This window comes from Tenrec ecaudatus, chromosome 8 (genome assembly GCF_050624435.1).
Source record: "Tenrec ecaudatus isolate mTenEca1 chromosome 8, mTenEca1.hap1, whole genome shotgun sequence".
Classification (NCBI taxonomy): domain Eukaryota; kingdom Metazoa; phylum Chordata; class Mammalia; order Afrosoricida; family Tenrecidae; genus Tenrec; species Tenrec ecaudatus.
Genome location: NC_134537.1, coordinates 24,706,197 through 24,829,576, shown reverse-complemented (window position 1 = coordinate 24,829,576; position 123,380 = coordinate 24,706,197). Strand labels below are relative to the sequence as shown.

At 46.6% G+C, this 123,380-nt stretch overlaps 2 protein-coding genes and 1 pseudogene across 2 annotated transcripts; 2 read left to right on the top strand and 1 right to left on the bottom strand.

The window, feature by feature from the left end:
* The first annotated feature begins 8,150 nt into the window (after window positions 1–8,150).
* Window positions 8,151–30,870, top strand: LAMP3 (lysosomal associated membrane protein 3). The gene is made up of 5 exons (XM_075555867.1): window positions 8,151–8,891; window positions 10,334–10,462; window positions 16,301–16,358; window positions 18,196–18,366; window positions 30,119–30,870. Exons 1-5 carry the CDS (start codon window positions 8,151–8,153, stop codon window positions 30,250–30,252), a joined length of 1,233 nt encoding a protein of 410 aa, XP_075411982.1. The 3' UTR covers window positions 30,253–30,870.
* An 11,356-nt stretch (window positions 30,871–42,226) lies between these two features.
* On the top strand, window positions 42,227–103,929 carry MCCC1 (methylcrotonyl-CoA carboxylase subunit 1). Its single transcript, XM_075556099.1, has 19 exons — window positions 42,227–42,413; window positions 48,010–48,056; window positions 51,484–51,620; window positions 57,034–57,129; window positions 69,338–69,459; window positions 69,880–70,027; window positions 70,121–70,242; window positions 72,754–72,865; window positions 76,344–76,425; window positions 79,390–79,517; window positions 84,141–84,324; window positions 86,599–86,708; window positions 87,819–88,035; window positions 89,571–89,657; window positions 95,159–95,208; window positions 97,424–97,561; window positions 99,646–99,753; window positions 102,478–102,549; window positions 103,593–103,929. The coding sequence occupies exons 1-19, from the start codon at window positions 42,325–42,327 to the stop codon at window positions 103,704–103,706; spliced, it is 2,163 nt and encodes a 720-aa protein (XP_075412214.1). The 5' UTR covers window positions 42,227–42,324; the 3' UTR covers window positions 103,707–103,929.
* A 17,150-nt stretch (window positions 103,930–121,079) lies between these two features.
* Window positions 121,080–122,885, bottom strand: LOC142454667 (testis-expressed protein 12 pseudogene; annotated as a pseudogene).
* Window positions 122,886–123,380: the final 495 nt, after the last annotated feature.

Sequence of the window (123,380 nt, the reverse complement as noted above, 5' to 3'; positions counted from 1 at the left end):
TATGAATTGGACTGATAACTGCAAGGCCGGCAGTTCAAACCACCAGTCTCTCTGGGAGAGAAAGATGAGAGTTACAGTCTCAGAAACCATAGGGCCAGTTCTTTCCTGCCCTGGATGGTGCATAGGATCACTCTGAGTCTGAATCAACTTGAGGGCAGCGAGTTCGGACTTTGGTGTTATCATCAGGAGACCTGGCCACACCCAGCCTGACATGGGTCCTGGCACAGAGGAGGCCTCTCCAGGCGCACTGAACTGAGTGGTAAGCAAGCCAACCTAGGGCTGTCCAGGAAGACATCGAAATGGAATGGGAAATACCTAGCAATGTCTGGGAAGCACCGAGAGAAGAGGTTGTCCTGAAGCCACGTCTGTGTGGTGACAGACGTTCCCAGGAACTGAGTAACCGCCTGATCTTTCAGATCCTTCTGTGAGTTGTCCCTAAGAAAAGCAAACTCATTGCCATCGAGTCAGTGCTGACTCACAGCAACCCCGTAGGGCACCCGGTAGAAGTGCCCGTGTGCGTGCTGAGCCTGTAACGCTCTGTGGAGTAGAAATCCCCATCCTTCTCCCGCAGAGGGGCTGGTGGTTACAGCCCAGCTAGTAACCACTACAGCACCAGGGCCATGGAGGAACCGAATCTCACACCTCTCCTGCAGATGGCGCAGCTAGAGGAGGGCGGCGTGGGGGCAAATGTCTACTGAGTCTCCTAAATCATCCCGAGGAATCACTGAAGTGAAGGTGGAGGAACTCCAAAACTCACCGCCATCGAGGCAATTCCACCTTTTAGCTGCCCTCTAGGGCAGAGCAGAGCTGCCCAGTGGGTTTGGGAGACCAAACTCTTTGCAGGCTAGAAAACCTCGTCTTTCTCCCTAGGAGAAGCTGGTGGTTTCAAACCGCTGACCTTGAGGTTAGCAGCCCAACATGTAACCAGTACGCCACCAGGGCTCCTTGAAGGCAGAGAGGAGGAGCGCAAACCCCGTGTTCAGGCTCCTATGGAATATGTTCTCTTGAAGGAGGGCTAGCAACATGCAGGCATCTGGTTTGAATGTCTATGCCTGGCTATCAGTCAGAGTTTGAGCTGAGAAGCAGAATCAGGAGGAAAGAGACCATGAGATTTATCCCCATAAAAGCGTAGGTTCTGCCCACTGCCCTCCTTGGGGATCTCAGACAGTCAGTGACCTTGACTAAACGTCTATGGGGTCATTGGGCCTCTCTGAAGATGGTGGCCCAATTCTGACAAAGAATACAAGGGGGCTTAAAAAATGTGTGTAAAATTGTATTCAAAGATGATGGAAGTTTTTCATGAACACTGTGACGCCCCCTCATGTGCATGGTCATATGCACAGGTTTGGTAAAACAACGTAATGCTTCACGGTTTTATTGAGTATCTGAAAAAGATATGTACTGAATAAACAGGGTCACCATGAGTCATGATTGACTTCATGGCCATGAATTTGGAGTTTTGAAATAAAAATGCAAATGTTCAGATTTGTATAATTATACATTACATATTAGATTGCATATTGTAATTATATTATTAAGAATTATCAGGCACAGCATAACTATCATAGTCAGGTTTCTGTCTAAACGCCTGCTCCTCATTTATACCCCGTGTCTACAGGGAGATGAAGAGAAAAGGAGAGGTCAGATCAGGGAAGGCAAGTGAGAATAATAGAACAATATCTCCTAGACCAGGGGTCCTCAAACTATGGCCCACGGGTCACATATAGCCCACCGAGGATATTTATTCAGGCTGTCAGGTGTTTGTGCCCCATTTTGTTTTTTACTTCAAAATAAAATATGTGCAGTGTGCATAGGAATTTGTTCATAGTTTTAAAAAAACAACAACAACTATAGTCCGGCCCTCCAATGAGTCCGAGGGACAGTGAACTGGCCCCCTGTTTAAAAAGTTTGAGGACCCCTGTCCTAACGGATTCCAGTTGTAATCCCCCTCGGATTTTCTGGGGTGTCTAGGTAGAGTCTGTCCCCTGGCATTTTCAGTCCGGTCACCGCCAGCCTGACCTTCTGGCCATCACCCATGTTTCTCATTCCCAAGACATACCTGTGGACCACAAGACCTCATGACAACGATCACCTTCAGCCACCATGCTAACATTCCTTATCAGGCATGCTTAATGTGTCCTGGCATCAGGAGTCTTACTGGTCTACTGGGATGCCTCCCAAACACGAGCTCCCCCTGTGCTTTGTCCCTTTCCCTGAGTTACTCAGCACGATGGATGGAGAGAGGCGTGCTAGATGCATCTTAGGAAGCCTTTGTTTTGGAGGACGTACTCAGTTGAGCAAATTCTACTCAGTTGAAGAGCTTTGGGCTCAGGCAGACAGTAGGATTTTAGGAAGGATCCGATGATCTTCCCAAGAGAACAAAAGGACATTGGTTCTCAGTCTCCCAGAGCTTCCTGCCGCCATCTTTACTTCCCACGAAATGTTCCTGGCAGACACACCCGACAGTCAATTCTGTTTCTCCATAGCGATCGTATGAACCTAATGAACTTCTTTTATTTTTTTCTCCTAATGAGGTTCTTATTGGGGTTGTGACCCCTGAACTCAATCTTACCACAAATGAGTTGTGAAAAGAAACCCCCAACAACTATCAACCCCCATAAGAACCTTGAAAGGAAAGATCTGATTTCAAGCTTTACAGCATGAACATGGAGAACGTACCCTTAGTGATTTCTAAAGGTTTACAAAGTAACCCCCTCCCTCCAAACCACCCACCCCCCAAAAACTCACTGCCAACTCAGAGCACCCCTACAGGATAGAGGAGAACTGCCCTTGGCCGTTTCTGAAGCTGTAAAGCTGTCTATGAGAGTAGAAAGCCCAGTCTCTCTCCCTCAGAGTGGCCGGTGGTTTCGAACTGTTGGCCTTATAGATCGCAGCTAAATGAGTAACCACTACACCACCAGGCTTCATCCTTAGTGACAGGACTCTGAGAAGTTGCCTGGACACTGGCCCTGACCATTGCCCAGGGAGGTGTAGGGCTTTGGCATCAGGGTGTCTGACCTCCTCTAACTTCACTAGCGGGAGAGAAAATGTCCATCAGCCACCACCCAAAGCGGTTTCCTGTAAGCAGTGGTCCGAAGAACCTCCTCCCACCGATCTTTGACCAACTGGAACATCAGTTATTGCTCCTCTTTACTCTCCTGCGGGGCTCAGCAGTTCATGACAGTGGGTGCACAGAACTCACATGTTAGGGTTTTATTAAGCAAATAGAAGTGTATAAATCTGGATAAAGTACAACTCAGGATACAGTTCTCCCGTCAGGACAACCCCTCAACTCTACCCACAGGCAGGCTCTCCCTGGGCCCCTGGGGCCTCTGGGCCCCTTGGACTGGCCTCTGTCCTGCTCCAGCAAGTGCCACAGGGTCTTTAACTGTGCCAATAAGCTCCCGGGAGCACCCTATTCCAGTCCAAAGGCCCTCCATCCTCTCCCTCCTTGGGTTGGCATGCCCTCTGTCGCAGTCCTGCTCTGTGGGTCAGGGAGCCCACGGCACCATCTCCCGCTGGCCTTCTGGTTGTGCTGACACCATTTCTCTGCCGCTGCTTCTCAGCACTTGAGCCTTCTCTGATGTTTCAGCTCTCCTTGTTCTGCCGCCTGCGTCTAGGAGGTAACCAGTAGAGGAAACTGCTCTGAAAAAGGCACTCTGCTACCCCTCTTCTTCTGGGTGGCAGAGAGATCCCTCCCCCACTCCTATCCCTGGGCTGGCTCATTGTAAGCCTCACCTCAACAAAACACTCCCTGTTAACGAGTCGATTCTGACACCTCGCCATCCCCAAAGGACAGAGTCGAACTACCTGAGGAGGGTTTCCAAGACTGTCAGTCTTTATGGGAACCGAAAGCCTCATCTTTTCCCTTTAGAGTGGCTGGTGGGTTTGAACTGCTGACCTTGGGGTTAGCAGTCCAGTACTTAATCAACACCAGGGCTTCTTGCTTCTCGATCAAGGCACCCTCTAGTGGTTTTCACCTGCTGCCATTTGGGGAGCCGCTGTTCCTGCGCACTGTTTAACACCACTCCTCAGAATGCAGATTCTTCCCCAGCGCCTGGCTAAGCTGGCTGCCACAGCCTGCGGTCTAGCGCGTACCCCGCGCAGGCACCAAGGGCGCTCACTGTCCTTCTGACAGCTGCACTAGGGGCCCTGTGGTGGCCCTGAAGCTGAAGGCCTTTGAAGGACTCTACCTGCGACCTTTTCTCCGTCTCTGCTGATGATCACACCCAGCCACTCATCCAGCAGCCGGGAGAAGGTCTGTCCTCTCCCATGTGACACTCAGAGGCTCAATAGTTCCTACGGGACCAGACGTCCGGACTAAGAGGGGAGCTGAGAGACCACTCAACGTCGTTCGCACATCCCATGTGGCCTGAGGTTTCAACGGTGGAGAAAACAAAAAGCATACCTGTCACTTCACCTGTGAGATGTCAAAAGCCACACACCCCTCCCCGCCATTAGAATCTCTCCATTTTCAGTCTGTCATAGCGCTTCTCAACCTGTGGGTCATGACCCCTTTGGGGGTCGAACAAACCTTTCACAGAGGTTGCCCAATTCATAACAGTAGCAAAATGACAATTAGGAAGTAGCAACGAAAATAATTTTATGGTTTGGGGGTCACCACAACATAAGGAACTATACTGAAGAGTCACGGCACTTGGAAGGTTGAGAACCACTGGCCTAGCAGATAACAAAGCTTCCTGATCCTCCTCATTAGGGTTATATGACCTAATTTACATGACCCCAACCCCCACAAGGATACCTTGGACCTTTGCATGATTGAGCAGATCATTCGAACTACCCTGTTGGTGGGCCACAAGCACCTTATTTGCATAGTCACAGCCACCAGAGCAAGAAAGACTGCGCACACACACAAAAATGCCCATGACACTACTGATTAGAACTGCGGGGCTCTAGAGTAACATCCTTCTTTTCTGAGTCTTGCAGGACTGGACCTGGATAAACCAAGGAAACCATTGAAAGGACAGAGCCGTCTCTCAGTTAACCTGATCATAGGCTCCCAAAGCACAGTGTGTTAGGCAGGGTTCTCTAGAAAAACAAAACCAGGACACTTATGAATATATATATATATATATATATATATATATATATATATATATATATATATATAGCAGTACAGTAGGCTCAGTTCAACTCACTTCCATGGAACAATTAATATACTGGAAGATCTTCAACTCACAAGGGCTGCTAGGTGCAAGGTCAAGGAAGCAGACACCTGAGTCTTCCCTAGGGAAATTCAGGCAGCCTGGCTATAGGCAGCAAACATCAGGGTGGGTCACCAACAGTCAGCAATTCAGGAGCTTAGCAAGGCAGGCCGGATGGAATATCGAACTCAAGAATTGCAAGATGACAGGATCTGCCAGCCTCAAGCACAAGCGATGGTTATACCAGCAGTGTGGCAAAGCAGGTCTCGAAGGAACCTCAAGCTCTAGTGACATGATCCACAGGTTGACTTCCCCACAGGTAGTGTAGCTCACAAGTTGAGGCAGAGAACTAGCTAAAGTAGCTGCATGCTGGTCCAATCACCAGAGAGCAAGACAGAGAGGGGCGGGCCTTGCTGAGCCATGTATCTCCTTGCCCTCCAATCAAACTGCAACCTTATTAATCCCACATGTTCCTATTGGCCAGGTTGGCCCAATAAACCTATCACAGTCCATTCCTTGCCAATTTGGCAACTGTTCACAATTCTATAATGTATTAGTTTTGAGTTGACTAGAGAAACAAATTCATAAAGGCTCATATATGTATAAGAAAGAGCTTTTATAGAAAGAATAATTGTACATTAAGAAAACATCCCAGCCCAGTCCAGATCAAGTCCATAAGTCCGATATTAGCCCATATGTCCAATACCAATCTATAAAGTCCTCTTCACGCTCATGAAACATGTGCAATGACGCTGAATGCAGGAAGATCACAGGCCAGTGGGTGGGAAGTCTTGTGGATCCAGTGGCGTTGTAAGCATCTCAGCGCTGGCAGGGGTCTGTCTCCACATGTAGCTCCATGTATCTTATCAACAGCAATGTTTCCCCAGAAATAAGCATGTATCTCACCTCCAGAGAGCTATTTATCTCCTTAGCACATCCAATTGAGGTCATCAAGCTGCAACCTGATCTACAGGCTAAACTCCACTCCTTTACTCATAAGTCTAGAATTGAAACAGATTGTGTAACAATCACACACAGCATCTACATTTTCCCACTTTTCTAACTTCCATGTGCCTACAGGGAGGAAGGATAGCGCCAAAGGCCTTCTGCCCCAAAGAAGCAACCTCTGAGCACCTGTGACAGCATTGCGCACACTCCAGCTGTCCATCATGCTCCCCAAAAGGCTTTCACCTACTCTGATGGAATCAAACCTCACAATAATCCTGGAAGGTTCTACAGTGCCAGTCTCCTCCTTTACCCATTCAGACGCATGTGCGTCTAGCCAGCCCATATCAATGGAACACATCCTATATATAGGCACTTATAGAGTTTTGTTTTGTTTTCAAAAAGGTTGTTCTTAAACATTCAGCCTACTTTTCATTTAGTGGGAGAGACGGCCAATCAACAACTAACCCAATAAATAAACATACAAGATAGGGCTGATATTCTGTCGGGTCACACAATCAGACCAGGCTAGTCATCCTGCATGGCATCTCTAGTTATAAATTGGGATTAGTGCACTGGAGAAACCGAGTGGTGACGTGTGCGGCCAGTGGCATATTTACATACGGAGAACAGAGAAGGCAGCCCGAGGGGAGAGCAGGCTTTCAGGCTGAAACAAAGCACCTGAACAGCCACAGCAGTTCTGAGTTCCTTTTCGTTCCAATGAGAAAAAGATGAGGCTATCTGGGCCTATGAAGACTGGAATCGCCAATGGCAGTTGTGTTTGTTTTTTGTGAGGGGGTGAGTTTTTTCTTGTCGGAAAAGGGCTAGGTTACTCAAGAGTTTAATCAGAAAAGAAAAGGGGGAAAAAAGGAACCAGTTAATAATTAGAAAAACAACTGGCAGGCAGATTTTTTTTTTCTCAAGATAATAAATATTATGAAGAAATGAATCTCCCAGGGGCTTAAGTGGAGAGCAAATGCCTTGAGAATGATTGGGGCAGGGAATGTATGGATGTGCTTTATACAATTGATGTATGTATATGTTTGGATGGTGATAAGAGTTGTATGAGTCCCTAATAAAATGTAAAAAAAGAAAAGAGGAGAAAAAAATGATTAGGGCAAAGACTGTACAGATGTGCTTTATACAATTGATGTATGTATATGTATGAACTGTGATAAGAATTGTATGAGCCCCAATAAATTGTTAAAATTAAAAAAAATGTACTACAGAGTTGGCCACCAACCTAAAATAAAACAAATGTGAATTAAGTGTTTAAAAAAAAAAAGAAATGAATCTCCCATCATTGGAGGTAAACAGGCACAGATTGCACCAGCGCATGCGAAAGAGCCTCCGTGGACCATTTCCGGATCGCTGATATGAATTAGGGTCTGATTAGGCAGTGGTTCTCAACCTTCCTAATGCCATGACCCTTTCATGCAGTTCCTCATGTTGTCGTGACCGCCCCCAAATACAAAATTATTTTTGTTGCTATTTCATCACTGTCATTTTGCTGCTGTGATGAATCGGGCAACCCAGGTGAAAGGGTTGTTCGACCCCCAAAGGGGTCACGACCCACAGGTTGAGAACCGCTGGATTAGAGGTTAGCCTAATGTGTGTTTGATTTTACAGAAACTATACATGTCTGTGTGACTTGTGCTACTTGATTCTATGGAAACTGCAAACGCCTACATGACTCGTGATACCTGGGTTCCATCGGGTCCTTGTTAACAGAATTCACAGGGAAGGTGGGGCTGGAAGAGGCATGGCCACTCGGAGGCCCAGGGAGGCACAATCACTTTGGAGCGTGTTAGTGCCGCTGTGTACGCAGAACCTGGGAAGCACACGCATGCTTGCAATGCAGCGGGGGCTCAGCCCCGTAAAACACACGTGGCGGCAACAATTGTGGTAGGCTCTGAGGCTATGGCCCCACTGTTCAATCTTGATGAATTCCCCCAGAATCTCTATCTCTGCCTTTTGATTGGGTTTGTTTACTTGTTTTAAAATGAACAACGATGTAGAAGGTTTGAAGGCGTGCATGCAATGCTCAACGCTGTTGTTTCCTGGTTTGCAGTCATTTTGCAGGATGGCAGCCAAGTAAATGCAAAACCATTTCCAGAAACGGGAGATGATCGTGAACCCACAACCGCAGCCGCCGTCCAGGCCAGGTTTGCCCTGCTGCCGTCCACTAGCCGAGCGCCTCCCAACACTGTCGCAGCAAGAGCAGCCGGGACCCCCCCTGCCTCCGCTTCCAAGTCTGAGAACCCGGCAGCCCGTCCACTCAAGACTCCGGCCCCACCCACGTCAGCAGCTACAGACTTCTCATCCGCCAGCCCATCAATCTACACCCTCTTCACAGCCCAGGTCCCAAGTAACACCTCACAGTTGATTCCTCCCGTTACCGTTACCGAAGCTACCATCCGCCCCAGTGCAAGTCCTCAGTCCCAGCCACCCACCTCCCCTCCTCCCACCCATACAGCTGTGATCAGCCCAGCCACCATGAGCCACAGCCCTGAGGGAACCACCCACACCAGGAACCAAACCACGCAGGCATGCAATCGCACAACCAGTCCGACACCCTCTCAACCCACCCATGTCCCAGGTACAACCACAGGTACCCACAGTGCCACCCCAACAGCATCCCCAACCCCATCAGCTCCTACGCCTACCCTGACACCACAGCCATCGCCAGCCCAGACCGGAATCTATGAAGTCCTCAACGGCAGCAGGCTCTGTATCAAAGCAGAGCTGGGCCTTCAGCTGAGTGTTCAGGACAAGGAGATGGTGAGTGGGGCCCACTAACTTCAGGAAGTGTGAGTGGAGCTGGCCGTGCCAAGAATGTCCTTCCTGGTCTTCAGAGGAAACCAGGAGCTGTGTGCTCAGCTTTCCCCAAGGATGCTCAGTTACACAGTGGATCTGTTTGAGGGGCTTTGGAAAGCTCATGGGAAGATGGAATTTAGAAAATAGTGGGATCTTCTCACGTTTTGAAGCTCCCCCCTCATCCATAGAAAATGGGAACTGATTGAAAGTATGTGGGGGCAATAGATAGAGACACAATCCGTGCTGCTAGTCAGTCACCCTGGGTGGTGGTGGTCAGTGTCAGTCCCAGGCAGGTCTGACCCATCGCATGCATGACTCCCATCAGGAAGGTTTGGATTAGATGACTCTGTATGCCCAGTCATGCTGCCTGGGTGGTCCAAATAGTGAATGGACGGGGCTGCGAAAAGAAAGATCTGTGTGGCGGGAACAGGTGTGAATCCATCCAGGGGTTCCGCAGAAGAGAAGTCTGGTGTTCTGTCTCCCAAAAGGTGAGCCAGAGAAAGGCTTGGGAGCATAGGTCTACTCTGAAGGTCTGCGGGTCTGCAGAAGTCAGTCAGCTCCATAGAAGCCACTGGCTGGTTGGCTAGTTCCTGCCACCCGAGACGAGGGGGGCGGGGCGCGTGATACATCAATGGCTGTGACATCAGTGTGGAACATCTAGATGAACAAGAAAGTCTGGGGGTGGGGTTCCCTTTATTTGGTTTCCCCAAGGCATCACCATAAAAACAGTACATCCTTTTCTTTGGGGGAACACAGTACAATGATCTCGACTCAACCTTGCAAGTCCAAGTTTTTATTTTAGATCAAACCAAACCAAACTCAAGGCCATCAAATCCACTCTGTAGGACAGGGTAGGACTGCCCCTGTGAGTTTCAGAGACCGTAACCCTTGATGGAAAGAGAAAGTCTCATCTTTCTCCCGAGGAGCTGGCTGGTGGTTTCAAACTACTGAAACCAACACATAATTCCTGCATCAGACAGAAGCCCATTAAATAGCGAACCCCATCCTACAGAGCCTTTCAACACACCCCAGTTTCCAAAATGTCAATTCCGCGCAGCCTGCCATGGCCACTCATGTCAACTCCACACATCACAGAGAACTGAGCGCCACAGGGGTTCTTGATGCCTTGAATCTGTATGGAAGGAAGATCACCAGACCCCAGGGTGAGTTCAAACCCCCCACCTTTCGGCTAGCAGTCAAGTGCAGGTACATTCCTACTGTAGATTACCTATCAAGAAGCATCTCTCAAGGCTCCTCTAACATGTCTATGGAATATACTGCTTGGAAATGAGACGTGTCCCGGGGAGTCCGCTGCTCTCACTGAGCAGGAGTTCCTGCCCGGCCTGTGCTTCACACTCCCGGCTCCATCTCCGGCTCAGGAAGCTGATGGATCTTCTTTGTTTTAGGCTCTTTCACCGCAGAAGTACTTCAACATCAACCCCAATGTGACCCATGCCTCTGGGAACTGCGGCTTCCGGAAATCCAACCTCCTCTTGAATTTCCAAGGCGGATTTGTGAATATCTCGTTTACCAAGGTGAGTTCTGAGCGCTCCAGCGGGCTCTGGGACCCCTCATTGTCTCCTTTCCCCCCCGGGGCCAGTGGTGCAATCCAACCCCAACCCTTGAGTGTAAGTCCCAGGGGAAGTTAGCCTCCACCCTCAGAGAGCTCCACTGATAAGGATAAGGGCCCGGGGGCTGGAGAGGGGAAGTTTCAACATTCTATGTTTGTCTTCTTCCCTCCTCAGCCTCTTAGGGGGTGCGACTTGGCCTCTGGGGAGTCCAGCCATTGGCACCCTTGGCAAGCCACCTCCAAAGGAGGAAGTTCTACAGAGGAGTGCCCCCCACCCCCCGTGGGAATTCCCAGGGGAGGCAGGAACATTTTAAGATCAAAGCGAAGTGTCACGAAGGGTTTTTTCCAACCATTGCTGCCCAGATTCAGGGACTAACCAGATGCTGGGTTTTCCAGACCACATCGTGGAGGAGGGTTGGCAAAGACGTCAAATTCAATGAAGGTGGACGTTGGTGACAGAGACTTGGCTGCAGACTTGTCACTTATTTTCTCTGTGATGTGGGCAGGCAGGGGTTTTATTTTGTCGTTTATAAATGGGGCAAGTGGGGAGAGGAATTTGAGATCACTGCTGCAAAGTGCGTGTCCGGGGCATGAGGAACTTTGGACCCTCAGGAACCAGCAGCTGTGCTTACAGGAATTGGGATGGAAACGTGTTGGAGAGAGGATCCAGAGAGATGGAATTTCCTGGAGTGGTGGCCTTCCAATAGGTAGAGAATGAGCCAGGGAGGAGGCTGTGAGAAGACATCTACAGCGGTTGTCTGACCTGGGAGCCCTGAAATTAAAGAAACTGTATTGTAACAGAAAAACAAGCCCAGCAGACCTGAGGGCCGGCAGGATGAACTCTCCGAAATCATGCTTACTACCTCAGGCTACTTTGGATCCTAACTTCCGTACCTGTAAATCATTAACACCTCTTTACCAGGGCTTTCAGGCACACCAGTGGCACTTTGGGTTAGTCATTGGACAGCTAACTGCAAGGCTGTTGGTTCAAACCCACGGGTCATTCCACAAGAGAAAGATGAGACTGCTATCATAACCCTATCTAGGATCTATGGGAGCTGGAATCTGCTCCATGTCAATGCTTTTTGGTGCCGGTTTTGTGTTTTGTTTTGGTCTGTAGCAGGACTTTCAGGAGCTCTGGTGGAACAGCGGTTAAAGTGTCTGTGGTTTGAACCCATAAAGAGCAGTAGCCTTGAAACCCACTGTGCTCTGAGGTCGTGGGGAGGTGGAATGACCTTGACAGCCCTGGTGAACAGGACCGTGGGGAGATTAGGAACGGCGCGCGTATAAACTGTGTAGCTCAGTGCTGCATTCACAGCAACGCCCGGGAAAGGGCACGGCTATTGCTGTCACTACATTGATCACAAAGGCTTTATCCTTCTTATTGTCCTCTATAAGGTAGAGATGCTTATGTGAGATTAGGGTTCCTTTCTGCTCCTGTGAGGCTCTTCCCATCTCAGAAGCCAGATGGTCACGTTCTTCTCTGTCCTAGTGGGTCACTTTGAGTTGAAATCAACTCGGTGGAAGTGAGGCATTTTATATAGCTAGGTATAAAGTTATAGTATATAATATTATATATATATATATATATATATATATATATATATATATAAGTTACCAAGAATAAAACAAGTCACTTCAGCAAAATGGCGGAAGGAAAGTATGTTTACTCCTCATGGGGGTTTGATTCCATCACCCCACCCCACCCTGTAACTGGAGAGCACTGGACCCCACTTGTCCACCTCCTCCCCTCCACTCTCTCATCCCTCACCTTGATGTCCCTCTGTAGCACACTGCTCTCTCTGCAGCCGGGCCTTAAGCAGAACTGCAACCAGACACTTCTAACCAGACACCTGCTAACCTCTCTTTTTAAGGATCCCTGGTGGCATCGTGGTGAACACATTAGGCTGCTGACCACAAGGTTAGCAGTTCAAACCACCCGCTGCTCCACTGGAGAAAGATGGACTTCATATTCTCATACACAGTACCATCTCTGAAACCCACGGGGGCAGTTCTAGCCTGATCTGTAGGGTTACAAAGGAGTTGGCAACGATTAAGTAGTAACCTCTCTCTTTGCTACTTTCCTTGGTCTCCTTTTGCCCCCAGGCCCTGCCTGTTGAATGCCGTCAGGCTAAACGCTGATCAAACTCTACCCCTGTATTGACTGTCTCTAGGCTCCAGATAACCCCCCCTCCAGGGGGGGGGGAGGCAGAAAATGAGTGCCCGGGTAGAGCTAGAAGCACCAGCAGATCCTGTCTCCCTCCACCTACCTGCAGAAGGGCACACCCTCAGTCTTTGGCCAAAGGGCTCCGTAGTGGCTTTGCCTGCATCTCCCCACCAAACTCACTTTACTCATCCCATTAACTCACCGCCATCGAGTCAATGTCCACTCACCGTGACCCTCAAGGGCAGGGCAGAACTGCCGCTGTGGGTTCCCAAGACTGCAAGGCTTTCTGGGAACAGGAAGCCCCTTCTCTCTCCCACGGAGCAGCTGGGGGTTCCAACTGCTGGCCTTGCCGTTAGCTGCGTCCCACTCTCCAGCACAAATGAATGGCCCCAAGCAGTCCTGCACCTAATTCGCAAAAGCAGGGTCCACAAACTCAAAGGAACGAAGCCCTTAAAGGGAGAAGCCTACCATGTCCCTTTTCCCATGTCTGATGAAGGCATTTGGACAAGGAAATGTTCCTTTCCCCCCATAAAATCCTGGGTCAGGGTGAGAAGCGGCAACGGACAAAGCCTCAGTCTCGAGGGGACATGTCCAGTCAGATGTCTGTCACTGGTGACACCCGGTGGGGCAGGGGCTGCTGGAGAGCCTGCAGCTCTCAGTCCTTAGAACAGATGTCAAATATTGGCCCCTTCTCCTCCCTCAGCCAGTGACCAGGGGCCCGTGTGGCTGGTTCTTCAGTGGTCAAGCGAAGGCAGAATTCTGGGTCTTTGCACAAAAGAACACGAGGTTTCAGTGCCCACATTTTTTTTCAATCCGAACTTCTTGCCAGCCAAGCATGACACAGTTGGAGGCCACACTGGGCCCGTGGGCTTCGGTGCTGTGACTTCCCCTTAGTAAGTGGAATGCATCTGAGCAGGAAAGCCTGCTAGGGGTCTCCAAAAGACAGACCCTCTCCACAACTCAACTTGTCAGACACTGCTAGTCTAGAGTTGTGTTTCTCAACAACACAGGGGTGCTGTTTGGGGCAAGATCATTGGCTGCAGGGAGGTCCTGTACCTTGTAGGATGTTTAGCAGCAGGTCTAGCCTCTGCCTACTAGCCACCAGTAGCAGACACACACATCCTCACACATACACCACCACCCCACCCACCGACTGTGACAACCAAAATGTCTCCAGACATTGCCCAATGTTCTCTGAAAATCACATCTAGTTGAGCATCACTGCTCTAGAGAAAAGGGGGGCCTGGGGAAATAGAAGTTGGTGTGGGTCACGGTGGAACATGGATGAATGACTAGTGAGACACAGCCGTAGATGCTAAAGGGACGCTTCTTAGAAGGCCTGCCTGGCTGCATTCAGCCAATTTAGCACTAAGAATGTCCTGAGCACTGACATGGTCCCCAGCATTGGACTAGGCCAGCGGTTCTCAGCCTGTGGGTCAATCGACCCTCTCACAGTAGCAAAATGACAGTTAGGAAGTAGCGACGAAAATAACTTAATGGCTGGGGCGGTCACCACAACATGAGAAACTGTGTGAAAGTGTTGTGGCATGAGGAAGGTTGAGAGCCACTGCCCTAGGCCTTATGGGAAGAAATAAAAGACATAGATGCTACAGTCAGAAGTTTCAAAATGTGTGCAATGATTTGTTATTTTAAAAAGGGAAATATGACCAAGGCAGAGTGGGATGGTGGGGTGTCAAGGAAAAACATCTGCCTCCTGAGATCTCTCTTGGCCCAGTTGTTTAGTAGAGACTTAAAGGGTCCGTTTCACGCTCTCTGGAGCCTCAGTTTCCTCTTCTCTGAAGTGGAGTCAGCTGGCATCTGTTTGACCAGGCTGCCGCTGTGCCCATGACTGCCCTGGCGCTCGGGGAGTGTGGGGTCTGGCTGGCCCATCAAGGGGGCCTGGGGGCTGGGGGGTGGGGAAGGTGGGGGAGCGGGTTCCTCTCTCGTTTCCCTCCAGTTTCCTTTTTTTGAAGAACTGAAAGCCTTTCTGTGCCATTTGATTAGCTTTGCACCTTGAGGGGCTTCTAGGCCCCGCCCCCACAGCTGCCCCCTTAGCTCCTGCTCTCGCCCTTGGCCCTTGAAGAGTCTCTTTTCCTGCCACAGGCAGGCAGCCCGGGGCCTCTGGGTCAGCCTGGGGGACAGGAGGAGAGTCGAAGCCCCTGGGGAGAGGGCAGGCCTGCGCCAGGTAGGGTATGTGCGTGCTGAGATTTTGAAGTCTGGAGCAGCCAAGGTTAGGATTAATCACGAAAAATGTTCTGTGTACAAAGAAGAGAAAAGAAAAAAACAAAAAACCTGCTGGGCGTGAAGGCAGAATCCACATCCTGAACAGCTGTGACCACGACCTTCCCACGGCTGGTGGAAGTTGAAGGAGGGCCCTAGGGCTAGACGGAGGTTGGGTCTTATGGTCCGCTGGTTCTGAATCCCCTGTGTAAAGGTGGGCTTGCCCGGAACTCTTCGTTCCCTACAGAGGAGGCTAGGGCCCTTGCAGAAGTAGGGCTCTTGGATGAGGTGTTGCAGGGCCCCATAGATGCCAGCTCTGAGGTCAGCCTCCACTAGCTGAGTCACGAGGTGGGACTTTTGCAAGTGGTCAGTTAGTTAGCACGGACACGGTGTCCTGGCCCCGGCCTGCGCTGGGCGCTGACGTTCTGTGGGCAGCTATGTTAGCTGGCCGCACCCAGCCCCCTCCAGCACTGCTCGTGGGATTTTCACATGGTCTTCAAGGCTCTGTCACGGGAGAGATTTGTTCCTCTCCACCCCAAGGCTCGAATGAGAAAGAGACAGGGCAGAGGACAAGCCGCTGTGTCATGGGGGCCAGGCACTTTCCCTGGGGGGTCCCTCCCGTCAACCGGACCCGTGCTTGAAATCTCCCACCACCGCCCAGCGGAGGTTCCAGCTGTTTCTGTCATCGGTTGTGCTAAGTCCATATATCTTGTTTGCTCCTCTTTCCGTGGTAGCACTGATCACCAGAGTGTGAGTGGGAAGCCCTTCGAGAAATTCAAAGCACCCTTTCCTTCAGCCACAGGGAAGGTGGGGATTCCAGGAGGCCGCCCACCAGACTCAGGGCTCAGGCCCATTAATCTGAGCGACTTGCGCACACCCAACCCTGCTCAAGTCAGTGACCTGCTGTCATTCCCTGTGGGGGGCCCATCTAACCTTCCTGGAGACATGAACCCCCTAATGTGTCTAGAGCATTTGACACCTGCCCAGGAAAATGCAGTCGATTTGCATACATTTCCCCCCAGAGGGTTCATGGATACAACTCCCCCCCATACTTGAGATTGAGTGGTCATCGGGTTAAGAATTGCTGCCCTAAGATATCAGTCTATACCCCCAACCCCCAGACCTTCCACTCCCAGTGGCACAACCTGAAGTTTTCAAATTGTACCGGCGGGCATTGAATTTCAGGTTCTGGAAATGCTTGTGTAGTTAAGACCCTTCTTGGGTGCAGGACCAAGTCCTTGCTCATTCTTTACTGACTGTGCGGTATGTTGACTTCTTCTTTGACATTTTCCAACCCATCTGCAGCTTAGTGCCAACATGCACCCAGGCCCCCAAGTCAAGAGTTTAATAGCTTCCCCAAAGAAAGCTTGTATGCCGGGAGCGGGCCCACAGGTTAACACGGCGCTGTTTTTACAGGATGAAAACTCCTATTACATCAGTGGAATGGGGGCCTCCCTGACCGTCTCAAATCCAGGTCAGTGTGTACAGAATGACTTTTCCATGGAGGGTGGCACCACTTCTCTGGTGAGAACATTTTATTTTTCTCTTGGTTTTTGTTCTATGGACACTTTCCTCTTCACCCCTACCTTTAAGACTTTTAAGGAAAAAGGAACCAGCTCTTCGGGGACTTGACTAGATCTTTGCTCACCTGCCCATGAAGGACGTTGGGCTAGTGATGCACCAATCAGGAGTTCCCATGGCAAATGTTCGCGGTAGGATCTTAGGCAAATGTTTTCAGCTCTCTGACTCCCCGTTTCCCCCACTGCAAAATGAAGACAACGGTACACATCACAAAGATTGCAATGAGCATGAAGGTGAACCTGCCTGCAGAGCACTTGCACACTGCCAGCCCCCGGCCAGCATCCCCCTGAGACCCAAGCAGATGCACTACGAAAGGGCAGGGCAGGAGGGCGGTTCCAGGCTCCCCTCCGACAGTGTGGACATCCTTGGAGCATCAGGTCCACGCATTCACTGGGGCCCACAGGTTGGTTCCCCACTCCTCCGTGTGCTGGCGAGGAAAATTACACCTGCATGTTCTTAAAGGAGCACTGCCACTTCGAGGAGGCTGATATTAAACCAAGGTCATGGAATGGACGTGTCAAATCAGAATGTCAGCGTGTTGTTGCCTTGAGGAGCGTAGTGAGTTACACTTTGGGTCGCTAACTGCAAGGTCAACAATTGGGCTCCAGCAGTCACGTCAAGCTAGAAAGATGAGGCGCTCTGCACCCTTAAAGATTTACAATCTCAGAAAACCAAAGACACAGTTGTACTCTGCCCTATAAGATCACAACGAGTTGGAATGGATTCCCAGTTGGGCAGTGTGCCACTTTATCATGTGACCACTTCATATTGTGAATGTCAAGATCCTAATCACTTGGGATCTCTGGGTAGTGGATCCATTTTCTCCCGTTCAGACGCCAAATTCTAATCAGAAAGGCGCTTGATCAGTATGGAATTGGAGCAAATGGAGTTAATTATATGGTTAAAATGTTTAGTCACCATTTGCCTTTAGGCATCCACCTCCTTGAAAAGGGTGTGTCCTAGGCTTGGGGGCTGCCGACTACAAGGACTGCGGTTCAAACCCATCTGATGCTCTGTGGGAGAAAGATGAGGCTGTCTGCTCCTTTTTACTGTTGCAGAAACCTTAAGGGGCAGTGCCACTCCACCCTATGGGGTCACCCTGGGTCAGGATCAACTTGATGGTAGTGGGTTTATCATACAATAGGGCCAGTCTCAGAGAAGAGGCCTCCCTCCTCAGACACGCTCAGGTGAACAGAGAGGTGTCCCTCTCCCTTCAAACTGTTTCCATGGGCGGACACAACAACCCTGTTACTGATAGGCGTATGTCTTCCACTCACTCTATTAATATATGCAGTCTAGTGTTGTGTAAATGCTCCTTTGATGACTCTGCACGTCATTTCGCTGGCTCAGGAAGGCCTCGTGGGCTGCTTCTCTTATTTCGGGAGTGTCTCTGGCACCTCCATACTGCCCAGGTATTGACAACACGTCCCACCACCTCTGTCCTCGGGGGTTAAAAGTAACTGTTGCAAACACTTCCCAGATTCCTCACTCCCATGTCATCTGTCACATTCCAACTTCCAGAACACATCCCTCTGTAAAACAGCACACACACCAAAGTCCCTACCTAGCAGGTGGGTGATGGCTCACGAGGAGAAGGCACCAGAGACCCCAGAGAACCAAGTCTGAAGGAAGATCATTTCCCCCTACCTGGGCAGTCCAGCGGCAGCTGGGTCTCAGTGGGGATAGCCCAGAATTCTTACAGACCTGTCTCCTGCCTTTGCCTTTTTTAGCGAGAACGTATCAAGGCATGCAAAGTACAATGGTGTGGTTTGAGGCCATGGTGGGCCATTCCTTCAAGTGTGTGAGTGAACAGAGCATTAAGCTGTCCCCTCTCCTGCAACTGAAAACCATGAATGTCCAGCTCCAAGCCTTTGATTTTGAAGCAGACAGCTTTGGAAACGGTAAGTTCCAGGTTCATCCTATTAAAGGCATGAACCTCAGGGAGCAGCCATGGGTGGGGTGGGGTGGGGTGGGGATGTAAGCCTCCACAGAAGCTGCCAAAGGCGTCCAAGTTCCACGAGCTTGCATTAATTGTCCACAGAGCTCTTGGGGCTGAGCGCCTCTCACACACCACCCCCTCCTGCCTTTTCCCCAGCGACGCCAAGACCCCTGAGCCCACTCGTGCCCACTGACTTCGGGCCATATTCTGGCTCAGACAAACTCATTCAGCACTGACAAACAGTGGCACTGGTTTTCCCCTTGTCTGGCCCCAACACCCACGCTTACTCATTTAGACACCCGCTCATTCAGTCGAAGCAGAAAGCACCAACCCTAGCCCCCTCTTCCCAACTTGGACATGGTGTTACATCCTGGTGACTGCAGGTGTGCTTAGAGAATGATTTAAAGATCGTGTGTATTCGTGGCTTCTAAATGAAACATCCCAGAAGGGATCCTCTTCCAGGGACCGAGGGAGAGGAGAGCAATAGTTTGAGGAAGAAATAAGGTCTGTTGGATCCCTTGCTTCAATTATAAGCTCTTTGCTGTGATCAGTTCTAGTTCCCATTCGGCTTCTGCCTTGGGGTCTGCCCACCATCCATACTGATGGACTGACCCCTGACGGGGGAGGAGACAAGTCTAGGAAATGGGCAAGAGGCAGACAGGGTGACTTTCCAGAAAGCACTTTGCCCCCTGCCAGGAAAAGAAAGTGTTACAGGGGCTCAATGTCCATTTCTAAAGTAGCGCCCTCAGGAATACCTCTCAAGAGTCAGCAGCTCTAGATGGAGCTGGGAGTACAGCCACACAGTAAGTTTCTATCAAGCAGATCTGATCTCGATTTTGGATTTCCAGAGCCTTGAAGTTACAGCCTTATTATTATAGCTTTTCAGTATAGCCGGAAAGCAGAAATTCTGACGCAGTTGGTGGAAACCCGCTGGCAGAGGAGGCATCGGGTAGTTCTTGCCGCGGGAGTCTGCGTTGCTGTAGGTTTTGTCTGAGGCTCTTCCAATCTCTGCATTCGGTTTGGCTCTTTTCCGCAGCGCTAGGAGGTATGTGGAAATGTGCTAGGTGGTCTTGCCCGCATGCTGTCATGTGATCTCAAACCTCAAACCAAAAAAAGTGGGGGGGGGAGGGGTTTCTTTTTAAAGAATCATTTATGAAGGTTTGAAAAATCTCTATAATCCTGTGATGCTTTCCTCCTCGAAACTGGTATGTGACGTGGAAAAGTCTTCATGACAGCGACTGGAAATAAAACTTTTCAGCAGCTCCAACCTGGCCTCCGGTTAGCAGAGCTCACAGGGAGAGGGAGAAAAGCAATCTTTTAAATTTTTCTTTAAAAATTAAAAAAAAATTTTTTTTTCTAAAATGACCATCCACTGGCTAGTTCCCCAAGTGGGAAACTTTAGCAGTAGCCTTCCCATCTCTCTCATACAAACATATCATCTCTCTCGTACAAACGGTCACAGAGCCCTGCCCTCCTGCCTTCCAAATACTTCTTATTGGCACCACTGCGATGGTCTCAGGCCAGCCCCAGAGCCCCAGGCTGTGGCTTCAGAGTCACGAAAGAAGCTCCAAGCTCAACATGATGCCATTCAGTTCCCAGCACTGTCAACCAGGGAGTGAGCAGCCCTGGTGGCGCAGAGGTTAAGAGCTCAACTGCGAACCGAAAGGGCTGCTGTTCGGACCCACTAGTCACTCGTGGCTGTCAGCTTCAGTGACTGTGCCAGTCATGGAAACCCTATGGGGCAGTTCTACCCTGTCCTAGAGATTGGCTAGCTAGAGTAAAGACGGCCTGAATGGTACCCAAGGACAACTAGAGGTGGGGAAAGAGCGAGTTTATGTTTAAAAGCTAGCGAATCCAGCTTCAAAAGACACTTGTCCGTGCAAAGGACCGTGGGAGCTGGGGGGAAAGTATATTAACAGGGTGGGAGGTGGGGGTCAGAGGAGGCCTGGCCAGTAGGTGACATTTGGACAGCATCTTGAAGAAGTGGAGAAGAAGCCAGCAAGGGTACGCGCACAGCTTCGGAAGAGAGAGAGCGTGGTCCTCCCAAACCATCGGCGCCTGATTCTCCCCCTCTCCGCACTTGCTTCCTACCATCCTGCAGGGAGTTTCCCCAGCCCCACCATACGAGGGTCTGCTGAGCAGCCATTGAGCAGGCATAGATTTGGGGCACCTAGCTCCTGTGTGTCAGCTGACACAGGTGCCTGTACCCAGAGGTGAGAATCGAGGCTGTAGGGCTTCAGAGCCAGGACCCTCTGGACCAGGCCAAAGCAAACACAGAGTCGCGGAGTTGATTCCTACCCACGGCAACGCCGTGTGTCACAGCAGAGCATTCCTTGAATAGAGAAAGGAGTCTCCCTGGAACACTGGTTAAGTGCTCGCTGCTAACCCACCAAAAAGTGGGTGGCTTCAACCAGCAGCTCTGAAGGACAAAAGACCTCACAGTTTGCTCCCATCAAGAGGACCAGTCTGGAAAGCCCTGTGGGCAATTCTCCCATGGGGCCACTCGACAGTCCCCAACCGCAACCATCTTTTCAGATGCAGTTCTTGGGCAAGGCCCCTGCACAGGGCTGAACCACTACCCTTCTGCCTGCTAATTGAGTCCAAACTATTTGTACCAGCCAGGGACCATTTTAGGCCAAGCCAGTGTTTCTCCAAGTGAGACCTGCCCCCAAACGGATCAGAATCACCTGCCCCCAACCCCCACCCCTCTGAATCATCCGCTCTAGGCCCCAGGGCCTGGAATCTGCCTGTGACTCCATTCCCCCAAGTGATTACAAGCACTGTGGTTTCAGATCTCAGCCCAGTGTGGAAGCAGCAGGGGCTCCCCCAGTTCCCTCTCTTCTTCAGTCTCCTGTCTGGGTAGCTGAGGCAGAAAGGCCTGGGGTCACGTGCCCGTGTCCGTGACCAGGCTGTAATTCCCACCCCTCTGACTTCCATTGCAGCGGAGGAATGTTACAGTGACAGAAGCCGGAGAGAAATCCCCGTGGCCGTGGGCCTGAGTGTCACCGGACTGCTTGTTGTTTTGCTAACCGCATGCCTGGTGGCCAGAAAGAGACCCAGTAGAGGATACGAACGCATGTAAAGCCCCGCCTTCTTCAAACCTGCAAAGTCCCTGAAACCAAACCCATTGCTGCGGAGTCCATTCTTACTCCTCACAGCCTTGCAGGACAGACTAGAACAGCTGCCCCCGGTTACTAACCTGCAAATCTTCATGAAAGCTGACGGCCACCTCTTTCTCCCATAGAGCCGCTGGTGGGTTTGAATGGCTGCTTGGCAGCCGAGCCCTCGGTTACTGGCCATCAAAGGCTCCAGTCATGCAGTTGAGGCTTTGGGAAGTCTGGCTTTGCATCTGCCTCCTGAAGCGAAGGGATGGATTTACCTAGCTCCCTGTCTCAATCCGATTACAAAACCTACCGTTCCACCAAAGGGCCATCAGAAGGCTAGCTAAAGGGTGACCCCACCCCATTTCCTTCTGCCATCAGCAGGCCGTGTCCAGTGGGGTGACATTCAGCCTTCCACACCTGCTTGCAGCAGGCTGGCTGTGAGACACAGGGAGCAAGAGGCAGGTGCGCAGCGCGCTGGGGGTGCTAGTCAGGAGGAAAGCAAAGGCCGAAGAGAGATTTGCCTAGAAGGCATTTTGTCTGGAATGTCACAGCCTTTTCTAGTACAGTTTAAGAACCTCAGTCCCCATGACTGAAAGAGGAAAAAAAATGTCTACATAGATTCTAATGTGATTTCAAACTCCGGAGTTTTGCCCAAATGATGATAGACTTAAATGACAAATAAGCTTACTATTTTTTAAAGGCATATTTTAAGCAACTGCTTTACATCATTAGTGAGGATTTTGAAAACTTCCCAATGACTCCATTTTTTCCAATGTTAACAATCCAAAAAAAGTTAAAGCTTCAAACACTGCGGTGAAGAGCACTTCAGTGCATACACTGACCTAAACGACAGAGCAGAGCCAGTCCCAGGGTGTCTGTCACTCTCTTTATGGGAGCAGACTGCCTCGCATTTCTCCTGCAGAGCAGCTGGTAGGTTTGAACTGGCAGACTTGAGGTTCACAGCCCAATTCTTAACCCACTACCCCACCAGGACTCCTTGTTTCCCTGCTCCGTACTTACCAAAGAAGTCTCTGATTTCACCTTCCTTTGTTCTCAGCTATGTTACCACTGTCCCTCTTTCATCTCTATTTTTTCTGTCCTTAGACAGGTTCTGCGCTGTCCCCACACATTTATCAGATCCACTCGTTGACTGTGTGGTCGTTGGGGGAGGGGCAACGTATAAAAACAATCCCACCGACAAACTGGAGGAGGTAGACCTACCCGCGTAAATGACCCCTTTTCTTTCATTCGAGAACATGTACCAAACACAAACAAACACACAGGATATGACCAATTGGGAGGGATTGATACGTGGAAGGAAAAGAAAAAGTCTATCAGAACGTGGCTCTAAACGGTTGTCTATGGTTTCCTATGACACTGGTTAAATATTTCAGAGAAAGCGAGTCTTGGACTCTTGGCTGTTTTAGCTGCTATTCTTGGCAAGAAGTCTCCTTGTTGGTCTCCATTTTCTAGGGAAATCATACATTCTGTCTGTCAGGCAGTGACGTGGGCAGCAGCCCTAGAACCGCTTCAAACTTAGGGAATTGACTGGCTTTCCCTCGGTTAGTTGAAGTCTCTGCCCTGTGTTGGAAGGGAGCGGTGGGAAGGGTGCAGGCAGCTTTGAGAGTCCCTGAAGTCCTGAGTGTGTGGGGGAGCCCGCTCTCCCTGTAGAACAGAAGAATGCTTATTAACCCCCCCCCCCTCCCCGCGGATTTCACATGGGGGCCAGGGCATAGCTTTCAGAAGCCTCTTTCCAATCTTTGCCCTCAAGAAGGCATCCAAAAATAGGCCACGCCAGGCTCCGGGGTCACGCTCTGGATCAAGGGTACTTGGAAAGCTCTCTCCTGCTGAGCACAAGCTGTTTATTCACCAGGCCACTGACCTTCCTGTAAAGCGAACGGACCTGTGGCTACGGGAGGGAGATGTGTCCTTCAGCAGATGGAAATGCGATGGGGGATTTCACAGCGAGAGGGGAGGGGTAAGGCCATCCCCAGGAGCCAGTGGGACTGAGGAAGGTCCCTGAGGGCCAAGGCAGGACAGGACTTTCCAGCGGCTGGGTTCTTCGGGAACAGAGCCCTAAGGCTTTAACGTACCTGGGGGGCAGGTGGGGGGTGAGCAATTGAAAACTTTACTGTTTGTGCCCCCCCCCCAACCCACCCCCGTCTCCAGGGACTCCTCAGAGAGCTAAAACCAGTCACTTAAATGCCATCTTCCTTTCTACCACCTGAGGGAGTATTTTTGCTGAACCCCGTGAATATTCCTTGGCTGTAGAATGGATTTCAGCCCATAGCAACCCTGTAAGAAAGAGCACTGCTCTTGAGTGTCTCCAAAGCTGACATCTTCACGGAAGCAGACGGCCACCTCTCTCCCCTGTGGGACCGACATGAGCTCACTCAGCCCCTGAGCTGACCGTGTGCGACACCACTCCTGGTATCTTTTATCCCTCCAGCCCCACTCCCATGCCAGTTGTCTTTGAAATCTACTTGAATTAAGGTTCTATTAATCAGGAAGCGCAGCACCTTCCTCAGGCAGTAAATCAATGCTCAGGTGTGTTACGGATTCTCCGTCCTGTTACTTTCTGGAGGGTTGGTGGCTCGGGCGGCAGTGCTGGGTGGGAAAAGCACAGGGATCAGGGCTGGGCCTGGAAGTGGGCCCTCTGCCTCCAGGATTTCTTTCTGGGTGACCGCCAGGCCTTTCTGCTCCAGCGCCTTGGGAGGATTGCAGACAGGCAAGCAGAGGGCATCATGCCTGGAGCCCGGCTGCTGCTGGTGGTCCTCTCTGAGCTACGGGCCCCTGTGAGGGACCCCCCTGAGGTCCTGCAGGGCTTTCTCTGATCCTGCTGGTTTCGGTTGCCCGTGGCCATTAGCCCTTCTGCTACAAGCTCACCCAACTGGTTCCAACTCCGTTTCCCCCTCTGCTGAAGCTGGAGAACCCTGGATTTCACCCTCTCAGCAGCATCCTGACTAGAATTCCTTAGCAATAGTGGGACAGTTTGTTGCCCACTAGAAGGCTTACCCTCCTGGTGACCCTGCGTGTGTCAGAGTCGGACCTAATATGCACAGGGCTGTCGGGCTGCTTTTCAGTAGGTGATCCAAAGGCCTTTCTTCTCACCATCAACCTTTAAGTGACTCCGTGCTAGCGAGTGGGTGCTGACTCAGGCGACCCAGTGGGACAGATTAGAACTGCCCCCGAGCCTGGATCTCCTTCCTGGAGCAGAAGAGTAGAAAGTCTCATCTTTCCCTCACAGAGCCCCCGGTGGCTTCGAACCCACGATCTGGCAGCACAACATGAAACCACTACACAGGCAGGACTCCTTCCTTTGGAATTAGCTGAAAATGTTCACCAACCCAACCCACTGCTGTGGGGGCTCCTGCTCCCTGGCGTGAAGGCCGTGCTGACCTGGAGGTTAACAGCCCCGGCTCACAGGGAGTGCTCTGTTCTCGGGGCTCATGGGCTTCTGGTTTCTGGAGCTATAAACCTTGACCTTGGCAGACAGCCTGAACTCTCTCCTCCCTGGCTTCCTGTGTATCTCTACAGAAGATACTTCTGTGTGTGTTCATGGCTTGGACTGTGTGCCTTTCACTTCCTTGGTCTTAGGGAACTGCCAAATGTTTATTGGAGGGAATTAATTCCTCCAGTTCCATTTTCTTTCTTTTTTAAGGGAATTAAAAAAATTTAATTCAAGGAAAATTTAATCCAGCCATGGAAATAAAATAGCACACACCGCACTGTTTTAATAAAAATATTACTACTTCCTTTCCTTTTCAGTGACTTATCATAAGGCAATGTGTCTGAAATGATGTTTGCTCAGGTTAGCAAATGATCGTTTCAGGCGGGGTAATCTCTAGGGTGACTGCTTTTTTCTTTTCTGTGTGTACATTTCTCAATTATTTTCACGGTTTATAAGGAATGGATAACAATTTTTTAAAATAGCCTTATTTTGCTGTAAGCTTGTACACGGGTGTACACACTCACGTACACACACAGAGGGAACAAACACCTGAATAGGTTCACGGTAACTAACTGGGATGGTAGGAATGTATTCTTAGTAGATCAGATTCTTATTTGAGGATGTAGCTTTTGGCATTTGAAGACGATTTAAACAACCCTGAATTGAATCATTAAAAAAAAAAAAGAGGCTTAGAAACTAAATCCTAAAAAACTCGTCAGAAAGTCAATCTCGCCCGCCCTCCGCTGTTACCCAATCCTTCCCGAGCTGCTGACCCACCTTCGTAGAGGACCCTGCTGTTTGCATTCACGAACACCACTGTGCCCTGCACTTCACAGTTCCCAGGGAACTTCCAGGGCACCACACTGACCTTTACCACGTTCTTTTGAATGCCCGCCTTGTGTTCGTGTGCTTGTTTCTTGTCTGAATGTGTCACTGAAACTTCCCAAGGAGCTCTGTTGGCACAGTGGTTGGAGACCGCCAGCTGGTTCATGGAGCGCCACGTGGCATTTGCTTCTGTAAAGCATTGGAGGCCCCAGGGCGGTGGCATTACTAGAGGGTTGCATGGGTGTCAGAGAGAGCGGCATAAGAACAATTGTCTACAAAATTGTTGTGCAGTGTTTCAGCAGAAATGTACTGCAATATATATATCCCTGTCAATGATAATAAGATACCACGTATACTCATTTATACTCCAAGTTTTTCAGCACATTTTTAATGCCGTTTTGGTAGTAAAATGAGGTGTCTCAGCTGATATTTGGGTCGGCTTATACTTGAATGTATAAGGTAGATGTTTATGATATGCCTAGCTTACACGTATCAATATATCTACAAGGTGGAAACTCTATGCTAATGTGCTTTTTGAACCTTCAAATATGCTCAGAACAGGGCTGTTTCTACTCCCCACTTACAGTGATGCTCAGAATCACATGGTTTTGTCTGCACACACTACTGGTGTTTTGGGGATTTGAAAAAATCATTTTATTAGAGACTCATACAACTCTTATCACAATCCATACATACATACAATTATGTAAAGCACTTTTGTACATTCATTGCCCTCATCGTTCTCAAAATATTTGCTCTCCACTTAAGCTCCTGGCCTCAGCTCATTTTTCCCCTCCCTCCCTACTGTTGGCATTTTTATAGTCATTGATTTTGTCCAGGTTTCTGGTGCCTTAGTGACAATACTTTGGAAATCTGTTTTTGTGAACCAGTATCAGTAACTTGTTTTTGGTGAATGGAGAAGTTATTAAAGGAAAAGCAGGATAAGGTTTTTAAAAGACTTGTGCTCAGTTACTAATAACGCTGTAATGGATAATGTAATTCAACCTATGTGTGAATCTGGGTACTTTAAAGAAAGAAATTCACAGAAACTCATGTATAAGACAGAGTTTTATATAAAGGGTAAGTGCGCATCAAGAAAACATCCCAACCCAGTGCTGCCCAAGCCCACAAGTCCAACACCAACCCACAAAGTCCTCCTCCATCTCACAAAACACACACAATGATGCTGACTGTGGGAGGAAAGCCCAGTCAGTGAATGCGTAAGCATCTCAGTGCTGGCAGAGGTCTGCACACGGCTGCTCCAGCACCAGGGCTGCATCAGTGTAGGTCTATGTGGCTTCTCCTTGGGGATGTCTTGCAGGAAGTGAGCCTTGCAAGCTGAAACAGGGAACTGCTAAGGCAGCTGCACCCTGGTGCGACTATCACAAAGCAAGAGACCAGAGAACTAGAAAGGCGAGGCTCACCAAGCCATTTATCCCTCCGTCCTTCAATTAACCCCACATGTGTTTATAAGCCAGGTTGGCACAATAAACGAACTAACTCGACCTTGAAAGATTTTATAAAGCAATTTTGCTCTTAGTTTCTATACAATCTAAAAGATATTACATGTAAGCTTTTTGAAACTATATCATGTATCATTCTGTGATTAAAATTGATGATAAAAGTTACTACGTATTCTGCATGTTCTGGTAAGGCGGAGGGCCCTGGCAGGGAGGGGTGACACTGTGGGAGTTCATTTTTGTGGGTGACACCCTTCTAGAGATGCCACTGTCCTAGTGGTCACTCCCGTCCTGTGGGCTCTCTGTGAGCCAGAATTGACTCTCAACCAAAGGGTATTTAATCGATTACCAAATTTCGCTCTGATGAAAAGAATACTGTTGTAAAATAGCTTTTTGTCCTTATATATCTTTTGTATAATTTCTTAGTGATGAAGTTGCTGCTTTGATTGGTATGCACTTTACACTTTGTTCTTAAATTTGGGGGCTAGTTTTTCAACCTGTGTTAATTTCTTAACTAATTAAAGTTCTTTTTATCTAATCTATAAATATAAATACCTAAACTTCCCTGCACTCCAAAAGACCTCACAGGGAAAAACAAGATGATTTTCTTGCCTTTAAAAGACAATATGCTTTTAAGTACTTTTAACAAGGTATTCTGGTAGCCACGATCATTTCCACACACCCGCACAAGTTCATCAATCTATTCCTTAAGTTATCTGTCTCAGACTTCCCCCTATGGCAGATAAGAATCGAACACCCCTATCACAATGGCTGGAGCCTTGGTGGTGTAGTAGGTTGCGTGTTAAACTGCTAACCGTAAGATCAACGGTTCAAAACCACTAGCCACTCTGCAGAAGAAAGATGAAGTTTTCTTGGAAACTGGTCAGGGACAGTTCTTCTCTGTCCGATAGGGTCAGCAGGAGGCAGCTGGCAGCATGGTTTTGGTTTTCACAACAGCTGGGGTTTTCTGGAAGCAGATGTCCCGCCTGTCTTCTGGGTGCCTCAAGGTGCCTCTGGGTGAACTGAAGCCCTCAGTCAGCAACGAGCACTTCGCTTGCACCACTCAGAGACTCACACCAGCCCTTTTCTGGTGACTCCACTACTTTTGTTAAAATCAATCAATAATAATCTAATTGTTGTCAATGTCAACCCAAGCAGTTAATTTCTTATACGGATTCTCCTTCTACCTCCTTCATTGTCATTCCATCTCTCCCGGCCCTTCTCTGATCTTTTTTACTGGATTTGGGGTGTACAGAATTGGGTTGATAGTGATCCTTGCTTAAGGAAATGATTTCAGTATTGATTCATACAAGGATCTCGTGTCCATTTTCCTAAGGTCCATGAACAACACATAGAGAGAGCTCCTCTTACTGATCTTTTCTCCCAAACACTTCCGTGACATTGAACGTGGTATCAAAGCTTCCTGTATCCCAAGGTCCCTCGGTCCTTCTCCAGTCAAATAGATTAGTCACTGGCCAAATCCGTTATAGTTTACATGAATTAAATAAGTAGTCCCTAATGTCATCATAAGGGAAGGGGGCTAAAAAAAAAAACCCAAACCCCCAATTTGACAAGTTTGCAAGCTCCCATAAATAATTGGGTCTATTTTAGAATATTCTTAGCTCACCAAAAGCAACAAAAGAAAATGATAAGAGTGAGAAAAATGCTGTATAAATTAGTGAAATATCACATGCTTCCAAGAGATCCCATATAATGTGGTATGTCCAACAGTCTGGTTTGTGAGCTCACCGTCCCCTGTGGGGGGCCTCCGTGGAAGGACTGCTTGCTCTGGGCAGGAGCTGGGGGAGCGTTTGTTGACTGTCTATTGAATACTAGGTGTAGAAGCTGAAAATGGAGACCCTGGAGGCCCGAGTGCTGGACCCTGACCAACAGGGTTTTCTAGGGAAAAGACCCACATTCAAGTCTATTTCACAGGAAGACCTCAATGTGTCCAGTGGGTCCAAGGGAACTTATCCAGATGAAGGAGACAATCTGCATGAGCTCTGCACATGGCCCATTAGAAAGCATGGAAAACACAGGAAGTCATGGCAATATCGTGGAGGCAGACCAAGCCATCCCTGTCCAAGGCAGGGCTGTGGAAGCAGGGAAGGGACCATGAATAGGATGCTAGACTGTTGCAGATGGACAAGCTTCCAGGACTGGTTCTGCCTCCCCAGCCAGCAGCAGCACCACCTCCTTGGTTGGGGCATGACCATGATGTGTGGTCCTTAGACTCCAATTTCCATTACGGGCATGCCCAGGCAAGTCTTTCAGGGAGAGATTGCCCTTCTCGGGGCTGACAAGGGGAATTGTGATCTACTTGCAAACATTTTCTCCCTGAAGGCAAAACTTATTATTACATCGCAGGTTAATAGAATGAACTCACAGGAGGCTGAATTTAATTCAAGATTCAAAATGGAGGTAGGGCTCCCCCGGTAAATCGCATAGCCTTTGGTGAGCCAAGGACTCAGAACATAAGCTCGAATACGTCGTTCAAACCCACTGGGAGGCTTCTCAAAGGTAAGGCCTGGCGATCTTCTTTCGAAAGTGCTGGAAACTGGAAACCCTCTGGGGGCAGGTCTTCTCTGTCACGTGGGGTCACAAGTATGTCTTGGCAACTAGCAACCACAGCCACACCAGAGGAAAGTTGTCTTACTTAATCTGCCAACGAGCCTATCTGTGATCTGCTTCGGGATAAATAAAGGAATTTCCAGGTTAAATAATGTCCCAAAGTCACACAGCTAGATCAAAGTAGAATTAAAACTCACGTCCAGATTTGCTTAACTCCAAAGCTTGTGTTCTTCCCAGACTGGCCTGCTTTCCGGTCTGTCACCAACCCCCTTACCCGCTCCCTCTGTCCTGTTTTCTCTCTAGTGGACGAGTGTCCCTCTGACTACACCATCGTGCTTCCTGTGATCGGCACCGTGATACTGGGTCTCTGTGCTGTGGGGTTGATTGTCTACGGAATCCGCCTAAGTCGCAAATCATCCGGATACCAGAGAATCTGATTGGTGCCCAGGGGAAACGAAGTCTTGGTGTTCGGAGAATTCTTTCCATCGCTCTCAGACGCTGGGGATGTCACTTGAAGTGCGAGCTCTTCCAGCCGTGTGACCACGCTCCTGCATAACAACAGAGTCCAAGCAGCGTATCCCTTTCTGTGCCCTTTCTGGACGTTTTATGAAAGTAACTTTAGTGAGTTGGGTAAGGGATTGTTCTGGTTTCCTTCAGAATATTCCGGCCGTTCATCGTGGCCTAAGGTCTGTGGGCACGATCTATGTAAAGTATCATATGTTGATGGTCATTAATATTACCTGTGCTTGCCTTGCTGGTTTGAGCTGACCTTTGGCTTTCTCAGCATATGTTGATGCTTTGTAACTCACACCCTGCTGACTCTTAGTGACCCCCAGTGGGTTTCTAAAATGGTAACTGCATGGAGTAGAAAGCCCAGCCTTTCTCCTCAGGAGCTGCTTGGGGCTTTGAACTGCTGACTGTGCATATCTCAGCCAAACAAGACACCACTCTGACACCATGACAGTGCTTTATGCAAGGTTCGTCCACCTGGTGATACAATGCCTTGTCTACTTTTATTTTTTCAAAGTCCTCAGAAATAGCCCAACATAGCACAGGATGGCATACATATATATATATATATATATATATATATATATATATATATATATATATATATATTTAATGTGGAACCAGCAAGCAGAGCAGTGTGCATTTGGTATCTTGACTGCTGTTCTAGAATCACTATAGATGGTGGACTTTATGACTGCAATCGCAGGCTTCAATAACGAGCAAGAAACAATGCTCAAAAAATGAAAACTTCACTGCCACCAAGTCCTTTTCAACTCACAGCAGCCCCAGGGGACAGGTGGAACTGTCCCCAGGGGGCTCTGAGACGGTAACTCTCCCTGGGAGTAGAAAACCTCATCTTTCTCCAGAGGAGCTGTTGGTGATTTCAAACTGCTGACCTTGCGCTTCACAGCCCAATGCGTAACCACTACGCTGCCAGGGACAGTGCGGGTGGCCCTGATTTCTTGAACACCAGGTGGTTGGCTAAACAGTTTATTTACATGCCACCTAATTCTCACAATTTATAAACGAGTCAACTCAGGCGTAAGGCTTTTGAACCACTCCGTGCCACTCAGCCCAGGGATGGGAACACCGGAATGCAAATTCACATTGGTCAGCTTTAAGGCCCTGGACATCTCTCCACAGCTCAAAACACAAAACAAAATCAAAACAAATCCAGGGAGTCAGATCCTGACCCAAAGGGAGACTCTGGGGTAGGGTAGAACTGCCCCTTTGTGTTTATGAGGCTGTCCCTGTTTATGGGAGCAGAAAGCCTCATCTTTTCCCCGCGGAGTGACTGGTCGTTTGGAACTACTCACTTGCACTTAGAAGCCTTACCCACTCTGGCTCCACAGTACAGAGACTACGTGCTCAACTACTGGCCAGCTCCCAAGGGAGGGGTAATGTGACACCCAGATTCCGTACACACCCTTGAAAACCCTGTGGGACCGTTCTTTCTCTCCTGTAGGGTCGCTCTGAATCAACATTACAGTGTTGAGTTAGTTACCCACCAGGAGTCCTGGTGGTGTGATGGCTAGGCATTCAGCTGATGACCAAAGGAGGCTGGTGGCTCCAGTCCACCCAGCAGCCCAGTGGGCGAAAGATGTGGCAACTGGTTTCCATGAAGATTGTAGCCTCGACATTCTATGGGCTAGGTCTACTCTGGGTAGAAGTCTAGTTGCTATGAGTCACGTTTGATGGATGGCACCCAACAGCAAGAGTGTGCCTGGGAGGACAGGAGTGTATGCTGAAGTGTACGCTCCATCAGTTGGTGCTAAGTTTATCTAGAATGAGAGAAATCGGGAGCCCTAGTGGCTCAGTGGTTACGTGTCGCCTTGCAATCCAAAAGGTCAGCTTTTTGAAACCACCAGCTGTTCCACAGGAGAAAGATGAGGCTTTCCTGTTTCCATGAACAGTTACAGTCTCGGAAACTCATGGTCAGTTCTGCCCCGTTCTATAGGGTCACTATGGGTCGGGGGTTTTGATAGAGATAAGGGTAGAAGGGGCCCTGGTGGTGCTGTAGGGTAGGTGCTGGCTGTGACCACAAGATCAGCAGTTCAAAACCATCCTCCGCTCCACACAAGAAAGATGAAGGTATGCATTCCTATCAAGATCACAGTCTCAGAAACCCTATACCGTGAATTAGAATTGCCTCAATGGCAGATCATTAGAAGAGGGGAGGACTTTACACATAAGGAAACTGTCTATTGTTAATAACATTCTCTATCTCCTTGAAGAAGATGGGGGGGCGGTGCCTCAAGAGCATTAAAGTCATTGCCTCTTTCTTATGGGATTATTTGGCTGTGACTGCAGAGAGGAAGGAGTGAATCGATTTCTCAAGGCATTTTCCCTTTTGAACATAGAGGCGCCTCACCATCTAGGAACTTTGTCTCTTACATGGAGACCCCCGCTTGTGGCCATCTGCTTCTTCCCGGCTCTCTTAGTCACATGTTCTCTCTTAGCCCACTTTATTCCGCAGAGCAGCCCACCCACAACTGTTTCTGCTTCTCTGTACTGCCAAAGAAAGGACCCACATTGGGCGATTAACAGACGGGACCACACACGCTAGATTCCTGAGGCAAGAGACCATCTGCGTCAACCAAGAGCGCGGACTGGTTTTCCTGACATGTTCCCTCCGGAATCATTACAGCCAAAAGGGTTCTGACTTTATTCTCAGCGGAATTCTGAATTGTATTCAATCTTTGTAATAAAACTTATTTTGAAGACTTGTTCAAGTCCTTCATTTCTTACAATACTGTTTTGGGTATAAAAACATTTGCTTGCCACATTCTTCTTTCAGATTTAAAGTGCTGCATCAGAAAACAAAAATATAGGTTGTGTGGGGACAATTAATTTTTTCCCATTTTTAAAGACTAGTTTCTACTATAACAGATGAAAAACACATATAGGATCATTAGTCTATAGTTATTCTAGCTTGCTTTTTTTTTTCATTCTAAAAATTGAGTCTTTTACAGAGACTGATCGCTAGCTGGTCAAGTTTATACTTAGAACATTTATCTATACTTGACCAGAGGTTTCAGAAGCTACCACACTTATTGACTAGTCCAACCTTACTTGAAAAATGAACATTCTCCTACTCACATGCTGAAATTACATCTCATTTATCTTCCCCCTTAAGAAATGCACAGTCTTGCTTTAAATACCATATATACTCAAGTATAAGCCAACCCAAATATCTGTGAGGCACCTAATTGGACCACAAAAACTGCATTAGAAAGTGCCGGAAAACTCGGCTTCTACTCGAGTATATATGGCAGTTTAAAAAAAGCCAATAATGAGCTACAACGTTTGCTAAGAGTAGAGGTACTCTTAGCAAGATCTAAACCAGCGCTACTCCTCTGGAGAAAGGTAGGGCTTTCTACTCCCGTGAAGAGTTACAGACTTGGAAACTCACAGTTCTACTCTGTCCCCAGGGACACTACGAGTTGGAATCAATGTGATGACAATGACAAGTGGCAGACACTTGGCAAGAACTGAGATGAATTTTTTAAAAAAAATTTAAGACCCTTCTTAACAACTTATAATTGTATAACAAATCATCTCAAAACTTAGCAGCTTAAAATAACAAACATGTCCGATTCATTGTTCTCAAGGGTCGGGACGCAGGGCACCCTTAGGATCTGGCTGAGAATCTCCCGGGACTGCGGTTATTGTAGCCGGGTTATTGGCCAGGTTTGCGGTCATCTGAAGGTTCCACTGAAGCTGAAGGATCTGCTTCCAAGTTCACCTGGAGGACGAAGGAAGCACACAGCCTAGCAGACCTTTTCAGGTGCAGAAGACAACACATCTCACACCTAGAAAATTCCTAGAAAATGGCCTATTTTCCAGGTAAAATAGAGAACTATCCATTGTGAGTGGGGCAAGGACAGGGCAGTATATAGGTCCAGGAGTAACTAGAAAAGCCTGACTCTCCCTGTCTCCAAGAGGGAGCCCTGGTGAGTGTACTGGCTATGCGTTGGGCTGCAATCCACAAGGTCAGCCGTTCAAAACCACCAGCCGCTCTGTGGGAGAAAGGCAGGGCTTTCTATTCCTGTTAACAGTTAGTCTTGAAAACTCACCAGGGCAGTTCTACCCTGTCCTATAGGATCGCTATGAGTCAGTGACGACGCTAACGCAGTGAGTTTGAGTTTGGTCTGCCTGTCCCCAGAGCCAAGCCAAAATACTCAGACACATGCTTTGACAGAGAGAAAGAGTTTTACTGCAAGATCGAGGAGACAGAGAAAATGCTTTCTCAAACTACATCCCTGAATGGAGAAGGGAGGAGATTTTCCATAGAAGTGAAAAGGGGTGAGGTCCGGGAAAGGAACATGGAGAATGGGGGGATATGAGTTAAACACCATGTTTCTGTTCATGCTCTTTCCTGCTCCGATGAGCAGTGTGTCCTCATGCCCGGAGTAATCCAATGAACAGTGACACGCAATACAACCATTTATCTCTGGGGCCCCAGGGAACAAGTTTTAGTATAGTTACTCTTTCACAAACGTTCCCGTTCTTGGGTCTGAAATCACACACTAATCATGTATTTCAATTTTCACTGCTAAAAACCAAAAACCAGAGCAAATCATGCTAAAATCACAAAATGAAATAAATTTAAGCTTATTGAAAACCTTAATAATTCCCAATGCATTCTTTGTTTGGTTAGCCGGCTGTGCTGAAATCAGCTCTGTTCCTTGGGCTAAGATGAAGTGAGGAAAGGTGAAGTATGGGGTTTATGATTCACTACAACGGGAGCATCACAACACAGGCTCCAACCACCTTAGAGCAAAGTCATGCCACTGGCAGCAGAAGGATATGTGCCCTGTAAGAAACCTATTGTGTCCTGAAACACTTCATAAAAGAGCAAAACCAAGTAAGTATCTATTTTAAAAATGAGAAAGAGATTTACTTCAATGAAATGGTGCATCCAGTTATAAGGAAATGGCTCAGTCAGATTGGGGGACTGAGAAGTCCCAAATCTGCAGGTCAGGCAGCAGACCAGAAGCCTCTGCTGGCTCACGGTGATCCAAGAACTGACAAATCCAAATCTGCATGTCTTCAGCTATGTATCCCAAGGACTGGGCATCAGGTGACAAGATATGTACAGGGTCAAAAGAGAGAGTCAGCTTTGCTGGAACATCCAGGCCAAATCCCAAAGGAAATTCTCCTTTCAAATGATTGGCTGTTCACATCAAATCACAAAATGGAACTTAATTACATAGTGTCTCACAAGTCACTGAGAATCATAGCCTGGCCAAGTTGACACACAACATTAACAAACATGGATACCCAGTGGCTCTATATCCAGAGCTATCTTTTCTGAATGGGGTTCTGTCAAACTCACTGAGCTATAAAGTTGGACAGGCTCGGCAACAGCCAATTGTAAGATGGAAGCGTTATATCGTGGATCAGGCCAAAGCAGACACAGCAGGTATGGTTGAGGTACATGGCCAGGTAGCTCACGTCACCTCGTCTCCCACAAGAGTTGCACCAGTGGCCCTCCCTGGCTGGTGTCTGGGTGGGAGAGCATATGACCAGTTTAAAAGGAAAGAACTAGCTGCCATTGACATGGGGTAAAAAGCAGCGCTGACGAGCAGCCGCATTACAGCCCCCTTCAGAAGAGACCCCAAAAGAAGATAACATTTTCAGCAGGCAAAGCAGCAAGCAGGGCCCTTATTCACTCTGTATGGAAAGGAAAGGTGGGAACGTATACCAATTCCTGGATCAGGCAATGGCCAATGACTTCGCCGTGGATTGGATTGAATTGTTTCCCCACCCCCATCCCATCCAGTTACATGGGATGTAAATCCTAACCGTCCATACTTGTGGTTATAAATCCCATTTGGGGATGGGTTTTGTTTCTCGTGTTCACGAGACAGCATTAGTGTGAGATTTATCTTAAGTCAAGCTCCTTTAAGACCTAAAAGAAATTAAAGAGGCACTAGAGCAAGACGAGATGAGCGATGCCAAGAAGAGAGATTCCAAATCACATGAAGCTCACCCAGGAGCAGAAGCTGCAGAGAAACAAGGACCTCCTTCCAGAGCTGGCAGAGAGAAAGCGTTCGCCTGGAGTTGGTGCCCTGAACTCAGATTCCTAGCTCACGATGAATCAGAATTGACTCCAGGGCAGGGCATTTTGCTTTGTTTTGAAATTGAGGAAATAAATTCCTGTGTGTTAAAGCCGCCGTTTTGTGATATTTCTTTGAAGGCAGCACTAAGGTAGCCCAGGCTTGGTACATCAGGTAAGACAGGCTTGGTCATCTAGTTGGAGATCTGGAAGGAAAAGGACTGGCACATCAGAGACAAGGAGGTCTCTGATGGAGGCACATGGGATTAGGCATAAAGGGTGAACGTCTCAGCATCACCTGTTCATGTCATCAGAAAGCATCCACCACGAAAGAGCCAATGACAAAGAAAAATAGACTCAATGGATTTAGCTCATCTTTGTCATCATGATAAATGGAAGGAAGAATGAAGTTGTGAAGGATTTCATCTTGCTTGGATTTACAATCAGTGCTCATGGAAGCAGGAGCCAAGAAATCAAACGACATTGCATTGGGCAAATCTGTTACACAAGACCTGTTTGAATCATTGTGAAAAGCCAAGCTGTCACTTTGAGGACCACGGTGCACCTAACCCAAGCCATTTCAATTGCCCATATGCATGGGAAAGTTGTACATTGAGTAAGGAAGACCAAAGAAGAATCAATGCATTTGAATTATTGTGCTGGCGCAGAATATGAAAATATCATGGACTGCCAAAAGAACAAACAAATCTGCCTTGAAAGAAGTCCAGCCAGAATGTTCCCTGAGTGTACCTTGGACACATTTATTAAGAGAGACCAGTCCGTGGGAAAGGACACTGTGCTCGTTAAAGTGGAGGAGCTGCCAAAAAAAAGAGACGACTCTCAATGGGACGGGCAGACACAGTGGCTGCAACAATAGACTCAAACATAGTAGCAATAGTGAAGCTGGCATCGACTGGCAGTATCGCATTTTGTTTTTCATAAGGCCACTATCAGTGGAAACCAATTTCGTGGCACCCGTGATAGGTAGGTTTATTGTGTCCACTTGGTCAATAGGAACATGTGGGATTAATAAGGTTTGATTGGCAGACAAAGAGATAAATGACTCAGCAAGGCCCACCCCTCTCTCTCCGTTCTCTGGTGATTGGACCAGCAGGCAGCTGCTTTAGCTAGTTCTCTGCCTTAACTTGTTTGCTCCAAGTTGTTAGTTACCTGTGGGACTGCCAACCCATGGATCCTGTTGCTAGAGCTTGAGGTTCCTTTGCGATCTGCTTTGCCAAGCTGCTGGTGTGTGCATCGCTTGAGCTTGAGACTGTTGGGTCCTGTCATCCTGCTGACTGTTGGGGATCCGCCCTGCTGTTTGCTGCCTGTGGTTGTATTGCCTGAATTGTCTTAGGGAAGACTCAGCTGGCTGCTTCCTTGAACTTCGACCCAGTGACCCTTGTGAGTTGAAGGACTTCCAGTATATTAACTGTTCCATGGAAGTGAGTTGAACTGAGCCCTCTGTACTGCTGTGTGGACTAATTAGCCGTTAAAGTCCTTCGTGCCGTGTGTGTGAATTATATATATATATATAATAAGTGGCCTGGTTTTGTTTCTCTAACACAATTGGTACTGGGAGTGGTTCTAGAGAAACAAGATCATAAACATGGGCTTCTCAAATTGGCTCTCCAGTCTGATTAGGCTTAACAGCACTGATAACGTTGTCTCTGCCCCTACAGGGCAGACACTTACTAGAGTGGGTGGTGTTCGTGCGTGGTGTGAAGTAGCAAAGCTAATACTCACAGAATGACCACCAATAGATGAAGTGCTGGTGAGAGGAGAGGCTCTGGGTGATCATGAGTTTGATATTTTTCAGCAGTTTTGTCAGGATGAGTAGTATAAGGAAGCTGGTTGGCTGGTCCTCCTTACAATAGAAAATGTGATCAAGGAGAGGAATAATTCCAGAAGCGTGTCTCAAGTGCCAAATAACAGACCGAAAGCTTCTGCATGTGCTACAAAGAAGTCTTTTCTCCTCCAGTAATAGGGCTGACATTACCGAAAAAGAAATCTAGAGTCTCTTCATACGAGTAGCTGAATTACAGCGTCAGCTGAATTGCAGGTCTAGAACAGAGTCTGATATCAAAGTAAGGGCATTAATCAGAAAGAATTGGGACCCTGAAACATGGGATAGGAACACATAGGCTGATGATCCAGAAGAGGAGGGTATTGAGCCCTTAGAATTGATTGAGCCACCCCAGTCAATAGGTTCACTCCTCCCACCTGAGGGGATTAATCCACTATGAATAAAACAAATCATACTTGATCAACTTAACCAAATTGTTCAAGCTGAAATGCCAGGTGGGGCTGCCTCAGGAACATTGCCTGAGGGAGATGCCTTATAAGATATTGCTGAGAGCCCCCAGGAAATACCCCCGCCACCCATTATTTCCTCTAGACCTGTAACTAGAATTCTCAGAAAGTTCCTAAAGGTGAGGTTCAGATGGCTCAGGAAGAAGTGTGGTATACTCATAAAAATCTGCTTGAGTTTTCTAATACAAACAACAGAAGCTTGGGGGAATATCCCTGGGAATGGTAAGGCTGTGGGATACTGGTGCCACATTAGATCAGTCTGAGTTTCTGGATAAGGGGCCCTAAGCACAGATTCTTCTTTCAGTGTCTCCGCAAGGGAGGTTAAGAGAGGATCTAATTCCTTATTTGGTTGGTTCACTGAAGCATGGGCTGGCTGCCAGATGGCCTAGATTAGATCAATTTAAGGTACCTGACCTACCTTGGTACACTAGAACAGTGACTCTCAACCTTCCTAATGCCACGACCCTTTAATACAGTTCCTCAAGTTGTGCTGACCCCAACCATAACATTATTTTCATTGCTATTTCATAACTGTAATTTTGCTGTTATTAATCATAATGTAAACATCGGATCCACTGGAAGTATTTTCATTGTTATGAATTGAACATAATGAAAGCAAAGTGATTAATCACAAAATTATATATATATATAATATATCATTATATATTGTGAATTATTTATTTCTAATTACAAAGAAATGAAATTTTGTCTTGAAGCATGGTGTAGTATGGGTAACAGTCTGCCCGCTGGGTAACTCGTATGATGGGAAAGGTTGTTCTCTCGTAATGCTCCCTAGTTCTTCTGATGACTCACGTTTTGTCTTTTTCAGGACTATTTTCTTTTTTTTTTTTAAACATTTTATTAGGGGCTCATACAACTCTTATCACAATCCATACATATACATACATCAATTGTATAAAGCACATCCGCACATTCCCTGCCCCAATCATTCTCAAAGCATTTGCTCTCCACTTAAGCCCTTTGCATCAGGTCCTCTGTTTTTTTCCCCCTCCCTCCCCGCTCCCCCCTCCCTCATGTGCCCTTGGTAATTTACACATCGTTATTTTGTCATATCTTGCCCTATCCGGAGTCTCCCTTCCCCCCTTCTCTGCCGTCCCTCTCCCAGGGAGGAGGTCACATGTGGATCCTTGTAATCAGTTCCCCCTTTCCAACCCACTCGCCCTCCACTCTCCCAGCATCGCCTCTCACACCCTTGGTCCTGAAGGTATCATCCACCCTGGATTCCCTGTGCCTCCAGCCCCCATACGCACCAGTGTACAACCTCTGCCCTATCCAGTCCTGCAAGGTAGAATTCAGATCATGGTAGTTGAGGGTAGGAAGCATCCAGGATCTGGGGGAAAGCTGTGTTCTTCATCGGTACTACCTCGCACCCTGACTGACCCATCTCCTCTCCTAAACCCCTCTATAGGGGATCTCCAGTGGCCGACACTTGAGCCTTGGGTCTCCACTCTGCTCTTCCCCCTTCATTGAATATGGTATATATATATATATATATATATATATACACACACACACACACACACACACTCACATACATACACACACATATATATGCATATACATATATATATCTCTTTTTTTTGCATGATGCCTTATACCTGGTCCCTTTGGCACCTCGTGATCGCACTGGCTGGTGTGCTTCTTCCATGCGGGCTTTTTTGCTTCTGAGCTAGATGGCCGCTTGTTCAACTTCAAGCCTTTAAGACCCCAGACACTATCTCTTTTGATAGCCGGGCACCATCAGCTTTCTTCACCACATTTACTTGTTCACCCACTTTGGCTTCAGCAGTTGTGTCGGGAGAGTGAGTATCATAGAGTTCCAATTTAATAAAAGAAAGTATTCATGCATTGAGGGAGTGTTTGAGTAGAGGCCCAAGGTCCTTCCACCACCTTAACACTTAACCTATAAATATAGACACATAGATCTATTTCCCCATCCTCCTATATATATTTGCATGTACATGTCTTTGTCTAGACCTCCATAAATGCCCTTTTACTCCTAGCTCTTTCCTCCATCTCCCTTGACTTTCCTCCTGCCCTACTACCATGCTTCATCACCACCTGGGCTAGAGTATACCTCTTCTCTATGCAACCTTACCCTTGATCATTCCCCACCAGGCCTGCCACTCCCCCCTCTCTACCATTTTGGGTCCCATGTTTTTCCCTTGTCCCTGGGTTTGTTAACACCACTTCCTTACCCACCCCCCACACCCCCAGCCCAAGTCCCCTGGAACTGTCGGTCCCTTTGTTTTTCCTCCAGATAGTTCATCCAGCCTGTCCTATTCAGACAGACCTGTGGAGTCACTAACATGCACGAAAACAAGAAAGAGGAAAACAAAGCAACAGTATACAACCAGACAACAAAACAACAAAAACAAACACTGACAAAGAACAAAACATAACACTTCACAAAAGAAAAGCTTGTAGTTAGTTCAGGGATCATTTGCTGGCCCTTAGGAGCGTTTTCCAGTCGTCTGTTGGGGCACCATGCCCTGGCCCCAAAGTCCACTTTCAGCATTCCCGGGGGACCTTGCCACTCCATTCCCTTGCTGTTCCGCTGCACTCCCCCAGTGCTTTGCCTCCGTGTGGTGGGATCAAGTCAGGTGCAATTCCCACACTGTGTCTCCGGTGCTGTCCCCTGTATAGCCCTTAGTCACTGAGTGGCATCATTTCTCATAGTGGGGCCAGCCATGTTGTTCTCCAGGACTATTTTCTTATAGGATCATTCTCATCTATATATTTTTCTTAAAATTAAGTAAAAATCTCTTACAAATCCACATTTTTTTCCATATCTGCAGTTCCACCTCCACTTTACAATAATGTTTTGCTTTTTAATCGTGACACGTACGCTCATATCTCATACCCACCTCCCCACCACATCTCTATTTTTTTTGTCTCTTATTAGCTTGAGTTTGCTTTCTGAACCCTTGGATTTAATAATCTGTTGATACGTTTCTTCTCTTCTTTCATTTCGATTCCTTTACTAGCCTTTGAATTGGATGTTTTCTTTCCTGTCACTATGAATGTTCTTAGGAGCCCCGCTTTAGCTAGATCCAAGAAACGTGCACAAGTAAGATTTCAGTTGTCTGTTTTCTAGATAGTCTCAATTTCGGTTGTGATGTCTTCTTTATCCCAGGAACCAATTAAAACGACTTTGACTTCCCCCATTGTCCCGCCTCTCCTCCTTGCTGGTGGCTCCCGCGGTAAAGGTCACAGGAGGGATTCTTCCGCTTCGCCCCGGCCTGGAGCGCAGGCACCGCCCGGCCCCAGACGGACAGCGGTCAGAAGAGCCGGGAGTGAGTTCTAAGGAAGTTCAACGCAGAAGCCTCGGGCTGAAGACCCGAAACACACCCCCGCGAGCGCGCGGTCTGATTGGCCAATCGCTTCCACTGGCGCGCGGCTCCTACCTCTGATTGGTTTCGACGGAGACGCCCCCACCCGAATGCCGAACGTGATTGGTCTCTGGCTTGACATCCAGCTCGACGGTGGCCCGTGGAGGTCAAGATACTTGCAGGGCAAAGTTTATTTTTTTTTTTTTCTCCTTCTCCTTGCGGTGGATGGAGCAGCCGGTGAGCTGCTGAGAGGAGAGCCGCTGGCCTGGGGAGACATGTCGGCGGCTTCGGCTGTGTCCGCGCTGCTGGCGGCGGTGGAGAGGAACCGATGGCAGCGCCTCCCGAATCTGCTCCCTCCCCCGAGGTAACCACGATGGAGGGGCGGCGGGTGTGTGCTTCGGGGTGCGGGTGCGTGGACTCGGGAGCTCCGGGTGAGGGGCGAGAGAAGGCGCGGCGATCGGGCACGACGGAAGGGGACGGAGAAACAGCCCTGCCTCCTTGGGGCACTCTGCTGCCCATCGCGATCCCCTCGGCCTTGGGGAGCCGCGGGCAGGGGCCTCCTGGTCGCCGGCGTCGGCCCAGCCCCGAGCGGTTCTGGGGTGCTCGCAGCGCCCTGGTGTGCTCGCAGCGCCCTGGTGGAGGGAGCCTTGCACCATCCGATTCGTTCCTCTGACGCCCAAAGTGGCGGAGCAACTCGCCCAAGGTTACGCAAGTGCGAAGAAACCGGGCCAGAACGTGCTCGGGCCCGTTCCAGCTCCGCTGTCCCCATCTCACGCCCGATGTCCGGCTTCAAAGAAAGACTCCGGGACGCCGTCCTCCTTGTTGCAAGGAATGGAGCTAGCAGAAGCGTGGGCAACTTCCAGAGAGCTGCAGGATTGTTTTTGCCAAAATGTATTGCATTCAAATTCGAACACGACTATCAGAGAGGTGACTAATTCCCCTCCAGATCCGTTTCCAATTTTGAGCATCAAGCTTAAGTGACAATAACTTTAGTAACTGGCCTTCCAGGTATCAGGTGCCTTCCTCTCTCTTTGCTTCATCATTAGCATCATCAGTTTGGAAAGATGGAGCAGCTTCAAAATCAAACAACAACAACAATCAAGCTCACTGTCATCGAATGTTTCCGACTCACAGTGACCTTACAGGACAGAGTAGAACTGCCCCCGTGCGTTTCCAAGACTATACATCTTTATGGGGACAGAAAATCTCACCTTTCTCCGGAGGAGCAGCTGGTGGTTAGGAGCTGCTCCCTGGTGGTCCTGTGGGGTTGTTTAGTGCTTCACATCTGCACGCCGCAGTTTCCTCACCTAAACAATGGAAATATCCTTGCAGTTTAGGCTGGATCTGGTACCTAGGAGTCATTTCCCAGAAGCTGTGTGTGTTTGTGTGCGCAGGGACACACCATCTGCGAGTTGGGCAGGTTTTGCTGCTGTCTGTCTAAAATTGACAGGATTTCAAAGCTTTTTGTTTTTCATAACTAAGGATGCTTCCCTGGGAGGTGAAAGCAATCTTCAAATGGTGGAAGGACTTCCTTTGGAAACAATCAGGAGGCTGGAAGGTATGAGTGCAAGTGCCAAAGCTAGAGCTGTTGGGGAAAAGAGTTTGTTCGTGTTTTCTTATGGGAATGTGCCAACAGAAGTACAGGGAATACTATAATCAACTTCTGTGTCCTTACCATCCTGCTGTGTGTCTTCACTTGAAGAAAGCTTGAAGCCATCAATCAATGGCCGTGAAACGTAATCAGGATTCAACTGGATTTACCAAGAAGCATTATTTTATAGACATATCTGCCTGGGATAACCTTGTGTCTTATTAGAAACCGGTCTGAAGAAGGGGGTGGGAAGAAGATGTAGTGAGTTAGAAAATAACTGAAATAAAATAGAAAGATCAAGAAAGACTTCTTTATCTTTAAAGATCATGAATGTGAGACCATCAGACTTTGAAGGATGTGGAAAAGCAGCAGCCTTCTGAAAAGCACGCACAGGTGCTGTGGCCTTGCCCACCGGCAGTGCTGGGTGCATCTGGCTGAGGGTGCTGAACCAGGCAGTGAGTGTAGGATGGGCCCCCAAGGCCAGCCTCCCTTCATCTTTTCTGCCATTTGAAGTGCTAGTTCTGTTCACTTACAAGATTACACACAGTTGCATTGTATCTAATGTAAACTTTCTAAATGCTTTTTTTATGTCTGGAGTTGTGAATTATTTAAAATTTAAAGTAGTCCTTTCTAATTATGGTTTCTCCAAACTTTCCACGCTATGAATGGAAAGGACAAAGATTGCATTGATTCTACAATTTGTTCGTTTCATAACACAGTCTTTCTTGCTGAAGCCTAAAAGACAGTTGACTTTTCTTCTCATTCCAAAGTGATTCTGGTCTGCTTTTTCTCAATTCTAGGTTAAAGGTTGGGAGTCCTGGTGATACAGTAATTAAGTACTTGATTCTAACTAAAAGATCAGCCGTTCAAACGCAACAGTCATTTAGCAGAAAGAAGTGACCGTTTGTTTCAGTAAAGATTCATAGTTTTAGAAACCCTATGGGACAGTTCTACTCTGTAATTACAGAGTCGCTGAGTCAGGATTCAACTTTAAGGCAATGGGTTTATTTGTGTGTATGTACATGTTAGTTTAAATTTCAGCATTTGCTCCTTGTATCAATGAGGGTCAGCTCACACCAAGCCAAACCCACTGCTGTTAAGTTGATTCTGACTCTCAGTGACCCTATAGGACAGAAAAAAAATTCTCCATAGGGTTTCTGAGTCCAAATATTTACTGGAGTTGAAACTTCATCTTTTTCCCACAGAGTGACTGGCAGGTTTGAACCGCCGACCTGTGGCTCACAGCCCAGCACTTCACCACCGCACCACCAGGGTTCCTATAGGTGTTTTAGAACTTAATATTTCTTTAGACCTGAACACGCTTCTACCTAGGTAAGACACTTCCAAGCAGATGTTTCGCTTCCCTGTTTCTCTACTCTATTAACAAGGAGTTGCAATAAAATTGTATACTTTGAAAAGTGAGTGGTAGCTTCAATAGCACCTCTTCGAGTTTCCTCTCTTGGTTTTGAGGACACCAAAGCCCAGGTTATAAATCATGTATTCTCCGGAGGGGTGAGACCACCTCTGTTAGCTACTGTCAAGTTGGTCCCCAACTGATGGTGCTCAATGCTACAAAATACCATCCTCCTCCTGGGCTGCCCCTGTCATTGGTTGGAGACTGGATCCTGGTGATTATTGATACGTTTCCAGATGTGTCTCACTAGTTTATCGTCATCGCCCCTTCAGCACTGGAGCCGCACGCTTGCCTCCACTGATTGCTGAATGTGGCTTGTCTGTAGGGGTGCCCTGGCTGGGAATCACAACAGGTCTCCTGCATGGAAGGCACAGATTCCACCATGGAGGCCCCACCCCTCCCCACCCCACATGGTCCCTGTTGTTGCTCTTCTCATCTGTAGAGTCCACTAGGGAGCTCTGGTGGTGCAGTGGGTTGTGCATTGGGCCGTAAATGCACACCAGCCTCTCCTTGGAAGAAAGAGGAGGCTTTCTACTCCCAGAAAGATTGACCCACCGGGGCAATTCTCCTCTCTCTGAGCAAGTCGCTATGGGTCAGAATCGACTCTGTGGCAGTGAGTTTGGGTCAAGTCATTTCCAATGCCTATTGGCTGTGCAGAGCAGCAGAACGAACTTCTGCCTGGCCCTGCTCCATCCTCACAATCGTGCTGAGATTTGAACCCATGGTTGTAGTAACTGTGTCGATGCATCTCATTGAGGGGCTCCCTCAGGGGGAGGGGATTGGCTGTTGAGAGAGTGAAAGCCATTGTTTGTGTCGCTCTTCCGTTCAGTCTTACCCAACAAAGTCTTCTTCCTTAGTATTTAAGTTGTCTCATCCCAGAAACAAGCGGTAAGGATTGATGGATGACCAACTGCAATGTTGCAACAAATAGATGTTGTGCTGGAAGCACTCACTTGCATCTGCAAAGGAATTTGGGAGTCAGCTACCTGGCCCATCAACAGGAAGAGATCCCTATTTGTACGGACTCCCAAGAAGTGCAATGTGACCCAGCAGAATGCAGACGTTATCAAACAATATCATTAGTATCACTTGCAAGAAAAATTTTGCTGAAGACAATTAAAAAAATAGTTGCAGCAGTGTATAAACGGAGTTGCCAGAAATGCAAGCCAAATTCAGAAGAGGGTGTAGAATGAGCATTTGCATGGCTGATGTTAGATGGATCTTATTTGAAAGCAGAGTATACCAGAAAGATGCCTACTTGTGTTTTATTGACTGTGCAAGGCATTCAGCTGGTGATCGTAACAAACTATGGCTAACTGGAAACAGGAATTCCAGGCACATCACTGTGCTGAGTATATATGGTATATCTCAACATAAGGCAAACAAAAATCTTCACAGTTGAATCAATAAGCAATATCACAATAAATGGAGAAAAAAATGGAAATCGTCAGACATTTCGTTCTGCTTGATCCCCAATCAACACTTAAAGAAACAGCCATGCAGAAATCAAATGACAAGTGACATCTGGCAAATCTACTACTAAAGACCCTTTGAAGTGCTAGAAAATGGAGATGTTACTTTGAGGACTTAGGTGCCCCTGACCCAAGCCATGGTATTTCCAGTAGCCTCTTATACATATGAAAATTGGATAATTTATAAGGAGATTTGATGACTTTGAGTTGTCATCTTGGTGAAGAAAACCATGACTTCCCAGAGAATGACGAGATCCATTCTGGAAGGAATTCAGTCACCACGCTCCTTAGAGGTGAGAGGCTGTGTCTCACCTACGTGGGCTGTGCCATCAGGAGTGACCAGTCCCTGGAGAAGGACATCACGTTTGGTAAAGTGGAGGGGCCGCAGCAGGGAGGAAGGTCCTGAATGACACGAACTGACCACAGTGGCTGGAACAATGTGCTCAAACATGAACAATTGTGAGGAGGGCAGAGTGGCATCAGGCCGATGTGGGGTTCTTTTTTGTACATAAGGTCACAATGAGGGAGAACCGACTTGGTAGCTCTTAACGTGTGCATCTGTCCTTTCCCGTGACTCTCGGCTTTCTGAACTTTGGGAGGAAATGCTGCCCTTTTGGTCTCGTATTTTGTGGGGTCTGTTCCCCATGGGGGGGGGGTGTTCACATGATAGGCCTGCTAATTTGCTCCCTGGCGGCAAGTGAGTTCAGGCTTGAAGGGTAGGTCTGTGTGTCCATTCTGACTCGTGGGGACCCCGGAGACCCTGGATGCTCTTGGGTTAAACTGTGCTTCCCTACTGTTTCCCAGGCTTATGAGCTAATGGATGTCCATTGCCAGGCCTTCCTTCCTTGCTGCTTCTGGGGGAATTGCCAACCTTTTGGCTAGTGGTTGACCACACACCTGTGGTGCCACCCAGGGACCTTGTGTTTTCAGCAGGGGGATGATGATGAATGAAAGTTAAATGCAGATGTGACGTGACTTGCACAACATCACCAGCAGCTGGTCAGTCCTGAGCTTGGATGAGAACTTGGCTCTCCTGGCCCCCCACTCAGCCGCCTTTCAGCTCTCTGCCCTTTGCTTCTCTGGCTTTCATAGCAGATTGTCTTATCCAAGGAGTGAACCTGATCAGTAGGTTTCCTAACTCTAATTTGACCAGAACTTAGAACAGACTTCTTATCATCTCTGAATCTGTGATCCTGTGCCAGCCTTGGGAACGAGAATGGCCCCTGGGCTTTTGGTGTTTCAGTAGCTTGTTCAAGGACACTTGAACCAGAGGAGAAAAACCCAGATTGTAGCTACTGACTTCCAGATTCATGTCTGGTTTTGTTTTCCCACTTGCAAAGTTGCTTTGTGAGTTGACTTAAGGCTTCAGCAAGGTCATCTCGGGACTTGGTTTCCTTGTTGGATGAAATTAGGATATTCTGAAAGAAGTAACTGATCTTTTCTAGCCTGTTTCATTTGACTTCCGTGTGGATTTATTTCCTAGGAGATGGACATGGAACCAGGGAACCAGGAGGTATTCAGCCACCACAGGTACTGTAGATAGTCTTTGTTGGATTGTTTCCAATTGGATTCAGATTGTGAATTAAGAACAAAAGTGCGTCATCCTTTTATTTGTGCATAAAACATACCAAACCCACGGCCATCAAGTCAATTCTGATACATAGGGTCTCTGTAAAATTTTTCTTTTCTTATTAATCATTCTATTAGGAGCTCTGACAGATATCGTAACATTGCATAAAACAGTTACACCCAGCAGTATGGTACAATGGCTACCACAATCCGTTTCTTTTTTAACCACAATCAGTTTCAAAACATTGTCTTTCTTCTTGAACTCCTCGCTAACTCCTTTATCCCATCCCTCTCCTACCCTCTCCTATCTTACCCCCAGGAACCTGTATTAGTAGTAGTAGTATTTTTCCATATCCTATACCATCCAATAGATATCCATTTGCCTACAATTCTGTTATTCGCTCCCCTTGAGTAGGGTTACTTATACAGTCACCAATGCTATCAGCTGTCTTTTACCCTCCTTAACCCCACCTCTCCCACCCCCCTTCCCATACCCTCAGGGAGCCATTACTCTCACCATTGTTTCTGAAGGGTTGTCTATCTTGCCTTTCATATATCGAAAGATCTTAAATATATAGGTGAACATATGCAACCCTAACAAAATTGATGAGGTAAAACAAAAACCATACGAGTAAGGAGGGGAAATATTAAAGAACTAGAGGACCCTGAATTTATCATTCCTTCCGTGTGGCCCTTCTGAGAGGGACTGACCAATTATCTAACAGGTGGGCTTTGAGTCTCCACTATATCCACGCCCCTTCACAGCAATTTGGTTGTTCACTTTTAAATTTATGAAACCTATTCCCATGGACACCTCATGATCACACAGGCTGGTGTGCTTCTTCCATGTGGGTTTTCTTGCTTCCCTGCTAGATAGACACTATATCTATTAATAGCCGGGCACCTTCAGCTTTCTTTACCACATTTGCTTATGTACGCATTTGTCTTCAGCAATTGTGTTGGGAAGATGAGTATCATGCATTGCCACATGAGTAAAACAAAGCATTCTTCTACTGAGGTCAGATTTAAGTAGAGGCCCAAAGTCTATCTGCTTCCTTGTTGTGTTTGCATATATGTACCTACATATGTTTATATATATATATACCTATCTATATATACTTTTGTTTATTTTTCTTTTTGCTTTCCTCCAGCCCCACTATCATGTTTATCCATCATTCAACTCTCAGTAATTCCTCTCAGATACAATTCAATTGATCAAACATGACCAGAAAAACTACACCCTCCTCACCATCAATTTTAGAACGCTTACCGTTCCCCTGTACCCATCATTATGTAGCATTTCTGAGGCTGGAAATCTCCACAGGAGCAGACAGCTTCATCTGCCTGTCATGGAATTTGTGTAGAGCAGAATCAATTGCCAACTTTGATGATTTTCATGGAAATACTCTTAGTAAGAAGCAAGCTTTGAGAACGATGAGGGCAATGAATGTACAAATGTGCTTTACACAATTGACGCGTATGTGGATTGTGATACGAGTTATATGAGCCCCGAATAAAATAATTTTTTAAAAAAAGAAGAAGCAAGTAAGGTTTTTACTTCTTAAATGAAAATTCTCTCTTGCGAATGAGTCTGTAGTATAGTAAATGGAAATGTATTTTTATGTTATTTCTGTCTGGTTGACTATCTGTAGTGTTACTAACTGGGAAAAAAAATAACTTTTTGTTATCAAGTGGCCTCAAGTTGACTTTCCACTCCTAGTGACCCCATCTAACAGAGTAGAACTGCCTGCTACGGTTTTCTAGAATGTACTCTTGCTGGGAGCTGATAACCAGGTTGTTTCGCTCACGAAGCTGCTGTGTGGGTCTGTGAACAGCCGAATGCTTAACTCTTATGCCACCAGGGCTCCTTGGGGAAAACACTGCATCTAAACCAGGGGTGGAAAACCCTGGGCACAAGGTCTGTGTAAAGCCCGCAGAATCAATCCCAGCTAACCTTGCAGACCTCGCCTCAGGGTGGCTGCTCCGGCCATCACATTAGGGAGAGTTGACGATTGGTTGTCCCGTCTGGCCTACGAATGATGCTATCGATATCCAAATGGTCTTTGGCCAAAAAAAAAAAAATCCTACCTCTCGGCTAAATCAGTGCTTTTAAAACAAACCTTTAAAGTAACAGAATATTTTTCCCTAATAAAATTTTGTATGGGATTCCCAGTTACATAAAGCAGATAAACCGGTAGCTATGGCTTAATGGGATGTGGTCCCTCCTTTCCCCGACACAAAAGTCTCATCTCAACAGCTTGGAGCAACTGTGGATCTCTGTCAGTGTCTCCACTGAGACACATGCTTTTAAATAAAACAGGGAGCTTCCTCAAGGAGCCCCGGGGACACTGTGGGTTGGGCGGTGGGCAGCTCACTGCAAGGTTGGCTTCGTTTAGAATCTCAGAAACCCCGATAGGGCCACTGTGAGTTGACATTGACTCCGTGGCAGTGGGTTTGTGGGTTTCTGGTAACATGATCATCGGCCAGCAAACCTTTATTTAGCATGTGATGCTCAAATGCATTTTGAATGTTAGTGCGGGAGCATCTCACTAAGGCACTGATGTCAGTGGGCCTTCGGTGGGTTGTCCGAGAACCACTGTTACATGGCAGGAGGCAGATTGCAGGCAAGTACAGGTCCAGTCAAGGAGTGAGGACGCCTGGGATCTGATCCTGGATCGATCACCTTTTGGGCTGTGTAATTGCAGGAAAATCGTACTTTCAGCTGTCACTGTCCATCTTTAAACGTGAGATGATGATAGTAGTATCTACTGTATAGAACTGTTGTGAAATTTAAGTCCATGTTGAGCTTTTAGCATAGCGCTTGGGACATAGGAACTATTTACTAACTATTAGTGTTGATTGTGAGAGGATCCCTCTTGGTAAAGTGGCTACGAGTTGGGATGCTAATCTCAAGGTCAGCAGTTTGAAACCACCAGGTGCTCCTTGGGAGAAAGCTGGGACTTTCTACTCCCATAAAGAGTTACGGTCTTGTAAAGCCACAGAGCCAGTTACACAGAGCCAGGGTCACTATGAGTTGGCATTGACTCAATGGCAGTGAGTTTAATTTTTGTTTTTTTATTCATTGTTATAATTGTTTAAGCTATTATAATTTGATCTTTGGTTAACATAGCATCTTTTAATGAGGTCTTGATGGGCTTTTTAAACTTAAATGAAAACTCATATCTTGTAAGTGCTTATATTAATAAGGTAACTTGAATTTCAGCGAAGATTAATTGAATGTACTATTTAATATTAATACAGTAATTGTAGGCTCCATCCTGCTGACTTGCGTAAAAGTCTTATAAATGGGTCAATGTCATAGACAACTTCTCAGCCTCCTTCATTGCTCCCGGGAGCATTAATGTGCTTGTCATGGTGTTCCATGCAGGAAGAAGCATTACTAAGGTTCTCATTGCAAACAGAGGAGAAATCGCCTGCAGGGTGATGCGGACAGCCAAAAACATGGGTGTGCAGTCCGTGGCTGTGTACAGTGACGCCGACAGGAACGCCATGCATGTACACATGGTATGTTGCTTCAAGCTACGCGCCAACCTTTCAAAGGGATTGTTTTGATTATTGTGTCAAACTGTTAGTACGTTTTGATTATTGTGTCAAACTGTTAGTATGAGCTTGTATGTCTTAGCATCAGCATTGTTTATGTAGGTAAGTTAAATTTATTTACTAATCGTTCCACTTGGGAACATTTCCCAATTGCGCCAGCCATTGGATTTATGTGTGCTTAATGGTCTAGCTGACTGAACAGGAAAATCCTTACCTCTTGAGGATGAGTTACAGCCGTTCACAGATAGTGGCCCACAGACCACATTTTGAGTAGCACGTATCTAGATCCCAATGGGAGATCAATGGCCACTTCGTGGCCACACGGTCTTAGGCCAGTCACTGAACGTTTCTCAGCCTGGGTGTCCGTAAAGCTCTTATGTAAAAGACCTTCTTCCCCTGAGCCCTGGGAAAGTTCTCCACCGGAGAGAACCCCAGTCAAGGGTGCCCACAGCTGTTGACCTTCCTGAGGCCTGCAGCCAAACTGCAAGCACCAATGTCAACCCGTGGGGACCAACACCCCCCTGTGCTTTTGCATAGCGGGTCCGTGTGACTCTCTAGCCACTTCTTTCCCAGAGTGGCAGTGACTACTTCAGACCTTTTTTGCACCATTCCGACCTCCGATGCCTCCTTACCACTTTATTCTTGGTGCCATCTTGAAGAGAAAAGTGTCTGTGTGAGCTTCATGCCACAGCATCAGCCGCCTGCCTGCCTCTCTGTTCACCCTCTTCTCATCCGGCGCCTGTCGCCTGCATGCCTCTAGGTTCCTTCTCCCTCCTTCTTAAGTGCCTTCCACTTACATCGAAGTGTCTTCAGTCACTGGCCCCCTCCTGGCAGCATGCTGATGCGCTGTTGTCATCGCTCCTGTGCGCCTAGCCTTTACTAGTCCCCCGTGCCCATGTTCTCACCCAGCCTTCTTTCTTTATTTAAAAAAAAATCATTTTATTGGGGGCTTGTACAACTCTTAACACAATCCATCCATCCATCCATTACGTCCAGCACATTTGTACATTTGTTGCCATCATCATTCTCAAAACATGTGCTTTCTACTTGAGCCCTTGGTATCAGCTCCTCCTTTTTTTCCCTTCCTCCCCCGACCATGAACCCTTGATAATTTATAAATTATTATTTTATCATGTCTTATACTGTCTGATGTCTCCCTTCACCCACTTTTCTTTTGTCTGTCCCCCAGGGAGGGGGCTATATGTAGATCCTTGTGATTGGTTCCCCCTTTCTACCCCACCTTCCCTCCATCCTCCCAGTATCGCCACTTTCACCACTGGTCCTGAGGGGTTCATCTGTCCTGGATTTCCTGTGTTTCCAGTTCCTATCTGTTCCAGTATACATCCTCTGGTCTAGCTGGATTTGTAAGTTAAAATTGGGATCATGATAGTGTGGGGGAAGAAGCATTTAAGAACTAGAGGAAAGTTTTGTTTTATTGCTGCTAGAATGCACCCTGACTGGCTCGTCTCCTCCCCGGGGCCCTTCTATAAGGGGCTGTCCAATTGCCCACAGATGGGCCTTTGGTCCCCACTCCACACTCCCTCTCATTCACAATGATATGATTTTTTTGTTCTTTGATGCCTGATACCTGATCCCATCGACCCCTCGTGATCACACAGGCTGGTGTGCTTCTTCCATGTGGGCTTTGTTGCTTCTCAGCTAGATGGCCGCTTGTTTACCTTCAAGCCTTTAAGACCCCAGACCCAACCTTCATTCTTCTCCCCCTTTAGAGCCAATTGATCATTAGCCTGACTTCTTCTTCGTCCTTGCCTTCCATTCTCTTTGCAACCAACTCCCGTCAAACTTCTGTCTCCTCACTTCCCTTTGAAATGCTTTCTGCTGAGATCACCGATTACGCCCATGTCCCTAAAGCCAGTGGCGTCTTTTAATACCATAGCAGACCACTCCTTCTTTTTTGGAAGGCATTCTCCATGACCTTGACCCTTCTGTCCTCCTTCCCCGTGTCCTTGTGTTGAACCTTCACCACCATCGATCAGACCTTCAAGATTAAAGTTCCTCAGGATGGTCCTAGACTCTCTCCTCCTTTTCCCACGACACTCAATGGAAGGGAATATTTCATTTGCTCCCGGGCCTTGCTAAAAATGGAAAACAAGTGTCTGTCTCTAGCGCAGACTTTCTCTTGAGCGTGATGAGTCTAAGTCCTCCTGTCCCCTCCCCATCCCAAGCTAGGCATGCCAGAGCAACCGGACTTACTGTCCCCTGACTGCACCCATGACCGTTCCTCTGTTCTGAGCCTCACTTTCACGCAGACTTCGTTAGCCCTGTTGATGGCAGGCCATCGCACATCAAAAATAACAGTGCCAGGAATTTGAGGATGGTCTTTGAAAACATCCTTCCCTTTTCCATCCCAGTCGATGTCCTCCCTTATCCTCCCTCCCACACCAGGACAATCACCACATGCTGGTCACTCTGCTCCCCCAACGTGTCTTCCCACTTCTTTCCGCCCTTCCCCAACTCTCCTCATTTTGAGCCCCCGTCAAAGCCCCCATCATCTCTTGCCGGGTCAAGTGCTGCGGTCTCCCAGGCAGTCTCCCTGCATCTACCTACTGAGCACTTGGGGAAAAGGGTTAGAACTTGGTTATGTTCCTACATGTTTGGGGAAAGGCATATTGGCAAAGCCATTTCAAATTGTAATCAACCAGGAGCCGTTCCAATGAGCATATCCGTCACCCCAACCCTGCCCACATCCCTCTGTGTCCTCTGTCCCTGCATCCCTGTGAAACCATCACCACCAACCGAAGCCCACAGCTGTCGAGCGACTCGCTGGACAGACTAGAACTAGAACTGTTCTTCTGAAGGATTGCAGAGCCTGTGAGTCTTTATGGGAGCAGTCAGCCTCGTCTTTCTCCCTAAGAGCAGCTGGGAAATTGGAAACCCTAAGCTTACGGTTAGCAGCCCAGTGTATACTTTGCATTCATATTGTTCACATCCTTTAGAACGAGGATCGATTTGTGGTTTTGTGGCATTAAAAGTTTTTAAAAGTAAATAAACACTTAAGAAAGGGGAAAAAAACACTAAAACTCTGTGTTCCCTGTGGTGAAAATTCAAAGCTTTTGAACCCCCTGGTGGATGGTGACAGGTGCCCACTGAGTCCACTCTTACTCATGGTGACCCCATGTGTTACCCCAGGGGACTCTCTGGGCTTCAGTCTTACGGAGGCAGAGTGCCAGTCTTTCCGCTTCAGAGCTGCTGACTGGGTTCCCACTGCCCACTGTTACCATGTAAGTACTTCATCCTATGCGACCAGGGATCCTTGAGAAACTGCTCCCTCCTGCCTACCCAGCTTCATCCCTGATCTCTCATCCCTTTGTTCCCTGAGCTCCCTCCTGCCTACCCAGTCTCATCCCTGATCCCTCATCCTTGATCCCTTTGTTCACTGAGCTCCCTCCTGCCTACCCAGCCTCATCCCTGATCCCTCATCCCTTTGTTCACTGCGTTCCCTCCTGTCTACCCCACCTCATCCCTGATCCCTCATCCCTTTGTTCACTGAGTTCCCTCCTGCCTACCCAGTCTCATCCCTGATCCCTCATCCTTGATCCCTTTGTTCACTGAGCTCCCTCCTGCCTACCCAGTCTCATCCCTGATCCCTCATCCCTTTGTTCACTGAGTTCCCTCCTGTCTACCCCGCCTCATCCCTGATCCCTCATCCCTTTGTTCACTGAGTTCCCTCCTGTCTACCCCACCTCATCCCTGATCCCTCATCCCTTTGTTCACTGAGTTCCCTCCTGCCTACCCAGTCTCATCCCTGATCCCTCATCCTTGATCCCTTTGTTCACTGAGCTCCCTCCTGCCTACCCAGTCTCATCCCTGATCCCTCATCCCTTTGTTCACTGAGTTCCCTCCTGTCTACCCCGCCTCATCCCTGATCCCTCATCCCTTTGTTCACTGAGTTCCCTCCTGTCTACCCCGCCTCATCCCTGATCCCTCATCCCTTTGTTCACTGAGTTCCCTCCTGCCTACCCAGTCTCATCCCTGATCCCTCATCCTTGATCCCTTTGTTTACTGAGCTCCTTCCTGCCTACCCAGCCTCATCCCTGATCCCTCATCCCTTTGTTCACTGAGCTCCCTCCTGCCTACCCAGCCTCATCCCTGATCCCTCATCCCTTTGTTCACTGAGCTCCCTCCTGCCTACCCAGCCTCATCCCTGATCCCTCATCCCTTTGTTCACTGAGCTCCCTCCTGCCTACCCAGTCTCATCCCTGATCCCTCATCCTTGATCCCTTTGTTTACTGAGCTCCTTCCTGCCTACCCAGCCTCATCCCTGATCCCTCATCCCTTTGTTCACTGAGCTCCCTCCTGCCTACCCAGCCTCATCCCTGATCCCTCATCCCTTTGTTCACTGAGCTCCCTCCTGCCTACCCAGCCTCATCCCTGATCCCTCATCCCTTTGTTCACTGAGTTCCCTCCTGCCTACCCAGCCTCATCACTGATCCCTCATCCTTGATCCCTTTGTTCACTGAGCTCCTTCCTACCTACCCAGCCTCATCCTTCATCCTTGATCCCTATGTTCACTCCACCCGAGACTCCTTCAGTTCCTCAGGTGTGCCAGGTGCACCCCACATAGGTTGTTTCCTCTGTCTAACCCCACGCCCTCCACCCATTTGGCCGAGTCTGGTCATCCCGGAGAGTTTTCCCTGACCACCCTCTGGCCAGATTGGGTCTTACCTCACCTGATGTCCTTTGAATTTCCTTCACTCCTCGATCACAGTTGCCATCAAATGTGTGAATGCGTGTTTCATGCCGTCAAGTATGTGAATGTGTTCCCGTTGTCTGTCTCTCCGTCTGCACAGGGACAGTTCCCTTGTTCACTGCTGTGCTGACAGCTGCTCCCTCGATGACATTCATGATCATATGTCATGGCTTCTCCAGTGCATGATAGACTCCAGAGGAGAGCCTGTGGACTGAATGACGTTTTGTAGCTCATCTACGTCAAAAGACATTCTGGTCACATGATTGGTTGAGAGGATGGTATCCAACAGTCCCCACGTGTATCATACCCTAAATGCTACATCAACTTCAATGAACTCTGTTATCCAATTGGAAATTGGGGGGCATTAAATACATCTATGTGTGTTTTTGTCTCAAAGAGCCGCTGCTTTCAATCCCCTGGTTTTCATCCTAACTCCACTCCAGTGGGGTGGGCACCCACAAAAGCGGGCTCTGGCATCCTCCTCTGGCAACTGATCCCAAGACTGGTCTATTTTGATTAACATGGACGTGAGTGCGCTCGTACTGCTGTGTCTCAATTTGTGCATTGTTTCCAAGAGCCAACTTTTTTTTTAATAATAAAATCTTGAAGCAGTGCTGTAGCGCAGTTGCCGTGCCCTGTGGTTAGCGTGTTGTTTTTCTAAAACAGGCGGACGAAGCATATTGCATTGGCCCTGCTCCCTCCCAGCAGAGCTACCTCGCTATGGAGAACATCATCCACGTGGCCAAGATCTCCGCTGCACAGGTAAGCGTTGGGGCGGCATTTATACAATGAGTGTGGCCTAGGTCTGTCTACTTTGTAGAAAATTCCCAATTACTTCTAGAAATCATCATTTTTTCCCAAGACCTTGCCCACTTAGAGTACTTTGCCTTTGTTTGATACAAGTTCACAGTTGAAGTCCAAAAATCAAGTGTTTGGGGTTTTGTTTGTTGGCATGGATGTGGTTAAGAATCAAACTTTACCCAAAGAATTTAGTTTTTGTCTTTGCTTCCCGTGAAAGGTACCTTCTAAAACCTGGGGATTTCCCCAAGTGCAGACAGTGCCTGAGACCTAGGCCTGGGTTTCTTATGTTCAGCCACCCCCAAGATTTTTCCATTTGCTTCTTGGGATGTCATCTGAGCGGAGGCCTATCCCTCTCGTCCCTCAGCCGCTCTGCCTTCCTCCTGACTCTTCACCTTGTACTCTGGATGTCTGGGGAACAGGTGGGGGAGGTTCTCAAGGACATGTTGAACTTAAGAGAGAACTCAATTCAACCTTCTACCTTCAAATGCAGATCCTTGGACCATCAAGTGATGTGGGGGAAATAAAGGCAAGGTAAACTATAAGGTAACCTAAAATCAAGAGAGAAATCCCTCCTTCCCAGTTTCTCTCAAAGGATCCTACTTCCTATTTTTGGTTTTCAGTACCCTAACTTTAAAAAATATGTTATTATATCTCTTGTTGATCCTTTAAAAGGAAATAGGAACCAACTTGTGTTAAATCTTTCATTGAATTATCTTCACAAGTGGTCCTTTTAATTTTTTTAAATCATTTTATTAGAGGCCCATACAACTCTTATCACAATCCACACATATATCAATTGTGTAAAGCACATTTGTACATTCATTGCCCTCATCATTCTCAAAACATTTGCTCTCCACTTACGCCCCTGGCATCAGCAACTCATATTTACCCCTCCCTCCCTGCTACCCCTTCCCTCATGAACCCCCTTTTAATTTTTTTAAATCAGACCCTTATGATCTGTCTCTTAGGTGGATGTATTTAGCTGGATTTTCAGTTTCTAAATCCCTACCTATCTGACCATTTCTTTCTTTAAAAAAAAAATTTTATTGGGGCTCATACAACTCTTATCACAATCCATACATCCATTCATTGTGTCTAGCACATTTGTACATTTGTTGCCATCATCATTCTCAAAACATTTTCTTTCTACTTGAGCCCTTGGTTTCAGCTTCTCATTTTTTCTCCTTTCTCCCCCACCCTCCCTCCCACATGAACCCTTGATAATTTACAAATTATTATTATTTTGTCATGTCTTACACTGACCGATGGCTCCCTTCACCCACTTTTCTGTTGTCCATCCTCCTGGGAGGGGGTTATAGGTAGATAATTGTGATTGGTTCCCCCTTTCTCCCCCCACCTCCCCTTACCCTCCTGGTATCACTACTCTCATTATTGGTCCTGGGGGGTTAACTGTCCTGGATTCCCTGTGTTTCCAGTTCTTATCTGTACCCGTGTACATGTTCTGGTTTAGCCAGATTTGTAAAATAGAATTGGGGTCATGATAGTAGGGGAGCATTAAAGAACTAGAGGAAAGTTGTATGTTTCATCGGTGCTATACTGCACCCTGACTGGCTCATCTCTTCCTTGTTACCCTTCTGTAAGGGGATGTCCAATTGCCCACAGATGGGCTTTGGTCTCCACTGCACACTCCCCCTCATTCAAAATTATATAAATTTTTGTTCTGGGTCTTTGATGCCTGATACCTGATCACATAGGCTGGTGGGCTTCTTCCATGCAGGTATTGTTGCTTCTCAGCTAGATGGCCTCTTGTTTGTCTTCAAGCCTTTAAGACCTCAGACACTATATCTTGTGATAGCCGGGCACCATCAGCTTTCTTCACCACATTTGCTTATGCACCTGCTTTGTCTTCAGTGGTTGTGTCAGGAAGGTGAGCATCATGGAATGCCAGGTTAATCGAACAAAGTGTTCTTGCACTGAGAGAGTGCTTGAGTAGAGGCCCAAAGTCCATCTGCTACCTTAATACTAAATCTATAAATATATGTACATAGATCTATTTCCCATCGTTATGTATAAATATGTTTACGTATGTACATGCCCTATCTGACCATTTCTATATGCAATTAGATGACTATTTCATAAGTATGGGTTTCATGATTATCCTTTGCTCTTTGTTTGATGCCATTTCCCTTCCCTGTCTTTACTGCTGCTGATGTCAGATGGAGCTTTACCGAAAGCAGAGAATACCGCACAGATGTTTGCTTGTGTTTTATTGATGATGCAAAGACATAAGTCAAGGAGCTAGGCCCAATGAAGAAGACCACGGCAGCAGGACTGAAGGAAGGTTTTAGTAACTTGTGACGTGCAGGTGACTCAGCTGTGCTTCCTGAAAGGAGAGAAAATTGAAGCAGCTGCTGATGAAAACCAGAGACCAAAGCTTTTGATGTCAATTAAAACTCATTAGAAAGCAGCAGTTCTCCACCTGCGGGTTGCGACCCCTTTGGGGGTATGTGTGGGTGGGTCGAACGACCCTTTCACGGGGGTCGCCCGATTCATCACAGTAGCAAAATGACAGTGATGCAGTAGCAATGGGAATAATGTTATGGTTGGGGGGTCACCACCACATGAGGAACTGTAGGAAAGGGTCTCGGCCTGAGGAAGATTGAGAACCATTGCTGTAAAGAAAGCAAAAATTCACACAATGGTGGCACCTATAGAGAAGCTCGTGATCAATGGAGAAAAGAGGGACGGTGTCAAGGATTTTGTTGTCCTTGGATCCAGAGTCAGCACTCATAGAAGTGATCAAATGACCTATGACATCAGGCAGATGGGGTTGCAAAAAAAAAAAATCTTTAAAGTCTTAAAGAGCTAAGGTGTCACTGGGGACTCAGGTGTGCCCGACTGAAGCCAGAGTAGTTTTAATCCCCTTACACCTATCAGAGTGGACAGTGAATAAGAAAGACCATAAAAGAATGAATGCATCTGCAGTGTAATGCAGGCCAGGGATATCGAGAGTACCGCTGACTGCCAGACGAACAGATGATGCTGTCTTGCTCCCTGCTAGTGAGGATGGTGAGATTTTTTCCTCAGGCACTTTGATAATTTGTCAGAAGGCCATTGTGTTGGTCAAGTGGAGGGCTGGCGGAAAGGAGGAGGCCCGTTATGGAGATGTGACAGTAGATGCAAGCGTGGCGTTGACGGTGGTACAGGATGGGGCGGTCCATTGTTCTCTCGGACTTGTCCACTCTGAGTTGGAACCCCCTAGATGGCACCTGACAATAGCAACCACATCCCTCAATTGATACAGCTTCGTGGTTAGCCTGCCATTTAGTACTTTCCCAAATGTTCCCATTCTGATTGTCAAAACATATTTCTCACTGCTAGTTCTTTGGTATAGAGAGAGGGGGCTTTCTCTCCATCTCCTTGATAAGCCCTACTGATTTCTTCTGCTCGTTTGCTCGTAGTATTCTGCCTGCCTGCAATGTTCTCTTTCCCCCTTCTCGGCCAGTCAGGCATCTGTCCCCTCGGCAAACATGAACTGGTCTCCTGCGTTGTGGCAGCTTCTGACCCGACTCCAACAGAGAGACACAGTTCCCTCCCTCGGGAAGCTACACTTAAGAGAGTGAACCAGGAAATCTCCCTTGAAACAAAGAAACAAGGCAACTCAGAGACTGATAGGCGGTGGGAAGAAAATAAGGCAGGATGAGGGGATGGAGAACAACTAGTTGGGAGGCGCTTTTAACTGGGGAGCCCAAGGAGGCCCACCCAGGGGTGACAGTTGAAGAAAGACCGAAATGATGAGAAGGAGCTAACCATGCGAGGAACTCGAGGGAAAGTGTTCGGGCAGGACTGCCAAAGCTCTGGGGTGAAGACATCTTGGAGAGCTCAAGGGACACCAAACTTACAGCGCCGAGGCGAAGGCAGTGAAGCCATGACTCGCAGGGTTCAGGCCACAAAACGGAAATTCCACCAGGTATTTCGACAGAGGGAATTTAATACAGGAGTTAGTTACCTCAGTTCTAAGAGCAAAAAAAATGTACCCTATTAATAACTGCAGAAATGACAAGCTCCGCCCTCTGGCTAGCGAAGAGGCTGGAGCAGCTCAGGCCTGAGACAGGCAGTCCCCTCGGCTGTTGCTCAGGCCTCTGCGTGGGGTCTTCCCGGGGGAGCTGGTACCACAGCAAGGCCAGTTCTAGGGGTCCATGCTTGGTTCTCTGTGCCTTGGGTCGCCGTGAATCAGAACCAGCTGGATGACACCTCACTACACTCCCCCCAACAATGCCTGTATTGTGGGTGTCCTGTGGCGCAGAGGTTCAGTGCTCGGCTGCTAATTAAAAGGTTGGCAGTTTGAACCCACCTCGCAGATAGAGGCTCAAGGTCCCGGCAGGTTGCTTCTGCAAAGATCACAGCCCAGAAAACCCTGTGGGCGGTTCTATGCTCTCACACAGGGTCTTTTGAGCCCGACTGGACCCAGGGGCATCCAACCAGAACAACAGCATGCCTGCGCTAAGTGAACGCATGGCCCTCGATGGGGAGGTAGCCGTCAACTCTGGCTGCCGATTGGAATCCCCCAAGGAGCCTTGCCACGGCACTAATGATGGGTGGGTATGTGCAGTACCTAGGGCCTGCTGGAATCCTGGTGCTGCTCTGTGTCTTGATCTGGGTCTATTCAGTGGATGAAAATGAAGCACAAAGAGTGCTATGCCCATACAATGTGTGTGCTGTGATAGAGGTTTATTATATTTTGATAAAATGATTGCTTTGGCCATGGCCCCTCAGTGATGGTGTTAGTGCCTGAGGCTGCCTGCCTTGGAGAAGTGCCCCCACCCCCCCCACCCCACCCCCCCACACACACACGCCTGAGGCTGCCTGCCTTGGAGAAGTGCCCCCCCCCCACACACACACTGTTTGCTTAACCTGGCCTCCAGGAAGAGAGGCTCTAGACTCCCGCTGCTTCAAAATCACTGACAAGTAACATCACGCAGATAACAAGTCATTTCACTGACTACAGGCAGTCTGTGAGGTGGACCAACAGGAAGCCCACACTCTAAGTCTGGCAGCTGCGGGGAGGACATTCCTGGTACAAAGAAGGTAACAAGGTCTGGCTTTATCCTCTCCACTCTGGAAAGGGCAAGCCTCTTTTCTGCGGGAAGGGAACGTTCTCATCTGAACACAGCAGCTGCCTGGCTCCGAGCCTTTGCCTGAACAAGTACTAAGCAGAATAGAGACAAACTGAGTGTGTGACAGGGATCCTTTGGGCAGAGATTAAGGGTGAGAGACCACAGTTTCCTGCCTTTCCTGCGGAAGACGCATCGGTGCTGCGGAAGGAACATTCTAGGCAGACTGGCCCTCCTGTGGCTGAGCAGAGAGAATGGTTAGCTGAAATCCTGCACAGGTCTGATGGCCATTGACTTAGAGGCCGCGTGGTGGTGGTGTCTTTCTTTTAATCCAATCCATTTAAATGTTCAAGAATTTCTTGGTTTGGGTGGATTAAGTTATTCTTCCTAAGGGAAATTCATAAAATTCCTTAAGGCTATCCCCAAATTGCACCGTTGGATTTTACATCTTTTCAGGGAGGGAGCTGCTTTTCTGTTATACAAGGAGAATATATGTGTATCAAGTTCTCAAATTAAGTATCTATACACAAGAAGGACTGTCAGAAAATGAAATTAGGGAAATCCCGTATATACTCGAGTATAAGCCAACATGAATATCAGTCGAGGCACCTAATTTTACCACAGAAATGGCATTAAACGTGTGCTGGGAAAACTTGGCTTTTACACAAGTATATACAGTAAATACATTCACCATAATGCCAATAAAAATCCAGTGCTTAAGGAATCCAGTTAGCAAAGAGGTTCAGGACTGTGTACATGAAAATGCCAAACCACAGCTGAGAGAAATTCAGAGTTCTAAATAAATAGCCAGCTAGATTGTGCTCCTGACTTGAAGACATTGTCCTGTTATGATGGAAATCCTGTTAAGATTTCCAAATTTAGATTTGTAGAAAATTAAAATTCCAAATTGTAGATTTAAATTGTAGATTAAAATTCCTAATTGTAGTCTTTATCAATATCTCAGCAAGTTGTTGTGTTTTGGGTTTTTTTTTTTGGATGAAATTGACAAGCTGATCTTAAAATAACCAAGATCTAGTATAGCTAAAACAATTTGGAAAAGATTAAAACATTGATAGAGTTTACATTGTTGATGTTAAAACTCATTTTGAAGTTACAGTAACCCAGGTAGTATGCTGTCAGTCTAAAGATAAAAGTACAGATGAATAGAGCATAGTAATCCTAAAAATAAACTCATGTATACTTGGTTAACTTATTTTTGAATAAAGATGCCAAAGTAATTCAATGAGGAAAGTGAATTGTGCTGGTATAATTAGGTATCTATATATAAAAAGATGTTCACTTTTCTTATACTGTGTTAGTCCAGGTAGACTAGAGAAACAAATCCATAGAAACTCATGTGTATAAGAAAGATGTTTATATACACTAGCAGTTGAATATTGAGAGAACATCCCAGCCCAGTCCAGATCAAGTCCATAAGTCCAATATTAGCCCATATGTCCAATACCAATCTAAAAAGTCCTCTTCAGACTCACGAAACACGTGCAATGATGCCAAATGCAGGATGACCACAGGCCAGTGGGTGCCAAGTCTTTTGTATCCAGTGGCGGTAGAAATACCTCAGTGCTGGCAGGGGCCTCCACGTGGCTCCTCCAGTTCCCAGGGCATGGGGTTTGTTAGCGTGTGACATCTGTCTTGTCAGTAGAGCGTCTCTCAGGGAGTGAGCCAAGAGAGAAGAGTGTTTCTCACGTCTAGGAGGAAAATACAGGATTTCCCAGAATCCTCAGGAGAAGGCCATGCCCACACAGAGGCCTCATTGGCTATGACCCGATTGACACACTAGACTCCACCCCTTCATTCTTAGTCCTCTCCAGTCCCAAACTGACCCCAGATTCTGTAACTACCACACATACTTTAAAAACAAAACCCAAACCCATTGCAAATAAGTCAATTCCAACTCCCCGTGACCCAGTAGAATAAATTGTAACTTCCCCTGAGGGTTTCTCGGGCAGTGGTAATCTTTACGGCAGTATTTGGTTCTACTGAGTGACCAATAGGTTTGAACTGCTGACCTTTGGGTTAATAGCTAAGTGTACAACCACTGCTCCACTAGAGAGACTTCTTTTTCACACTTTACACACCCATATTGTCTCAGTCTGGAAACATTAGAGGAACAAATCTACAGAAACTTATGTGTGAGAGAGTTTTTTATAAAGGGTAAGTGTACATCAAGAAACATTCCTACCGGTGCTGCCAAAGCCCACAAGTCCAACATTAGCCCATATGTCCAACACCAACCCACAAAGTCCTCCTCCATCTCACAAACACGCAATGATGCCGACTGCAGGAGGAAAACCAAATCAGTGGATGTGTAAGCTTCTCATCGCTGGCAGGGGTCTCCACACGGCTACTCCAGCACCCGGGGCTGCATCGGGGTAAGTCCATGAGGCTTCTCCTTGGGGGATGTCTTGTAGGAAGTGAGCCTGGCCAGCTGAAGCAGGGAACTGGTTAAGGCAGCTGCACCCTGGTCTGACCATCAGAAAGCAGGAGACCGGAGAACTTGAAAGGCGAAGCCCACCGAGTCATTTATCTCTCTACCCTTCAATTAACCCCACATGTGTTTATCAGCCAGGTTGGCACATAAACCTTAACTATCTCAATCCACCCCTTGCCAACTTGGCACCTGTTCATAATTCTTTAGCCTCACAATTGCAGTTAAGTAACACCTACACCTTAATTCTATAATCCTGTTAATGTTACCCCACCTATGAAAGTTTGTAAGCTAACCACTTCATGCCTTTATCCCCCAATTTTGAGTATCCAATTTATATATTAACTCAAAGTACTATAGACCTATAACTCTTATGTTAGATGCCATCAAATCATCTCTGACTCACAGCAACCCTGTGTATAGCAGAAGAAAACACTGCCCAGTTCCTGCTCCATCCTTGCAATTGCTTTTATGCTTGGTATATGAGACCAAGTTTTCCATTCTCGCTTCAAAGGTGCGGTCTGGCTATATTTCTTCCAAGTTGGATTTGTTTCTTCTTCTGGAAGCCCATGGTGCTTTCACTACTCCCCACCAGTGCCATGATTCAGGTACAGTAATTCAGCTCCCCGCTGCTTTATTCATTGTCCAGCTGGTTCATGCGAATGGAAATCCCATGACTTGGGTCCAGTACACATTTGTCTAAAAAGTGACAGCTTTGTTCTTTAGAACTTTGAATGGATCCTGTCCAGGAGACTTGCCCCGTGCAAAATTCATTTGATCTCTTGACTGCTGCTTCCATGAGTATTGACTGAATACAAGTAAAAAATGAAATCCTTGACAATTTCGGTTTTTTTTCTCTATCATAATGTCTAATTTCCAGATGAAAGGATTTTTGTTTTCTTTATTCTGAGGTTTAATATATACTGAAGGATGTAGTCTTTGACCTTCATCAGTAGGTGCTTCAAGGTCTCTTTGTTCTCCACTAGCAAGGTTGTGTCATGTACATATCAAAACTTGTGTCATTGCTGAAGATGTTTTCCCAGTCTGTGCGCTCTCTTATTACTTTTGGTGAAGTCTTTCAGTGTTGGACTTGGCGCCTCATCAGACTCAATTGGAAAACATTCATAAGGGTCAGCAGACAGACCAGGAACTATTTGTAGAACACCCCCTATGACAATGTATATAAGATAGGCAGGACTGTTTACAATTCCGAGGAGAAAACAATGGGACAAATGCCTCTGCAGGGACATGGGAGAGGAGGAGGTGGGTGGGTGGGGGAAGGAAAAGGGAAGTCAACAAATTCAGGAACAAGGGAACAACAAGGGATCTAAAATCAATGGTGGGGAGGCTGTAGAATGCCTGATGGGGTTTGATCAAGTGCAGTGTAGCCAAGAGGAATTACTGAGAGCCGAATAAAGGTCAGACATAATAGAGGGACAGGAGGAAAGTAAAAGGAATTAGAGGAAAGAAGTAGGAGGCAAAAGACATAGAGGTATAAATATAGGCATGTATATAGGTAAATAAATTAATACATAATGATAGGTATAGGCTAAGTACATATATGCATATGTTAAGTATTAGGGTAGCAGACGGACATTGGGCCTCTACTCAAGTCTTCCCTCAACACAAGAACACTTTGTTTTCTAATAACCTGGTATTCTGTGATGCTCACCCTCCCTACAGGATCAGTGAAGACAAAATGGGTGCATAAGCAAATATAGTGAAGAAAGCTGATGGTGCCTGGCTGTTACAAGAGATAGCATATGGGGTCTTAAAGGCTTAAAGTTAAACAAATGGCCATCTAGCAGGGAAGTAACAAAACCCAAATGGAAGAAGTACACCAGCCTGTGTGATCATGAGGTGTCGATGGGATCAGGCATCAGAAGACCCCAAACAATCATATCAATGTGAATGAGTTAGATCAAAATGGAGATCAAAAGCCCATCTGTAGACAATTGGACATCCCCTCACATTAGGGTCACAAGGAAGGGATGAGTCAGCCAGGGTGCAGCATAGCACCAATGAAACACACAACATTCCTCTAGTTCTTTAATGCACCCTCCCAATATCATAACCCCAGTTCTACCTTACAGATCCGGATAGACCGGAGCACATACATTGGTACAGATAAGAGATCTGGAAACAAGGAGTCCAGGACAGATAAACCCTTCAGGAACAATAATGGGAGTAGCAATACCACAAAGGTAGGGGGAAAGTGGAGGGGGAGAAAGGGGGAACTGATTGCAATAATTGATGTACAACACACATGCTCAGGGAGATGAACAACAAATGTGGGTGAAGGGAGATAGTGAATGGTGTAAGATATGAAAATAATAATTTATAATTTGTCAAGGGTTCATGAGGGTGGGGGAAGGATGGAGCTGTTGGAAAGCAAATGTTTTTAAAATGATGATGGCAACACATGTACAAATGTGCTTGATACCATTGATGTATGGATTGTTATAAGAGCTGTAAGAGTCCCAAATAAAAATTATTTATTTATTTTGCAGTTCTGTATGTTTATTTTCTTTTTAAAATCATTTTATTGGAGTAAGATGATTTATTAAAGAAAGAAAAAGTTAATGACCATTCCTTCCATCCTGATGCCATGTTCTTAGAGTACAGCTTCTCAGGTAATTTTCCCAGGATGCTCATGGAATCTGGTGAAGGAATACAATCCTAGCACACCCCTTTTCTGATTTTAAACCAAGCAGCATTCTCTTATTCTGTTCCCACAACTGCCTCTTTGCCTGCCTCGCCTTCTGTATGAGTCCAGTGAAGTGTCCTGGAATTCCCACTTTTCTCAATGTGATCCCCGTTTGTTAGGATCCACACACTTGAATGCCTTTGCCTAGATGATAACACACAATCATCTTTCTCGTATTCTCTGCTTTCAGCCAAGATCCACCTGAAGTCAACAGTTGTAACCTTTGTCCCACATCCTTCTGAATCCAGCCTGATGTTGTGACAGCTCTCTGTTAATGTGCAACCATTTTAAAATTATCTTCAGCAACCTTTTACTTGAGTGTGCTATTGTTTGATCATGTTTGCATTCTACTGGGTCACCTTTCTTTCTTTGGGATGGCAACAAACGTGTATCTCTTCCATCAAGCTGTCTTCCACCTTTCCTGGCATAGACGAACGAGTCCTTCCAGCACAGCATCAGTTTGTTGAAACCTCTCAATTGGTGCTCCATCCAATCCTGGAGCCTCGTTTTTCACTTATTCCTTCAGTGCAGCTTGGATTTCTTCCTTCAATGGTGTTGTTTTTTTGACCATATTCTACCTCTTGGAATTGCTGAATGCCAACCAGCTCTTTTTGGTAAGTGACTGTGTATTCCTTCCATCTTTTTTTGATGCTTCCTGCATCACTCCGTGTTTCTGCCCTTAGACTCCTTCAATATTGCAACTCAGGGCTTGAAATGTTTCGTTGGTTCTTTCAGTTTTGAGATATACTCAACATGGCTTCTCTCTTGGGCTTTCTAACTCTGGTCTTCACACATTTCATTGTCATGCTTTATTTTGTTGCCTCAGGCTACCCTTTGAAATTTTCTGCTTAGCTCATCATATGTCTCAGTCTAGTCTACATGAAAAGAGAAGCACTAGACGGGGAGAGAAATATGTAAAAAATATTTGATAAAAATCAACACTTGTGTATTAAAAAAACGTATGTGTTGAATATAAGGAACTCTTACAACTCAATAATAAAACACACCATATGGAAGTAGGGTTAGCTGAACTTTCTTCTTTTTACTTCATCTTGGATATAATTATGATTCATACTTAATTATGATTTCAGGAAACAAGGTTGCCCTCTGGGCTACTGAGGTTAGAAAGAGTTGGTTCACCCTTTGCTAAATCATCTACATCTTCCCCGCCTTCTGTTCTCTTCTGTTGGCTTTTGCCCTCCGGTCTCCTTCCAGATTGCTGCCGGCGTGTTTACTCTTCCATAGTCTGCTGACCTTTAGAGTGACAGGTTTCTCTCTTTGTGGACTAGAAAGCCAATAAGCGAAGAAGTGGTTAGAACCCTGAGTCAAAAGTCTGGCTGGGTGGGGTGGAGGGGGGGTCTTCAATCACTGGAGCGCGTGTAGACTTTAGCTCGCGGCCGTTAGCATTCACGGTCGCAGTTTGCGGTTCAGATGCCACTTTGCTTCCTTGTCAGCCTCGTTCTGGGAGGAGGCACTTGGCAAATGGCGACCTGATTAATGATCAGAGCATTAATTGGGCCAGTGTGCTCATTCCATTGGGGGTACCATCGTGTCAAGCCTCGGCAAGCGTTACACGGGGACAGAGTGAACAAACCCCTCTTACCACTTTGAAGCCCTTTTTCCTCCTCCTTGCAAATACTAGGGGTCTCCAAAAAACTATGGAAAAATGAGATTTAAAGATAATGGAAATTTTCCACAAATGTTTTGAAGCCCCATCATATTCTCTGAAATCTACTCTGATAGCGATAGTATTTTATCTCGAACTAAATTCTTCTGGCAAAGATTAGGCTTCAGAACTTTAGTCTGAATAAGCTTCAGACATCTCTGTGGAAGCACATTTGGGTAGTTTACAATGTCCCTATCCCAGCCCGGGGCTCCTGCATCATGTCTTTGCCGGTTTAGCATTAGTAAGTGTGTCCTGTTTTCTCTCACCCTTAGGCTATCCATCCAGGATATGGGTTTCTTTCAGAAAACACAGAATTTGCTGAGCTGTGTAAACAAGAGGGAATTATTTTTATAGGTCCTCCTTCATCTGCAATTAGAGACATGGGAATAAAGAGGTATGAGTTGATTTCTTTTTATGAAAGTCAAGTGAAATGGTGTGTTTTGGATTATGCTAGGTGTTCTAACTGCACCCTTTTATTGTCAAAAGCTTATTTATCTGCCACATAGAGAAATCCCATTGTGTTACAGAAGATCGTTTATTAGTAAGGGGTTTCTTTTTAAAAACTAGTGTTTCTCGTCAATCTGGGGGTGGGGGTAATAAAACAGGGTTGAGCCATTTCATAGAAAACTAGACTGAGGAAAACTCATAGATTTTTTCATATGTGTTCTCCCAGCCTAAATCCTTTCTTTTTCTATAGACTCGTTTTTTAACTTCCACAGTATTTTATAGCCCAAGCTCGATAGAAATGCCAGGCTGTGTTTCTCTTGTATGGACTGCTTCGCCGAACTGACCTCTCTCAGTCATAATTCTAAAGCACTTCCAAATCCATCATGGCTGCCGCCGGGGTCCCTGTGATCGAGGGTTATCACGGCGAGGACCAGTCTGACCAGTGCCTGAAAGAGCATGCCGGGAGGATTGGCTATCCGGTCATGGTTAAAGCTGTCCGTGGCGGAGGAGGAAAGGTAAGATCCCGCGGGCTTGTGTTTGCCATTCATTTCATGCTGGTCTTTGAGATCTCATCCATGCCGTCGCCATATCCATCTTCCCGCCCGTAGGGCATGAGGATTGTCAGATCAGAAAGCGAATTTCAAGAACAGTTAGAATCTGCCCGGAGAGAAGCTAAGAAGTCTTTCAATGACGATGCTATGCTGATTGAGAAGTTTGTGGACACGCCAAGGTGAGATGAGGCCTGTGTGTGTGCATGCACACATGCATGCTATAGCTCAGAACTGTTTAAAGTATAAAGGCAACGCATACATCTTATATAGAATATTAGTGGTAGGTAAGCTCCTGTATCCCCCATTCTATCCCGTGACTTAACCACTAGGTATAGCTTCCTTTTCCAGTATTGTATTATTGTTGGGAGTAGACACAGCGAAAGCACACTCCCCCCCAAGTTTCTGTAGGTGCAGGCCCATGTCGTTGACTGCATCCTTCGATTTGCATTCTCTCTCCTTTGTGGAGCCGAGCCTCCCCCAGTAGCATAAATTCACTGCGCCCTAGGGTTCCTATCTCATCGTTTGGGCTACTGTTGACAATTTGCGCCCATACAGATAAATACTAAAAGAGTATAATGCTCAAGGCAGACATTCCTTGCATGTCAGCTAAATAACCACACGAATGGTCTCCAACGTTGGGACTCTTCATCTAACTTCACAGGCAGGTGAGCATCTGGATCAGGGTCAGCATCCACTCAAGGCTCATTCCTATGAGGCAGAGGTCAGGCATTACCTTCTCACTCCAAGTTTTTTAAATGTTTTTAATTGTATGCTCACATTTGTATTTCTTATACATGCTCTTTTTAAAACACACAAGAGGATTGCATTGTTCAGATAGTGAGAGACTTTTTAAAAAAAAGATCATTTTATTGGGGGCTCTTACAACTCTTGTTACAATCCGTACATCAATTGTATCAGAGACATACTAGTACTTATATTGCCATCGTTCTTTTCAAGACTTTCGTTTTAATTTTTTTAAATCATTTTATTGGGGGCTCGTACAACTCTTATCACAATCCATCCATCCATCCATCCATCATGTCAAGCACATTTGTACATTTGTTGCCATCATCATTCTCAAAACATCTGCTTTCTACTTGTCATGCCAATCTTTTTTACCAGCTCAGATTCCAGCCTTTCCTCTTGTAGCACTCTGCTTCTCTGCTGGATTCGATCATTCATTGCAGTGACCACACAGAACCCACAATCCGGGGGTTTATTAAGGAAGTGCCCCTTGTCGGCATAGGATCAGCAATGACTCAGGATATAGTTCTTTATTCAGGACAGCTTCTTCTCAGCCACATCCCCAGGTAGGCCTCTGGCCCTAAGCCTCACCTCTGCCCTGCTGATGCAAGCCTTACAAAGCTCTTTGGCTCCGCCTGTAAGTGCCCAGAGGCACCCTACTCCAATAGCAAGCCTTAGCCCTAGGCTCTCAGCTCTCCCACCACGTGAGTCAGCACATCCATTGTAACTAGCCCCCTCTGTGGGCTGGAAAGCATACTGCTCCCTCTGACACCAGCCTCCTGGTCCTCCCTGCCACCATTGCCCTGCGTTTGCCATCTCGTGCCTTGTCTGGTGTTGCATTCGTCCCCTGGGTTTAGGAGGTTCTGAGCACAAGGACCCTGATTCCAAAGGACATGCTCCACGCCCAGCTCTTCTTTCTTCAAGGGGTGAGGCCTGGAAGGATGGGCAAACTAGCCAATCCCCTCGATAAGTTTCCATACATCTTGTTTACTTGGTCTCACCCAACGGGTCACGCATATTATCTGCAATATTAGCCAACCGGCCGATCCCCGTGGTGAGCCATAAACAGCTCCTTTGTGTAGTCCCACCAGTCATTTAGGGGGCGGATACGGTCGGGGTGAGACACACCATATAAAAGCAATCCATGAGAACTGGAAATTATGTTCCCTCCTTCAGTCTTTTCTATCCATGCCTCAGTGGTCCCACGATCGTGACATACAAGGGTAAGTTCAAAAACATTGCCACTAGAACCACACCATCAAAAGATGAAGCCATTGTGTCTCAGCATAGCCTCGGTTTTGATTGGACTCCTCTTAGGCACCCTAACTAATGAAAGATTAGCTGGGAACCTCAGTGGGACAGTGAGTTTGTGTTGATGGGGGAGGAACAGCTTACAATTAGGAGACAGCTCAACGAAAAGTCATCAGTGTTACTCTCACTGGTTCCTGAAGAAACTGCGTCCTGTGGTTTGCTGTGTATATTCTCAACCACAACAGAAGAGATTAAAATTTTAGTAAAGTTAACCCTAATGTTCTATTTTAACATAGACACACTTATTTATACTGGGGTGGGGGTGGGGGAACTAAAAGGATATACATGTATGTGAGTGTAAACTTAGATTATGTAAATTCATTTGTTATCTTGTGCTTTTAAAAACATAATTTCCTCCCCACGCCTCCCTCAAATGATGAGGTTTGTACTTTGTTCCCGTTCAGAAGGTTTATTTATTTATTTTAGTTCATCCCCAAATGGAAATTTTCTCATTGAGCTTTTTTACAAGTGTAACCCTCGTTCTGTTTCTGAATCTGTAAGCTCTAATATCGAATCTTAAACTTTAAACAAATCATCGTAACGGTAGAGGAGGATTGGTCCCCTTGCCTCGCAGGTGGGCTTTATATTGGCCGTCCGTGATCAATCAGTGAACCTGTGTGCTTGCTGTGAAATAGGCATGTGGAGGTCCAGGTGTTCGGCGACCACCATGGCAATGCTGTGTACTTATTCGAGAGGGACTGCAGTGTGCAGAGGAGACACCAGAAGATCATAGAAGAGGCTCCCGGGGTAAGGACCTTGTCAACAAATGTATAAGCGTCTTTTCAACGTTGGCCTCAGTCGCTGATTTTCATCTCCGCAGTCTTTGTGACTGGTGCCTCTCACCCCCTCACCCCTCCTGGATGACCACATCCCAGTGGTAATGGTAGGGGTGAAGCCCTGCTCTGCGCTGCCTTGCGGAGGACACAACAGGGCCACGTTCTGTCTAGATGAAGCCTGGGAACGTCCACTCCAGCCCCGTGTATCTGACAGTGTGAGAGCCCGGAATGGTGAGATACATATCAATGCAGATGATGAATTATACTTCACTAAAATATTCGGGGAGTGGAGTGGGCTGCTTAACTGGCCAGATTTGTTTTCTGAATAGTTCTCAGCTTTCCCCAGTGTTTCTGTCCTGGATCGTATGATGCGAAGGGGAGAGTTGCCCTTGCTCGGGGACTTTTGTGTCCCTAGCATTACAGTGAACCTGGGTGGGGGAGGGAGGGGTGGGGCTACAGCTCAGCAGGACAGCATGCTTTTTCTGTCTTGAAAGTTTTCCGACTTTGACAGGGTACAGTCTTACTTTTCTATCACTCTCGTATAGTAGACCATCTTTGAGGTTTTCTTTCCTGACAGATTTCCACCTCCCAGTTTCTAGCTTTCAGGGGTGTGTTGTAATGGTTTGTACCTCATGGGCTGCCAACTTAATTGGTTTATGTTGGTCTCTGTGTGACTTCCTAGGATGACTTGTTGTCAGGGTGAGGGGAACTTCAAACGGGTACTCAGGAGCGACCTTGCAATTGTGAAAAATATTAAAGACAGACAGACAGCGGGGTTCAGGGGCTCCTCATCCCATGTCAGGACTGAGAACGCGAAAGTCTTTCCCAATGGCTATATCTAACGGGGTTTACAGATCTTTCATAAGGCATGCATGTGGACAGCTAACACATCACATAGTCAATAGGCAATATGATAAGTGGATAACATAATAAGCCAGCAATGAGGTGAGTCTTTGTCTTGACTTAGTGCTAGTTGACCTTGAACCCCCTGAGCAACCAGGGGTTGCTACACTTTATGGTGGGCTGGCTGTAGAACCTGATTGCCTTTATCTGCAGATAACCTTTAGGCATTGTGAAGCAGCCAGACAGAAATGATTCATCTCATGGTTCTTTTATGGGGGATATTGGAGGGACCGTGTCCACTCATGATAATGTATGTTAAGATTTCTTTATATCTCATAGCTGCGAATCTTCCCCTAGGAGAGTCAGCTTTCCAGACCCATAAGTATGAGCATGGATGATGTAGCGGAGAATGCATTACGATGTAGCGGAGATTGCATTACAGCCTGCGGCCACTGCTGTAGGCAGGGTGCTTACCTCTGGCTTTTTTCAGTGTTTGGTCCTAAAGGTCAGGAATCTGAGGTGGCTAGTTAGTTCCTTATCCTCACATTCAAATGTTAACTTGTTGCAAAATACACAAGGGAGCTTCCAAAAGTTTGTGGAAAAGTCCCTGTTTTAAAAAATTCCATTTATCTACGAACTATTTGAAGCCTTGCATAGTACCACCTGAAGTCGATGTTACGAATGATTGCACAACTCTCTTTAAGACGACTGAACTATTGATTTGTATGATCCGTATGAATTGCATACAATAAAGTAGTTTAAATTTTTTAAATAAAAGTTTATTTTCAAGCAGTCTTTGCTAAATTAAAAAAGAACATTTATGTTTATACATGTGTATATACATATACCCATACACACATAGCACTGTGTTTTGAAATGCTAAAAGAGTTGTTTATTAACATATATTTTGTAATGAACACATTAACTTAGAATCTCAAGGTTCCCATTATGCTAAATAAATCACTAAACTACCCGATCCCAATCACTTTCTCCACCTGAAAGCAAGGGGCCCATTGGAAATGTCGTGTCCATATTCTTTTTTTTTTTTTTTCTCTTTTCTTCTTTTACATTTTATTAGGGACTCATACAACTCTTACCACAATCCATACATATACATACATCAATTGTATAAAGCACATCCATACATTCCCTGCCCCAATCATTCTCAAGGCATTTGCTCTCCACTTAAGCCCCTTGCATCAGGTCCTCTTTTTTTTCCCCCTCCTCCCTCCCCCTTCCCCCCTCCCTCATATGCCCTTGGTAATTTATACATCGTTGTTTTGTCATATCTTGCCCTATCCGGAGTCTCCCTTCCCCCCTTCTCTGCTGTCCCTCTCCCAGGGAAGAGGTCACATGTGGATCCTTGTAATCAGTTCCCCCTTTCCAACCCACTCACCCTCCACTCTCCCAGCATCGTCCCTCACACCCTTGGTCCTGAAGGTATCATCCACCCTGGATTCCCTGTACCTCCAACCCTCATATGCACCAGTGTACAGCCTCTGTCCTATCCAGGCCTGCAAGGTAGAATTCGGATCATGGTAGTTGGGGGGAGGAAGCATCCAGGATCCGGGGGAAAGCTGTGTTCTTCATCGATACTACCTCACACCCTAATTAACCCATCTCCTCTCCTAAACCCCTCTATGAGGGGATCTCCATTGGTCGACACTTGGGCCTTGGGTCTCCACTCTGCACTTCCCCCTTCATTTAATATGATATATATATACATATATATACATACATATATACATATACACATATATACACATACATACACACACTTATATCTTTTTTTTTTTTTTTGCATGATGCCTTATACCTGGTCCCTTGGGCACCTCGTGATCGCACTGGCCGGTGTGCTTCTTCCATGTGGGCTTATTTGCTTCTGAGCTAGATGGCCGCTTGTTCACCTTCAAGCCTTTAAGACCCCAGACACTATCTCTTTTGATAGCCGGGCACCATCAGCTTTCTTCACCACATTTGCTTATGCACCCATTTGTCTTCAGCGATCCTATCAGTGTCCATATTCTTAAGTGCAGTCATGAAAGCTGTTGTGTAGGAACAAGGGATGAAGACATGTAAGTTTACTGTATCATTTCTGGAAGCTGCCAGGAGACCCAATAAGCTTTGGTGAGTTGTGGTTGTTGTTAGGTACCATCAGGTTGACTTCAGCTCAGAGCAGCCCCACCTGACAGTGTCACTGCCCCACGGGTTTCCTAGGCAGTCGTCCTGTGGGAGCAGCTCTCCAGGCCTGTCTCCTAGGTGGCCGCTAGGTGCGTTGCCTCACACATAACCACAGCGCCACCAGGCCTCCTGGAGCTTTGGGCTAGCAACAGTTAAACGGTGGTGGCAGGGTGAACTGTATCACCCTAGCTTCCTATCTTTATGATCTTTTTTTTAAACATTTTATTAGGGGCTCATACAACTCTTATCACAATCCATACATATACATACATCAATTGTATAAAGCACATCTGTACATTCTTTGCCCTATTTATGATCTTTTTAATGCAGCATTTGATATAGAGAAATCGAATATTTGATATCCACAGAAATTGCTAGAAAGCCAAGGCACTCGTGGAGATTTATTTCAAACATATTTTTCACAGCCTGGAATTGAACCTGACATCAGAAGGAAGCTTGGGGAAGCTGCAGTCCGAGCTGCGAAGGCTGTGAACTATGTGGGTGCAGGTATGTTAACATCTGTTTTTAGAAGACGAGAAGAAACGGTAATTGCAGGGTTTCTCAGAAGACCAAAACCACACACGGTATTTAAATCCATTGTTCTCAAACATTTGATCAGATCCACAGTAAATAAGACATTTCATATCGAGACCAAGTACATACATGTAAGTGTGTGCTTCTAGCTAAAGACAGGGCTTCAAGGGTTTGTGGAAAACAATGAGAGATACTGGGATTTTTCCACAGACTTTGAAGCCTCCGTCTATTTGACATTCAACAGTATTTACCCCAGTTGTGTATGGTGCTTTTTGTTATTTCCTGTTCCCTGTTATTTCCAATTATATCGCCAAGTTGATTTGTATGACCCACTAGTAGGTTGTGACCCACAAATTGAAAACCATATGCGGACCGAACTTTAAGCTCAGTGAAAAAAAATGTAGACTACTATATGGCGTATGATTTCATGTGAATGAAAATCTTTTTTTAAAAAAGCAACATTAAAGTGACAGGAAGCTAGGGACCAAGTTTCTGGGGAGAAGACTGACTGTAACGGGGAACAAAGGATCTTTTTCGGATGATGGAAGCATTCCGCATATTGACTGTAGTAGTGCTCACTTGACTGCACACTGTTGCCACAGTTGAGCACATTAGCATGAACCAGTCGGGCTGAAGGAAGAAGTCTAAGCTGCACTGAAAGTATTTGCCAAACACAAGGCTCCAGGAATTGATGGACAACCCACTGAAATGTTTCAACAAGCCAGCAAAGCACTGAAAGCACTAGCTCGTCGGAAGATAGCTACGCGGCCAGCTGATAGGAGAAGATCAATATTTGTACCCAGTCCAAATAATGGTGACCCAACACAATGCTCGAATTGTAGAACAATACCATTAATAATAACGCATGCAAATAAAATGTTGCTGAAGATAACCTAACAAAGGTTGCGGCAGTATATTGTCAGGGGGCTGCCAGAAGCTCACGCTGGATTCAGAAGAGGACATGGGACAAGGGATATCATTGCTGGTGTCATGTGGATCTCGACTGAAAGCAGTGAATACAAGTAAGATGTTTATTTGTGTCTTGCTGACGATGCTAACGAGCTATTGAGACTGGTGAGAAAATGGCAATCCCAGAACTCTTCATTGTGCTCCTGCAGAACCTGTACGTGCATCCAGAAGCAATTGTGCTAAGAGAACAAGGGGATCTACTGCAAGGTTCAAAATCAGGAAAGGCACGCGTCAGGATTGTATCCTTACACCAGACGTATTCCATCTGTATGCTGAAGCTGGATTCTATGAAGAAAAGTTCAGTCTTGGTATTGGAAGCAGGTTTGCCAACAACCGTGACATGCAGACGGCACAACCTGAAAGTGAAGAGGACCTGCAGCACTTGCTGACGAAGATCAAGAATTGCAGCCTTCGGTGTGGATTACAACTCAATGTGAAGAAAACCAGTCCTCGCAACTGGACCAATAAGGAGCATTGTGATAAATGGAGAAAAGATTGAAGTTGTCGAAGATTTTGTCTTGCTTGGCTCCATCATCAGTGCTCATGGAAGCAGCAGTCAAGATCAAGTGGTGCACTGTGTTGGTAAATTTGCTGCACGAGACCTCTTGCAAGGGTTGGAAAGCGCGGATGTTACTTTGAGAACTGGTGTGCCCGGCCCAAGCTGTGGCGGTTTCAGTTGTCTCCCATGCATGTGAACGTGGGATACTAAATAGGGGAGACTGGAGAGGAATCCAGGCATGTGATTACAATGCTGATGAAGAATACAGAAAGTGCCAGCGATGAGCAGAGGACAAACAAGTCCGTCTGTGAAGAAACGCCGCCAGAATGTTCCCAGGGACACGGCTAGTGAGACTGTTTCCTGTCCTGTGCCCCTGGAGAAGGATGTCATGTTTGGTAGAGGGGCAGTGAAAGAGGTCAGTTAACACCGTGACTGTCGCGTGGGCTCACACCTCTCAGTGGTGAGGGGCGCAGGACAGGCAAGTGTTTAGTTCTGTTGTGCACAGGGTCTCTGAGTCACAGCCAACTCGATAGCACCTCACAACAGCACTTAAAATGCTTTCATTTCTTTGACTTAAATTATATCTTAATAAACCTGAGAGAATTTTCCCTAGGGATTTATAGAATGCTAATAGATAAAATATTAGCATAAAGGAAACAACAAAAACATTACTATCGAGTTACTTCCAATATATAACGATCCCATCTAGAATCTCCGAGAAGGGTACAGACAGCCTCAGCTTTCTCACACAGAGCAGCGGCTGGTAGGCTTGAGCCACCAACCTTGTGGTTAGCAACGGAACAACACCTAACCCACAATGCCACCAGGTTCCGTAAGGTGTCGACATACACTGCCTTTGAGCCAAGTCCTACACAGTGACCCTGTAGGACAGGGTGGAACTGCCCCTGTGGGTTTCCAAGACTGTAGCTCTTTATGGGAGTAGAAAGCCTCATCTTTCTCCCACAGAGCAGCTGGTGATTTCAAACTTGTGACATTTTGGTTAGCAGCCCAGTGTGAAACCCACCAAGGCACGTATTAGGGAACTTCCTAAAGCACACACTATGAAGGCAGGGAGTGGTTTCTCTCTTTGTCCTCAAGGTAGAGTGGATCAGGTGCCTGCCACCTGTGAGGCTGGGAGCCTCTGGGGGGCCTCAGTGCACTGAAGCAGTGTCCCAGCTCAAATCACTTCTGTGACAGCTGAGCCTGATTCATAAAGCAGGGCTTACCATTTGCTCGAAACCTCAAACAGACTTTTCTGTTGCTAAATTTCATGTATGTCCTTTTTTTTTTGAACATCCTATTTTTGACGGAGAATCGTGTGCTGCAATATGTGAGATGCTTCTGAGGAGCAAAGTGTTTAGCATTGGCTGAAGGTGGCAGGGAAACCTGATGTCATATGCCCTGGGTGATTCTGCTTGGCTACTGATTATACACCCTTGATAATGTGGCCTTTATATTTTATCTTGCAGGAACTGTGGAGTTTATTATGGACTCAAAGCACAATTTCTACTTCATGGAGATGAACACAAGGCTGCAAGTAGAACATCCTGTTACTGAAATGATCACGGGAACTGACTTGGTAGAGTGGCAGCTTAGGGTGAGAGAAGATTTTTTTCCCTTATTATAGATCAATCTTGAAAATAGATTTGTTTATGGCCTCTTAAAATAACACATCATTTCCAGCAAGGATTCAATTCTTGATGGTTTTGATGAGGACAAAAATCAAATGGGAAGTTCTTAATCTGTCACTTAATTCATCATTTCCCCTTAGGCAGCAGGGTAAGCTGCCATGAGAAGGTTGTGAGACTTACTCTTGACCCCATCATGACCATATCATTTCATGACAAAGACTCAGCTTCTACTTGAGGTCACCTGATTCCAAGGCGGGCCATCCTGAGATGGTTGAGGCAGGACAAATGTTCATCAAGGTGATTTGAGATACACGCTGAACTGTAAACCCTAACCTTAGAACAACCCGTTCTTATGATGCAGCTCTGCTGGATACTTACCCACAGGAAGGGATCCCCAAAACTCTCAGTGCTGAAGCCACGTGTGATGGAGAAACCAGATGGTGTCCAGCTGCCCGGGGGAATAGTGTTCGGGGTCTTCAAAGCTTATCTTAAAACAAGCAGCCGTCTAAGTGAGGTATCAGCGAAGTGCACACAGCAGAAGCACGCCAGTCTGTGTGAGATCAGAGGAAGGAATTTTAATAGAACTTATTCTGCGCACACAGTTGGTAGAAGGCATCAAAAGGAGATTGAAAGAATATACAGAGTACTAAAAAAATAACTAGTTGATTTTCCATTTGCATTTGATATTTCCATTTCCGGGGGTAGCCTATGAACATAAACCAGATGGTACTGAAGGAAGAAGTTCAAGCTGCACTGAAAGGATAGACCAAACACAAGGCTGCTGGAATTGATGGATTATCAATTAAAATGTTTCAACAAGCTGATGAAGCACTAGAAGCGCTCACTCATCTACACCAGGGAATTTGGCCACCTGGCTGGAAGAGATCCATATTTGTATCCCTTCCAAAGAAGAGTGACTCGAGCAAATGCTCAAACTAGAGAACAAAATCATTGCTATCACAAGCCAGTAAAATTTTGCTGAAGATCATCCAATAACGGTTGTAGCAGTACATGGACACAGAGCTGCCAGTGGGCCTTCCAGCTGAAGCAGGGAACTGCTTAGGCAGCTGCACCCTGGTCCGACCATCACAAAGCAAGAGATCCGCGAACTCAAAAGGCGAGGCTCACTGAGCCATTTATCTCGCCGCCCTTCAACTAATCCCACCTGTGTTTATCAGCCAGGTTGGCACAATAAGCTTTAACTCCTGGTGTGTTTGACAAAGTATAGTCCACAAGTTTTTCTTTAGAGAGTCTGGGAAGCACTGGGCTAAATCAGATTTCCACACAGCACATTCCACGTTACTGTGTAGAAGACCTGACGATCTTGACGTTTATGCCCAACATTGGTTGTGGTGACCATTGCAGAACTTCTGTGGGTGACGCTGGATTTCCTTTTGCTGGCTCCCTGGGGATGGTGGATGGTTTTAATTGGGCCAGAAGATTCTCCGGAGCCTCCCTAGATAGGCCTGGGAACTAAGAAAATGCAGGCACAACAAGCCGGACTGTTAGTGTCAGGAAAAGTCTTAGCAGACTGGTAAAACCCTGGCAAGAATGCTTGTTTCCAGAATTCAAGGACAAGAAGGTGTTTTAGTCTGGCTTTCTTTGTTTTATTTTTCAAGTCCTATTCAGAAGGGTGCAGAACTTTGAAATCGAGGACGATGAAAGGCATTTAAGGGTCGAAGAAACCATAAGCTTTTGGATGTTAGGGGAAACAGCGGATTTAATTCTGAAACCCACGAAATTAGAAGAGGCTGGCAAAGCTCCCCAGAGAGAGGGCACTTGGAACAATTCTGACTCATAGCGACCCTGTAGGGCAGGGCAGAATAGCCCCGTAGGTTTTACAAGGCTGTAATCTTTATGGAAGCCGGCTGCTACCATCCTCAAAATACCAAGCTTTGCTCCACCGCTAAGTGCTTAATGGCTGTGCCACCAGGGCTCCTTCCAGAAAGAGGAGGAGGTTTTTTATTATTCAAACACAAAACAAAACTTGTCTTTTCCCACCATATCGGAGCCTGTGGAGGCCTGCTGGGAACAGGACTTCTAAACGGCAAATATGCCTGGAAGGCTGTGGTCCAAGGCCAGTTTTACTGGTTATATAGACTTGGGTCTCCAGAACCAGAGGACGTACACTGCTCTTCTTAAAATTGAAGGTGTTTACACCCGAGATAAAACAGAATTTTATTTAGGCAAGAGATGCGTTTCTGGGTACAAGGCAAAGCACAACACAGCGACTCCTGGCAGCAAACCCAATGTTTAGCGTAGTGGCTGTGTGTTGGGCTGCTAACCACTGAGCAGCAGTTCAAAACCACCAGCCGCTATGAGGCAAAAGGGGGAGGTTTTTTATTCCTGGAAGGAGTTAGTCTCAGAAACTCCAATGGGCAGTTCCACCCTGCCCTACAGGGTCGCTACGAGTCACCATCAACTCTATGGCAGCGAGTTTGGTTTCTGGTTTTGGCAGAGGGCTTCTAGAGATCAGAGGGGCTAGTGCACAAGGTTTGTAGAGTTCAAGGCGCTTTGGCACCCAGCTTCCACGCAGAGGGAGAACGAGAATTAGAGCACTTGTTACTGCAGTGAGCCACAAGCTCCAGCTCCAGGCCGTCTCCATGGCCAGAGGTGGTTCTGTGTGAGGGTCCAGGAGATGGACTGCGGCTGCAGGCCGTCAGCAGTGTCCAGGTGGACCCTGTGAAAAGGCGTAGGGCTGTGCACTCCAAAGATTCAAGTCTAAGCTTGCAAGGGGTGGAGCCCTGGTAGCTTAGTGGTTAAAAGCTATTCGCTGTGATTCAAAAGGTAACAAGTTTGAACTCACCTGCCGCTCTCCGGGAGAAAGCGATGGCAGTGTGCTTCTGGGAACAGTGGTTCTCAACCTTCCTCATGCCGTGACCCTCTAGTACAGTTCCTCCTGTGGTGGTGACCCCCCAACAGGAAAATTATTTCCATTGCTAATTCATCACTGTCATTTTGCTACTGCTATGAATCGGGCGACCCCTATGAAAGGGTTCTTCAACCCCTGCAAAGGGATCGCGACCCACAGGTTGAGAACCGCTGGTCTACAGCCTTGGACACCTGGTGCAGTTCTACCCGGCCCCATAGAGTTCCAGTCCTTCGGAACTGGCTCTGTGGCAATGGGCTTGGTCAGTTTTCAAGCCAATGAGAACTCAGATGCACAGACCTCCAAGGGCCCAGAGAGACATGGTGAGGCCAGAAGCAAGCTCAGAGGAAAGTCGACCTGCTACGAAAAGCCAGATCAAAAAAGGACTAACTAGACAGAAATAAAATTATAGGCTGAAAGGTGGGCATCTTTTTCTTCTTTTATATTAAGACAAGTCGATGTCCTTAAGAAAATATTCAAGTGTTTCACTATAAGAGATAAGAAGGGAAGAGTGACTAGCTATCACCCGTACTCACTGCCATTGAGTCGATTCCAATTCATTGTCACCCTGGGCTGCAGATCTTTACAGGAGGGAACAGCTACCCTGAACTTTACGCCGCAGAGTGGCTGTTGGTTTTGAACCACCGACCTTGCAGTTTGCAGGTTCAACCCTACAGTACCACCTGGACTCATAGGTAGTGCTTGCTGTAGGCCAGGAATTTGTCTGTCAAACAGAGAGGCGAACAAGGTTGCCCTGGCCACAGAGCAGCCAGAGAGACAGGATTTAAACCCAGGCCATGTGGCAGCAGAGTCTCTTGATTGAAAACACCGGCCATAAAGGCTTGCAAGAGAGTCCCTTAATCGCCCACAACTGCTATGTTCTACAGCTTTCTGAGAAATTCAAAGGGAGGAAACCCTGACTCTGTTTCATGATCCTTTTGGAACTCAGTGCCTCTCTAGGTTACTTAGGCGGCTTTTGTTGTTGTTGCTGGTTTGGGGGTTTTGTTTGGTTTTTTTTGTTTGTTTGTTTCTGTATTTTTATTGCTATGGCAAATTGTCATTTTCTCCTCTTCCAGAACTACTTGCAGGGAAGCGTTAAAAGGAGAGAGACAATGTGACCTCCGGTCACCTTTTTCAAGTGACAGCGGTGTCATCTGTCATCGTGGTGCCTGTAGCCAACTTCTGTGCATAGGCACCGTAGAAATAAACAATGCGAGTCATCCATTTGAGTGCCTGGTGCCAGGCCCTAGCCGGAACACTGGAGTGCTGCCAGGCTTGCCTCTCTGTCCTGTTCACTCACTCACTCACTCACTCACGATGGAAGATGGGGTGGCTGAAACCACCTCAGCTAATAATTTACTATCAAAAGAGTGATTTGGAAATGGAGTGGTGATGTTTCTGATGGAAACGGGGCCTTTATTGCCAGTAAAACAGCTTGGCCTTGATTACGCCTATACGCAACCAACTTCAATCTTTGTCTTCGTGATCTAGTTACCGGTTTGCCTGTTTTCTCCACTTAAAAAGCCCAGAAGGCCACATTGGAATTACTGGGATATTCCCAGGCGGCATCTATTTGTCTTTCACCCATTCTTGTTTTAGCTTAATACCCAAATAGGCAGAGCCAGCCACACGTTCCCGGGGCTCTGTTTTCAACCCAGTTGTCGGTTTACCACAGACCAAGGCCGGTGCGTTGACTGGCACATCCTCTTTTCTTAACCAGGTTGCAGCAGGAGAGCAGATTCCCTTGAGGCAGGAAGAAATCACTCTGCGGGGCCATGCCTTTGAAGCTAGAATATATGCGGAAGATCCTAGCAATAACTTCATGCCAGGAGCCGGGCCGTTAGTCCATCTCTCCACGCCTCCAGCAGACCTTTCCACTCGGATCGAAACGGGAGTCCGACAAGGTAAAAGTTGAAGGAAATTGAGCGCCTTGCTGTCCTGGCCGTGGTGAATCCATGTTTCTCTGGGGGCAGAGTCTTGTCTCTGAGTCGTGCAGAAATGTCCAGCATTAGGCTGTCATCAATTGTTAGCCTTTCTCTGTCCTTCCAGATGGATACTTTAGAGAACGACTGGGTGTTCATAAACAGCGCCCTCTTGTTTTGAAATGCAGTCCTACTTCGTCAATGCAAAGCAAGAAATATTCTGAGTTTACTGTTGATTTTTTTCTTTACTTTCCTAGCTCCAGATAGGACTGATGGTGACTACTGCTTGTGAAGTGGTTCTCAACCTGTGGGTCATGACCCCTTTGGGATCCATTGACCCTTTCACAGGAGTTGCCCAATTCATAACAGTAGCAAAATGACAGTGATGAAGTAGCAACGAAAATAATTTTATGGTTGGGGGCTCACCCCAACACGAGGAACTGTATAAAGGGTCGCAGCATTGGGAAGGTTGAGAGCTGCTGGTCTACAGTGTTCAAGGCTCTGCCTTGCAGAGACTGTAAGTCCAACTGGAGAATTAAGGTGTAAACTTACTATAGGCTAACCGAAGCGAACAGCGCAGGCGTGGCATGGCAAGCACATGATTGACAGCCATGGTCAGCCCCAACCATTCTGCAGCCCATGCTGTGTTTGCCTGTGTGGGCTCCTTCAGCCATCAGAACTGCCCTCGGAGGAGGCGTCGTTCGCCTCCCCATTTTAGAGCTGAGGAAACTGAGGCACAAGGAAGTGAAGTGACTTGCCCAAGGTCATCCTTGGAAGCAGGATTTATAGCAGGCAGCCTGGCTGCTGCGTCAGTGATCAGGGCCCCACTTCCTCCCGCAGACTCACTGTCAGTTGCTAGAGGAGTTGTGCAGACGGTGAGTGCTCACATCTGGACGTTCTCTGGGCTCAGGCTGTGCCAGGCTGCTGTGAGCAGACAAGTTTAAGAGGAAAACTTGACTGGCGGATGAGAGCTGAGTTAGCAGACACGCGTCAGGCTGAGGGGCGGGGGCTTTGAAAAGTTTATGGGACAATGAACGTAAACGATAATAGAATTTTTCCTTGGTGTATTTTAAGCCCCCCTCATATAACAGTTTTTAGAAACAGTGAAGAAACTAGAAAGCTCAAGGTCCCTTTGAAGAACTGCAGGGAACATGATGTGGCCGGCATGGCGGAGGGCAAACATAGCGTGTCCGGAAAGCCAAAGGGAAGATTTCAGATTCTGATGACAAATTGTCATCGTCTGTGAGTCTGGCTGCGTCACAAGGAGATGTGGTCGTTTTTTATGAATGAACGATAGAACAGAGGGAAAGAGAGTCCGTGCAACAGAGAAGGACGGAGGCGCTTAGGTGCAGTGTGGTTCCAGTGCAATCATCAAAGGCGAGCAGAGGGCCTTCGGAGGCAGACTCCCCGGCTCGCCTCTTCTCGGATCCCCACTTACCTCGTGCCACTCTCAGCAGCCCCCTTATACGATCGTAATCTGTTACTCCCTGTCTGGTTTCCACATTAGGTCATATGATTTTTAAGAGAGAGATCAGGCCTTGCTCAAAGCATAGGCCCACCAGCATGTGTTGGTGAGTGAGTGAGTGAGTGAGTTAGTGAGTGGAAACAGGGAGAATGGAAAGAGTATAATCCAACCCCTTAATTATGTAGGTGAATCCCATGGGGTTCTCAGAGGTCATGGCCTGTCTGAATCAGGAAAAGATCCCTCAATAGAATTCCTTATAATCTACCTCATCCTGGTGGCAGGAACCATTTCTCACCATCGGAACATGCGTGGGGGCTAGATTCTTGTTGTCTCGGACTGTACCCATCACATCAGTGACAGCTACCGCTGGTTTGGTGGCTCTGTAGCTATGACACTTGGCACTTGCCAATCCTCCCGGACTGAGGAGGCAGGGTACAGAGAGAAGGGAGTGGCCAGGGTCAAAGGGAGCATGCTGTGAGAAGGTAGAGGGAGTGGGCACAGCCCCCACAATGAGAAGGGACACCCAGAGAAGCCGGTCAGGAGAAAGTTCATCCTGGATCTGAGGGCCCAGCACGCTTCGGCAGCCACACCCTCCGTAGACTGTGGGCACGTGGTGAAGCCCCTCTGTGGCTCATTTTCCTCAGAGGGTGATCATGGCCGCATCTTCCAGGAGTTTTGCTTAGAGTAATTGAGAAAATGTACCCCCAAGCCCCAGCAGAATGTCTCGCTGGTCACATGTGTTTGGCTTGTCATGCCCCCTCAGTGCTGACTCTGAGCCCTTTCAATTCCAGGAGATGAAGTCTCGGTGCACTATGACCCCATGATTGCCAAGCTGGTCGTCTGGGCCGCGGACCGCCAGGCGGCCTTGACGAGGCTGCGGTACTGCCTCCACCAGTACAATGTGAGTGACCGGGCCACGGCAGTGCCCTCTGGTGCTCGCTGGGTGTCTGCAGCCACGTCCTGTCCCATGGGTCCCACTTGTCATTGTCTTTGTCTCCTTGCCATTGAGTCCCTGTCAGAAATGAAAGTTCTGCACTGGGGGGTAGGGGGAAAGGAGGGGTGATGTTTGGTGTGGGTCAGACTAGGATTTCAGGGCTTTGGGGTTTCACTTAAGTACAGGGAAAATGGAATTAAACAACAATGATTTGTTCCCCCCTACACATTTGTGAAGCCTCTCTGCAAAACTCTCAAGGTTAGTGTTATAATGAAGTGAAATAGGAATTTTATTCTGTAAACAAGGCCCGCCACCAAAGGATAGCCTGCAGTCAGGCCTTTTGTTCTCTGTAAGTAAATAAAAAAATCATGATGGGTGGCTTCATTCATTTAATAGAATTCCATGTCCTTGGTGCAGAAGAGTCCAGACCACATGAGTTCAGCTTCATAAAAGGGGTTCTTAGTAATCCATGATGTGTAAGTCGTGGTGTGTTGCTAATGTGATTGTCCTCTGAGCTCTGTTTTTGTGACCACATTGGCCTCTCGTAACCATTTGCTGACACAGCTAGCAGGGCACCGTGTCTCTCCTTGCCGCCCTCCTCTGTGTCCTCAGCCTCACTCCTGACAGCCCGCCAGGACCTTACAAAGGCCTCTCAGTTACACTGCTGACCATTCAATCCCCTCCTCACCTGAGCCCCGTGGGGGAGAAAGATGCTGTGTTCCACCCCACGAAGAGTTACTGAGTTGGACCCCACCAGGGCAGCCCTCCCCCGTCCTGTAGGCTTGCCATCCATGAGTTTGAGCTCTGGTTTTACCCTGTGTCTCATCTCCTGTGTCCACCTGGTCATCGTAAAAGAGAGTGGTACGTTTCACACCCGAGGGGCCACGGCGGGGTGTGGTATTGGGTTTGACGTGGTGTTCACTTCACCACGTGTCGTACCTTCCTGGAGTGCCCGTGTTTCCCTGAGAGTGGCCTTTGCAGAAGGTGCTCAGCACATGTCAGGCGGCGTTCAGACGTTTCTCCCGACGCCTTCTCTTCTTCACGTAGCCGGGCCTGAGGGCTGTCCTTTCTCTCTAGATTGTCGGCCTGCACACCAACCTGGACTTCCTCCTCAGCCTCTCTGGCCACCCCGAGTTTGAAGCCGGGAACGTGCACACTGACTTCATTTCTCAACACCACGGAACCCTGTTTCCCAGCAGGAAGGCCACGGCCAAGGAGTTTTTGTGCCAAGCAGCGCTGGGCCTCATCCTGCAGGAGAAAGCCGTGACAGAGGCTTTCACACATCAGACGCAAGGTGCGGATGCCTTTCGCTTGCTGTGTCTTTATTTACTGCTACGCTGCTCTCCCCTCTCATTCTGGAACCTCTGTCCCCATCCTATGATTGAACTGTTGTCAACCTAGACAGCTGGGTACGCCCTTGTATCACCAGATCTGCACATAGAAGGAAACAGCACGGATTCTTCTCGGCTGTTAGAGAGATGCCGCCCCCCTTTAACTAGAGAGATGCCTCTCTCCTTTAACTAGAGAGATGCCGCTCCCCTTTAACTAGAGAGATGCCGCTCCCCTTTAACTAGAGAGATGCCGCTCCCCTTTAACTAGAGAGATGCCTCTCCCCTTTAACTAGAGAGATGCCGCTCCCCTTTAGTATCCCCATCCAGCTGTGGCCCAGCCTCTTCCTAACATGGCAGGAAGCTGGAAAGTCATTACTTCATAAGGTAGCCTGTGGTAGTTTGAGTCAGCTCAGAAATCCCTCCTTTTAAACAGAACAAGCTCTGGTCACTCCTGCCCTGCTCCTCGGTGTATTTTTTGCTGTTCTCCATCGCCTTCCAGTCAGTTCCTCTCATGGCCACCTTCTGTGTGGCGACCAGAGCTACCCTGCCGAGTTTTCACGGCTGGACCTCTCAAGGTCTCTGTCTCCCAAGTTGCCTCTTGGCGGCTTTGAACCACCAACCTGCGGCTCATCATGGACAATTTAGCCATTTGTACCACTCCGTGATTTCCTCCGGTGAATCTGGGTTGGGGGGAAATAACCTACAACACATTTATGTCTCTCTGATCTAGGGTCTTTCTTTTCTCAATTCATTATTGAAAACTTCAAACGGGCAACGCTGTGTTGAGGCTGTTTGTGCTCTGGCCTCGTTTGCTCCTCCACCATGACACAAGGTGCGTCTAAGCACATGCCCTGTGGTATTTCTGTGCCAGCGCGTTGTAGCACGGAGCATCTCTGACCTTGCTTTTTCTAATGGAGAGCTGGCACAGGTCGGAGCTTCAGAAGTCAGCTTTGCTGTGGCTCCTGCGTGTTGGCCGAGAGGCCATCCGCCCTCGAAAACCTGCCGGGCTTGCCCAGTCCCAGGAAAGATGCCAGAGGCCATGCACGGCAACATCGCGAGCGAGTGCCTTTGGTGACCAGGATTGTGTTTGTCCTGCCCACCAGGGCGGCCACAGTGCACGTCCTGCCCCGGAGGTGGGGCAATCGTACCAGTAACAACCATTCGGATGTTTCAAGGGATGCTGGGGCTTTTTGTAGAGAATTCCCTGAAGGCAGTGAAACTGCCTACGTTTAAAATAGCGAAAGGGACAAAGAAGAAGAAGTTTCGGGGGGGGAGCGGGGAGGGAGAGTGAAAAATGAGGAGCTGATGCCAAAGGCTTCAATGGAGAGCAAATGTTTTGAGAATGATGAGGGCAACGAATGTACAAGTGTGCTTTACACGATTGATTATGCTAAATGCCCAATAAAATGATTAAAATAAATCAATGTAAAAACTAAGTTAGAAGTTGCCTAGGTTTCCGGGGCAGTAAATTTGTTCTCGAATTCTCATTGTTTTCTAGATCCATTTTCCCCATTCGCATCTAGCAGCGGGCGAAGACTGAATGTCCGTTACACCAGACCCGTGACTCTTAAGGACGGTAAAGACAGTAAGTCATGTTTTGGTTACGGGGAGCTAGGATTAATAGGAATGCATCACACTTACCTGAAAAGAGGGAGGAAACTTAGCCAGATCATAATCATATATATATGTATATATAAAATATCTAGCCTAAACCTTGGGAGGGAATTTGACAAAACAGCAGAATTGATGGCTCGGGGTTTTTTTTGCTTCCCTCCTTCATCCTTCTGTGTCTTTTCAGGGATACTAAAACATGTCATAAGGCACACAGGTATAAGACTGACATGAGCTGTGCCGAAGCTCATGTGGTTACTGTTGGGCCAGGGGGTCCGAGGCCATCTCTCCCCTCCCCCCATTTCATTTTACCTTGCTTTGTAGTTTTCCTATGAGAATACATTGACTTTTCATTACAAAGGGGGAAAAGATACACAACTGTCAAAGAGGGACGGTGACCCACCAAAGCAACCAAGTGCCTCGTCACCTGTAAATCAGTGTCATCACAACCAGCTAATGAGGAGGGGTCACTTCTGTCCCCGCCTGTGGATGAGGAAACAGAGGCACAGTGGTGAAATGACTCACTCCAGGCCAGTTAGTGGCAGAGCCAAGACTAACACCCACTCTCTTGGGCCTCGACTTCCCTGCTGCTTCCACCAGTTTGTCAAATGGAACATTGATTCTTGACTGCAAAATCGTTTGAGTCAGGACTGATTTATTTTAAGTCAAGTCAGAAGAGACCCCCCCACCCCCAAAGCCAGAAGGCAGCTTGTCCATTTATGGTTGGACCAGTGTGCTAGGGGGACTCAACTCCTGAGAGAGCTGTGTTGTGTGACTCTGTCCGTTCCTCAGCTGGACAGTGTACGTGACAAGCTGGGTAGGCACAGTCAGAGCCGGAAGTGTCAACCCCCTTGCAGGTGAGGTGCCACTAGCTGGGGTTGCTCCATCATGGAAATGTGCCAACGTGCCAAACTCTCCTGCCAGCCGACCTGGCACCCTCCTCCCTGGACACAGGAGGATTCTCTCAACCTCAGTTCTCTGTAGACTGCCAGCCATTGTTGTTTACAGCTCTTATCACACTCCATCCATCCGTCCATTGTGTCAAGCACATTTGTACAGATGTTGCCATCATCATTTTCTGAACATTTTCTTTCTACTTGAGCCCTTGGTATCAGCTCCTCATTTTTCCTCCTCCCCCTCCCTCACTCCCTCGTGAACCCTTGATAAATTATCTTTTTTTTTTTTCCATGCCTTACACTGACTGCTGTCTCCCTTCACCCACTTTTCTGTTGCCAATCTCCTGGGAAGGGGTTATGTGTAGATCATTGTGATCTGTTCCCCTTTTCTCTTCCACCTTCCCCTTCCCCTCCTGGCATCGCTACTCCCATTATTGATCCTGAGGGGTTTACCTCTCCTGGATTCCCTGTGTTTCCAGCTCTTATCTGTACCAGTGTACATGGTCTGGTCTAGCCGGATTTGTAAGGTAGAAGTGAGGTCAGACCTCCAGCCATTTTTAACGCATTCTTTGTCCATTGAAGTCAATTAGGTTTCTGCTCTTTGGTTCTTTTTTTCTTCCTGAGCCTGGATGGCCATTACCTTAAGTGACACGGGGGAACTTCCAAGCCTCTGTAAAGGAATTTTGCTAACCCCGGTAGCCCCTGCAGTGGCATGCTACAAATGGTGGGCCCATACCGTTTATGCTGACTTGCTTACTCGTTCCTCCCAAGAAAACAACCTCTAAAATGTGGGGTTCTCATATGCCAGACTCCCACACGCTGAATACACATCAGGTGTAGTGAAGTCAGGGTCCCCTCTGATCTCAATTAAACCGAGAATCATGTGGTTGTAGTTCAGATGGGCCACGACTCTTCATGGTGTCACTGAGTTTTGAGGGCTGCTGCATCGTTTGGAAGTTTGTTTGGTTTTTAAAAAGTAAGTCTTGATTCAAGAACAAATAAAGATACCATTGAAAAGGTCACTTGATTGCTGTTCATGATGCCCATTTCCCCCCTTCTTCTTCAGTTTTCCGTGCAAATGGTCCAGTTCTGCATACATTTCAGCAAGATTTGGGACTCTCTTATAAGTGCTAATCAGCAGTGACCCCGTGTGGAAAAGTGTTCCAAACTGGAAGTCCAGGGCCCAGAAGCATTTGTGAATCGGAATGTGATTTGACCAGTCTCAATGAGCAGGACCAAGTAGTTTCAGTACTCCAGGCTCGAAAATCACTCTCTTTGTTTCCCAGCACACCGCATTATGAGTTTCCCACACAGGCTGATGTGATTGATGTGACTCTGGGTGTCAACCTTCTAGCCCGGCAAACCCAGGCCTAGAGAGATAGCAATTGTCCAGCAGGAATTTGGTGATGTGTGTCCTTGACCCGTGTGCCGTGGCTTACGTGCTCAGCTAACATTGCACTCTATCACATGTCCATTCCTGCCTTCCCTGAAGTACATCGAGGATGCTTACGGTTCTCTTGTCAGGGAGAGAAAGCAAGTGCAATTCCCCTATGACATCGTGAGGGTGGTGCGAGTGGCGTGGAACTGAGAGTTTTCCTGGGCATGCCTCTCCGATGGTTCTCCTGGTGTTCGCATCAGTGACAGACTTTCTGTACTTTATAAATTGAGAGAAAGTCCATCTGATATAGTTTGAGGCCTCTTCTCTTAGAAGGGATTTTGGACAATACCAAGAGGAAAAATTCCATCACTCCTACATTCAGTACATTTTTGAAATGTAACTTTGCTGAGTGGCGGGAATGGCCTTGCGTTTGGTTTCTCTCTCAGGGAATTACCATTTGGCAAAGGAGAACTGTGTGTTGTGGGGGCAGATGGAGACTCTGTGGGTTCAGCTCCGGACCCTCTTCTTCTCAGTGACTCGGAGGCAAGTCAGGCATCCAGTGTCCATGATCATAAATGGGGTGTTAGGAGTGACTACTTCCCGGGGAGTAGGTGAGAGCATCTATGGGAACGTTCAGCTCATGAATAGAGCATATAGTTAGCAAATCGTCATCACCATCATTATTAAACTACATCCCTGATAACTGTAAGAGGGAAAAATAAAATCAAAACTCACTTGCCATCAAGTCAATTCCAACTCACAGCGATCCTGGAGAACTGTCCCTGTCAGCTTCTCAGACTGTAACTTACCTATGGGAGTAGAAAGCCTCCTCTTTCTCCCCCTAAGAATCAGCTGATGGTTTCAAACAACTGATCTTATGGCTAGCAGCCCAATGCATAACCTCTCTGCCACCGCTGCTCCCAGATCTACATAAGAGGGCTTTAGAGAGTCTGTGGGAGAATCCCATTGTCAATTAGTTGCATGTCATATGATCATTTTAAAAGGCTGGCTGCAACACGTATAGCTTAATGCTATGCTGATGGACGGAAGCAATGTGTATTTGAATGTGTGCTTTACAAGGTCTGGATGAGGAGTCAACACTCAGAACAGATTCAGACCTCCTACAGCTTAACAATAGAAAGGCAAACAATGTAATCTAGAAATGGCAGGAGATTTGAATAGACAGTTCCCCAAAGAAGAACTGCAGGTGACCATGAGCACCCAGAAAGATGCCCAGCATCCTCAGTCCTTAGGGAAACACAAACCCAAACCACACGGAGCTCCCACCTCTGGCCCAGCAAGTTGGCTCTGATGAAAAGGAAGCCACAGGTGATGGCGGGGATGTGAGAAATGGTTGCAGGTAGGATTGTGAAGTGGTGCTTCTCCTGTGTGAAACAGGTGCACATAGCACTTCCGTACCGCCCAGCAGCTCTGCTTCTAGGTAAACCAAACCCAACTCACCGCCATCGGCCACTACAGGCTCACAGCAACCCCCTGGTGGTGGTGGTGGTGGTGGAAGGGGGCGGGGGAGGGTTCCCAGATGGTCACTATTTATGGGAGTAGAAAGCCCAGTCTTTGGCCTGTGGAGCTGCTGGTGGTTTCAAACTGCTGACCATGCAGATCGCAGCCCAACGCATAACCAAGGACTTCTGGGTATCTGGCTGAAATAATTGAAAGCAGGAATTCAAATAGATAGTTGTCCACCAGTGTCCATTTCAGCTCTGTTCACAGTAGGCTGTTTATCTACCAATGAATGGGTGAATAAAATGTGATCTGTACAGACGAGGGAGTGATCCTGGCCAAGAGAGAGGACCAAGGTCCTGAGTGTCACTGTAGCACAGAGGAAGCCTGGCAGCGCCATGCCGAGGGACATTAGATGGTCGCAAAAGGACAAATATTACACGGTCCTGTTGAGAGAAGAAATGGAGAATACGCAAGTCTCTGGAAGTCAAGGTTTATTAATGGTTGTGAGGGATGGGTGGAAGGAAGCGGGGAGGGGATGTCATTGCGTAGGAAATAGACAGTATGTGTTAAGTGTGATGGAACAACTTGGAAATGGATCGTGATGATAGCTGAACCACACAGTGAACATCGTTAATGTCACTGGATGGGACCTGCAAGGCATGTTGGAATGGCAAGTGTTTTATTGCAAATATGTTGGCCACAATGAGAAAATAAAAAAGATTGAGAGGGGCTTACATACTCAAGTACTAGTAGCAGTCCCCCCTGAGCAAGAGGGAGATGTTCCGTGGTTGATTTTATGTGCTCCAGTATCTGACTTGTAAGCATTTTCAGTTTTATAAGTAAAAATCAACAGCCACCAACCAGCGCGGAAGAATGTGTCAGCTGGAGGGGTGAAGACAGGTCGCAGGAAGGCCTGCAGGCACCTCCTCAGGCAGTGAGCCTGCATCATCACGTAGAACAGTGGGAGTGGAAAGGACGAGGTGCATAGGAGAGGTCAAAGGTAGCTCTTCAGTGACTTTCCAATGTGGAAAGCAATGGAGGAGACAAGGCGGCCGGGCCTGACGCCTGCCTGCATGACTAGGAGAATCACTGCCAGTTGAGGGACTCCCAGGGCAGGCGAGGAAGCAGGTGGAAGGGAGTGTGACTTGTTGGACCCACCATGTTGGTTTTAAGCTCAGTTGTTCTGAGTTCTGAAGGAAGGAAGGTGAGGGCTGGGGCTCAATTGAGCTGGCAACATCCCAATGATGGTTCAAGTGTCAGGAGCAGGTGAAGGGCCTCTTTCCCACAAATCTGTTCATTTCCCCCTCTCAGGAGAGCCTTCAAGAGTGTCCCTGGCTGACATAACCTATTCCAGATCCACCGGGAAAGCATGAAGAATTCCTTCTGTTGTTATAGTTCATGTGGCATTTTCCCCCTTTAGTTAATCATCATTACACTCACATATCCATCTAATGACGTCAGAAATCAAGGCTCAGAGTTTCAGAGACCGGTCAGGACCACAGAAGCAAATCAGGCCATTGATGGCAGATCTGTCTCCAACCGGAATGTCTGTAACCCATTAGTTACATCTGATACTTCAACCCTGCAGTTTTTCTTGTTGAGGAAAAAAATATCTAATATATGCTACATCCTCGAAAGATCAGATTGAAAGTGAGATTTGGGGGATCCCGGTTCTTGAATCAATAAATGTCTTCTCATTTTTCTTTAACTTTTTTCACCTCCCCCCCCCCCATGAAGATGTCACCATAGCTGTAAGCTATAACCACGATGGGTCATACAGCATGCAGGTAAGCGCTCTTGATTTCATTCTACATTCAGAGCTAACTCTCACCTCTCTCCTGCTACGGAGGGTCCTTCCCACTTTCTGGTAAGCCATCAGGATAATGACCACACCTGGGAAGATGCCTTGTGCTTTTTTCTCCTAGCAGATTGAAGAAGTTACCCAGACACGGTTTCTCGCTGAAATTTGACTTACTCAGTTTCTCTGTGACTCCCTCAAGCATAAAAACTTGGCAAAAATAACAGCTTTGCCCAAAAAAGAATCACCAAGCAAGCCTCGGAAGTATGTGTGTGACATCTAAGTGTGTGTGTGTGTGTGTGTGCGTGTGTGCGCGCGCGCGCACACGCGCTGGGGGTCGGGGGTTCTCAAACCTTGGGCTTCAGGACTGCTTCACACTCTTAAAAATTATCGAAGCCCAACTGAGCTTTTGTTTATGTGAAGTGTAAGGATAAAAATTGAGACTTGAGACTCAGTTTGTGTGAAACATTGAGACTTCACAAGCCTACCTTCTCTTAGCCGTCAGAGTAACAATATCACATGTCCTGCACCTCTAGAAACTTCCATTGTACAGAATGAGGATTAAAAGGGCAAATAACCACTTAGTCTTGGTATGAAGATACTTCTGACAATATGGAACCCCCCTACAGCAGCAGTTCTCAACCTGTGGGTTGCAACTGCTTTGGGAGTCCAATGACCCTTTCACAGGGGTTGCCCAGTTCATAACAGTAGCAAAATGATAGTTATTAAGGAGCAATGAAAATAATGTGATGGCTGGGGGTCCCCACCACATGAGGAGCTGTATGAAAGGGTCGCGGCCTGAGGAGGTTGGGAGCCACCGCCCTAAAGGACCTTGAGAGCGCTAGAGGATCCTTGGATCGCGCTTTGAGGACGTCTGGTCTAAACTCTTAGGGTATCCTTCAAGTAAAAGAAGTTCATTTGCTGCTTGGAAGAAATGTCAGAAAGGTGGAGCCAGTGGAAGTACTCAGCTGGATCCCTGTGGTCAGGGGCAATTCAGGGACGAGGCTACATCACTGTTTGAGCTAAGAGAGTCCAGAGCCTCCTTGCCAGGTTTTAGATCCCCCACCCCAACCCTGGTGGCCACACTTGTTTCCATCCTCTGGAAGCTCAGCTTTGCCACCTGACTGTTTCAGCTCCTCTTGGTGGCCCTGGCTTGGGGCTCCCCTTATTCCCAGGCCAATGGTTCTGACGATTGCAGGTCAGTGCGAATCTGCCCCAGAAACCACACTTCTACCTGTGGCGTGTGCTTTGGTAAACATGCAAGACTCCACACACCTACACATGGCTGCCTTTGTGGGTTCCCAAAAGAAGTAAAACTTCATATTTAACTTAGCAAAGGGAAAGAGCCAAAGTGTAGACACTGCTCTCCCCTCTAGAAACTGGCCTGTGTCCCCTTCGTCTACATGACTGAAGCCACAGGATGCTGAGGGAAAATCATGCAGAGGGCAGATGTGTGAGCGAGAACTTTGTGGACAGACAACACGTTCCTCAAAGGGAAAAGATTTCATGGCCTTCTGTCAGCTTCCTTGAGAGGTCAAGTGTGAAATCTGCTCTTGGCATTCTCTTGACTAAAGTTGAGAGCGAGGATAAAAAATATGGCCACTCTTCTAGCTAATTTATTTTCTTAACCGAAAGCCAGGGAATTGCATCTCCGTGTTGGTAGGATAAAGGAAAAACCACTTTGTGACAAGGTTCTGGGCTTGGCACAGGAAAGCCAAATCCACAGGGAGCACCCAGAAGCAAGGGCTAATGTGTCAGACACTCCACTGAGTGTATTCTGCCGGATGTACTTGGGGCTTTACGTCACATATTTTAAAATTGCTAATCCTTCTATTCTCAGATGAAGCTGTTCCCATAGCTGTGTAGTATGTGGATGTGTTATGTCACTCCCTTACCGTATAGACTCGTGTAGAAGCCGAGTTTTTTCAGCACATTTTTAATGCAGTTTTTGTGGTCAAATTAGGTGCCTCGGCTGATATTCAGGTCAGCTTATACTCAAGTCTATGTGGTAAATCATCCAACTGGTGTTTCTCTGTCACCTGTTTCCTGTAGGAACCAGAGGGGAATGTTTCATATAGCGTTATGTTTAATGTTTGCCTGCGACCTCATGAAACAACTGATCCTAATAAAGAACTGCTCCTGATGTTATGGATTCTGCCGGCTTGTTCATTTATCCTAAGCATCTTCTTGTTCTCCACATTCAGATTGACGACAAGATGTTCCAGGTCCTCGGGGATCTGCAAAGCGAGGGAGGCTGCACCTACCTGAACTGTTGCGTGGACGGGGCTGCCAAGAAAGCCAAGCTCATTATCCTGGAAAACACAATTTACCTCTTCTCCACGGTGATGCCTTTTTCTAATCCCATTCTTGGGGTGTGGGAGCAAATTGCTGGACCCGAGGCTCCCCCCTAAGACAGGTAGAAGGATCCAGTTCCCACTGACTCCCATGGGGACCACGTGCTCCCTCCCTGCCCCTCGCCACTGGGTGCCTCTCTGCCACATCCCTGCCTTTCTTGTTTCTCCATTGGCCCGCTTTGTTCACACAGATTCTCCCTGGCACACACGTATCCAATTTCTTCTCCTTGTTCTGCTCTCTTTGTCAGTCTCTGATGCCTCAAGGACCCCCTCCAGACACTGGGCACCCTGGGGCTTGGGGAGGAAGTGACCGGTGGGAGAGGAGTCTGGACCAGATGTTCCTTGTGAGGAGGGGGCGGGCAGTCGGAAGGCAGGTGGCATGGTGCTAGGCTCCCGGGTTTGGCTAGGAGACAGGATCCTAGGCCCTTGCCTGCAGGGGGCAGCCTGTCCCTCTAGAAGTCTTTGGTTTCTGCACGGTGAAGGGAGAGTGGATGGTGAAGTGCACCGTGGCCGCTTTGGGGTCTTCTCAGATCAGCCTGTTTTGTGAGCCGGCGTCAGAAGAGATTTCATCACTAAGCTCCTCCCCGCGGCATCCAGGATGGCCTCTCTATGGAAAGAATCGCTGTCTGTTGTCGGTTATGTCATCACAACGTGATGGCCTGAGCCATCGAGTCCGTGTCAACTCCGAGCACTCCTGCAGGGCCTAGTAGAACTGCCCCACAGGTGTCCGAGGCTGTGATCATTACAGAAGCAGACCGCCACATCTCTCTCCTGTGGCGGGCCACGGCACCAGAACCACAGCCACAAGGGGTACCCGCTAGGCCGCCAGGCTCCTTCGAGGCAGTGGAGTGGCTAAGAGCATGGAATGGAGCTGCTTTAGAAGCAATCTAGGCAGTGTGACCTTGGGCCAGTCAAAACCCCTGTGCTTCCGCTCTCCTGTCTGTACACTTGGGTGGCAACAGTGTTGCCCCTGGGGTATTGTGAGGATTCAATGCCACGATCTTGATGTGTATTAAGAAGAATGATTCCTGGCACAGACTAACACGGGATAAATGCACTACAATGTCGTCATTAGGATGACCTTGAGGATGCTACTTGGTCTGACTTCCAGCAGAGGCTGGAAGGGAGGTAACTGTAGATGAGCCCCCTGCAGACAGCTCTCGGATCTACACGTGCATCCGAACTGTTAGGGCAGTTCATCCCGAACATCAGTCAGTCATGTGTTTGTCATAGGAGATAGTGAACCTTCCACACAGAGAAAACATTCAAGAAATGCGTGCAGATGCACTCAAACAATACAGTGAGATAGGCGGGAGCGGGGAAGGTGCGCTAGAACTGATTGTGATGATGTATATACAACCCTTTGAAAGGGACTTAACTATGGAAGTGTACCATATGTGAATTCTCTATCCTTAACACTATTTGGAAGAAAAGATCTATAGTAATACAATAAGGGTGTTTTGGTGACCAATCCAAAGTACCACCCATTTGTTATTATTAACCGTTGTGGGTCCATCGAAATGTCTAATGGAGTAGGCTTGGGACAGGGGCAGGGGTTGTAAACTGCAGGTTGTATATGAACCAGATCGTCATAAACCAGAGACTCCCTGTAGCCTTTATCTTATCAGTTCCCGATGAGACGTGTACACTGTAGCTCTTCTGTGGGGAAAGCAGTGATCTGTTCAAGGTCAGAAAGCTACAGTAGAACCTTGGTGCTTCAAGCTACATTCCAACGTTGGTTACTGTCCTCAGCTGCTAACAGACAGGCTGGAGATTTGCATCCTACCCAGAGATTTCTCAGAAGAAAGCTTCATCTTCTACTTCTGAAAAAGTCAGCCATAGAACGCCCTGTGGAGCGTAGTTCTACTCTGACCACTCTGGGGTGACCGTGCATCAGAACCGACCCACCAGCCGCTGTTATGTCAGTGTGTGTGTGTGTGTGTGTGTGTGTGTGTGTGTGTGTGTAGAAACGACTTAACACACGGTCTGAAAGCACTCTTTACCTCGGGCATCCGAATAAAATGACAGCGATGTGATCTGGACTCCATGGTAGATTTGTTTTCTATTCCTAGGAAGGAAATGTTCAGATTGACATCCCAACTCCCAAATACTTGGCTTCAGCGAGCTCTGAAGGGACTCAAGGAGGTACCACGGCTCCCATGACTGGGACCATTGAAAAGGTAATGAGTCACGTGATGTCTGTGGAGTAATAGCCAGTAAGGTTTAGTCACAGGTCTTGTTGACCTTTGCCTTATAGATGCTCTTTCAAACCCTCCCTAAATCTCCGGTCCTTGGAGAAGGACGTGGTGTTAGGGACAGTAGAGGGGCCGCGACGGAGGGGAAGCTCTCCAGGAAATGGCTCGACGCCATGACCGAGGGGAAGCTCTCCAGGAAATGGCTCGACGCCATGACCGCAACAGTGGGCTCTGGCACAGGTACACTTGTGAGGGTGACGCAGGATCAGGCCGCGTTGTGTTCTTGTGTTGCTATGGGGCAACCTAAGAACAACACAAATCTACTCTAGAAAAGCGTCCACCTCCTGAGGGCAATGAATGTACAGATGTGCTTTACACAATTGATGTATGTATGGATTGTGATAAGAGTTGTACGAGCCCCCTAATAAAAGGATTATTTTAAAAAGCATCCACCACCAGAAAAAAGAGCTATTACAGATTCATAATTTTAAAAATAGAGGATCTATTATAGATTCACATTTACATTATAGTCTTCAATGATCATTGAAGAAGATAATTCCAACCTGATGGCAGGTGTACATTGACAGGGAGCTGTCAGAAACTGAAGCGGATATGAGAGGATGTGGAATGAAGACTGGCTGCCAGCGGATGGATCTTGGATGAAAGCAGAGACTGCCAGAAAGATGTGTGCTTGTGGTTTACTGATGACCCAGAGGCATTCAACTGTGTGGGATCATAGCAAAGCTTGGATAACCTTGCCAAGAATGGGAATGCTCGAACACTCCATTGTGCTTATGTGGAACCTGAACATAAAACCAAGAGATCGTTATTCAGACAAAGCAAGAGGATACTGCATGATTTTACATCCAGAAAGGTTTGTATCCTTTCACGGTGCTGCTTCAGTCTGGTTACGGAGCGCACGATCCGAGAAACTGGACTGTATGGTGAAGAACATGGCATCAAGATCGGAAGAAAACTCACTAATTGGTGGTGTGCCTATGATAACCGTGCTTACTAAAAATCAAGACAACTTGAACTGCTTACTGATGATCAACGACGGAAGTCTTCACTCTGGGTTCCAGCTCAATGTAAAGAAACCAAAAAGTCCTTACAACCGGGGACCGAGATCGTGATAAAATTAAAGCTTGAAGTTGTCAATGATTTCACTGTACTTGATCTATAATCAATGCTCATGGAAGCGGCAGCCAAGAAAATAAACAATGTATTCCATTGGGCGCATCTGCCCCAAACCTCTTTAAGGGTTGAAGAGCAAGGATGTCACTTTGAAGATGAAGGCCTGACCCAAGCCATGGTATGTCCAGTCCACCTCGTATGCGTGGGGAAGTTGGCCATTAAATAAGGAAGACCAAAGAAGAGATGCTTTTGAATGAACAGTGTTGATGTGAACATTGAAAGGACCACAGACTGCCAAAAGAACAAACACATCTGTGGGAAGAAGTACAGCCAGAATGCTCCATGAAAGGTTAAGGCTTCATCTCCAGAACTTTGGACATGTGATCGGGAGATAGACCCGGCCCTAGAAAAGAGTGCCGTCCTTGGTCTGACCTTGGTAAAGCATCAGAAACGAGGAAGGACCTCTAGGAGACGGACTGACGCGGTGGCTGCAACAACAGGCTCCAGCACGAGTGTGAGGACGGGGCAGGACCCGGCAGTGCTTGCTTCCGTGGGACGCAGGGTTGCTCCAAACTGGAACTGACATCGAAGACACCTACCAGCAGTAGCACTGAAAATACCTATTTCCCTAATTTATGACCAAGACTGCTGTTTTTGAAGGTGAGAATTTATACCAAGGTAACATAATTCAGATTTTAAATTATGTATAAAATGGATTACTCACCTACCATCATCTCAGGGTTGTTTGAGGTTTTTTTTTTTAACTAATTATACAGCAAATGATTTTATCATAAAATAATGATATTTCCTCGAGTGTACATAATTGCATCTGCGTTAAAATTTGAAAAGCCTGTTTTGGTGGAAAACAGCATGATTTAGTTTGGGGTGTTGTAATTTTTCCCAAAAAAACATTTTATGGGGAGCTGATGCAGATATCATGTCATGTAGTATATATATTTAGAGCTGAGATCTATCCTGATATAATTTCAATGCCCCTTTGATACACTGTAACAGCCAAAACCCTTCCATGCATGTCACAAAGTTCAAACTGTCTATTCTTGGTACTCAAAAGGCCAGAGGAAGATAAGCAAAACATATCGGTGGCCTTTCTTGTTATTTTCCTCTGAGGATTTTCCCCCCAAGGGGTATGGAATAGGAGGCCTGTGTCTACTTTTAGCTCATTCAATGCCAGCTCCCAGAGTCCTGCACCAGCATTTGCATCTCCACTCAAGATATTGGTCTTGTGTTTAAAGGTATATCTTTTTTCCATAACTGGCCCTTCATCCCAGACGACTGCTTTCATCCGGCTCTACGGAAGCATCATCCCCCACAGGGTGATTCCTGGGGCTTTCAGGGGTGTTTCTGATGGCTCACGGCTTGGGCTCTGCACATATGAAGCGTCGTCATCTGATTTGAGTAAAAGCCGATGGTGGGAGGGGTGGGAGTGGCTGGATCGAGGCCTCGGTTGGCACGGGCACATTCATGGAGTAGGCATGAGCTCCCCCTCTTGTGTACATTTAGATACCAGCTGGGTGGGCCGCTTTTAAAGACTAATGCGTGGCTCTGGACCTCTAGGTGTTGGTGAAAGCTGGAGACAAAGTGAGAGCTGGGGACTCCCTAATGGTGATGATCGCCATGAAAATGGAGGTGAGCGGAAGACGTCATGTGGGCGGCTGCCGGGGAAAGTGGGGGCCTTTGGGACCTACAAGTGTGTGCCTCTCTGATTTGGGGAGTTGGACCATTTTCAACATTCAGGGTCCTGGATTGATCAAACATTAACTTCAGGAAATAAGCAACAAAAAACCCCATCCATTTTATTAAAAAGTACATGTTGGTCTTTATCTTGTGAGATCGCACTGTCACATCCATCATGGCTGATTCTGAAGTCATCGTGGCTTGGAATCCAGGAGCCCACCTGAGTGGTGGCTGTTGGGGTTTCTTAAGGCTGCATCTGGGGAAGCTGGACCACACCCCCCATCAGACCCATGGCCACTGAGTCGATTCTGGCGCATGTCAGCCATCTGTAGCAGAGTAGAGCTTCCCCACAGGGCTTCTAAGGGTGTCATCTTTTCCCTGCAGAACACCTGGTGGGTTTGAACTCCAATCCCTTCCATTAGCAGTGGGGTACTTTAACCACTGTGCCACCAGGACTTCTGCCAGGTATCTGAAGTGAGCCATGGCAGTCCAGGGAATCAGCTGAGACACGAGTTGAGTGGCAGGCTCCAGTTGAGAACTAGCTAGAACAGACCTTCCCACCCCATTGGCTGGGAATGGAACCCGGAATCAGGTGTGCCAAGATAGTAAGGGGGAAGGGGAGCCTTCTTTTCTGCCAGGGGCCATTTGGATATGCATGACCTCATTCTCTGGCCATGCAAAATGATCGACTTAAAAAATTAGCCTGCTATTGTGGGTCAACCATTTCATGAACTGACCCCGCATGTGGCCGTGTGGATGGTTCTGTGGACCACAGACGGCCCGGGGCCAACCTCTCCCCAGCCCTGCCGTAGTAAAACATGCTGCATCCCCTCAGTGCTCTGAGGAAAAGAAAGTTGTAGATGAGCAACTACATCAGATCCCAACAATTGGCCCAGGTTTCCATTCTCCTCCCGACTTTTGCCCGTAGCCCGTGGCCCGGAGTCAGCCGAGGTCAGTCCTGCAGCCCGTTTGTTGTCCCTCTCTTCTCTCTGCAGCACACCATAAAGGCTCCAAGGGACGGCAGGATCAAGAAGATTTTCTACAAGGAGGGTTCCCAGGTGAAGAGGCACGCTCCTCTCGTCGAGTTCGAGGAGGAGAAACCTGAATAGGGGGAAGAGAAACAAACTCCACGAAAGAAATGGCCAACGAAGGGGTGTCCGATCTCTCCCTGGAAGAACCTGCCTTCCCGCTCCTCCGGGATCTCACCGATGGTGCATTCTGCCACGTGCTTGTGCTAGGGCCTTTTCATCCTTGTGAAGCATGTGCTTGGGCCACAAATATGTCACATTAATATTTCACATAATAAAGTGGCATTACACTTAAACAAACAAACATGATATCGGGGACTCTTGCGGCTCTAATAACAGACCATACATTGATTAAGGAATTGCACTTTCTTATCTGAAGTTAACATTTATTTTGTCTCACCTTTCATCCCATCTTTGAGGAGATTGTAAATCTTTGTGAGAAAAGACAGCGTCACCTTTCTCCCGTGGTGAGTAAGGCTGGTGGGTCTCAACTGTCTGCCTGCAGCTCACAGCCCCATGCCTAAACTGCAGCTCCACCAGAGCGCCTCTTCAAGAGAAACGGTTGCTTATTAACTGAAGTTCACTTAACTGAATTAATTATTCCTAGTTAATCAAGCTGAAAATTAATAGTAACATTTTAGAGACAGATGCCATAGAGCTAAGCTCACAGATGTTTTGTTATCTCCCAGACGTAAATTAGTAGACAAATGATAGAGCTGTGACTTGTTTCTTGTCTTTGTGATTAGAAAGCTTCTATCCAGATTGCCGCTGCCTTGACTGAACTTTCTAAGCTGATTAGGAAACATATAGACCTATTGTTTTATGTAGAAGTACCTGGATTTTTTACAATGTCCAGTGAAACCATGTACCCCAACTGAATTGGGGAGTAAAGAGGGCCTTGAGTATATCCTCCCTGAATTTACAGACCATCTCAAGAACAGACTTGACGCATTCAAACCAAAGTTTCCAAATTTATATTTGACCTTTTGCCCCCCTTTCAGAAAAAAATTTAAATTACTCAGTAATGGAAAAACTTCTGTATCAGAACCCATAATTCAGGAAAACTCAGGCTTGTGCATCCCCCTGGGTCATTCCAGTGCCCCCCAAGGGACAGTATCTCCCACTTTGGGAAACACTACATTAAACTAATGACTGAAGACGGACAAGCTGTGGGATACCCTCAAAAACATTATATAGAAAGAAAGCAAAAGATTAGGGAGGGAGCACTAGAACTGGTGGTGATTACAGAGTTCATTTAAAAGGTGGTTTAACTGGCTGATTGCTCTGAAATTGGTTCTTGATATGATTGAACTTTTGAATTGTGTGATATGTGGATTCAGTGCCAATAAACCTTTTTTAAGGCAAAAAAAAAAAAAAAAAGACCAAAGTGGATATAGAAAAAGGAAAGAAAAGACCAAAGTGGATATAGGAAGACATTGTGAAACTTGCTCTTGAGTATAAAGTGCATCGGAGAAAGGAAGTAGTAAAATTGAACCAAAGATTTCAAATAGTAGCTTGAGAAGACAAAGCATTATTATATGCAAAATGCACACTGGCACTTGAAAACCAAAGGGAAAGTATATTGTTGATATTTCTCAAGCTGAGAGAATTACAGAAAAAATCCAAGCCTCCAATTTCAACATGGAAAGGTTCTATGGGCAAAACATTGAATGATGCATGAAACATCAAAAGAAGATGAAGACACAAGACAAAAAGAACTGGTTGATATCCAACCTTTAAAGAATTAGCATATGGTCAGGAACCTGTGTTTTACTGACTCTGCTCATACTTATTAGAGTAGGTGGATTGTAATTATGTATAAAATTGCAAAGAATAGGCATTCCAGAACACTTCGTACCCAGGAGAAACCAGTCCATAAGCTTGTTGGAAAACAGCAGAGGTAACCGTGTGGTCTAAAATCAGGAAACGTGTCACTATGCATTCAGTTCTCATACTGAGCAAATAATGTGCAAAATTGGCTTATATTTTAGCATCAGGATTGGAAGAATCCACAGCCCACGGATGCAGATGGCATGACCTTATTGAAAACCAAGAGGACTGGAAACGCTGAGTAAGGTAAAAGACTACACCCTCAGTGTGGAATACTCACTATTAAGTCGATAAAAATCCTCACAATTGGTCCAATAAACAGCATCATGATAAATGGAGAAAAGATCGAAGTTGTCGAGGATTTTATTTACACTCATGAGAGTAGAAGTCAAGAAATCACAGGACAATTGCATTGGGCAAATCTGCAAAGGACTTTACAGCATTTAAGAGCAAAGATATTACTTTGAGAACTAAGGTGTGCCTGACCCAAGCCATGTTCTGAATTGCTTCACATGTTTTGGAAAGCTATACGATGAATAAAGAAGAATTGGCATTTTGGATTATGCCATTGGTCGAGAATATTTTTTATACCACAGATTGGCAGAAGAATAAATCAATCTGTCCTTGAAGTACATCCAGAATGCTCCTTAGAAGTGAGCATGGCGAGGCTTGATCTGAATTACTTTGGACGAGTTGGCAGGAAGGACCGGTCCCTGGCAAAGCACATCATGTTTGGTCAATAGAACCATACCAGAAGAGCGAAGAACCCTCCACACGTGAAGCTGCTGTCGCCCTGGCTGCGCTTACAGATCACAGTGCTTATCAGGTAATGTTTCAGGGTCGCTAGGATTCACCACTCAAGTTAGAACACCTCACAACAAAAAATGATGAGGGTAAGGAGGATTTAGGGGGCCAGTGGTAGTAGAATTCTTGTTGTCCACGTATTTCAGCCAAGGAAACATCAGTGGATCACCACAGTCTGATCTGCAACCCATCACAGAGACGGCATATGATCAGCACAGCGTTTGTTCAAGGGCAAGTTAATGGTCTGACAACAAATAGCATGCTACACCACGAACTGGGTGCCTCGGGGGCCAGGTGAATGGAGTTAAAAATGCTACTTTGGTCAGAGAAAGGAGGGGGAGGGAAAGGCAGTAACATCTGAACTGGGCTTTGAAGGATAGCCATTTGCCAGATGGGGAAAGAAGGTGGTCAGGGCAGCCCCTTGGGACAAGCGGAACTGGCAGGGGCTATTAACAGTTTATTTACAGCTGAAGCTTCGTGTGACCTCTTAAAGCGGGGTTGCAAAGGAAACCCAGTTCAAATACTGTCGAAGATTAAATCTCACGCACTTCCCTAGGTGAGCCACATGGAGCGCACCTGGAACCAGACGCCACCTTTGAGGAGGCTCACACACAACAGGATCTCTAAGTCAGTTTAAATAACAGGTTCAGAAAGGACTGCCTCTGTTTTCCCTTAGGATACTCTGTGTTAAGACAAGTAGCAACAAGATGACACTCTCAAGAGAACAAAGACCAGGCAACATACTCAGGCAAGTAGCTACATAATTCCAAGTTGTTTCAGTCTTTGGGTAAGCCTCTTTTAAAATTACTCAAGTTGTTTCTCCATCAGGACTCTATTTGAGTCCAAGAACCCTAAACTTCCACCAAACCCAAAACTTTGAAACACTCGCTGTTACTTGGTAAGAGGGGCGGGCCCTCGCTTAACAGCAAATTCGTGGCATAGCCGGTGACAAGCAATTGTCAAGGATTCTTTAGCAAACCAATGTCCCTTTTTGAGACAAATGTTTTGGGGCCGGGTCCAAGGGAGAACTCTAGAACCTTTAAGTGAGCAAGAGTGTTTGCCTTGCCTTGTGCTGTTTTGAGAGTACGATCTTGTTGACTGTCACAAAAGAATCTCATCATGGAAAACAAAGCCTTCACTCACGGCCATGGAGTAGATTCTGACTCAGCGACGCTAGAGGGACTGCAATTCTTTTTTTTTTTTTTTTTTAGTGGGACTGCAATTCTTTACGGAAGTTGAAAGCCTCATCTTTCTCCGGGGGAGCAACTGCTGGTGGTTTCAAACTGCCAATCTTGAGGTTGGCAGCTCGATGGTCAGCCCAGTATGCCACCGAAGGCCCTGCAGTGATCTTACAAGCCTGTATTTTAAACTGACTTTAGACTCTAACATTTAGAGAGTCAGGTGAGTCTTTGCCCACCATGACATCTGTTTGGACAGACTGCTGGAGGTCCCCGAGGAAAGTGAATGAGATTTCATTTGAGGACATGTTTTCATCTTGACAGGATTTGATCTGCATTGCTTTTTTTTTTTAATTGTGAATTGAGTGAGGTTCTGTAGAGCAGATCAGTTTTCCATTCAGCAATGCATAGGCATTTTATTCCATGTCATTGGTTAAAATCCTGACAACGTACCATCCCTTATCCCACTTGCTCTCTGTTTCCAGTTTCCGCTCCTCCTTTCCTAGCCTTGGGAGCTTTGCCTTGGTAAATGCTGTCCCTTTGGATCTCAAATGGCTTACTCTTCTAAGGTGTGTGTGCCTCCCTAGGGTTTTGTAGACCTGACTTGTTAGTTGGCTGAAATTGAGCTGTGGGCGCAAATTCCGTTCCAGACCTAAATAGTGACCGAGGCCTGTAGTCTCCAGGTTTCCACCAATCTGTGTGACTAGAAAGCCTGGTCTCTTGGATGATTTTTAATTTAGTTCCATATTTTTCTCTCATCTTATCCAGGACTTTCTAACAGGATCTCTTTCAGAGCCATTGGTAGTGGTGGCTGGGCACCATCTAGTTCTCCTGATCTCAGGATCATGGAAACTGATGTGTGCATGGTCCACGAATCCATGGGACTGTTTCCATGCATCTTAAAATGTCCTCACTCTTTTTTCCTACTTTGTTCATGGAGAGACCACTAGTTTCATCTTAGATGGGCTACCCATGTGCTTTTAAGAACGATCACTACTCAGTAAAGTACGATATAGGACATTGTCTTTGTGGACTATATTATACCAGTTGACCTTAGTGTCCCCCGAGTCCATGATCTTGAGCCTCCAGGCCCAGCAACTCATCCCCTCAAGGAGTTTGATTATGTTTAAGAAGTTTTCAAAACTTTATCCCTTGTATGCTTTACCATATTCATGCATATATTTGTGGCAAAGTTGCCCATGTACAAATATATTCTATCACACGTGTATATAAATCAAAAACCAAACTCACTGCCATCAAATCGATTCCACCTTAGGTGACCCTATAGGCAGGGTAGAATTGCCCCACCTGAGTCTGTAACTTTTCAGAGGAATAGAAAGTCTCGCATTTCTCCCACAGAGCAGCTGGTCATTTCAAAGTGCTGGCCTTGCAGTTAGCAGGCCAATGTCTAACCACACCACCACCAGGGCTCCCTTCTGTGACTCTTTATTAGGCAGCACATTTAAAGAATGCACTGCAAAAAAAATTATTTTGATTGATTTAACAAGGCCTTGAAATGGCATGCTTCAAGTTCATATTGAGTTAGGTGTCATTCTTTCAAAGAATTCTTTTGATTTTGTGACACTGTTGGCAGTGATGGGCTGTTCCCTATAAGATTGGAGGTTTGAAACCACCAGCTGCTCCTTGGGAGAAAGAGATTTCTTTCTACGCCTCTAAGGATTTCCAGGATTGGAAACTCCCAGGTGATGTGCTGTTCTGTGCTGCAGGCTCACTAGGTTACAATGCACACATACTCCATGGCGGTGAGTTGTTGATGTGCTTATGAACAGAGTTGTGATAGTATGAAGTGTTGTTGTTAGGTGTCATTGAATGCGTGCTGACCCATAGCAGCCTTATGCTCAGTAGAATGAAACCCTGCCCAGGTCTGCACCATCCTCACAAGTAATCCTAATTGAGCCCATCGTGGTAGCAGGTACATGGCAATTCCATCTTCTCGAGGGGCTTCTACATTATCAAACACGATCTCCTTCTCCAGGGTCTGGTCTCTCCTGACAACCTGTCCAAAGTGTATAAGACGAAGTCTCACCGTCCTTGCCTCAAAGGAGCATTCTGGCTGTACTTCTTCCAAAACAGATCGGTTTGTCCTTCGAGTAGTATGTGGTGTTTTCAATATTCTTCTCCAGCACCACAATTCAAATGCATTGATTCTTCTTCAGTCTTTGTTCCACATGCAACTTTCCCAGGCATATGAAATGATTGAAAAGACCATGGCTGGGGTCTTGTGCACCCCTTAGTCCTCAAAGTGACTCCCTGCTTTTCAGCACTCTAAGGAAGCCTTTACCCAATGCAGTGTCTCATTGGATCTCCTGCCTGCTCTGTCCCTGAGCATTGATTGCGGACCCAAGCAAGACAAAATCCTTGACAGCTTGAACTTTTCCTCATTTATCATGATGTTACCTATTTGGCCCAGTTGTGAGGATTTTGATCTTTACAATGAGTTGTAATCCATACTGAGGGCATCTCAGTTTGCAGAAGGTTATGGATGACAGTGATAGCCCCAAACCCATTTGTAGAATACCCATCTTGATTAAGCTCCATTCCTTCTGGCCATTAACAAAAGATATGGATAATCTTCCCCTCAGGCAGCATGCATTGGAGAATGGATTACCTCCACCCACCCCTCTCCAGCCAGCCTAGGGAGGGGCAGGCTTTCTTTTAGGGGCTTGCCTGGGTGTGTCCTTGGTGGAGACCATTAAACTGGGAAGGTCAAATAGTCATGACTCATGTCTTATCAGTTGTGGTCAGAAGACCTCGGACCAATCTTGTAAGCTCCTCTGTCTGACAATGTATATGTCCCATAGTCCTGTTCTTGCGCTTGCAGTCTGACCTAAAACTGTGATGCCTTGATCTGCCACTGATCATGAATTTGTGACAGTTCTCTTTGTTCCATGCTTTATTTAACTAGCACCCTAACTAGGAATCCCCAAACTCAATGTTGACCTTGTGCTAGTGGCTTCCCTCATCCAAGGGATGTTTCTGTGTCTGTCTCTTTTAAGATGTAATAAATGTCCACCTTAAGTTATATTTGAGATTGGAGTCTCTCCTTGGTCCTAAAACAAAAGATAAATGAAATGAATTAATCTTGGCAGGTTTTAGTGTTTATAAGAAACTTGAAATCAAAATTTTCCCATGAAACTTGTTAGATGTTACAGATGTGCTTTGTTTAAAAGAATGATCCTGAGAGTAAAACTTAAATATATATACACATATATTTATATATGTCTGTATATATGTATATATTTATTCCTTGCCAAAGAGAAGAAATTGGTTGTCCATTGTCTTTCCAGTTACCTTGGCCAGTTTAAACCTGTGTAAATAAATTGGGATGACTACCTTTTGTCTTCTAAAGTGATCCAAAGACGAGGGTCCCATCTGAGTTCATCAAGCCCCGGGGAAACATTTAAAAAAATCATTTTATTGGGAGCTCTTACAGATATCATAACATCCCATAGTTCAATCACATCAAGCAGGATTGTACAATTGCTACCACAATCACTTTCAAACCATTTCCATTTTTTCTTAAACTCCTTGATATCAGCTCTCCTTGTCCCCTCCCTCCCCTACTATGCCCTCTAGGGACCCTTCTTCTTCTTCTTTTCTATCATCTTTTTTTGGTCATATCTTACACAATCCAATATATCCATTCACATACAATTCTGTTATTCAATCCCATCAGCATTATACAATCATCAATGCTATCAGTTCCCACCCCACCCTTCCTGTACCCTCAGGGAACCATTACTCTGCCTCTTACTGTTTCTGAAGGGTTCTCTATCTTGGCTTTTATGTATTGAACAGTCTTAATTATACAAATAGAATATGCAAATCTAGCATACTTAATGAGGTACAACAAATAAAAACCACAATAGTGAGGGGAGGAGGTATCAAAGAACTAGAAGATAGTTATGTGGTTCATCAATGCTATACCGCACCCTGGATTTATCGTCACTTCAATGGGGCCCTTCTGAGAGGGACTGTCCAATTATCTTTCAGGTGGGTTTGGGTCTCCACTACATTCATGCCCCTCCACATTGATTTAGTTGCTTATTTTTGAATTTGTGATACCCATTCTCATCGATACCTCATGATCACACAGGCTGGTGTGCTTCTTCCATGTGAGCTTTGTTGCTTCCCTGCTAGATGGCTGCTTGTTTGATTACAAGCCTTTAAGACCCCAGATGCTTGTCTTTTACTAGCCGGGCACCATCAACTTTCTTCCCCACATTTACTTATACACCCATTTTGTCTCCAGTAATTATGTCAGGAATGTGAGTATCATACAATGCCGTATATTATTAGAACAACCCGTTCTTGTAATAAGGTAAGACTTAAATAGAGGCCCAAAGTCCATTTGCTTTCTTGTTGCATTTGAATCTATACAGATATATAAACAAATACACCTATGTTTATATTTTTTCTTCTTTCTTTTTCCCCACCCCTTTACCCCAATATTATGTTTACCCATCGTTCACCTTTCAGTAATTTCTCTCAGATACAATTTGACTGATCAAACAACAGAAAAGCTACACCCTCCTTGCCATCAATTGTAGAACATTTATCATTCCCCTGTGCCCTTCATTGTTAGCTCCTCCTCCCCCTTCTCCTCTCCCCTCCCATGTCCCCCAGGAACCATTGTTCCAGGCACTGTCTCTAAGATGGTCTATCCTGCATATCTTGTATAGATAAACACACAATCACAAGTCTGACAGGGATCCCGACATGGAGGAGATGAACGTGTCCTTGTTAAATACAGAGCAGGGCATGATATAGACCACTAGTCCAATGATTTCTTTCAGCGCCGCATATCCCAGATCTTTCTTGCTAATCTAAGAACACATACACCCTTTTATTCCTCAGCATTCGTGTCCAAAGGGCAAGCACCCTAAAAGTCTCCACTGCTATTCCTGCCGTCAGGGATGGAGGGCTGCCCACCCCTCTCCTCACTCTCCACCCCTCCCCTCACCCACTCCCCACCTGTCTCTTGAGTCAGAAGTCTTCTGGAGGAGGCTGCCCTCCCATCACTGATCTGTTGTACTCCCCTCTTGGTTTGCCCCCATGTGGGTGGGTCTGACCAGCCACTCTCTCCGAGCTGTATCTCCAGGGCCATCCTCTGCAGTCCTGTCATCTAGGGAGAGGACGCCATGTGTCCAGCTGAGACCTGCCCTGTACTCATCTCTGGGAATGAGCTGCTCTGAGCAGGAAAATCACCCTCAAAGATTGGCACACCAGCATGAGGTCTGCTCTCGCTTTCTCTTTCTTGTGGAGATATAAATGATACCCTCCCCTAGGGTAGGTTAGTGCCCAGACAGCGCCCCCCCCCATTGCCGTTGTTTTTCTTCCCTCACCCCTCTGTGGGCCTGAAAGGCATATGAGGGGCAGGGGACCATGGGAACTTTTTATAGCCCTGATTAGGTGTCAAAGGAGCCCTGGTGTTTCAGTGGGGTAAGTGTACTAACTGTAAGGTTGGCATTTCATACCCACCAGCTACTCTACGAGAGACAGATGAGGGAATTTATAAGGTTTTACAGTCTCAGAAATCTTATGGGACAGTTCTATCCTGCCCTCTAGGGTCACTATGGATTCAGTGGCAGTAGTGGTTGGTGTTGTCTTCGTTCATTCATCCATTGTTAACGGCCATTGCATCGGGTCCTTGACTCAGGACAACAGACAGCATGAAGGGCTGCCCCGTCCTGCACATTCCCATCATTGGCGATGGACCAGGCCATTGTGATCCCTGGGTGACTCATTTTAGGGAGTATATCACCTGGCATTTCTTCCTACTTCACCATTGTCTGGAAGTCCCATGGAAACATGTGCAGCCTCATGGACCACACGGTCCTCCAGGGATGGCAGGTTGGCACCTGCCCCTGAAGTGCATTGGCTGGGAACTGAATCCCAGTCTTCCATGTGGAAGGGAAGCGAGTTCTACTGCTGAACCAGTGAGGTCTCTGTTCCCTGAGTCATTTCTAACTCAAGAGCAATGAAGACATGGCTCTCAATTCAGCCTAGATGCTTAACCGTGTCAGCAAAATCCCCAGGTCATCATATAAGGGTGGGGGAAAATTCAACCTGAACATGCATCCCCTGCTCCCCCATGCCCAACCCCACCTCTAGTCTGTTCCAGTGGCATCCTGGCACCTGTCAACTATTGCTGTGTGGGAACCTCCATCCTCTCCTCCCTCTGTGTCAGTCCGCTGCTGGGCTGGCTTCTCGCTGGAACTCTAGGCTGAGGGGGCAGCACTTTACCCAAGGGCATATCATTGCTTCTTACCTGCATCCTGACCTTGGACTTGCTCCGTCTGCCCCCATCAGGTGTCCCACATTCGGGGAGCTGCTGCTGGCGGGGAAAGCTTCCTGTCTGGCTTCAGCTTCCGTGGGTGGGCATCACTACTCTTGCTGGGCACCAAAGTGGACTAGACGCGCCTTTTCCCTCCTCAGTTGGTGTTTCTTCTCCCTCTTGTGCACATACTGTTCTTGACCCTTGAATCGTCCCCTGAGGGCTATCTGAAGTTGAAATGTACATCAATGCTTTGCCTAGCTGTGGCACTTCTGCCGGGTCATGATAATACTCCCAGTGTTTGTAGGAAAGCATCCATGTCACCTTTCATCAAAGGATCTCAGAAAACAGGCCTGGATATTATGCACACGAAACTTCAAAATATCCAGAGAGTGGAGAATGTGACTTCAACAGACGTCCCCAGAAGCCAGCTACATGACCAGAGCAGGGAGCCCTGGGTCACTGCATCGATGGGCCCTGCTAATGGCATTCTGTCCCCTGGGGCTGACCCAGGAGGTCTTCTCTAGCAGATGCTGAGTACAGCTCACCCCAGGAAGCCCTGCCCGCGGTTCTCAAAGTCGTGGGCTCCCACAGCCCCTGGGAATAACTCTGAGGACGCCATTGCTCCTGGACCTGGGGGTGGGTGAACCTTTAACACACTCTAGCCCTGATGTCAGTAATTACCCTGCCACCTTGCACCTGAACGCCATTTGGTCTTCCACAGAGAGTTCCAAGAACAGGGTACTCTCCTTAGAACTCCAAACCCCAGCATGGAGGGGAACTCCCCTTCTCAGACGACTGGCTCACTTCCTACTCTGCCCATACTACCCCTCATTATAACTTTGCTAAATCATTTGACTCGATGAGGAAGCATTCGTAATCCAAAATTTCACCCCCTTCAAAAACAATTAATTTAGGACTTCTCTCCTTCCCCAAGTTTTCCTCTATTCATTACCAGCCAAATCCTAAAAGCATTGTGGGTATTTTCCATTATTCAAAGCAGGTTTTGTGCTCATTATAATTCAGCTTGGCATCTTCCGCAGTGTGTTCACCTGTGGCCCATCTGGCCCCAGCTTCCATCTTAGCTGTGGCTGTCAAAACAGGCGGCCACATGTGTAGACAACGTTCCCTAAAACCCACTACTATTGAGCCTGTTCTGATTCACGGTGACCCCATGTTCTTCCGAGCAGAGCTATGCGACACAGTTTTTTGTTGGAGGGGGAAAGGGAGGGACTATAATCTTACAGAAGCAAATCAACAGATTTCTTCCCTGGCAACACTGAGTGGATTTGAACCACTGAAGTTCAAAGCAAACTGTTGGTGCTACCAGCTGCACTAGAGCTTAAATTCTGAGCCCCATTCCCACCCGCACCCCACCCACAAGTTTGCAGAAGGCTATAGTTGACAGTGCAAGTCCAAAATCTATCTGCAGAGACCCCATGTAAATTAAGCCTCCAATGAATCCCTTCTGAGCCTTAACCAAGAATGTAGTCTTGTCCTCCAGCCAAGAGCATTAAAAAGCAGATGACTGAACCCCTCTGGCAGGCAGCCCAGGAAGGGACGCTCTTTCTTAGGGGCTTTCAGGAGGGTATCCTCGATGGAGACCTAGGGGACAGTACAAGGGGTCTCATAGTCACATGACCTATCAGTATGCTTTGACTGCCTTGGTCAGAAGCCCCTGGACCAGTCTTGTAAGCTCTCATAGTCCCCATCCTCCTTCTGTCATCTTATTTGTAATTGAGAGGTGTGGATCTGCTACCAATCATGAATTTGTGACAGTTCCCTTTGTTCCATGCCCTATTGAACTAGCATCCTGAATGTGAATCTTCACATGCTGTTATGACTTCTAGCTACTGGTCTCCATCAACCAGATGACGTCACTGTGTCTGTGTTGCCTTTGTCCCATTTGGGTGCCATCCAGTTGGTTCTGACTCATAGCAACCCTATGTACAACAGAACTGACCACTGCCTGCTCTTAGAGGACCATCCTCACAATGGATCCTTTATTTGAGCCCATTGTTGCAGCTACTGCGTCAATCTAGCTTGTCAAAGGTCTTCCTCTTTTTCACTGCCCCTCCGCTTTACCAAGTCTGGTGGCCTTCTTCAGGGACTAGTCTCTCCTGACAATATGTGACAAAGTACTAGAGATGAAGTGTCACCATCCTTACCTCTAAAGAACCTTCTGCTTGTACTTCTTCCAAGATAGATTTGTCTGTTCTCTTGGCAGTCCCTGGGACTTTCCATATTCTTCGGCAGCATCATAATTCAAATGCATCGATTCTCCTGTGTGCTCCCTTATTCAATGTCCAATCTTCACATGAATACCAGGCAACTAAACTTACCTACCATGGCTTGGATCAACTAAACTTACCATGGCTTGGATCAGGCTTGGATTAGTCTTCAAAGTAACATCTGTGCTTTTCAACACTTTAAAGAGGTCTTACGCAGCAGATTTACACAAGTTTGATCTCATGACTATTGCTCTCATAAACATTGATTGTGGATCCAAGCAAGACGAAATCCTTGACAATGTCAATCTTTTCTCCATTATCATGATGTTACTGATTGGTCCAGTTGACAGGCCTTTGGTCATCTTTATGCTGAGTAAAGGAGCCCTGGTGGTGTATTGGTTATTCTTTGTACTGTTAGCCAAGAGACCAGCAGTTCTAAACCACCAGACACTGACGTGGAAAGACAGGCTTTTTACTCCCGTAAGGAGAACGTCTCCAGAATTCCCGGGAGCAGTTTTAAAACATCACAATGAGTCCTCCTTGACTCAATGGTAGTAAGTTTGGTTTGGTTTTTACCTAGAATTGTAATCCACACTGAAGCCTGCAAACTTTGATCTTTATCAGCGAGTGCTTCAAGTCTTCTTCAGGATCAATAAACAAGGTTGGGTCATCTGCATTTTATAAGTTGTTAATAAACTTTCTTCCTATCCTGATACCACATTCTTCTTCATGTAATCCAGGATATCTGATTATTTGCTCGGCATCCAGATTGAATAAATGTGGTGAGAGGATACAATCCTGATACACACTTTCAATGTTAAACGGTGCAGTATTCCCTTGCTCCATTTGGACAACTGCCCCTTGATCCATGCACAGGTTCCATATGAACACAATGAAGTCTTCTGAGATTCCCATTCTTCTCAAAGCTGTCTGTAGTCTGTTATTATCCTCACAGGCAAATGCCTTAGCATAGTTAATAAATAAAAGTAAACCCTTTTCTAGTATTTTCTGCTTTCAGCCAAGATCAATGATATATCCCTTATTCCATGTCCTCTTCTGAATCTGGCCTGGACCTCTGGCAGCTCCTTTGCTGGATGACCTTCAGCAAACTTGTACTTGCCTATGGTATCAATGATATTGTTCTATAATTTGAGCATTCTCTTGGGTCACCTTTCCTTGGAATGGGTACAAATGTGGATCTCTCCCAATCAATTGGCCAAATAACTGTTTTCCAAATTTCCTGGCATAGATAGTGAATGTTTCCAGTGCTTCATCCATGTTTTTAAAAATTTCAATTGGTGTGCTACATTTTTGGCGAATGCTTTCAATGCTGCTTGCACATCTTCCTTCAGGGCCATTGATTCTTGCTCATATGCTTCCTCCTGAAATGGTGGGGTGTCAGCTAGTTCTGTGTGATGCTTCTTTCTACCTTCCTTTTGATGCTTCCTGCGTCATTCAATATTTTGCCCATAGAATCTCAATATTGTAACTCGAAACTTGAATTTTTACTTGAGTTCTTTCAGTTTAAGATAAGCTAAGTGTCTTCTTCCTTTTTGGCTTTCTCACGCTGTGTCTTTGCCCATTTCATCATCATATTTTACTTCTCCATAAGCGCTCAGAAATTTCCTGCTTTTCCATTTGTCTTAGTTATTCTACAATTAAGAGCAAATTTCAGAGTTTCTTCTGACATCCACGTTGACCTGTTCTTTCTTTCCTAGCTTTTTAATGAACCTTTGCTTTCTTCATAAATGATATTTTTGATGTCATATCACAGACAGCATTTCACTTCTGTTAGTAACTGACAATGGTTCAATGCTATCCATAGCGTTTACAGCGGCCAGTTCTTCGGAAGTGGACACCTTATGACTTCAGAGTCGGTCCTTAGCCTTCACAGTCTTCATAATCTCTTCTTCGTCTGGGAGCTCCACAGAACCCTGTTCACTTTGATGACCTTGCTGGTGTTTGAAATCCTACTGTCATAGCTTTCAGCATCACAGCCACGATAGTCCTAGCAACTAATAGACAAGCAGTGATTGTCCCGTCCAAGGCTTCATAAATGTTCTCCTTAAATTACATTTGAAATTGAGGTCTCTTTTGTCTCCAAAAGCATATCCTTCCCTAATCCTCTCATCCGTCGGACCCATCACATACCTTATTCCTGGAGTTACTGCACATCAATACAATAAGTCATTATTTAAGATGCATTTTATGTAAGACAAGTCATGTAAATACTCTGTCTCTCTACCATGTAAATATTATTGATTTCCTTTAGCGTGTAGATATTATTTACCTCTTCCCAAATAATAATTTCAGTTTTGAATAGGTAAGACATTCACATGGTTCAAAAATTGTAAATATATATATATATATATATATATATCAAGAGGTGGGCAAAATTCAAATATATATTAAGAGTGGAAAATCTAACTCCCACCCATCTGCATCTCCCACTTACACTAATATTGAACCACCGATAAGCATTTACTCTATATTCTTCCAGGGGTTCCTTATGCATTCAAAAGCATAGGCAAATCTAGAGCCAAGTTTCTCGCTTTGGGTTTTTGTGGGGGTTTTCTGTGTGGATATTTCTGGTTTTTGTTTTTAAAGTACTTCTACTTTGTGATTGGATTGTAAAACTCGGTAACCTCTTTTTTATCATAGACCTTTGGGGTTTTAATTATTTATTTATTTTTTGCTGGCAGAGAGGCATTTGTCCTAACCAAATAGAAAATGTAATTGATTTAATAGGATTCTTTTAAAATCATTTTATTGGGGGCTCGTACAATTCTTATCACAATCCATACATCCATCCATTGTGTCAAACACATTTGTACATTTGTTGCCTTAATAGAATTCTTACTCAGTTGTTTAGAAACCTCGTTCTTTGAACAGTGAAGAAAATATGCTTTAATTATTTTCTCTAATCCATTATAAGTCATGAAAATAGTTAAGAGGGTGGCTTTATAATGGGGTTTTCCTTTTTGCCAGCTCTTACAAAGGGAAAATTCCCATGAGCTAGCATGTTAAATAATACAGTAGAGGAAATAATGGATCACCTCCTCAGTATTGGGAGTCCTGGTGGTAAAAACAAGTTAATAAGCTGAGCTGCTAACCCAAAGATTGGTGGTTCAAGTCCACCCAGAGATACCTTAGAAGAAAGTCCTGGCAAGTTCCTTCCCCCAAGTCAGCCATTGCAAACCTGTGAAGCACAGTTCACACACACACAAGTTGCCATGTGTTTGAATCAACTCAAAGGCAAATGGTTTTATAGTGTCAACTTGTTCTGGCATTTATAGTTAGTCTGTAAGGATGAATGAAAATTATGAGGATGGATTTAAGTTTCAAAAGAATTGTAGTCACCCCTTCTGCTTATTCATTTCCACAGAGATTGTGGAATGGTCATAAATGGGATAACTCCGTGAATTGCACTTTTCTGTAGGACATTAAGAAACTTCATAAACAGATCCAACGATGTCCTGCAGAAAATCGACGAGCCTTGCATTCTGGGGAAGTAACATGTATGGAATTTAAAACACTTCCGTTTCTATCACAGGTGTATTCTTGTATGATTAAAGAGTGTTACACATGCATTTTCACATGTGCAAAGTGTGTCTGTCACAAACTGGTTCTTTTCTTGATCAGTGAGAATGACTATATTCCGCATTTTGCTGATGATCATATGAGTGGATTATGGAAATAAAATACTGGACTTACCTAAAAAATAAAATAAAGTACTTCTAGCACAAAAAGGAACTTTAAATAAAATTTAAAATAATAGCCAAATGATTGTATTATACAGGATACCGTTATGTCATTATATATTGACAAAACCAGCAAATTACCTTTAAGATTTTAATTTTTAATAGTAAACATTAAAAAATATTTAATGATCTCCAAAAGCTATCTGCTAGTTCAAAATATAACACAAATTAGAACATACATATTACTAAGCATTACCAACATAAGTCATTGCTTCCCCATTACAAGTTTAAGAAAAGGCTCGAAGGCATAAGAGATAAAGGAATCCAAGTAAGATTTATGTCATTCACACTTTTCCAAAATGCGTCAAATATCCAACCCTCAAAATAAAATGACATTCTTTATATTTGTGTCCAGGTTAAACCTTCTTTAAATGTAGAAATTCAGGGTGTGTGTCCTTCTGTTGAAAGTATATATTTTCTTTTAAAACTAGAGAGCTTTCAGAGCATGAATATAATTTTATTACAATAATAATGGTATTCAGAACTTACATTCTTAGCTTTTTTTTCATCTTCAGAGTAAGAACTTTATTTTAAACCTGTACTGCCAACCATATACGTTTTAAAAATTGGTGTGGCTTAATATCTCATTTTTAGATATTGATATTCATTTATATATTATGCTTTCCCTACCCTCACCCCACCCCAGTTCAGAATTTTTAAAATCATTATATTGGGGGTTCATACAAGTCTTATCACAATCCACACATACATCCATTGTGTCAAGGATTTTTGTACATTTGTTTCCCTCATCATTCTAAAAAAATTTGCTTTCTACTTGAGCCCTTGGTATCAGCTCATTTTCCCCCTCCCTCATGAACCCTTAATAATTGATAAATTATTATTATTTTGTCATATCTACACTGTCTGATGTCTCCCTCCACCCACTTCTCCACTGTGAGGTTATATGTAAATCCTTGTAATCAGTTCCCCCTTTCTACCCCACCCTCTCTCCACCCTCCTGGTATCACCACTCTCACCATTGGTCCTGAGGGGTTCATCTGTCCTGGATTCCCTGTGTTTCCAGTTCCTATCTGTACCAGTGTACATCCTCCAGTCCAGTTGGATTTGTAAGGTAGAATTGGGATCATGATAGTGGGGGGGAGGGGGCGGGAGCATTTAGGAACTAGAGGCAAATTATATGTTTCATCATTGCTACACTGCACTCTGACTGGCTCATCTCCTCTCTGTGGTCCTTCTGCAAAGGGATGTCCAATTGCCCACAGATGGGCCCTGGGTCCCCACTCCGCACTCCCCCTCATTCACAGTGTTATGGTTTTTTTTGGTCTTTGATGTCTGATACCTGATCCCTTCGATGCCTCGTGATCTCACAGGCTTATTTTAAATACACAAATTTAACTGTGCCATGTGTTTGCAATCACAATAAACCTCTCTCTCAGGAATCCCCTCCTTTGTATTAGAACATTTTCAATAGTAGTAGTTTCTTTGAAGAGTTCATCTATCTCATCAATGTAAGATGCATCTACTGCTGCTCTCTCACATAGATCTTTGCATATGGAGACAACAGGAGGTTGATTTCCTTGTTCATATCATTCAAATCTTTCTCCAGGGCTTCAGCTTTATAAAATAGCCCAGAACTCTCAGAGAAAGAGGCATCTGATTTTCAAGAGATGACAGTTGTGGACTATCTGGCATTTGAGACTCCAACTCCCTCGATCTCTCGCAACTTCTAGCATCAAGTTTCACAAGGTGACGTGCCCTGTTCCAGGAATATGAGCTGAGTTCACTGAATTTGGTGGAATCTGTATCTCCACATTTGGGTTGGGCTATACAGTATTTTCCTTCTCAAACTCGAGCAGTATTATAATCTCCTTTGGAAGGATTTTATTTTAAAATAAGGAAAGCGCCAAATGAAGATCTCTCCAGGACGGCCATGATCTCAGCTGCCAGATCCACCCAGAGAGCTAGTCTCTCCCTTTGTACAGAAAAGGTTTCAGTCTGCACTAACTCTTCTTGGCAGTTTTTACTTACTGGGTGTCTCGGAGACTCTTCCATAAGTATAGAAATAGCTTCCTTCCATTTGCAAAACATCCTATTTATTCCACAAGGGTATATAATTTATTTAGCCAGATCCTTACAAAACATTTTGTGAACAGTTAGGATGTTTTTGTATTTTTACTATTACAAAAAAAAATGTTGCAGAGACTAGCCTTAGAATGCTTTGGTTTGTATGTGCAAAATGATATCCACTAGGCTTGACCCCTAGGAGAAAACCGCTGGGCCAAAACTATAGTGGTGGGATGAACTGTATCCTCCCAAATGTGCTTCACCTTGTCTGGGCCATGGTTCTCAGTGGTTTGCATGTAACGAAGGATTTGGCAGTTATGCCATGATGCAATCTTTCCTCCAAAGTGCGATCTCAGCAGCCAGTCCGTTCTAAGTGGATAAGAGTCAGATGTAACACCTTTGCTCTGGTCACAGCCCTGCTCTCACCAAAAAAGGAGTTCCCCTGGCGTGAGACCTACATCGCCTCTTATCATACAAGAGAGAAATAAAATGGATAGATAAACATGCAGAAAGAGGGTGGACCTCACTACCACCACGAACGAAGTGATGGGAGCAGAGAGCATCCTTTGGACCCAGGGCCTCCAGGCCCACAGGTGTTGAAAAGAAACCAAGACCTTCCCTCCGAGGTGACTCAGAGAAAAGGCCATCCCTCAGGGCCAGCACTCTGAAATTGTGAGAAAGTTCCGTTTCGTTTATTCATGCCATCCACTTGTGGTATTTCTGTGATAGCTAGAGAACGAAAACAACTATCTACTAATGGTTGTTTTTTTTAAAGCAAGTTCAAGACTCTTCTCTGTGAAGGTATCCGATTGTGAACAGCTTTAGGTCCGCTTGCACCTGTGTGAGAGCTTAGGGGTGGAGTGCAACCTCTTGGACAGGTCAAAGCCAGTTGATGCCTCCTTGTGGGGGGAGCCCTTTTGATAAGAGAGACAGTGAGAACTCCTCTCTTGCTCTTTTGCCCTCCCTGTCTGTTGGGATTTGGGGCGGCCCCATGTGGGCCACTGACCAAGGGAGCTGAGTCAACACCATGGCATGTTCCCATTGACCTGGGATCCACACAGCTCTGCGCCCGCTGGCCCGTGATCACCCTGTAGCATGCTTCACCTTTCTGCATCATCAGCCTGCAGCGACATGTGCCTGAGGAGGGCCCCATAGCATCGCAACCATGGACTAGCATTGCACGGGGCCGGGATGCCTTTCTGATATAAAATTCCTTCTTGATATAAAGTTCTTTGGTACATGTCGCGCGCCAGGTCTCGCCAGCAAGAAGGACGCGCCACAACAGGATTCTTCCACAAGCGTTTATTGTTGGGTTCGATTGCTGAAGCGGATAGAAGACCCCGAAGCCCCAAACTACTGCTGCTTATATACGCTCTACGGGGACGTGCCATGCATTGATTGGTGCGTTCGCCAGAACCCTCATTTGCATACTCCAGGTGGAGTTGTGACTACGTCATCTAAGCAGTGCGCATGCCTCAAGTGGTTGTTTACCACTTAATGGGCCACAGCCCTGACTGCCCGGCGCCATCTTGTAATGGCGGCGAGAGCTGCGGCTTCCCACAGGTACACATATATCAGTGCGACTATTCTTGTTTCTTGAGACAACCCAGTCTAACCCAACCTGTATT

What these genes read in the sequence shown, in the direction of transcription:
- MCCC1 (XM_075556099.1), top strand. Translation starts at nt 42,325, where the DNA reads ATGTCGGCGGCTTCGGCTGTGTCCGCGCTGCTGGCGGCGGTGGAGAGG. An exon ending in ACTGCCTCCACCAGTACAAT is followed by an intron (nt 86,709 to 87,818) that starts GTGAGTGACCGG and finishes CTTTCTCTCTAG; the next exon opens with ATTGTCGGCCTGCACACCAA. An exon ending in TTTCACACATCAGACGCAAG is followed by an intron (nt 88,036 to 89,570) that starts GTGCGGATGCCT and finishes ATTGTTTTCTAG; the next exon opens with ATCCATTTTCCCCATTCGCA.
- LAMP3 (XM_075555867.1), top strand. Translation starts at nt 8,151, where the DNA reads ATGCTCAACGCTGTTGTTTCCTGGTTTGCAGTCATTTTGCAGGATGGC. An exon ending in GTGTTCAGGACAAGGAGATG is followed by an intron (nt 8,892 to 10,333) that starts GTGAGTGGGGCC and finishes TCTTTGTTTTAG; the next exon opens with GCTCTTTCACCGCAGAAGTA. An exon ending in CCTGACCGTCTCAAATCCAG is followed by an intron (nt 16,359 to 18,195) that starts GTCAGTGTGTAC and finishes TGCCTTTTTTAG; the next exon opens with CGAGAACGTATCAAGGCATG.